At 35.2% G+C, this 110,854-nt stretch overlaps 11 protein-coding genes, 5 long non-coding RNA genes and 1 other non-coding gene across 21 annotated transcripts; 11 read left to right on the forward strand and 6 right to left on the reverse strand.

Annotated features, from left to right (window-relative positions):
• The first annotated feature begins 2,763 nt into the window (after nt 1-2,763).
• Nucleotides 2,764-6,376, forward strand: LOC110785322 (multiple C2 domain and transmembrane region protein 16). Its single transcript, XM_021989758.2, has one exon. It carries the CDS (start codon nt 3,206-3,208, stop codon nt 6,257-6,259), a length of 3,054 nt encoding a protein of 1,017 aa, XP_021845450.1. The 5' UTR covers nt 2,764-3,205; the 3' UTR covers nt 6,260-6,376.
• An 808-nt stretch (nt 6,377-7,184) lies between these two features.
• On the forward strand, nt 7,185-7,258 carry TRNAT-AGU (transfer RNA threonine (anticodon AGU)). The gene has a single exon. It is a non-coding gene; the product is annotated as a tRNA-Thr (tRNA).
• Nucleotides 7,259-8,929: 1,671 nt separating this feature from the next.
• LOC110785321 (uncharacterized) lies at nt 8,930-13,741 on the forward strand. The gene is made up of 10 exons (XM_021989757.2): nt 8,930-9,090; nt 9,692-9,951; nt 10,040-10,244; nt 10,334-10,424; nt 10,548-10,693; nt 11,570-11,813; nt 11,897-12,001; nt 12,136-12,318; nt 12,428-12,632; nt 13,117-13,741. Exons 2-10 carry the CDS (start codon nt 9,729-9,731, stop codon nt 13,602-13,604), a joined length of 1,890 nt encoding a protein of 629 aa, XP_021845449.2. The 5' UTR covers nt 8,930-9,090; nt 9,692-9,728; the 3' UTR covers nt 13,605-13,741.
• A 3,403-nt stretch (nt 13,742-17,144) lies between these two features.
• Nucleotides 17,145-20,876, reverse strand: LOC110785320 (uncharacterized). The gene is made up of 2 exons (XM_021989756.2): nt 20,719-20,876; nt 17,145-19,338 (listed from the first exon to the last, which is right to left on the reverse strand). Exons 1-2 carry the CDS (start codon nt 20,740-20,742, stop codon nt 17,326-17,328), a joined length of 2,037 nt encoding a protein of 678 aa, XP_021845448.2. The 5' UTR covers nt 20,743-20,876; the 3' UTR covers nt 17,145-17,325.
• A 4,015-nt stretch (nt 20,877-24,891) lies between these two features.
• On the forward strand, nt 24,892-27,369 carry LOC130463625 (uncharacterized). The gene is made up of 4 exons (XM_056832811.1): nt 24,892-25,951; nt 26,073-26,679; nt 26,732-27,032; nt 27,142-27,369. Exons 1-4 carry the CDS (start codon nt 24,892-24,894, stop codon nt 27,367-27,369), a joined length of 2,196 nt encoding a protein of 731 aa, XP_056688789.1.
• Nucleotides 27,370-33,376: 6,007 nt separating this feature from the next.
• LOC130464159 (uncharacterized) lies at nt 33,377-35,280 on the reverse strand. The gene is made up of 3 exons (XM_056833609.1): nt 35,012-35,280; nt 33,971-34,461; nt 33,377-33,842 (listed from the first exon to the last, which is right to left on the reverse strand). Exons 2-3 carry the CDS (start codon nt 34,430-34,432, stop codon nt 33,636-33,638), a joined length of 669 nt encoding a protein of 222 aa, XP_056689587.1. The 5' UTR covers nt 34,433-34,461; nt 35,012-35,280; the 3' UTR covers nt 33,377-33,635.
• Nucleotides 35,281-35,452: 172 nt separating this feature from the next.
• Nucleotides 35,453-36,473, forward strand: LOC130464383 (E3 ubiquitin ligase BIG BROTHER-related-like). Its single transcript, XM_056833915.1, has one exon. It carries the CDS (start codon nt 35,701-35,703, stop codon nt 36,229-36,231), a length of 531 nt encoding a protein of 176 aa, XP_056689893.1. The 5' UTR covers nt 35,453-35,700; the 3' UTR covers nt 36,232-36,473.
• Nucleotides 36,474-38,335: 1,862 nt separating this feature from the next.
• On the reverse strand, nt 38,336-39,899 carry LOC130463926 (uncharacterized). Its single transcript, XM_056833218.1, has one exon. It carries the CDS (start codon nt 39,470-39,472, stop codon nt 38,492-38,494), a length of 981 nt encoding a protein of 326 aa, XP_056689196.1. The 5' UTR covers nt 39,473-39,899; the 3' UTR covers nt 38,336-38,491.
• Nucleotides 39,900-41,493: 1,594 nt separating this feature from the next.
• On the forward strand, nt 41,494-42,334 carry LOC130463927 (uncharacterized). Its single transcript, XR_008924146.1, has 2 exons — nt 41,494-41,633; nt 41,849-42,334. It is a non-coding gene; the product is annotated as an uncharacterized lncRNA (long non-coding RNA).
• Nucleotides 41,509-43,170, reverse strand: LOC110776947 (solute carrier family 40 member 2, chloroplastic-like). Its single transcript, XM_021981517.2, has 5 exons — nt 43,036-43,170; nt 42,860-42,949; nt 42,593-42,769; nt 42,426-42,500; nt 41,509-41,679 (listed from the first exon to the last, which is right to left on the reverse strand). The coding sequence occupies exons 2-5, from the start codon at nt 42,908-42,910 to the stop codon at nt 41,509-41,511; spliced, it is 474 nt and encodes a 157-aa protein (XP_021837209.1). The 5' UTR covers nt 42,911-42,949; nt 43,036-43,170.
• An 843-nt stretch (nt 43,171-44,013) lies between these two features.
• LOC130463928 (uncharacterized) lies at nt 44,014-46,837 on the forward strand. The gene is made up of 2 exons (XR_008924147.1): nt 44,014-45,885; nt 46,455-46,837. It is a non-coding gene; the product is annotated as an uncharacterized lncRNA (long non-coding RNA).
• Nucleotides 46,838-55,068: 8,231 nt separating this feature from the next.
• LOC110785311 (uncharacterized) lies at nt 55,069-57,153 on the forward strand. The gene is made up of 2 exons (XM_021989747.2): nt 55,069-55,360; nt 55,483-57,153. Exon 2 carries the CDS (start codon nt 55,907-55,909, stop codon nt 56,849-56,851), a length of 945 nt encoding a protein of 314 aa, XP_021845439.2. The 5' UTR covers nt 55,069-55,360; nt 55,483-55,906; the 3' UTR covers nt 56,852-57,153.
• Nucleotides 57,154-80,806: 23,653 nt separating this feature from the next.
• Nucleotides 80,807-83,862, reverse strand: LOC110785319 (uncharacterized). Of its 4 annotated transcripts, none has more exons than XR_008923195.1 (8): nt 83,597-83,862; nt 82,951-83,046; nt 82,714-82,813; nt 82,380-82,600; nt 82,168-82,256; nt 81,953-82,037; nt 81,753-81,832; nt 80,807-81,028 (listed from the first exon to the last, which is right to left on the reverse strand). It is a non-coding gene; the product is annotated as an uncharacterized lncRNA (long non-coding RNA). The 4 variants fall into 4 exon arrangements; XR_002532583.2 differs by having other exon boundaries at nt 80,808-81,028; nt 82,974-83,046; XR_002532585.2 differs by lacking the exon at nt 82,951-83,046 and having other exon boundaries at nt 80,811-81,028; nt 83,597-83,860.
• Nucleotides 83,863-86,944: 3,082 nt separating this feature from the next.
• On the forward strand, nt 86,945-88,144 carry LOC130464173 (uncharacterized). The gene has a single exon (XM_056833622.1). It carries the CDS (start codon nt 86,992-86,994, stop codon nt 87,991-87,993), a length of 1,002 nt encoding a protein of 333 aa, XP_056689600.1. The 5' UTR covers nt 86,945-86,991; the 3' UTR covers nt 87,994-88,144.
• A 2,520-nt stretch (nt 88,145-90,664) lies between these two features.
• On the forward strand, nt 90,665-92,997 carry LOC130464209 (uncharacterized). The gene is made up of 3 exons (XM_056833674.1): nt 90,665-90,818; nt 91,617-92,131; nt 92,255-92,997. Exons 2-3 carry the CDS (start codon nt 91,646-91,648, stop codon nt 92,567-92,569), a joined length of 801 nt encoding a protein of 266 aa, XP_056689652.1. The 5' UTR covers nt 90,665-90,818; nt 91,617-91,645; the 3' UTR covers nt 92,570-92,997.
• Nucleotides 92,998-99,752: 6,755 nt separating this feature from the next.
• Nucleotides 99,753-100,576, forward strand: LOC130464392 (uncharacterized). Of its 2 annotated transcripts, XR_008924795.1 has the most exons (3): nt 99,753-99,816; nt 99,927-100,142; nt 100,242-100,576. It is a non-coding gene; the product is annotated as an uncharacterized lncRNA (long non-coding RNA). The 2 variants fall into 2 exon arrangements; XR_008924794.1 differs by lacking the exon at nt 99,753-99,816 and having other exon boundaries at nt 99,876-100,142.
• A 7,142-nt stretch (nt 100,577-107,718) lies between these two features.
• On the reverse strand, nt 107,719-108,364 carry LOC130462494 (uncharacterized). The gene is made up of 3 exons (XR_008922808.1): nt 108,295-108,364; nt 108,085-108,183; nt 107,719-107,983 (listed from the first exon to the last, which is right to left on the reverse strand). It is a non-coding gene; the product is annotated as an uncharacterized lncRNA (long non-coding RNA).
• Between the last annotated feature and the right edge of the window lie 2,490 nt (nt 108,365-110,854).

The following is a 110,854-nucleotide window of genomic DNA, read 5'->3' on the forward strand; positions in this document are numbered from 1 at the left end:
ATGTATTTCCCCTGTCCCGTTTTTATAGTCCTGTTTGACTAAAAACACTAATTTTAAGAAACATGGAATATAGTGTATGAGAAATTGAAAATTAATATATTGATGGTTGATTTCATGATTTGTATAAAAAAGTAGAATATAGTACATGTAAAAGGAAATATACAGTACATGAGGAAGTACAATATATTACATGGGGCATTTTTATTTAATATAAATATATGAGAAAGTAAAAAAATTAATGATGAAAAAAAAACTATAATTTTGACACGCCGGAAATAAAACAACACTATAAAATCGGGCTGGGGGAAACGGCGTTGTAATTAATCATTTGGTCATTCCAAAAAGCGCACCATCTTAATATAGCCTTTGCATAATTCAAGGGAAATGATGAAAATGTAGTCAGACAAATTTGCTCAACAAAACCCAATTTTATTTTCTTGGCCTCCCGTCCATTTAAAAGCCATAAACTTTGTAATAAAGGTTCATATTTGTCTCCTTTTGCCACTTTAGAATATGAATATTTTGTATTTGGGGTAGAAAATGTCACTCGTTATATTATCACGAAGGTTATATAAATTAATTAATTAATCAATTAATAATAACGTCACTATGTCTTATTTTTAAATCAAACTAATAATCAAAATAATACGTGATCTTTAAATTACAAGGTCATCATACAATTCTTCTGTCTTCTATAAATGAAATTAAAACAAGAAATAGCTAAAGCAAAGACCAAGCTAATAACTTGGACTTTATTTTTTGTAATCGAGTTATGCCTATTTTAAAAGCTAATATATTATACTACACTACTACCTATTTAAAGACAAAAAAAAAAAGAAAAATATATAACAAAGAGTTTTTTTTTCATTTTAAAATTTTCAAAATTGAAACCAATCATATGAGCACAATGAATAATGTATAAGATAGAGGTGCTCTGATTAAATTCACTTTCCTTTTTTTTTAATTGAATGTGTTTTTATTTTAAGAAATTGCACAGAGCTCTATAATCGTAACGTTATTGTAGTCCGACACTGAATAAAAGATAGAGATGAGAGATTAAATTATCACTAGAAATGTTTTATACGTCCAACCATAGAAGGCAAGTGTGAAAAAGGATGTTGAAGAATTGGATCCATTTTGAAAAAAATGATAATGTATACTACCAATGCAAGATGATTGAAAGAGATAGGAGGGGACACATGAACATTACATTAGTCGGTGACACAAAAGTTGGTCACATCTTTGTTAAAAGCTTTGGTATTTACCAATATTATACAAGGCATTTGTTTTTGCATCTTAAAGCTGCCTTAGCCAACCCATAAAGTTTTCAATGGAGAATCTTCATTTTCAACAAAGTAGTCTTCTATTTCCTACTGAAATGAGTATTTCTTAATTAGAATTTGGGCGATTTAAGTTTTGCATAAGACCGTTTTACTCACAAGACTATAATTGTTAACATAAAAATTATAATAGTTAACACGAAAACTATCATTATTAACACAAAATCATAACTATTTGACAATAATAATGTACATAACTTGTTAATTATCAAGTAAAAATATATAATAAACGTAAAATTATTTGATCATAAAGTTTAATTGCAGTCTTATTTTTTTATCGTAATGAACTACTCCGTATTACTGAACAAATTACATTTTCAATTTTGTGGCATATTTGGTTGTTAAGTAAGTAGAAGTTGTGCTTTGTAACCATAATCGATACTTATCGACGAACTTAACAGCCATTTCCTTAGTCCCTCCATTTTAGAAGAAATATCGTAATAATTTGTGTAAGAAAGGTAGAAACTGCAGTTATTAGAGCCTTTTTTGTTGCAAAGAAGACAGGGAATTCTACAAGCTAAGAAGGAAGGATACAAATGTGATCCATGTTTGACAAATTTGACACTCGTTTGGACATAAGCGGACTATAAGTAGCTATACAGATTAACGCAATTTGGATTATACACCCGGGTGCACAGTGCTCATTGTGCACCCTGTTGAACATTTATTGAAAATCTAAAGAACATTGAGAACGATTTCAATGTACATGAACTAGTGAAATATTTAAATTATATGTTCTATGAATTTGAACTATATGTTCATTGGCTATATGTTCTTTGGGTATGAACAATAGGTTCTTTGTATTTGAACTATATGTTCTTTGTAAAACAGGATGCACAGTGAGCATTGTGCACCCGGGTGTATAGACCATATTTGGAAATGTAGTTAGAATCGATTTTGCCAAATTCAAAACAATATACTCCCTTCGTCCCGGAATACTTGACATGTTTTCCTTATGGGTCCGTCCCTTAATACTTGACCTGTTTCTAAAAATGGAAATATTCTAACAATATTATATTATTTCCCACTCCACCCTTATTAACCCACCTACCCCCTACTTCATACAAAACATAATTAAAAATTCAACCCATACTCTCCCCCAACCCTACCCTTTACACATTTCCCACTAACTACATTAAAATAATACCTCACTATCAACTACTATCTATTAAATTAAATAAGTCAATTCAAGTCCCTTAAACTCTGTGCCGATCAAACCGGGTCGAGTATTCCGGAACAGAGGGAGTAAAAAGAGCAATTGATTAAAAGAAAAAACAACAAAGACACAAAGGTATATCCTTACCAAGCTAGCTAATTACTAAGAACAGTATATATATACTAAATGAATTTCTCTGAAGAAAGCAAAAGTAAAAAGAAGCTTTCTTTCTTACTCCGGTCTCATGCTTGCACATTAAGTTAATTAATCTCATCTTTTGCTTTATTACACACACCTCTCCTCCATCTATAAAACTCACTTCCTCCAACACCATCTTTCTTCTTCTTCTTCTTCTTCTTCTTCTTCTTCTTCTTCTCCTTCCCCCTCCTAATTAGCTTCTTAATCTCAGTCTTAACATCATAATATATTTCCTCTTAAATCTCACAATCACAAACGTAATTACCCATAATTATTACTTGCTTTATCATCATCTATCCCTTTCTCTTTTTTTTTTCCCTCTTCTTACTTTGTTCTCCCGTTTCTGTAAGATTCATATTACTTGCTTTTATTCCCCTACAAGTATATTATAAATTTGTTGTACATTTTTGTTCTATTATTTCATACACTATTGGTCCAATTTTATTATATTCTTCCTCTCTTAGTCTCTTACCATGCAATAAAATTATACCTCCACCCTACAAAAAAAATAATGGCGACAGTGAGGAAACTAATAGTAGAAGTTGTAGACGCAAGAAATCTCTTGCCTAAAGATGGTCATGGCACCTCTAGCCCTTACGTTGTCGTGGACTTTTACGGTCAGCGAAAACGGACTAAAACCATCGTCAAGGACCTCAACCCGACTTGGAATGAGGCCCTTGAGTTCAACATGGGTGGGCCGTCCACCGTGTTTGGCGACATCCTTGAGATTGATGTTTATCATGACAAGAATTATGGCCCTACCCGTAGGCATAACCATTTGGGTAGGGTTAGATTCAGCTCGAGCTCCACTCAGTTCGTTAGGAAAGGGGAGGAGGCATTGATGTATTTTCCACTTGAGAAGAAGTATCTTCTTAGTTGGATACAAGGGGAGATTGGTTTGAAGGTTTATTACTCCGATGAAGCACCTACACCACCACCACCTCCACCGGAGCCGGAGATTCCACCTCCAGAGGAATCTCCTCCTGTAGAGGAGCAGAAAGAAGAGCAGCCTCCTACGGATTCTCCTGTTGATACGTCAGCTACTCCTGCACCGCCGCCACCTGAGCAAGTAGATGAAGGACCACCGTTACCACCTGAACAGGAGGAGATAAAAGTTGATGATCATAATGAGCAGGAAGAATTGCCACCACCTCCACCGGAATTTCCACCACCGTCACCAATGAGGGACCCACCTCCAGAGATTGAAATGATGGCGTCGTCGGTTTCCGGTACTATACCAGAAGTAAGAATTGCTGATGACATTGGGATCAAACCTCCGCCGTCGATGCCACCAACGCCGTCAATATCAAGATCGGTATCTACGGCGTCATTTGAGAGCATTCCGATTGAACGGTCGACGTTCGATCTTGTTGAGAAGATGCATTACCTCTTTGTCCGTGTTGTAAAGGCAAGATCCCTTCCTACTAATGGTTGTCCAGTAGTGAAGATTGTGGTTTCAAACCACCGTGTGGTTTCAAAACCCGCCAGGAAAACCACCTTCTTTGAGTGGGATCAGACGTATGCCTTCAGCCGCGACTCGCCGGAATCCTCTGCTATTTTGGAGGTCTCGGTGTGGGATCCGCTAAACCCGGGAGCACTGGATCCCACCGAGGGGTTGTCAATGAGGGAGTTCTTAGGGGGAATATGTTTTGACACGACGGAGATACCTTTAAGGGATCCTCCAGATAGTCCCTTGGCCCCACAATGGTACCGGCTCGAAGGAGGCGGGGCCCACAACGGTGACTTGATGCTCGCCACTTGGGTCGGGACTCAAGCTGATGAATCATTTCCAGAAGCTTGGAAAACTGATACTGCTGGGAATGTAAACTCAAGAGCTAAAGTGTACTTATCTCCGAAGTTATGGTACTTGAGAGCAACTATAATGGAAGCACAAGACATTTTGTTTGCGTCAAAGGAGTCAATGCTTCAAGTCAAGGCCCAACTTGGATTTCAAGTCTTCAAAACAAAGCCGGCTGTAATTAGCCGAAACGGCTCACCGGCTTGGAATGAGGATTTGATGTTTGTGGCAGCCGAGCCATTTGGTGACCAATTGGTCTTTACATTAGAGCACCGCGGACCAAAGGGGTCAATCGTCGTAGGAGTCGCTAGGGTGGCTTTAACATCGATTGAGAGACGTGTGGATGATCGGAATGTGGTGGGTAAATGGTTCACCTTTGATGATCCTAGTAGCGGGTATAAAGCTAGAGTTCAATTGAGGTTGTGCTTTGATGGTGGATACCATGTAATGGAGGAGGCTGCTCATATGTGTAGCGATTACCGCCCCACGGCAAGGCAATTATGGAAGCCTGCTGTAGGAATGGTAGAGCTAGGGATCATTGGGTGTAGGGAGCTTCTCCCTGTGAAGGCAGTGAACGGGAAAGGATCAACTGATGCTTACGCTATAGCTAAGTACGGTCCTAAATGGGTTCGTACTCGTACCGTGTCCGATAATTTGGATCCAAAGTGGAATGAGCAGTACACATGGAAAGTGTATGACCCTTGTACGGTACTAACCATCGGAGTTTTCGACAGTTCGGGAGTGTACGAAAGCCAAGAGCCACTAGACGGTACACGTCCGGATTTAAGAATCGGAAAGGTACGTGTACGTATCTCCACCCTACACACCGGAAAAGTGTACAGAAATTCATACCCTTTACTTTCACTAACACCTAAGGGGTTAAAGAAGATGGGTGACATAGAATTAGCAGTAAGATTTGTAAGAAGCAGTCCTAGTCTAGATGTGTTACAAGTCTACTCACAACCTTTGTTACCACTAATGCACCATATCAAGCCACTTCCCCCGGGGCAACAAGAGATGTTAAGGATCGCGGCTGTTAAGATCTTAGCCGTTCATTTATCACGGTCCGAACCACCCCTCCGGCAAGAAGTTGTTCGGTATATGTTGGATGCAGATTCTCACACTTTTAGTATGAGAAAAGTTCGTGCAAATTGGTACAGAATTATAAACTTGGTTGCTGGGGTAATAGATGTTGTTAAATGGATTGAAGATACTAGAACGTGGAAAAACCCAACATCAACCATACTTGTACATGCGTTACTAGTAATGCTAGTTTGGTTTCCTGACCTCATAATCCCTACATTGGCATTCTATGTGTTTGTTATTGGTGCATGGAACTATAGGTTCCGGTCACGTGACCCACTCCCTCATTTTGATCCTAAGATTTCATTAGCTGAAAACATAGACCGTGACGAGCTTGATGAAGAATTTGACATAATGCCGAGCAATAGATCGTCGGAGGTTGTTCGTGCACGATACGATAAGCTTCGTACACTAGGCGCACGGGTTCAAACGGTGTTGGGTGATTTAGCTACACAAGGAGAACGGGTACAAGCATTGGTGACATGGCGTGACCCGAGAGCCACGGGTATATTTGTCGGGTTATGCTTTGTGGTGGCAATTATATTGTACTTGGTTCCATCAAAGATGGTGGCAATGGCTTCAGGATTTTATTATGTACGTCATCCGATGTTTAGAGATCGTGCTCCTTCGCCTGCCATCAATTTCATTAGGAGGTTGCCTTCAAAAACTGATCGAATATTGTAGATTTATTATTCAATACTTAGAACTAGTTATTTGTATCTACTTCCTTTAATTGTGTTCAATGAACTGTGTATTTTTCTTATAAAAAAAAAATGCAACATGCTTAATGCATAACAAAAAGCTCATCTATTACCTTCATGTATGCTTGCTTTATGCTCAATCAAGAGGGATATCAACTCGGGCAAATTCGGCTAACTAGAAAACTCTGAACGGATAGTGTCCATCAATGGATCTCGTTTATATTACGATTATTATTGTTAGCAAGTTTTTACACCACAAAAATAAAATATAAAATATATAAGGAGTAAAGTAGTACTACACATATTTCTCAACCAATAAAAAAATCAAACCCATTTACCCTTTTAATAAAGTATCAAAACTTTTCCTATTTTTCCTGATATGTTTTTTTTGTGTTACCACTAGGTTCACCTGTATGACTAATCCGGATTTGAGACGAATTCTGATTAGATAGGTTTCAGTCTCATCCCAATTGTTGTTGATTTTTCCTATTTTTCTGGTATGTGATTCATTTAGCGCAATGGTTGTACAAGCTATAAGAAAAGGAAAAAACAAAAACAATTTCTGGAGTAGCATGTCGATTTACGCAGGGCCTTCATCTCATAACAGAATATTGGGCCTCGGAAAAGAGATGACATGGGCCAAACCATGTGAACAAGAAGAGGAGGTTTGCAATGTGGGAACAAGAATAGTGCTGAACGAGAAGTGTAATTTTTTTTGACGGGTAATTGAAATTTAGCTTACAATATGATTTTTTAAAATGAAATCTGGACATCACCGCGTTTTTAATTTTTGTTTCATGATTATGAAAGTTAGTACTCCGTCTTAAAGTTGAATCATACCATTTAAACTTAAACTAATCAAAACAACACAAAATTTCAACATTGAAAACCAATCCAGTAACACACGTGCTCTCGTAGCTCAGTTGGTTAGAGCACCCGTTTAGTAAGCGGGAGGTCTTGAGTTCGACTCTCAACGAGAGCATTGTATTTGTTTGCATTAAATTTTTAATGTTATTATTAACATTCAAACAGAGCAAAAGGAATGTCGGGCCTGGGAAAAGAGATGACATGGGCCAAGCCATGTGAACAACCATAGGAGGTTTGCAATGTGGCAATCATAGTGCTGGACCAACATGTGGAGACGTGTAATTCAAATTTAGCTTACAATATGATTTTTTAAAAAGGAAATCTGGATATCATCGGGTTTTTAATTTTTGTTTCATGATTTTGAAAGTTAGTGAAGTATTAAAGTTGAATCATACGATTCATACCATTTAAACTTAAACTAAACATACTGCATACCTATTCCACATGACTCCATAATGGTAATTATTTTGCAAAATGCAAATGATGGTGTTAATAGTTTGTTCTACATTTTGGCTGTCATATTTTATATTATGCCTATCCAGAAGTTAAGGTCATGTTCGACAAAATTAGCAGTTAGCGATTGAGTAGCAGGTAACGGTTAACTGTCAAAATAGGTAACTAAATGAATATTTGGTAAAAATAGCGAAATATTGTAAAATAAAATAAAAGCTAGAATATTGTTTAAAACTTTACTATAAATTTGTCAAACGCTATCCGCCACTTTAAAAGCTACTAATTCTAACGTTTGATAAAAGTTACATAACCGCTACCTCTACCGCTAACCGAGTAACAGCTACCTAAGTCGCTACCTTGCCAAACACTCACACATTTTATAAGTAACGTCTTGAATATGTCAAAACGCTACCCACTACCTTAAAAAATGCCGCCAAACACGCCCTAAATTAACGTAGAATATGTTGCATCCACTGGCCAACTTATTCCAACCCATCATGGAATAAATTGTTCTACCGATTGTATATTTTCTTTTGTTGTCCTTAGATAATTAGGATAAGTTTTGAGAGATTGAGAGTAGATCATCCTATAATAATGTATATGTACTTCTCCTTTCTAATTTAATAAAAAAACAAAAGAGTCTTGTTTAAGCTTGGTTGGAAGATAGTGTTAAACTTACTCCACTAACTCTGCACACCGTTCCATTTCTTTGAATTACGTAGTGTATATGACATCATCTTCTATGATCGGAGCACCATTTTTCTCAGTTTATTCCTAAACTTCAAATGAAAACTTAAAAATTAAACAAAGTGAATACTCATTTAAATAATTGGACTACATTCGGATATGATTCAAAGGATAATAACCAAACAACTCATAAAATGAGGATTTTATATGACAAATTTGTCAAAAATGACATTTTACTTCGTATATAATTTTTTTTGTAAAATCATACCTTAATGTAATTTATTTATTTTTGCGAAAAACAACCTAAGGGAAATTTCCGGTGTTGACCGAGCTTTTCCGGCCATTGACTTGCACGTGAACAAAACGTATGACTTTTTATAAAAGGTCTTTTTATATAAGATTGTTCTTGTGTGGGGCTGATAATATGTTAAAGAGTAGTCTACTAAAGTTCCCTCTTAAACACAATTCTCCCGTTTAGATAATAAATAAAAGCGTAATAAATAATCAACAATATAAATCACATGTAGATTAATTGCAGCAATCCAATCCAAATCACTGAATCCATATTGGAATTGTCAACTTCTAAGAAAGATCAGATCAGAAGGGGCCATAAAAAAAACAAGACTTTTGTATAAATAAATACCCATCATGCTACTGCCGCTAATATATCCCATACCATTACCAATTTACCATCCCAACTAAATACGGAGTAGTCATACAGACTACTCATTCAATCTCCCCTTTCTCTCTCCTCTACTTCAATTCCTCTATATGCACTGAACCACAAAGTTCCCTCATTTGTACGAAGTAAGTTCTTACTCCATTTTTTTTTTGCTTAACCATTACTCGTTACTAGGCCTGGTTATTGGGCGGGTTTATTGAATTGCTTAACCCAATAGATTTTGGTTCTTTTGTTCCATGCTAATAACTGCTGCATTAAATGCAAATGATCTAGTCATGTCACTTAGAAGTTGTTGGGTTTATCATGTTCATTACCTTTGATCATTGTGCAGCGTAGATGTCAACTAACTTGATTAGTTAAAATTTTAAACATGATAATCAGCACTTCCAGTTAAATCCTGTTATAAATTTTCTCATATAGAACTTGATTTTGTTTACAAGTATTGTTTTGTTTTCTTATACGTGGGTATATTTATTAAACCAATTCTATTCGTTATGGAACTATGGTCCCATTTCTTTAATGTAGATATTTTTCTGGATTTGTTGTTTGGTTCCTGCATCCAACTTTACTTGACAATGTGGGGTGTGATCATTAAATCACCCAATGAGCTAATTAAGATCTTAAAAAGTATCATAAAGAAATCCAAGTTGAGATCATTAAATGTCTGAGCATCATTTTATATACTTGAGATCTTAGCTCAAATGTTTGTTACAATGTTCATTGAAGGGAACTAATTAAAGAAGGAAGCCTCCCTTGACAAAAAATGGTGAAGTATCCAATCTATTGGGTGGCAATATTATTGTCAATATGTTACTCCACATCAATAGCAAATGCAGAATACCTGAAGTACAAGGATCCTAAACAGCCAATTAATGCTCGAATTCGTGATCTTATGAGTCGTATGACACTCGAGGAAAAGATTGGCCAAATGACTCAAATTGAAAGGAGTGTTGCCTCCGGCGATGTCATGAACAAGTACTTCATTGGTAAACTTATTGCTAATCACTTTTGTGTTTTTAATTATTTGTTAATTTCTCAGTATCTGATTAAACTTGGTGTGTTGGAATACTGAAGGGAGTGTACTTAGTGGAGGAGGGAGTGTTCCTGCTGCAAAGGCCTCCCCTGAGGCTTGGATCAGCATGGTGAATGAGTTCCAACAAGGATCCCTCTCTACTCGCCTCGGCATTCCTATGATTTACGGGATTGATGCTGTTCATGGTCACAACAATGTCTACAAGGCTACTATTTTCCCTCACAATGTGGGCTTGGGAGCTACTAGGTAACTTTTACTAATTACTGCTACTTAATTACTAATACTTACTTCCTCCGTCCCATAATTAAGTTAACATCTAGTACTTTATAAACCAGAGACCCTGAGCTTGTGAAGAGAATTGGTGCTGCAACTGCTTTGGAAGTTAGAGCTACCGGCATTCCTTATGTTTTTGCACCTTGTATCGCGGTATGTATATTGATCAGTAAGATTCGGAAATGAAAAATGAAACAGAGATAATTTCAGTGATAGGTAGATTTGGATTAGCAATAATTTCAGACATTGAATTATAACAAATACTATATTAATCAGGTCTGCAGAGATCCAAGATGGGGCAGATGTTACGAGAGTTACAGTGAAGATCCAAAAATAGTGCAAGAAATGACTCAAATTATACCAGGTCTACAGGGTGATATCCCCCACAACTCAAGAAAGGGTGTACCCTTTGTTGGTGGACAGTAAGTCTTTCAATTGTTCATTTTGTTATTTTTTTTCATCTTCCTTATCTATTACCGAATACTATTCTGAACGGTTTAGAGATAATACTCTTCCTCGGTTGAATTGACTCGGAAAAACTGATTTCGGCACACCACTTAGGTAGAGAATAAAAAACCAATATACAACGGAGTCTACTTGTAGTCTCCTATGACGGCAGTTTCTTTTTGTTTTTTAATTGGGTAGAAAACAAGATTGGATCCGCTCCCTAGTCTGCTTTCTGATATTTTAAAAAACGTGAATTGAAAATTAGATGCAAGAAACATTAAAATATGGTTAAATGGTCAAAGTGAAAGCAACTTAAGGATCTTATTTTTCATATATTGACAGCCATGACAGGAGAGTGATATGGACCACCACTGACTTAATTGTAGATTGTAATATCTCCAGAACAGTCAATAGTACGTGGTCTTTAAATTGAGTTCAACTTGCAAATATTTTATTACATTACTGACAGATAGTTTAGTCAATGTGCACACACTAGTTATTATAATTATTTCATTTGTTGTTAGTGTCAACTAGCTTAGTTGGTAAAGTATTGAGGGTATGGTACCCAAAATCTGGGATCGAATCCCGTTTACACCATTTGTCATATTGAGGTAGGGATAATGAATGGGGCTAATTAAGTACCGATCAGGGTAGTTTTTGAACCATATGTCAGTAACACATATGTAATCCTTGGTTAAAACAAATAAGATAAATAAAAATTAATCACATGGAAAGAACTCAATAAACGATGACACAATTACTCGATATTAAAATAATACAGAGTAATTACTAAGAATATCCATGATGATTTTGGTCATGCTACTTTTTTTTGATGATATGTTTATATTCAGGAACAAGGTTGCTGCATGTGCTAAGCACTATGTTGGGGATGGTGGCACAACCACAGGGATAAACGAGAATAACACAGTTATTGACTTTCATGGGTTACTTACCACTCACATGCCTGGCTATTACAACGCCATTATCAATGGTGTATCTACAGTCATGGTTTCTTACTCCAGCTGGAATGGTGTTAAGATGCATGCTAACTATAATCTCATTACTGGTTTCCTTAAGAACACACTCAAATTCAGGGTAAGAACTTTCTCTAACTAATCAATGTAACAGAAATTTCTTCCATATTACTGCTGAAATGTTTACAAGTTTGTCAATGGCAGGGATTTGTTATCTCCGACTGGCAGGGACTCGACAGGATTACTTCACCACCTCACGCTAACTATTCAATGTCCGTACTAGAGGGAATTCATGCCGGGATTGATATGGTTATTAACTCCAGCTTTTCAACTCAACCCTGTTTTTTTCTCTACAAACTTAGGCACTATAGAGCTTAACTTCTGTTATCATCTTCGCTTACCATGCTCTAATTCAACCTTTGATATGTTAATTAACATTGCAGGTCATGGTTCCTTACAACTACACAGAGTTCATCAGTAATCTAACCTCACATGTAAAAGACAATCACATCCCAATGAGCAGAATTGATGATGCAGTTCAAAGAATTCTGAGAGTCAAGTTTCAGATGGGTCTGTTTGAGCACCCATTGGCCGATAATAGTCAAGTCCACCAGCTGGGAAGTCAGGTTTGTACTCCTAATAAGTTTTCAATTCATTTCTTATTGTCCTTTGAACAATATATGAAACATCAAAAGTTGTACAAAAGACACCATAGTCACTTACCGAATAAAACAGGAACACCGAGAAATAGCAAGGGAAGCAGTGCGGAAATCACTGGTGCTATTGAAGAACGGCAAAGCAGCTGAGAAGCCAATGCTACCACTTCCTAAGAAAGCACCGAAAATACTTGTTGCTGGAAGCCATGCTGACAATCTAGGTAACCAATGTGGTGGATGGACTATTGAGTGGCAAGGACTTGATGGCAACAACCTCACTCAAGGTATTATATTTTTAACTTCACTTCCTCTGTCTTTCCGCCTCGTGCCTGCAAAACTACAACCATGTGCTATAATTCAGAATTAGTTTAATAATAGCTAAACCATGTGACTGTATTAACTTTGAAACAAGTTTCTGAAACTTCGATTTATTATTACTACTTAATACTTATTCAGTGAGATTCAAGTACCCTGTTTTGCGGAGTAGATTGATGAAAGACTTTGACTTGACCTTACTAAAATAATCCCCTGCTATTTATTAGATTTTTTTTCTTCAAATCATTTATGGAAATCCTAATCCTAAACTGCTTAATAAACTACGCACGGTGTGTGCATTGATCATTGATCATAGATTGTAGTACGTACCTCAGAGCCTCAGACAGACACTTGTATGTTAACAGTGTGGTGATTCTTTTATGCTGTCACATTTTTGCTAGTAATTTGTTGTCCTGCATAGATGACTAATAACAAAATTAATGAAATAATCAGGGACAACGATCCTCAAAGCCATAAAGAAGACAGTTGATCCAAAGACGGAAGTAGTGTACCAAGAGAACCCTGACAGCAACTTTGTCAAGTCCAACAAATTCTCCTACGCCATCGTCGTGGTGGGGGAACGCCCCTACGCTGAGACATTCGGTGACAGCTTGAATTTAACGATAGCTGAGCCAGGTTACAGCACCATCAAGAATGTATGTGGGGCAGTGAAGTGCGTTGTTGTTGTCATCTCAGGCAGGCCTGTTGTAATCGAGCCATATGTTTCTAAGATGAATGCCCTCGTAGCTGCATGGTTACCAGGAAGTGAGGGTCAGGGTGTTGCTGATGTTCTATTTGGTGATTATGGTTTCACAGGGAAGAGTCCTAGAACTTGGTTCAAGACTGTTGATCAGCTACCTATGAATGTGGGTGATCCACATTATGACCCACTTTTCCCATTTGGGTTTGGACTTACCACTAAGCCTAGCAAGGATTACTAGAATTCAGCTCACTGTTACCTTTGGCCTTGATTTGTAGACTTAGTGATCCTTCTCATTGTTCCCGAGCTGTAACTGAATTTTCATGTTCCAAGTGGAGCACGGCATTTTCTTGAAATAATAGGTTGATCTATTTGAAATTTGTCATTCTAAATCATCTTCAACCCCCCCCCCTCCCCTGGCTGCTCCAGGATAAAAAAAATCCACACAAGCACGTAAAACAGCAATAACTCGACTGGTTGTATTTCAGAAAATACTTCAGAAGTAGCTTTTTGGCTTCAAACAAGAGTACTGCAACGCCTAGAACACGAAAACATATGCTTGAAACATATTAAGAGTTAAATGGAACATAAAAAAAAGTATTCCCAAGTCATAACATAGCATACCTACCTATGGATTCCGTGAGGCACATAATGACATAATATATAAAGTAGAAAAAGAGCAATAAATGGTTTGAACTGTACCAAGTGATTCATCAGGAAAAAATTAATAAGCATTTGAGATATGCATATAAGTTCTATATATTCATCTAGTTCAATTTCTACATTTCCATGGTCATAACTCCCGTGCTAAGTCATATATATGGCACACTCATTAGTACAAAAAATGGGCAAGGGTGGAAACCAATAGTATGATTAGAAGATGAAATACAGGATTGCTTACAGCCATTAGCAGCATCGATACAAAAGGCATGCAGATTCATGATTCTCTCCAGCTCAGAATCCAGGGAACTAATTAATGCTAACTTATTGAAGAAGACATGTAGGAGTGAACCATGAAACAGAATGTATGAATATATTCTGTCAACTGTCTGTACAAAGAAAAGACAAGCCATTAAGAATGACAGAAAAGCTTTGCAGTTGATTGCCTGATAGTACTGTCAATCAGTAAAATTCAGAAAATGAAGCTTTGACAAAAAAGAGAAGATTCTAAACGAAATGGAAGAGAGGGAGAAAAAAGCACAGAGCGGGAATTCAATATTAATAAAAAAAAACTTTAGACAGGACAGTCTAATGGACGGTCAGAAAAATAGAAAATAGTATGTAATCATCTTTGTGGAAAAATTCAGAAGGGAACATATTCATTCTCTGCCTTTACAGGATTCTGGTACAAGACCCTGTAAACTTAGGCTGGAGAGATGGTCTCACTTCTCTAAACTCCCATTTTAAAACAAATGCTGAAGATTTGAAAAAAGAAAACACAGGATCAATTTCCTTCATGACTCACCTGGTGAGTTTAATTACAAAACACTCTGCAATCTAATACTGAAAGCTCTTAGTCCTCGAACTTACCTCGTTTCTTATTTTGAAGCCAAGGTCCCCAAGGTAAATGCTTTTTGCTTGGACAGCCTCTTAGTACACTAAATACTAATGCAACAAAAGAATTTCAGAGACAAAAGCAAGTATTTTTTGCCTTGCATTTGTGTTAAATCTCACATCATATCAAGAGCTCCTATGTCACTAGTATACATTCCCTCTATCAGAATCATACAGTGCTCCAACTTAGTAACCACTAACGGGGCGTATTTGAGAACGCAACTTACTACCTTGGAAAATACAAATGCATTATCCTAACAATAGTGTGGAACTTTATTTGGGACACAAGAAGTATGTTTTGCCGGTGGAGATACATGAAGCCGTAATTCCAATCTGGCAAGTTACAAGATAGCTACACAGGCATCTGTATTACAGCACTCGCAGCTTTAATATTTGTTTTGTGGAGCTTGTTGCATACTTGCATATTGCAAAACTTTGCGCAATAAAAAATTTGTTCCTAGGGAAATTAACCAGTGAAATTTGTTCCTAGGGAAATTTGTTCTATTTTTTCTAGGGAAATTTGTAATATGCAAGTATGCAACAAGTGTAGGGGTTGTGCCCAATGGTCAAAAACAGTAATTGGAAAAACAATTACTGTTTTTGTGCCCAATGGTCAAAAACAGTAATATGCAAGTATAAAAAATTTGTTCCTAGGGAAATTTGTTCTATTTTTTCAAACCAAAAATACTTGCCCAATTAACAAAAAGTAGCATTATCCTGACGCAATAAAAATCCTAGCCCTTTCTCCATTTCCAGTGTAGGGGTTGTGCCCAATGGTCAAAAACAGTAATTGTGAATTTATAGGTTTGAAAGAATTGAATATGGCAGTATGGGAGTGTTAATATTTTCAGGCCTTGGATGCGAAACTGTGAAGTTATAATTACTAGCAAAAAGAATAATATTGAAAAATTGGATCAATCAATAAGTACTAAATCCATAGATTGAATGAAATATAACTAAAATATTAAAACTAGATCAATCTAGAAGAGAAGGGAGAATTGAGAAAGTACCTGTAATTTGGAAAACAAAGATGGCTGGAGAACCTTATCAGCTGGCCAAGAGAAATTTTTGAAAAAGAGTTTGTTGCGCACAAAAGAGTGGATCAGGCAGAGATTTTCTGGAAACGAAGGGAAATAGTTTCCATCAGATGGAAATTGTTTTCAATCAGAACTTTCTTATCTTGCCCAAACAAAATAAAGGAAATGAAGAAGCGCTCTTCAGGAATATAATTTCCGATTTTCCTCGTACAAACAGAGCCCAACTCTTTCTGAAGAAATGTAGGAGCTTTTCATGCTCCTGGTTTCCTATGACAGCAATGGGTTGTCAGATCCTAATACATGGGGTGTTAAAATAATAACATGCAGTTATTCAATGCTGCACTTGTGCCATCTTCCCTGATACTCAGCAAAAGATGTTTCAGCGAAAGATGGTCTTTATTTTGATATGAAGCAAAAGACACTAAAAGGGTGGGCACACAACTCTAGTGACGCTACTTCCAGCTCAAGAAATATTATGGCTGGACAAATTATACAGTTGCTGTTAAGAAAAATGCGCTTCATACAGACGCAGTCAGAAATAAGAGCTGTGACACGCAGTAAAATTGGAAAGAGTAAACAAACTTGTCCATGCAACACTATGTGCTCTGCTCTGGGATAAAAAGGAAAACATTCCAGAACAATTGACTTGCAATATCAAGGATAGATGCAACAAATAAGTTAGAAAAAATAATTTAGCAGCAACACATCTAAATTATCTAGTCATTGCTATCGAATGAACTCCTTGATACACATTACATTTGTCATACTAAGAAGCTCAAAGTTCAAGAATGTACATGGAAGAAGTTCAATAATTCATTTTAATTAGCATAGAGTTCAAAAGAATAGGTAATGGCCAATTATAAATATAACTCCACACTCTACAGGATTGGCAGAATACAGTTATCGAATGCTACATGATGCAGTCTATGGAAAATTCCATAATAATGATCAACAGACAAATCCTAAAACCAACTCAGGGTTATGATACAAAGGCTCCATCATGCAGAAACATAATAATAAAATATTGAAAGCACAGACGTCAAGGCATAGAACCAAAAAGAAAATAACCTCAGCAATGGGTGGCCTTTCCTTGTCTAAGAAAGCAAATAAAATATTCTATAAATCAAAGAAGTTTTAAACAACGACTAAAAACAACTCTGCGACACAAGGGAAGTATTAAGGAAATCGTCTCAACAAAATTTACCATATTTTATTTATTTATAAAACATTCATACACATTTTTTTCACACAAAGTTATCTCACAGTACACAAACAACAAAAAGTACATAAAATACAAGTGTCTCACCAACCATCTTCATCTCCTTCTAAAGCAGTCTGCAAAAAAATCCTACACTGCTTGAGACCTTGAGTTTAAACTTCAGTTATGGATACATCTTTACTTTTGTCAGGAAGGACAAAGTGCTCAAGCTCTGCCTTCTCGAGCTTTACATCCTCAGATACAAGTACGACTACATCTGCATGTTTTTCAGTGTGATCATTGCTTTTCGTCACCACCTCCTTCATCTTCCCTGTCTGAACTGTGGAAGAGGCACCCTGAACTTCTTTGACTGTGTCGACCAATGCACGGTTCTTATCCTCTGCCTCTTTGATCTGACTCAAGAGGTTGACCTTTTCAATAAGAAGGGCTTCTATCTTTCCCTCAACCTTTCCCAGCTTCTTCTTTAGCTTCTCAAGATCCTTGACATTGCCACCTTCCTCGTCCTTTTTACTCTTTTCCTTCTTCTTCTTTTTCTTCTCTTTCTTCTGCTCCTCCTCGTCAATATCCTCCAAATCTTTGTCACTAGTTATATCCCTAGATGCAATTTCATCCTTACACTTCTGATCATCCTTTGATTTTTTCTTATCTTTCTTTTTTTCCTTCTTGTCCTCAATGTCTTCTGCTGATTCATCTTCTACATGAGACTCGCCTTTCAGCTTCTTATCTTTCTTCAATTTCTTTTTTCCTTCTACTTCCTCCGTTTTCCTTTCTGCTTCAGATTCTCCCTCTGACTTATCCCCAACCTTATGCTTTTTCTTGTCTTTCTTTTTCTCTTTCTTTCCTTCCTTTTTGTCCTGCTGCTCTTCTGCTTCTTCTGCAAAATCTCTTGTTTTCTCATACTCGGATTTATTCTTCAGCTTATCTTTCTTATTTTCTTTCTCCCCATCCTCCTTTGACCCTGCCTCATCCTTAGTTTCCCTTTCTATGTCTTTACTTTTATGCTTCTTATCTTTCTTTTCGCTGTTCCCCTCTTCCTCTGCAGATTTTTCCTTAGAGCTTTCCTTAATTTCACAGTTTTCCATGTTCGTTTTCTTCTCTTTCTTCCCTTTATCATCATCCTTCTTTTCCTTTTTCTTATTTTTCTTGTCCTTTTCCTTCTCTTTTCCATGTTCTGACTGTACCTTAACCTCATCTTCAACCTCATGCTTCTTGTCTTCCTTCTCATTCTTCTTGTCTCCTTTCTTGTCTTTCTCCTTCGCTAGTTCTTCCTCTGATCCTTCTGCTTCCTCATGCTCGACTTCCTTATCTTTCTTAGATTCATGCTTCTCTGACCCCTCAACAACCTCATCCTTCTTCTCCTTTTTTTCATCTTCACCTTTCGGCTTCTTATCTTTCTGTTTCTTCTTCATTTCCTTCTCCTTTTTCTCCTCTGATTCTTCCTTTGTTTTTCCATCCTGCTTATTCTTATTCTTTTTCTTCTCCTTCTCCTTGTGTTTTTCTTCATCCTTCTCTTTTTTCTTCTGTTCCTTTTCATCTTTTGTATTCACATTTCCATCTTCAGACACCTGAACTTCATCCTCCAGCTTCTTGTCTTTCTTTTTCTTCTTCTTGTCTCCTTTCTTGTCTTTTTCCTTATCTAACTCTTCATCTGATTCTTCCGCTTTGTCATCTACATTCTCGGCTGCCTTTTGCTTCTTCTCAACTTTCTTTTCTGCTTTAATTTTCTTGCCATCCTCTTTTTCCTTCTGTTTTTCATCCACAGACCTATCCTTCAACTCATCTTCTTTCTCTTCTTTCTTTTTCCTTTTCTTGTCCTTATCATTTTCGATTACCTGCTGTTGCACTGATTCTTCTTTTAGATCTTCCGTCTTCAGTTGCTCAATTTTCTTTTCCTTATTATTCGTACTATCCATCTCATTACTCTCCACTTTCTTTACTCGTACAGAATCACCAATATTCTTCTCCTGTCCATTATCCATTATTTCTTCATTTTCTAGTTCACATTTATTACTCTTTTCCACTTTACCTGTTTCTTCTACTTCAACATGTATTGGAATATCATACTCTTTCAAATTTTCTTTCTCTACAACATTGGTTTCTTCTTTGCACCGCAGTTCTTCTTTTTCAACCATAACGAAATCAGAGGCATCTCCCATTTTGATTTCCTGCAGGACAAGTCCACCAAACATCAATCTCAAATAGGTCAGCAACTTGTGAAATACTGACAGTTTCAAGTCAAACTGACAGTTTCTTTCTTTTTTCCAAAGGAGGAAGAGGATGACATTTCAAACGTACAAGAATCAATTCATCAACTGAAGTTTAAACAAACTCTAAACAACTAACATTGAAATAGAAAACAACTAGACATCCACCAAAATTCAGTAAGATTAAACACATTGATGTTTATTTTTATAATTAACAAGAAGAGAGAAAATGCATATAAAGCAATAAAATTTTATCCGGTCTTGCCAAACCCACATAAACGTACACCATCAAATAGAGAGCCACACCATATCAACACGATAACACCACTGCAAGGGCTTCCCACATAAAAGGTGTACCAGTTCCTTATGATTGTAGAGGTTTTCTATTAGATTGACATTATTTCAAAAGACAGAAACATATACAATTCACTCAACAACGGACGCATCACGCATGTATACTTCAGGAAAAAATTGCTTCAAGAAGTCACTAAAAAACCATCTCTACTTCGAGAAATCTTCTCTGGATAGGGCACAGTTATAGATGACCAGAAAAGACAACCACATTTCCTCAAATTAGATATATGCAGGCTTGCCTAACAAAATTAATAAGGTTTTACATACTGCCCTGTCATAACCGCATCACATGTACCTCAAAGTTTCAATCCTAAACCTGACACTAATAAAAACATTCCAAGTTCAGGACAACCCTGAAATCATATCAGGATTCCTGGAAAAGCTGTCATATTTATAAGCAGTCGAGTAACGAGTAATTATCCAATAAGATGACATAATTTGGCCATCCAAGATGCAGCTGCTGCTTCAAAACTTGGGGGGATTTGTGTGTGTCTGTGCGTGTTGGGGGTTGGTGGGGGGAAGCAATTATACAACATCAGACCCACTTTCTAAGATCATTTCCACATTTTGCGATCAAACAACCCCAATCAATTTCAAAACTGTCCTCCTTGGAGGCTAGGAGCTATAATTTTGCTAACACGAAGTAAAAAGTTACCGCAAATTGTGCAATGATTCAAGAAATTCACTATAAAATCAGGAAAAAATACAGAAAAATCTACCACAGAATGTACCAACATGATCTAAATCCTGAATTTCAGACCGAAAAAAACCCAAATTGAAGAGCTAATCAACAGCATAAAACCTAATTGCAGAATTTCTATTAAAGATGAATACCCAAAATAAAAACTAGCAATTAAAATTAAATCAAATCAAAAACCATGTCACGAACAATTCATAATCAATCATATAAAAAGATCATCAAAATTAGAAGTAACAATTTAATTCATCGTTATGTAAAAAGTTGAGGAAAGAAATAAAAAATCAAACCTTTTGAGCTTCTTCTTTGGTCATGGCTTTGGCTTTTGAGTTCTGATCGAAGATGAGAAATTGAGAGAGGACAGAGAAATCTAGAGGCTTTCTAAAAATAGTAATGAGAAACTATGGTTTATTTATATATTTGGGTATGTAATAGTATGACTGGGGTTTGTACGTTTATAAGCTCACCGCTTTAAAGGATTGGATTTTAGAAAGGATAGACTGTTGCGTGGCACGTCAAGGACGATGCTGTCATCGAATTCGCGTACACAGTCGGTGACTGGAATAATACGGTTTCAATTCGGATTAATCATTAAAGTGACGCGGTAGAAAATTAGAATGTGGAATGCTCAACGTCGGCAGGGCTACATTAACACACGGTGTGCACGACATTTGTTAAATTCGGACAAAATATTATTATTGGTGATAGTGATATCACTCATTTATATGAACACTAGTTATTGATTTGCATCGATAAACAATAATCTATATCTAGTCTATTATTTAAAAAGGATAATCATAAATAATTAGATGATACGTGTCACTCTCATTTTTCACCCATAAATTTATTTTTTGTTTTTTAATTTTTCCATTTTACATTTTCAACACTACTTCATCTTCCTCATTCAATACCAATTTTAACACCATTTAATTCATATATTCATTCAACATCTTCTAGCTACTCCATCTCTCTCTTTAACGCTCAATTTTAATTCACCATCTAATTTATACATTTTCTTAACTTTCAAATTTCATCTATATATAAAACCATATATTCCCACTAAAATCACAAACCATCAATAAAATTAGCAGTTTAAAAGACAGCTTAACAACACTATATAATTAGCCCGTTCATTGAACGGGTTCAAAAGCTAGTTAGTGATTGGTTAAGATGGTAATGGGAGTTACTCTCCAAACATAAGGTCAAAGTTCGTGAATGGTGTGGCGTAAAGAGAAGAGTACTACGTGTCTACGTGGCACATATACATTTTTCATAACGTTTTTTTAATATATTAGTAATTTATTATAGATGTTAATTAGTTGTATTATTATATTATATTTATTATAAATTAACAATGAATTGAGACGTTGGCAACTTTGACATCCTTTGTTATGGGAAAGTGAAGGGAAAATAAATTTAGGGTGCGTTATATTCACCTGATTTCACTACAAGAATTTGTATCTTTAACGACAACCTAATTACGACGGGTCAAAAATTCCGTCGCAAAAGCCTTTTGCGACGGGGCTAACAACCAATGAATGACGGGAATAACCGTCGCAAATGTTTTTTACGACGGGACGTTTACGATGGATTTACGACGGGATTTCTATTAACGACGACCCCCTTTTATGACGGGTTCGCGACAGAAAATCCCGTCGTTAATCAACGATTATTGGCCTTTCGCGACGGGATTTTCCGTCGTTAATAGTACAATTTCTTGTAGTGTTTTCACTTATTATTTTATCTGAACTTATTTTATCTGAATTTAACTGAACTTAATTGAACTTATCAGAACTTGTTAAAACTTACCAAAACTTATTTTAGTTATAAGTTGTACTTAGTCAGCCCTTATTTTTCTTAATTTATCTTATTTGAACTTATTTTTTCTGAAATAAGTGGAAATAAGGTAAACAAAATAGGGTCTTACTTTTTTTTTTTAGGGGCACAGGGTCTTACTTTTGAGAGAGAGGTTGAGTGTTACATAACTTTTTTCAAGTCTACTTTGGAAAGTTTTCAAGCACATTTTGCTAATAAAACATGATAAATACTTGGTTAGGTATTGTTCAAACTCGACTATTTCCTTCTATCACTCTTTAAAACATAGAAGTAAATTTTAAAGGTTACTTGAAAAGTAATAGAATCGGATAAACTATTTCCAATAAATACCATGATACGAATACGAACCATTCCTATATTCTAATTTAGCATCGATCTTCCTTCGCAAATATTCTAATTCCCTGTATCAAATTATCTACATCTGACATTAATGCTAATAATCCAAAACAGAGAAATAACAAAGAAACTGGAACTTTCGTCACACAAATCTCCATTGCATAACAATTTCCTTTCATTAATCCACAAAATTGACAAAAGAGAGAAGGACTTAAATAAAATATCACATGGTGTACAAAATTGAATTACGGGGTCTCACACAACAGTTTTACCTATTTTTCCGTTTTCAGATGGTAAGAAACAAATTTTAATTATTAATTTTAAGTGGTAAAATACAAGTTTTAGTTTTTTAGGTGGTAAAAAATAATTTTCAATTTTTTTAGGTGGTAAAAAATAATTTATCCAGTAATTAATACATCGCATTTTTTGTATATGTAAGAAAGAAGAAACTACAATTATTTTCAAGCGTGAACCTGATGTAATAGAAACATGATCGAGAAGATCGTAATCGTGATCGATGTTGGCTTCGGGTGGACCGGCGTCGACTCAATGTCGGTAGCCGAGTCCGATTTCGGTGGTCTCGGACCCCATACCGGATCGAATTGGCGGTAGTTAGAGCTATCCTTAAACCGGATCCTGTGGGAAAATTTTGCAATAAATGCATTTGTGAATTGAAAATTTTACAAGAAACAATTACATAAAATTATTTACGGATTCCAAAAAATAGTCAATCATATTAATTCATTTTTGAAGAAACAATTTTACATAAAAATGTTTACGGTGTACAATAAAATGAATATTTTTAAAGGGGAATATATATATACTATTAAATTAGCTAACTTGTTTTGATATTAAAACTAGTTTTAGGCTCGGGCGATGCCCCGAATTATTATGTGAATAACAATTTTATTATATGTTTAAATAAATTATGTTTTAATATTATCACAAGATAATTTTTTGGTATTATATTAATATATTTTACAAAGATAACACGTAAAAGGTCATAGCTTAATTGGATAATGCTTTAGTGTTGAAACAGGAATTCGCATGTTCGAATCTTACGCAAAAAGATTCGATCTATTGAAAAGTTGGCATTATAATTTCTTTAAAGAAAAAAATATAATTATTTATTTGTAAGATCAATTAATATTTTAAAAGGGTGTACATTTTACATTTCGATTCGGGCCTCCTAAATTTCAAAATCAGACAATTGATTGACTCTTTTTTTTTTTTTTTTTTTTAATCATTTTATGTATATTCCGTAGAAAATGACTTAAACAATTCAAATGTATATTTATATTATCAAAAAAGTATAATATATGTATATATATTATATATATAAAGGAGGCATATTTTCTTAAATATTACAGCGCCGCCTAGGATTATTATTGGTTTCGGCCAATGAAAAATAAGATTTCTAATTTATTTTTGAATTAAAAAAATCAAGTGCCACGTAGATAATTAATTAGGTGCCACGTAGATATTTTAATTAATTAATTACTAATATATACAACTCTATCTAGAACTCTAACAATTAAACCTAAAATAAAATTCATCCAAAATCAAACACTGATCTAAAATAAAATTCATCCAAAATCAAACACTATTCTAAAATAAAATTCAATTTTTAAAATCAAACACTTATCCAATATTAGAGCGACACGTAGGAAATCTAATGCTTAATTTCGGCCAATGAAAAATAATATTTTGAAATTATTTTTGAATTTAAAATGTCGAGTGCCATCTAGATAAATAATTAGGCACCACGTAGATATTTTTATTAATTAATTATTAATATTACGCATATACAATTTCATCCAAAATCAAACACTCTAATAATTAAAAAATAAATCTAAAATGAAATTCAATCCAAAATAAAAAATAATCTAATCTAATATATAAATATAGCAGTTGTTATATAGAGGAGTTTTATTTTAATTTAACAATTTAATAGAATTCGTGCATCGCACGGGCTAAAATCTAGTAATAACCCCATTCTTCCGCCATCTTTTTTTATTAGTAATAATCTAGTAATTTTATTAGAATAACCCCATTCTTCCGCCATCTTTTTTTTTTGAGAATTCTTGGATTGCATACAACATGTTTGATAAAATGCCGAGCCAAGAATCATTGGGTTTTTGATATTTTTTCCAATCAGTTTTGAACTAAAATCTTGAAGAATCAGTCTGCCATTGTTGCAAGAAACAGAAGCTTGAAAATCACATTTGGGTATTCATTATAATAGAATACTGACACCTACTTCTAAAGCAATCACAAAGAAATTCTCAGACATGGAAGAACAAGTGAGGGCTTTGGAGGAAAAGTTGGAAGAACAAGCAAACAATATGCACTTGATAATGCAGATGATCAAGGAGATTAAGGATGGAAACGGGAACTTCGAATCTCCAAGAATATCTTCTAACGGGGGCAATCCCACAAGGCCTCAAGGTATGATCCCTAAACTGCAGTTTCCTACATTTGATGGGACAAATCCTAGAAATTGGGTGAAGAAGTGCAGTAGATACTTTGCTCTTTGTAACATTGCTAGTGAATGTAGAGTTAATTTGGCATCGTTGTATATGACCGAGAAGGCTGAAAACTGGGTTTCCAGTTATCTTGATGTAAGGAAAAATGTGGAGTGGGATGATTTCATTATTGATTTGTGTGCAAGATTTAAAGATGATAAAGGAATGCATGCTATAGAACACTTTAATAAGTTGGAACAGGGTGAAAGTTTGGAAGATTATATTGATGAATTTGAGAATCTGAGATCTGTTTTGTTACAAAATGGAAGAATGTTACCTGATGATTATGTGTTGGATAGTTTCATTGGTGGTTTGAAACCTGTAATTAAACCATTTGTCAGATCTTTTAATCCTACTACCATAGCTGAGGCTGTAAAGTTTGCTAGAATTCAAGAAGAGCAGATTGCAGCTTGTTCTTACAAATCCTTTGCTAAACCATCTTTGGTGCCACTAAACACAACCTATAAATCCTCAAATTCTGCCTCACTGCTTTCAAACTCAAATAAACCACCTCTTTTACCTACTCCCTTGATTAAGCCCACACAAATTACCAAAAACAAGCAGAACAGACCTTTTAAACACATTCCAGCTGATGTTAGAGCACAGAAAATTGCAAAAGGGCTGTGTTATTACTGTGATGAGAAATACGATAGGAATCATAAGTGTAGGTTCAGAGAACCACAACTTTTTACTGTGGAAATTCCTTGTTCTGAAGTGGTTGGCTGTGAAGAAGAGGAGGATGATCTGGGGAGTGAGACAGACTTGCTTCTTGCTGAATCTGAACCATGCATTTCAGGGCTTCCATACTATGAGAGTCATTGGAATGGTAGGCTACAAACCATTGCATATTCTGATCGATTCGGGAAGTACACATAACTTCTTGGATTTGTCAATTGCAAGGAAACTGAGATGTGAAATTGAGAGTATTAAATCTCAAGCTGTGACAGTTGCAGATGGGAACCACATAGCTTGTGAGCATAGATGCAAGAATTTTGCCTGGAAGATGCATAAAAAAGAGTTTAGTGCAGCTGTAATGATGATATCTTTGGGGGGATGTGACATGGTATTAGGTGTTCAGTGGTTGAGTACACTTGGGCAAATCAGTTGGGATTTCAAACAGTTAATCATGCAGTTTGAAGTGGACGGTGAATTGTTTGCTTTGAAGGGTGTATCACCTAAGAAACTGAAAGTAGTAGAAGGAGAGCCAAGTGAGAAGTTGTGGGATGGGGTTGCTCAATTATGTCTGTTACAAATGGTAGATATTGGTTGTCTGGGTATGGAAATGCAGGATGGAGAGTTGGATGAAGTTGATGAACCGAAACTAGTGAAGTTGAAAGAAGAATTCAGCATGGTCTTTGATGATCCAATTGATTTACCACCTCACAGGGGTGTGTTTGATCATAAAATTCCCTTGGAACCTAACACTATGCCTGTCAACATAAGACCGAACAGATATCCTCTTAAACAAAGGGATATCATTGAACAACTAGTCCAAGAAATGGTTGACAGGGGCATTGTGCAGAATAGTTCAAGTCCATTTTCTTCTCCAGTGGTGTTAGTGGGAAAGAAATTAAGACGGGACGTGGAGGTTGTGTGTTGACTATAGAGAGCTGAATAAGAGGACCGTGAAGGACAAATTCCCTATACCAGTTGTAGAGGAATTGATTGATGAATTAGCTAGTGCTGCTGTTTTCAGTAAGTTGGATCTTAGGGCTGGTTACCATCAACTTAGAATTCACCCTGATGATGTGTATAAGACGGCATTTAAAACACACACGGGACACTTTGAGTTCTTGGTGATGCCTTTTGGCCTCACAAATGCCCCGGCTAGTTTCCAGAATTGGATGAATAAGGTTTTTAAGCCACTGTTGAGGAGGTGTGTGTTTGTTTTCTTTGATGATATTCTGGTATACAACAAGAATAAAGAAGAACATTGGGTGCATTTAAGAGAAGTTTTTGAATTGATGAAAGAAAATCATGTTGGCTAAAGAAAGTAAGTGTTCCTTTGCTATAAAGAAAGTGGAGTATCTAGGACATTTTATCTCAGCAACTGGAGTTGAAACTGATCCAAGAAAGATTGAAGCAGTGTCCAAGTGGCCAATTCCTACTTCAGTTAAGGAATTGCGGAGCTTCCTAGGTCTTACTGGCTATTATAGGAAGTTTGTAAGGAACTATGCAGTGATCTGCAAACCATTAAATGAGCTTTTGAAGAAAGGAGCTTATGGTTGGAATGAAAATGCATAAAAGGCTTTTGATCAATTGAAGAATGCCTTGGTAACTTCTCCAGTTCTTGCTATCCTAGATTTTTCTAACCCATTTGTAATAGAAACAGATGCTTCAAACATGGGGATCAGAGCAGTTTTGATGCAAAATGGGCACCCTATAGCCTTTATAAGCAGAACATTGGGTCCTAAGTGGCAAAGGTTGTCAGTTTATGAGAAGGAGTTGCTAGCAATTGTTTTCGCAGTCCAAAAGTGGAAGCAATATCTAGCTGGGAGTCATTTTTTGATAAAGACTGATCAGAAGAGCCTTAAATGGTTGTTACAACAGAAGATTTCAACCCCCTTTCAACAGTTTTGGTTGTCCAAACTGATGGGATTTGACTACGACATTCAGTATAGAAGTGGGCAAGAGAATGTTGCAGCCGATGCCTTGTCAAGAGTTCAAGGATCAGAGATATTATGCATGGCAATTTCAATGGTCTCCTCTAATTTAGAACTGATGATAAAATCAAGTTATCATTTGGACCCAAGTTTGGTGGCCGTTATTGAAGATTTACAAGACCATCAAAGCTTCCATAGCTTTACACTGGAACATAGCTTGTTGAGGAAGAAGAATAAACTTGTTGTAGGGCCAGATGAAGAATTGAGAAGCAAATTGGTGCAATGGCACCATACCTCACCTGAAAGTGGCCACTCAGGTAGGGACTTGAATCTGAAGAGGATTAAGCAAGTCTTGTATTGGAAGGGTATGAAAAGGAGGGTGACTCAGTTCATCAGAAACTGCCAGGTTTGTCAGGCAGCCAAATATGACAATGCAACAAAACCGGGGCTGCTACAACCGCTACCAATTCCAGAAGAAGTGTGGTGTGATGTATCAATGAATTTCATCTCTGGTTTGCCAACATCAAATGGAAAAGATGTAATATTTGTTGTCGTTGATAGATTGAGTAAATATGCTCATTTTGTCCCTTTATTCCACCCTTATACTGCTATACAAGTGGCTCAAGCTTATTTGGATAACATTTTCAAGTTACATGGGTGGCCTAGGAGTATAGTGAGTGATAGGGATGCAGTGTTTTTGAGCACGTTTTGGAAGGGACTGTTCAGTTTACATGGTACTGAATTCTTAATGTCATCATCTTATCATCCGGAAACAGATGGTCAGACGGAAGTAGTAAATAGGTGTTTAGAAACCTATTTGAGGTGTATGTGTGGTGACAGTCCAAAAGATTGGTGTAACAGCCTAATAATTCCTTGCTTTTTATAAAACATTTTCCGACTTAAAACACAGGAATTACCAAGATATTACCGCCACCGTGATAACGGCTAAGGCTATTTACCAGAATTACGCAGCGGAATTAACTAACTTTCAAAACATATTAAATAAATAGTTAATGGTAATTAAAACAAGTTGGAACCGTTGAGGCCCAAACTAAACAAACCGTTTGAAAATCCATTAACTGAAAATAGCAGTAGTAGTCGAAACGATAGTCATGACTAAATAAAAATAAAGAGTAAATAGAGTTTATAAAATACGGAAGAATAAACTCTCAACTCGAATCCCATGATAACTTCCCCCGCAAGTTATCTCTACAAACCTGCTTATTTAAAAATCTACTCCCCAACAACGCAAATGCAATTGATGGATCATCATAGGGTCATTAAGGCAAAGGCCATGACCAGAAGACATGAAGCACGAAGTCAGCAAAAGCTGAGTACGAACAAGCTAGAATAACATTCTATCCTAACATGCTTCACTCGACAATTAAATAATCCATATGCAAAAGCCATATAATAAACAAGTAAACATGGAGACAAGACTCGACACGAGACACGACTCTTAACTCACAGTTTAATAAAAAGTAGCTTCGAACGGGTAAAGTAAAGTATCCTCAAAAGGAAAGAAAGGGTGATGGGAGCCAACCATACACCAAAATAAGTCGGGCTACCGACAGTCGGGCCATACCGACAGGAATTCCAATGCACAACGGCATAAAAGAGAATGAAACAACGTCTTGTATCATTCTAGGAGTACAAGTTTTCCGGCAAGACTCCCCCCATTGTTCATACTCAAGGTATATACGTTCCAAGAGTTTTGAAGCTCTTTGGGTTACACTTTACGTTAATTAATATGTTATGTTCAAGACGACTCAAGACACAACATACAAACAATTGAACAATTAAACAATTCAACAATTCAACAATGACTCTTTAATATTTTACTTCTTTAGGACTTGTGATCAAACAAGACTCAAGTGAAATTACTCCCATTGTTCCTTCTCAAAAACACAGTTTGAGATAACCCGACATTGCCTGTTAACAACCGGGGTGTGCCCTTAGCACGAATTGTCCTTAATTCAATTCACATAGACTCTCTAACATATTCTATCCCTTGGTAGAATATATATTGCTCACTGGCAATATTCGACTGGCTCAATAATTATGCTAGACATCCTGTACTATAGCATAATAATAATAATAACTTGCATGCGCACTACTCATACATGCAAACCAACTTGAACAACATGCTTGACATAATTCAACGATTATAAAAGTCCATAACATGATAGTTCAACAGAATCTATAAAGCATAATTCAATTCATAACATGCTCGTTCACATAGATTCAACAATAATAACAACATGCTCGTTCTCAACATTAAACATGAATTCATAATAACATATTCATTCCCAATCATCAAACATGAATTCATAGCATATAAGTTCACATGATTCGCATTCAATACACTTCACAAAGTCCTCAAGGGATGGGTGGTCACCCTAGTCTTGTACGTACCTGGAATACCTAAATACGGGGGCCACTGTGCGAATCACGACTCACTAGAAATCAACTCCTATAAAACAAATAAGAGAACTAAATTATTATCCATGTTTACTAAATTTTCAGCAACTATTTAAGAAACTAAAACCCTTAGTTTAATTAAAAATTCATTCATTAATTGGTAATTTGATAGTCTCAAATAGTCAACTCAAGTCCTAGTATAAAAACATTGACTTTTTCGTTTTAAAACTCTTAAAAACCAACTTTTTAAAGCTTATAACCAATCTGAAAATTTTGATTGATTCCCATAATTTAAATTGACATTAAATTATGTAAATCAATTGCTTAATCAATTTGAAACCAAAACCCTAGCAATAGTTTAATCTGAAAACATGTTTTGACTTCAAAAATCAACACTTTATAAACATATTAAATCTGAAAATCATAATTTAAATCATCAAAACCATTCTCTTTAATTAAAACACAATACTTACCCAATACGGTGTTCATAACCGTTTTAATTAGTCTAAACAATCCAATAATTAAATTTAATCACAATAATTAAAACAATTTAAAACTGAAAATTAATATTTTTGAAAACATATTTTTATTAAATCATTGATCGACACACACACACACAACGATTAATTAAATCGTGTGTGTGTGCCGATCAACACACACGATCGCAATCAACAACAACAACACAGCAGCGCACGCAACGCACCAGCAAGGTGCGCGCGCGCGCGAGGGACAGGGCAGGCGAGCAAGGCACAACGCACACACGAGCACGAGGCTCAGCGCACGACGGGACGCAGGGCTGCAGGCTGCGGGCTGCGGGACACGGCACACGCGCACAGCAGCAGCTATGGGGCTACGCTGTGGGGCGAGGCACGAGGAGAGGGGCAGCAAGGGCGCGAGCATGCAAGCACTTGGTGTGCTACGCTGCGGCTGCGAGGCTGGGCACGCACGGCACGACGCGAGGGCTGGGCACCACACACACGGCACACTCGTGCCTTGGGCTGCAAGAAAGCCGGATGAAAAAGAGAGAGAGGAGAGGTGTGGGGTGTGCCGCAAGAAAGAGGGAGAGGAGAGGGAGTGTGAAGTTTGTGAGGGTTTAATGAGAGGGTCTATTTATAGTTTTTCTCTCCCATGTGGGCTAGGCTATGGTAGTTTGAGTTGGGCTTATTACCGGGCTCAATTCATTAAATCCCTTGCAAGCTTTGTTGGGTTTAATTAAAACAAAACGACCAGGCTTTAAGTTTATTAAATTCGTTTTTGAAATACGACCCAACAATTCCCGACAAAATAAATTCCTTGAATTTATTTAATAAAATACGGTTTTCGAAATAATTAATATTTAAATTAATTAAAAATAAAAAGCATTTAATTCTCATTAAATGAAATTACTTTGTAAAAATACAACGAAATGCTTTATAAATATAATAAAATATATTTATAATAATAGAAAAATACGAGGTATTACAATTGGTGTTTGTGGCTTCCTTTAGCGGAGTGGTGGTATAACACTCACTTCCACACATCCATTAATATGACGCCATATGAAGTTGTCTATAATCAGCCACCGCCATTGCACTTGCCTTATCTTCCAAGAGAATCTGATGTTGAAGTGGTTGATAGAAGCATATAAAAAGGGAAGCAATGATTGCTGAATTGAAATTTCAGTTGGAAAAAGCTCAATCAAGGATGAAAGTTCAGGCTGATAAGAAACGATCTGAAAGATCTTTTGAAATTGGAGAATGGGTATGGTTGAAACTGCAACCTTATCGACAACAATCAGTTCAAAAGAGGGTGAATCAGAAGCTGGCATGGAAAAATTTTGGGCCATTTCAAGTACGTAGTTGATAAGATTGGAAAGGTGGCTTACAAACTGAAATTACCAGCAGATTCGTTAGTCCATGATGTTTTTCATGTGTCTCAACTCAAGAAGTTTTATGGCACATTACCCATGGCATCCCAGATTCCACCTTGGTTCTATGGGAAAGATGTCACTGAAGTTCTGCAACCTGCTTCTATTTTAGAGAGAAGAACAGTCAAACAGCAAAATAAGGCAGTAGTGCAATATTTGGTTCAGTGGGAAGGTTATGCTGAATTTGAGGCCACATGGGAGAATGCTGAAGTATTTGAAAAGAAGTACCCAAGTTTCCGGTTGAATTGAGACTTGTGGGCAAGTCTGTTGATGGGGGAATGTATGATATAGGAAGAATTGAGCTGTTAGCCTTTGGCAGGAAAAGTAGTCATAACTAACTACTTTCTGTTAGTTGTTATTCCTCTAGAAGTTTGTTAATCAGAGGCTATAAATAACAGATTGAGCATTGTAATCAATCATCACTTTTATGAATAAAATCCTTCCTTCCTCTCTTCTAGTTTCTTTCTCAATCTGATATCTCTCTCACTTCTCCTGTCTTTCACCATTTCTATTCTATCAGTCAGTATATACACTAACATATCTCTGCAGAGCTATCAGCCTGCATCATAAGAGACTAATGAATGTCGGAGACGATAACGAGGAGAGTAACGGTGACGGTGGGATGAGTGTGTTTGCTGATGAAATGCTTAGTGAAGTGCTTGCAATATGATATAACTAAGCCTGATTGTGCTTTCTATGGTGTTGGGTCTCAAGGTGGTTTTTTGACCGTGGTTTACCAGTTGTTCGTTCCTGGGTTGAGGCAGGCCGATAAGCTCTCAGCTTCCATTGTAGGATTCCAGTTCTTGATACTGGCGCTTGAGTTCTGGTTGTTATGTAAGTCTTCTTAATTTGACTCATTTACTTCAATTTACAGACTGTAGAGTGATGCAATTATGCTATTGGTAACAAAGTCAAGTAGCACTTTTGATTGTTAGTTTCTTCTCAAGTAGCAAACTACCATAGTGAGTAACAATGTGTTTTCTTTGTTATCCTGTCCTTCCATTGTGAGTCCTTGACGGATTTTGATTTTTGAGTAGTTCAACTGCAATGAATTGAGAGTATAGAGCTTAAAGGGAGAAACCTATAAACCACAAATCATTCTCTCTAAGCACCTTGGAGTTATCCTTCTACCATCCATCTGTATTTGCATGTTTGGGTTGACGTAGCCTTTCATGGTCTCATTCTGTTTTTCAACCCATGACATCTGAAATGATGTTTATGGTTGAAAAGGAATTAGCATTGGTCATTGAAGATTGAACTAATACAAAGTATTAAAGGAAATTGTAACCAATGTATACAAAATAATACTAATTCTCCGTATATTAATGATTAAGAGAAAAGGTACCATACTCATTAATTATAAACAGTAAAGTTTGACAACAAGTAAAACCCTAATGAGTAAACTAATTACATGCAGAACTTAAGGGATATATGTCGATAACTCTAATACACATTGCATATTTGCACTACTCTTGACTGTTAACATACTTATTCACATTCTTTCACAGGGAAATCTTTAACAACATTTTGGAAAGTAGAGATTATTAGAACTAATGGAAAATGAAGGAAATCTTTAATATTCATCGCCAAGATCGACTAGGCGCTCCAATTAGAGCTTCAAAATCTTTCATAACTTGAAAGTTGTCTTCAAAATTGACCGACTGTTCCACCTTTCTAATAGCCATCCTGGCTTCCTCCCTCGCTTCTTGTCTTTTCCTTTTAATTTCAGATTCTTCATTTAATATTGCAGCTGACTCTTTATCTTCTTGCCCAATTGTTTTATCACCCTGAACATATTCAGAAATTAAGTTATGTAAGTAAACTTGAATTAAAATTGAGACTAAAAGATCGAATACCTAAATAGATCGAAATTTGGAAGTGATTAGATCGAGATTAAGATTAGACAATTAATTACCTGTTGCAACGAAGTGTAACGTTGGGCTTTGAGTATGGTTTCTGCAAACCTACTCTTCAATTGTGCCACACGTAACATTTTTGATGGGGAGAGTTCAATTGCAATATCTTTGTGATGATCCCTTTCCAAATTCATTTCAACAGGCTTCCAATGTAGTATTGCACCACTGTCCATCTTCGACCTCTTCGGTTTAGGACCACCTTCTTCTTCTTCTTCTTCTAATACTTCCTCAGGTCTACGCTTCAATCCAGTAATAGAGACAGGCGTTTTTTGGTTTGATTTTTGGAAGCCATAATTTACTTTAGTTCCTACACGCTTATTGTAGCCATCAACTACTGATGGATCCTTCACTTGAGGTATTTGTGTGGATTTGATTGCAGGCTTCCTTATAACAAGTTTTAACGACCTCGATTTCTGTCTTGTCACATCACATTTAGCATAAGTTGTTGCTACTTCAGCCATCTTCGTCCTCCACTTGCAACACGTACAATCTGCAAGATCACCAGACATAAATATATATATTATTAGAAATCTATCCAAATACAAATTCAATTTCTAAACAAAATAACTGAACCAATTAGAGTTGCTACACTTAAAAACAGAGGTCTCAATTATTCAAATTAAAACAACCATGAAACCTAGAACATTCCCAAACTTTAAATCTTTGTATTATGATTTTCATGTAAAATTATGAAGTCATCAAATATACTACCGTACGACTAATTAGACCTAAAAACAACACCAAAACAAAACCAACAAAAAATTCAAACAGAATAATTTCTAAAATAATCCATACAAAACAGAAAAGTGAAGATATTGCATAAGGAACTAAAAGGAATATACGAACTTCAAGTAGAATTTCTCACAAAAAAAAACACCAAAACAAAATATATTTGACAATTTGAAACCAGAAAAATTGAAACACATCAAAAAAGTATAATGCACCAAAACAAACCTAAGAAAAAAGCGTTAAACAATTACATATTTGAATCAATAAAAACACAAATAAAATAAACAGAAAAATCGAGACAAAATACTTACCGATCGATGGAGAATTGAAGGAAAGGTGGTTGGTAGAGGCGGGCGCTGAGTATCTGGTTTTGTTGTAAGGGTTTTAAGGGTTTAGTATATGCGGGAGGAGGAGGAGGATCGAGGAAAAAGATGCAGAGATATGATGAAGGAGATGATTAATGTAGAGATGAATTGAAGGAGATGATGAAGGTAGAGATCAATTTAATGAAGTTGGTTAGGGCTGACTTATTTGTTGATTTCTCCTGAAAATTGTTGAATTATATATATTTCCGAAGAGAATTAAGTAGAATTTGTAAAACACTTCCACTAAGATTGTATCCAATCAATGAAGTTAATTTTATGTAAAGTTTCCTTAAATAAATCAAGTGAAGATATAATATAATTAGGGCTAGCTAGCTAGTTAGTTACCTTAACTAATGTAGTACAACTGTAATCCTTACACCTTTTTCCGCGTCTCAACTCCCAACGGCTACTAATTTCACTTGATTGGTCACCAAGTTTTCAATTTTATGTAAAGTTTCCTAAATCAAACTCAATTTGTAATTAGATCGAGTTTCCTAAATCTAACAACTCTATAAATATAAATATAATTCTAAAGAAGTCGAATTTTATTTCCAAACAAGCCGAAACCAGTTACAATCAAATTAGCATAAGAATCCCGTCAAAAATCAAAATTAGCATCAAAATAGTTAATAATAATGTCATCAGTAAGCCAAGATCTAAGTAATCTTAACCTCCGATCAGGTCCCAGTCTTTCAGGTGTTAGTCATCTGGGTCATGATTTCGCAGCATTCGCTATTGCATTCACGAGTGGTGTAGAATCTACAGTGATTTTCGATGATATACAAGTCGAATCAGAAGACTTCAGTCTCGTTGAACAATTTCAATCATTAGAAAGGATGACTCAAAACCTAGATCAATATATCAGCAGCAGCCATGAAGAGATCCAGATATCAGAGGGCATGATGGTACCAGCAGACAACACGGTTATGACAACTGATGTGAAGAGGGTTAGCGTTCAGGATTACTTGGCTGCTACTCGTACTAATAATGCAGAGGAACTTTGTTCTATTTGCCTTGATGATTTTAAGGAACAACAACAACAACAACAACAACAACAACTCATGTGCTTGTTGCCTTGTAACCATGGTTTTCACGAGAATTGTATTGGTAAATGGTTTAAGATCAACCACTTTTGCCCACTTTGCCGTTATGAGTTACGTAGCTGAATTCAGGAACTCATTCATTGAAGCGCGCTACCTATTTCAGTTACAATTTATTTGTTTTGGTTATTTTTATAGCTAATTAGGTTTACAAATTGTATTATTACGGATTTGCGCTTGAAGAGCCTAGGTAACTAGTCTCATATTAGTGATTGTATTATTCTCTCTCTTGGTTCATCTAAGAGTTATCAACAGTATAATTTTCCAATATTGAAATAATATGGTTTTAAATTTTGGATGTTATATAATATGGTATTAGTCTCTCTTGTACTTAGGGTAGCTCATATTCATGTCAAGAAGTAACATTATATATTTATATTAGAGACTTCTATGACAGACTTTTGTGAACTTCAGAGGTCAGAGGTACATACTCCACATCAGTAGGAGTGTCATTCAATCTTGAACAAATCGCCCCGGAAAAACAAGTATTACAACAGAACAACTCAACAATGACAATTTATCGACAAGACATGATCTCTCAGCAGGGACGAATATCAAACCTTAAATCCCTGGTTAAAGACAGAATTTCTATCACTAGATGCCTTTGCTCTCCATTTCACGATCTCTACTTCTCTCATCTTAACCCAAAATTAATTCAAAACCTCTTGGTGGGGAAGGTTCTGTTTTCTTCTTTCAGCTGCACATTTTATCAAACACCTGATGTGCATCCTTACAAATCATCAGGTAGGATACCTTATTCCCTGACTATCGAATTCCCAGCCAAAACGAGCTTCGTATTGCCTTCTCCCTGGATTTGTGTCTGTTCTTCCGTGCCCTCCGACCAGCAGCCGCCATTTTCTGGGTCGTCTCCAAATTAAGATTGTCTCTGACTTTTAAGATAAAAAGGTATGGTTCTGCTGATATTCAAGACCTACCTATCATGAAACCCCTTTCCAGGAATCAGGTTTTAGAGGTCCACACCGCACTAGACGATGCCCAAGACCTCCCTATAACCCTATATGTGGTGACTTAATTGGATAGGTTGCTGAATTTTGCAGAGAGGATGAAACAATTGGGTGATTTGATGTGTGTTGATATTGTCAAAAATGGGGAAGGTTTCCAGCAGTTTGGAAACTTTGGGTCTGTATTTAAGAGACCAATGAATGTAGGAGACGATAACGGGGAGAGTAATGGACTAATGGTAATGGTGATGGGTGGGATGAGCTAAGTGTGTTGGTGACTTGGCTAAGTCGGATAAAGCTCAGCTCTTAGCGTCCATCGTAGCATTCCAGTGCTTGATCTTGGCGCTTGAGTAAGTCTTTCAACCTTTTTGCAGCAGTTCTGGTTATTATGTAAGTCTTCTTAATTTGACTCATTGTGCATGCTTATGTCTAGTCCTTCAATCTACAGATTGTAGAATGATCCAATTATATATATGCTATTGAAAAATAGTGCACCAATTTTGATTGTTAATTTTTTCTCTAGTAGCAAACTACGATAGTGAGTCACAATGTGTTTTCATCATTATTCTGCCTCGAAACAAATTGACACTAATATTTATGAGCTTAATTCACTAATTTGACTTGCTGTGAATGCTTTTGCATTTGTTGATGATGTTGCTAATTCTGGTCTGACATATTGGTTTCTTTTTTTGGCAACATAAGTGTATGGGGGACCTTTTGACTTAGATATGTTACTGATGCATAAATAATAAACTGTTTTACGAAATATAAAACTAAATCATATAAATCTTTGAGTAACAGATATGATTGTTAATGCCATAACTCGATATACATATTTGCAGTACTCTTGACTATTAGTATAGGAGTTGAGTTGTTGATTGCCTTATTTATAATTAGAGTTCTTGTATATATGTCTGCAGACAGTTTCTGTTTTACCCCAAAATTTAAAAGAATACAAAGAAGCTAGCTAGCAGCAAATTTCAAACTTTTGATTCATGTTTAATTTACAGCCTTTCAATTGAAAGTAATTTAGGGACCTTGTTCTTAGTTTTTAATCTACTGATGCAGAACATAATCTACGCTATTACGAGATCCCAAACAGGGGAGTAATTCAATTACTAGTATACCTTCACAAGATAACAAAATCTAATACAAACTATTAAAGGAAATTCTAACCAATATATACAAAATAATACTAATACTCCGTATAGGATTAAGAAAAAGTGCCATACTCATTAATTTTAAACCGTAAAGTTTCACAACAAGCAAAACCCTAATGAGTAAACTAATTAATTACGAAATTTAATGGATGTGCATCAACAATCGACTAACTTAATTTGTAAGCTAGGGTAACAAACAATTAACTACCACCATGGGCTAGTCTCCATAATAGTCCCAAACAATTTAAAACAACTACCATCCTGCAACTTGATTGCACGTTTAGGACGTACTATTGCAAAATTCAGACGCTTTTCCGATCGAAAAGACACAATTCGAATGATATCCCCTGCCTTGAGATCCTTATCCATCTTCAGTTTCTTCCACTCATTCTTCAAAACATACTTCCAATTGGAATTGTTGTTACCGTAATTCCATCGACTCAGACACATGTTGTACACACTAGACTCCATGATTACCTTGACATCGATCTTGTTGTTTTTGTTGACATCAATTTTAGTCGCAAGTAAGGTTTCCTCATCAGGAGTTAGAAACTCTGTAGTCTGTAATTTAGGGATAGCCAATCGCCCTTGATCATCTTTAAGATCACTGTCTGTTAGATTCTTCTCCAAGATTAATTTGGCATCAGTTACATCTTTAAACTCCAAATTATTGGCGTCGATGTGTTGACGCAATAATTTCAACACTTGATTATCTGATGGGCGATTTTGTTGGTTAAGACAAGAGGCTGTTTTCTTGGGCCTGGAACGTCTGATGGGCTGATTCTGTGGGACTACGCGAACACCATGGTTGTTGATCATGGAGACCGGAACAGGATTGATGATCTTGTTTTGGTCATGATCATCATCAGAAGGCCGGTGTGGGTGTGGTTCGGAAAGTAATAATTTTAAGGTCAAATTAGGGCCTTTAACTCGGAAACAATGCTTCTTAGGGTTTGGTTTATCTTGAAGATCAATTAGATCAAAAGCCAAGGCATTAGAGCGTTTTTTAATCATAGAGACAGGAACAGGGTTCATGGTATTGTTTAAGGAATCAGTAGAAGGCTTGTTAGGGTTTTCGGGATGAAGATGAAGATGAGTAGTAGAAATAGAAAAAGGCACGGAATGAGTGGGATCGACATTGCTGTTCATCATCACAGCTTGATGGTATGCAGCGCGTATTTTCATTGGGGTTTCGGGATTCAATTCAAGCACAGAGACTTTGGTTGAGGAAAAGAATATGGAATGTAGAGATGAAATTGATGGTTAGGGTTAATTTGTTGATGTGAAGAATGGAATGTATGAATGAATATATATATAGGAGTGGAATGATCCTGAAAATTGTTGAATTTCCGAAGAGAAGCAGAGTTAGGAAATAATTAATTTCCGAAGAGAAGTAGAGTTAGGAAATAATTCAAGATTGTATCGAATGAAAAGAAGTTGATTGGTGGCCAAGTTTCCAATTTTATGTAAACTTTCCTAAATCAACTCAAGATGTAAGTAGAGTTTCCTAAACCAATTACGGAGTACAACTGAGGATGTTATTAGAGTTACAACTGTATCACTACACGATTTTCCGCGTCCTAACGGCTATTAGTTTGTTCTTTCTTGGAAATCATGGGAAATGATAAATCCAAGGAAGAATTTCACTTCTTCCAAGGAAATCACCTTTAAAAAAATGTGGATTTCCTTGGAAGAAGTAAAATTTTCCTTGGATTTATCACTTCCCGAAATCAAGCATTCACCGAACTCTTTTTTTTTTTAGGGAATTCACCGATTTTTTTTTGTAATAGCTCATCAAGAGTGAACAATGGTTAATTTTTGTGTGTTTTAATATTCTTACACTTTAGTGTCCGGGACGATGTCTCGGGTATAGTGGCGGTGTCAGGAAATTTGTACTACGGGTTCGAAATTCAAACTCAATTTTGTTTATATACAAAATATTAGACAGTATTTTTGATATCGTACATAAGATACATTGAAATTTCAGCAACGTAGTTCATAGTATAATACCCAATTAGAACGCAAAAAAATGAAAAGAAAAAGATACTATAGTAGCATTTAGTTAATTTTCATATTTTTAAAGTAATTTTATATAGGAATGAGTATAAAAAAATATACAAAGTATATAATAAACTAATGTTGCGGAGTACTTGATTTTTTTTCCTTTTAACGCAAAAAAATGGAAGGAGAAGATGATACAATAACATTTAGCAAATTTTTATATTTTAATAGACTTTATTGAGGAATGAGTATTAAAAAAATTATGATAAACTAATGTTAGAACAAAAATAAAAGGTGATGTTGGGTGATTTCCCCAACCAAAGAAAAAAAAGTAAAAGAAAGGATTTTTTTGGTATTTACTACCTTAAAAATACACCAATAATGTAATTTTTTTTTTGGGAGTAAATTAGAGACATTTATTACCACTTATGTAATTAGTAACTTATAATTTTTTTTATTTTAATTTACTACCTTAAAGTATGTTTTTGTTTGGAATCACTACTACAATACTACTTTATAGTTTTCTAATTGTAAAATTGAGATATCTCTCCACTACTACAAAAAAGGGCATAGAGTACTGTTGAAATACAGTTTATAGGACGCCTTAGAGGCGTTCTCCAACTCAGCGCGCTATAAAGCTTATAAAACGGGTAAAAGAAGCGTTTTATATACCTAGTCATAAAGTACAGTGATAAGAGATAAGCGTCCTCTATTCCCTTCCTAAAATCAGGAAATGAAGAAGGAATATAGAACGGTTAACGTACATAATCGTCTCCTATACTCTATAATAAAGCGCGTCTTCCGTACATAACCGTCCTCTATTCTTCCTGTTAAATATTGAGATACAGAACACCTTCTGTACATAGGCGTACTATATACTTCCTGTTTAATATTAAAATAGAAAGCAATTTCCTTACACAACCGTTCTATATTCTACCCCTTTTTAAAAAAATATTATTCAACAATAGCAGTTCACACATCCCTAAAATAGGATATTACGATCCTAGCTCCGTAAACCAAATCTAAATAGATAAAATAAAAATGATATCCACACAATCTTTCCAAAAATAATTTCCTTCAATAACAAAATACTATTGTTCATACAATAACAAAGTACTATCATTTATTGACAAAATGATCCATACAAGGTACAACAAAAAAAATAACATTTCGATGTCAATAATAAAAAATTAAAAAAAATAAAATAAAAATCAAAGAGCCTATGTAGCGGCAACAACAGGTGACTCTGCAGCAGCAGCAACCGGAGCTTCTGCAGCAACAAGGCAGTTCGTCTGCAGGAGTAAACTGAGGTAACAGGACAGTTCGTCTACAGGAGTGAACTGAGGTAACCGACCATCTCCTTGAGCTAGCTTAAGAGCTTTGTTAAAATACTACAAGACAAGTTAAAATGTAATTAAGAGTAATAAATTTAACACTAAATAATGGGTATATATACCAAATAAAAATTAGAGGAAGAATAACATAGATCCTAATGTCATAATTGTGCAGTGGGATTGTAATGGATCGTACTAATGGTCCACCTGTCCAAATGGTTTACAGGAGAAGGCACAAGTCCAGACAAAACAACAGCAACAGACTTGCAGGGAGGTGCGTGCAGACAGACAGGCTAGCCGTTTGGAATTCTGGTAAGTACCAATAAGGGAATAACTGAAAATGAAGGTGGTGAAGTACTCCGTAGTTGGATTCTCACGAGTCAAGAAGGCCTTTGTATGGGGAACCTTAAGTAATCTAGCTGACTATTTAGTTTCCACATTCATTGATTGTAGATATAATGTCACTTACTAGCAGTTTCTGCACACTAGAGTGGAAGCAGTTTCCTAGCCTTGGTCTTTAGCTTGAGATCGAGGAAATACTAGCACTCTGCTTTCCCCTGGGTGCTTATTGTAGATATAATGTCACTTACTAGCAGGGTTTTTTTTATAAGTATAGTGTAACTAAATGTTTTCGGGAATGTAAGAGACGGTGACAAACCTGTAAGAAATGACAGACAAGCTAATGTAGATGTGAAGTCATACAGTTATTCAATTCAGGCTGGCAACTCAGCTGCTTAAACAACATGGTTGGGTGAACACCACAAAAAAGCAAAGCTAAGTACACAAGAAGCACAATTTATTACCTCACACAGAAGATCAATTCGATTGATAGCAGCATTAGCCTGAGCAAGTGCAATAGGTCGATTGGTCCCAGCTAGCTGCGCATGACATGATGCCTACATTAGACACTAAATTCCTAGGGGGAAAATGAAAGCAAGAGAATCCAGGATGGAACATAAAACAACATTACCAGTACAAGCCAGTCACGCTCCATGGCTACGCCCAAAGCTAACCCACACAATCGCTCAATTGCACTCGCAAAAACAAGAATAATAAACCACGGACGAAGTAGAACAGATGACACAACAACATACCGAACTTGATGAGCATGAATAATCATTGCCACAGACATCAGCTGGGAAATTGCCTACCATATGAAGTGAATCTTAGAAATACGAGAAAGTGATACAAAATAGCATATTGATTATTGAATGAAATAAGATTATAAGAGGATTACCTGGATAAAGCTTAGAAAATTAAATGCATGTACTCTAGGGTAATGATCCATAAGTTTTCCAACTAATGGCCCTCCAAGAATAACTGCAAGCTGTCCAAAATTTTAATAAATTAGGAGTTAGAACTACATTTTATCACAACGTTGCATGCTCGACTAATTTTAGGGGACAAAGCCACCTTAGTAAAAACAGCTCATGACTGCAACAGGAAGAAGGCTTGGATGGATCATTGCAATAGCAGCTGGCCAAGCAAAATTCCATAGTTGTTCCACAAAGTTCCCCACTAAACAACTAGCATATAATGCTGAAATAGGCATATAACAAAAGTTAGAGACCACAAAAACAAGAACCAGGTTATGTTCATATTCAGTGACCATTCTGCAAAATTTAAGCCTATTTTAAGACAGCCACATACGAGTTTCTTTAACATCCATTCATTTTCTTACCCAAAACCCCATCTCATTTTCCTTGTCTCAGCCACGAGGGGAACATAACAACGTAGAAGTCCCAAGATTAAGGTGGCTCCATACAAGAGAACTACAGAGTATTTATCAAATCTACATTAAATAACTGGATTATATTCAGAGTATACAATCCAGGTTTCTTCAGGCAATGAAAATTGTTTTATGAAAGCACGTTAAAGGCCATATATGTTAATGATAACTTTCAACCTTAGCAGGTTGAGCAGAACTTATAGACTTACAAAAGGTCGAACATTTCAATCCATTAACACATTTACCAAAAGGTAGAAACAATCAAAAGTCAAACAAAGAAACAAGACAACAGGAAAGGGTGCACGGCCCGCACCCGAACAAACACAACAACACCCAAACTGCAGTAAGTGGCTCAACACGAACAAGCACCTGCATTAAGCAGATCTGCAGCTAGAAAGTACTCTCCACAACAGTTAAAACAACAGTACATCAGGACATAACAGAGCAGCAGAAACACTAGAACTGCCAGCCAACAAAGAAAAGAAGCTGCAACATACAGAAAGGAGTAGACCCCAACAGATAACACCTGTAAGAACAAAAGAAAACAGCCACTGCAAACACCAAAAACAGAACATAGCACCCTATCTAGATACAACCAGAATTGAACTCAGCCTGAAACCAGCAAACAAATGCAAAGCTACAACCTGCACTTAGCCCAGCAGAAGCAAGCCAAGCTCCCAACACACCCGATGCAATTCAGGTATTATAAAAACTTTGTTAAATGCTCAATGTAATTCAGTAATATAAATCAGAATTATATCGAAAATTTTCCAGAAACACTAATTAAAAGTTACTCCAACAAAGTAAATTAAAAATCTCACTACAAAATCACGAATTAAAATTGAGAGCAAAAAGTTGAATTTGAAACCTTATATGAAGCAAGGTGATTTTTTCGGCATTATTGAGACCTAAAAATAGGATCTTTCCCACAACCCAAGTGAAGAAAGAATACCCTAGGGCAATGGACACCAATTCAATTCAAACAAAAACTAAAGAAATCCCAGGCGCAAGAATCAAAAGCAAGAAACCCCCAAAGCATAAAAATACAATCAGATTTAGTTTGAGAAGAAGAAGTAAAAAAACTCACCAGGGTTTTCGATCTTGGGGGATCCTGGGATATTCCGCCTAATAAAATCTTGTTTTGGTAATGTTTTTCTATGAAAAATGATTGTTTGATTTTGTTAAGTGAGATATTGATTTTGGAAAAAAAATAAACGTCAGCTAATTTTTAAATTAAAGTTTTTTGTTTTTTTTTTTGTAAAATCAATTTGTAAAAGAATACTAAGCGGGTATCTAGAACACAGCTGTATATTTTAAATTTAATTTTTTTTTATTATGGTAAAGAATGTAGGACGGTTAGGTAAGGTAGCCGTCCTCTATTCTTTTTCTCATATAACAGTTATAAGAGAAATACGTTCTCTATATACCTAGACGACGCTTAACAAACTTAACCGTTCTTTATTCAGCGTTTTCTATTCCCTATTTTGTAGTAGTGCTCTTTCGTTTAATTCTTAATCATTTTAAGTGATTCAAAACCCACTCTTCTCATTTATGTGTAAGGATTCCATAGAGATCTTGCTTTTAAAATTTTGTAAAAGGTAAACGAATTAAATAGTATTTGTAAAATTTAAAATATATGTTAATTATCAAACGAATTGTTTTTAAATGTCGTTCTTAATCAAATCCCTATAGAAAAAGGAAAAATGATAAACTTTGAATCACTTTAAACGATTAAGAAACGAAACATATATCTTAATTTAAAAATGAGAAATTGTAAAGTGGTAGTGATTCCAAACAAAATTATACTTTAAGGTAGTAAATTAAAATAAAATTTTTACAAGGTATTAAACACAAAGTGGTATATTTTTAACGGTTTTTTCATGAAATGCCCCTGAGGTTTGCAATAATGCACCAAATACCCCTGCGCGTTTCAAAATTCATAGAATACCCCTATTTTTCCGTACTGTTCATTAAATGCACCTGTACTTAACGGACGTTAGCCTGCCGTTAGCTGTGTTTTACCATTCTACCCTTAATTCATATTTGGGGCTATTAAGGATGAAAAACCCTAAAGAAAATCAAAAAAAAAAAAAGAATCTCAATCTTCTTCGCTTTCTCTCTCATCTCCCCTGTTCTTCTTCCTTGAATTCTACTCAAACGCTACAAAATCTGGGTGTTCTTTGGGTGAATTCGGGACAAAAAGGGGATATTTGAAGCGATTTCGATCTCACCCCCAATTCATCAATGGCAGATTCACCTCAAATTACTCAGAAACACAAGGCTCCATGAGGGTTCGATCTCACCCCCAATTCATCAACAGCCATTGATCTTCTTCCAGTGATTTGGTGGTGCAAGTGGTGGGAAGTCCGACGAATCCACCATTGTCGGCGACGAAGGTTGAAGGCTGGCCAATTCCGCAAACTCCAAGAAGAGGAAGGAACCCGAGAAGTTGCAGAAGGTTGAAGAAGTGGGTCCTGTTTGGTGGGTTGAAACCTCCAAGAACATCTCCCTTCATTTTCAATTCGATCCAGATGGTCAATTCTCTGCTAATCTCTCTTTTTTCTCTTTCTCTTGGTTTCGCGTTTGTAATTGTGGTTGCAAATTTGCAGGGAATAAAAAATTTAGGGGTACTTGAGATGCAAATTGCTTTTATTATTTTGTATATTTATTGAGATTGGTGGGATTATTGGAAATTTGAAGTTTAGTTTTTGAGAATGAGATTTTTGGGTTGTGTTACTTTGAGATGAATTTTTGTGGAAATTTAATTCAATTTAACATGATAATTTGATTTTGTCTATTTTTCCTTCCTTTTAATGATAGATTCCAGAAATGAATTTGTTGTCTACAGATCCCTTAATATTGATATTGTGGATTGTGGATTAAGCCTAATTAGTAATTTACTTGTGAGTTATCAGGAGTTCGTATTAATGTTTGTTTATTCAGAGGTTTAATTGGTTATTTTGAGGCCTCTAAACATGGAGGATCTGAGGCAAGCAAAGAATCAAGTAATGAATTGTAAAATCCAAGAATATGAACTTGAAAATTTATTTCAAACACTATATAAAATGTTAAATCTTACAACTTTGCACTTCCTGTACTGCAGTTTCTGATAGTTTTGCTTATGAGGGTGCAGTACTGAACGAACTAAAGCAGTGGAAGGAGCTCTATGGAGAAGGAGGGTCAAGAAATGAGCAACTTACTTACTTCTTATAGGAAGGTGGTATGGAGAAGGCGGGTCAAGAAAGAAGGATCAGTTGTAAGAGAACTCTGAGTCCTCTTTGGCAATAGATACATATCATAAGGCACTGAAGGAAGCTTATGTAATTTGTATTTCTTGTTAAACACTTTTGGTGGGCGAGTGGGAAAAAGCGAGTTTTAGATATAGATGCAACGAGGGCTTACATATATCTACTTATACCGTATTCTGTATTAAGAGTTTGCTCATGTTGTATAAGAAAAATAAAGCCTAATTTAACTTACAATTAATTTATGTACTACCAGTTACTGCGGCAGTAGCCATTTGTATATTATGTCTTATTTAACTTACAATTAATACTTGTTCTATCTCTTCTAAGTACTTGAATTTGAAACTGAGTGTCTAATGGTTAATTAAAGTTGGTTTGCATTGCAAACTTCTTCTGTTTATTAATGGAAATTTGTTACAAACTGCTCTACTTCATTGTTACTTTGCTAGGAAAATTAGAAATGCAAAATAGCCGTTAGATTCAAATTCTGCAGTTTAAAAGCAGTTTGGGTATTTGGTGCAAACAACTTTATAAATAGGTGTATACTATGCAAAAACTTTATATGTAGGTGTATTTTATGAATTTTAAACATGACTTAACGGAGGACTAACGGAAAGTCATAATAGGGGTATTTGGTGAACAGTTTTGAAAAAATAGGGGTATTCTATAAATTTTGAAACGCGCAGGAGTATTTGGTGCATTATTGCAAACCTCAGGGGCATTTCATGAAAAAACCGTATTTTTAAAGTAGTAAATACCAAAATTTCCTAAAAGAAATAAAAACTCTAACAGAGAATGTCGAACCCACACTGCAAGTCAAAGTGGGTTTCAAGATCTCCTTGTACCATTGAGCCAACGACAACTACCTTTAACTTCTTTGAGCGAAAAAATATTTTGTATTATATTTAGCTGAACAAACAACAATTTTTTTTCACTATTTTGCAGTATGGGTTCAGTTGAATCCACTGAACCCATACTGGCACCGCCACTGCCCGGATAGTAGCTAGAAAAATGGATCAATTAGATTATTATATAACTCATTTTGAGTCTAATTTAATTTGTTACATTACAATATATCTTGCTTTGAGTATTTAATAAATTTAATCATATACGTAGTAAGGATTAGTAGCTCATAAAAGTTTGACTAATTAGTGATGTGAGACTATTAAGAAATATAATTCAGATCATTTGATTATATTGACTCAATATAATTTTGAACGTATGAGAAACAACAAAATGAGTTGTGTCATAGTGGTTAAATTATATATACATGACTAACAAATGAGAGGTCACGGGTTCTGCCTTGGAGTTATTAATAATAGTATAGTTTATTGCTACTTACATAGTTAATACAAATAAAAATCAAAATTAAACTCCAAACATCATTCATTTTTAACATAATTAAGAGAATGTTTAGGATCTTTTTTTTTTATCATTTGGGATCTAAGTTTTTTTTTCTTTAACCTTTTTGGAAATAACTTCAATTTTCAGGTAGTTAAACTCATGTTTAACTTACCCTTAACCATATTTCAAATAAAAAGGTTATTAAAATTATTTTAATTGCCAAAAAACTTTAAAATTAAATATGAAGTACTAAACATAATCCTTGGAACACATTTAACTACCTATTCTCCTCAAAAAAAAAAAAAAAATACAAAGAAAAGTACTTCTAACATAATTGGCTTTGCTCTTTGTGGCTTTGCATGTCCATTACTAACCTATTCCTTCCTTGGAAGGAGCCCATTGAAATTCAATGCTATGAAGTTTTTTCGGAAGCAGTCTTTCTTGGCGAATTTCCTTCTTTAAATGAGATTTTTTTTGCATAACTTCTATGGCATAAATGCATAATCCTCATTTATTCTCATATGGTTATTGTTAAAAATAAAAGATTTTTCAGAATATGTATTTATACATTGTTCATACAATTTAACGAAATTTTATTTAGTTTGGAGGTAAAGTACGTGTATAGCACCAACTGAAAAAAATCCAATAGGAAAGAGTGACAAATAGTTTTTAAAATAATTTTTTCAAATCATTTTACAATTTTATATGCAAATCAGTCAAACATATGAATGAACTAGATTGGTCTATAAAATAAAGAGCCAAGATTTAAGGATGTTAATTAACTTTTGTCACTTTCACGCATGCCAATGCCCAACTTTGATCACTAATATCTTTAATTTTCTTTAAGCAAAAATTATAAAAAGTTAATATTTTGAACATACATATTAAAACGGATCTAACAAGATCCCACATGACTATGTTTTAACTTACGTATAAATCATCAACAATAGTCAAAGTATAATTTGTAAATAGTGTAGAAATCACAAACGTTGCAAGTATTAAAAATCGAAGGAAGTACTTTTCTTAACTAAGGATCTAAATTTTTAACCAAGGGTCTGTGTTTTTTAAGTGTCCCTAAGTCCATTAGTTAAATTTGGCCAGAAGATACATCCTAGACCCCAAACGGTGTAAAAAAATGAGTTGGACCATAAACAGTGAAAAATATACTACATCTGTTCCGCAATACATGCACCGTTTCTCATTTGTGCACTATTCATCAACCAACTTTGACAATCATTCTTTCACTATTACGTAAGAATGTACATAGTCAAGTGAGACCTTGTTAAATTCGTATCAATGTGAGGATTCCAAATATCAAGTTTTTATAATTTTTACTTATATGCAATTAGAGATATTATTGTTCAAAGAACCATGTTGAAATACGTTAAAAAAAATTGATGCAAGTATTGTAAAACGGATGTTGTAGTAACTTGGCTCTCATTTGTTTCATTAACTCATTTATAACATCTTTTAACTATAAATTAATAAATACAAGTACATAGTAATAATTAATCACAGTGTTGTTTATGACAGTGAACATACAATACAACCAAACTTGAGTGGAAAAGTATATTAAACACATTAAACATTGATATTTTGCTTGCAGCAATAATTGCGAAATGATAATAGCAAATAAATGTGATGTTAAAGAAAGAAAACAAACCTAACACCAACTCCATGAATCATATGTAAACCACATCCAGCCTTAAACCTAAATTCCGAGCCAACAAGAAAAGGAACAGCAATTGTTCTATCACCAATAAGTTGACGGCGTCTCTTAACTTCATGATCATAGTAAATAATTCTCCTCAAATCAGTTTCCCAACCATTAATCTTCCTTGTTGCAACAGTCATCACCCACCACTTTTCCCTATCGAACTCTCCTTTGCTAACCTGAACAGGAATTACCGGAAGCGGTAAGGTATTTGGTTTGGTGTCCATAGGTGTGAGTATCTCATCAATTACCATCTTCTCACCACGTTTAACTCTAGCTCTGGTAAACTCAGTCTTGGCTTCAGCAGAACCAACAGCAAATTTGTCTGAGGGGAAGAGAACTCTACTACGACAAACGACATCGTAAAAGAAATCCTCACCGGACTGACCACTCTTCTCAAAAACACGTTCTTCCAGCTCTTTCTCTAGATCAGAAACTCTGTTTTCAAGAATTGATAACTCTTCTGTATTGTCATCCTTGTTGTCTACTGGTGAAGATTTGATCAGTTGAAAGCTACTCCAATCGAAGGAGCGTCTGATCATCTGATACTGCAGTTGGAACTCATCAGTATTATTATTATCAGTGGCTAAGCCTATAGTGTCTAAGAAGCAATAACCTTCAAGGTTTACTGCCAACCGTGAAAAGCATAGGAGTTTCATAAGTTTCTTGAGTTCACTCCCCTTGATTTCTTGGTCTCCGACTTTCAAACTGTTGTAATCATGGCCTGGCCCGATTGGACCTTCACAACGGGTCCAATCCTTCTCTTCGAATGCATCCATGTTTTCAAAACTAATTGATAATTCATACACCCAAATAGCTTCTGTATCCAAACAACGGATCAAGTATTTGTGTAGCTTCCCCAATTCGAAAGCCCCCATTTTTTTTGTTAGTTTTTGTTTAGGTGTAGAAATAAACAATTGCAAGGGAGAAGTAAATGAAGGGAAGATATGATATGGTAGACTTGAGATGTGAGAAACAAATATATAGTGGAAAAGTTGTCAACTACTCTGTTTCTTAATAACTACTGTAATACTCCGTATACACTTTGTCTAAAATCAATTAACAAAGACGCACCTTATTATATAAAGACCAATAAATATACTATTATAACTATGTCGAATCGAGGAAACTTCATTCTCATCTACTCTACGCGTATCTTTGGATTGTCTGTAACTACCCCATACTTATTTAATTATCCAAGTTCATTAAATATGTGCAAGTAGGTAATGAACCGTAATAGCAATAATAACAAAAACACTTAAATAAGGCTAAAATGTATGTGTAATTAACTTATGTGTTCGAATCCTCCTGAAACGGCATTAAATATGATTTTTTCCCCCTTCTTTTTGTCTATTAGGGTCTTTGTGTGTTATTTGTTCAATGATAATTATAACTCGTTTTTGCCATTTTATATTGAAATTTCGCCAAATTATTGTTGCAATTTGGATGAGTTTTATTGTTATGAAAACTCAAAATTAAAGTTCCTACAACGTTTTTATTATTTCGACTACTCTACTTTAACCCTATAAAAAGAGCAAATATGAGAAATTAGAAAGTAAATTATAATCTTTTTGGACTCCCATTTGCAATTTCATGGACTCGCCCCTGATGGTACAATAATTCTTTGGATTGTCGTAACCACTCCATATTTAAATATCCAAGTTTATTACAAGTTTACAACTACCACATACTTTACACCTTAATACCTTATAAATGAATGCATTCCGAAACATAGAGAGACCAATACCTTCGATCACTTTAATTTTCTCTTCATAAATATAAATATTTGTACAACAAGTTGTCTTTCTAATTTCCGGAGGGCATCTACCTCAAGGGCGTACGTTACTGGTAATTTAACAACTACTCCCCCCCAGTTCTTTTTGTTCGTTACGTATTCATTTTAGAGTGTTTCACAATGTTTGTTTGTTATGTGGGAGAATCTTTCCTTTTCTAAACTTATTATGTTATCATTTTTTGTGTCATCTTTTATGCTTTTCCATTATTGATTCATTTTGATAAATAAAACAATTTTATTGGTTGTTGTAATGATTAGTGGATTGAGGTTTTACTTGGGTTTATTTTTTAATGAAAAAGAAAAAGAATCTTTATTATATATTAATAAACATGCAAAGGTCCAAACGTAAGAAACAAAAAGAAACGGAGGGAGTATCTTTTCTTCGATTGGATTTCAATACGTCGTTTTGGTGTTTTATTTTTCCAATTTTATTACATTACAATGTTTTTTTGGCAAATAATTTTTAACAGAAGAAAGAAGTACGAAAATGACAGCTTACACAATCAAGTCCGACAAGACATTCCTTCGATGCTTAGACATGTCAGCAGTCGAAGTGTATGAGTTGGATAGCCTTTACATATTTCCAGTGAAAGGGAAGCACTGGAGTCAACTTGGAATCACTATAGGACATGGGAACAATTATGAAGCGTTGCAGATCGGGGATAAATATATAGGAGGTGATGATCTGCAGTTGCTGATCAAAGATCTTTTCAACTCGCGAGGGACTTGGTTTCCTAACGACTTCAGGGGTCACAACTGTGGTCTTGGAAGTGGAGTACTTCAGGCTGTTTGATCTCTTTGATTGGTCCAAGTATCATGTCGATACATTCCTCAACACTAAATGGGCTCGTTGTAACTTTATGGATGGTCGTCTCCTGGATATACTTGGGGGGAAAGGAAATCGTGATGACAACAAAAATAAGAAAAAAATGAGTGAGAAGGAGAAGGAATTAGAGGTCAGAAAAGAGAAGACAAACAAACAAACTGAAAGAGGAGTTGGTGACGGTGGAACGCAAAAAGTTGAAGGAATCGAAGGAGAAACAAAATAAAATAGACAAATTGAAAGAGGAGTTAGATGAGGCAGAGCGTAGAAAAAGGGAAGAGTTGAAAGATAAAGAAGATGAGATAGACAAACTAATAGAGGCATTGGAGGAGGTGAAACGTAAAAAAGAGGAAGAAAGCAAAGAATGGGATTTTTACCAAGCTACATACTTTTATAATTTTATTTACCGAAATGACTATTATTAAATTTTATTTTCCAAACTAGCTACTGTTTGACTTTGAAGTAAAAACCAATGAGCCGGTTTGAGTAGTTTTTTTTTTTTTTCAATTCTTTTATAGTGAACCAATTTGGGTTTCTAATAATGAACCAATTTGGTTTGACTTTAAAAGTGAACCGATTTGAGTTTTTTTGGGACTCCAATTTTTATGAATGAAATATTTTTTTTGGTTCTTTTTATTTTTCTAATACCTAAGTCGACATCATTGGAGTCTGGCGTTTTAAATATCTCTAATTGACTATCGACATTCCTAACCCAAATGTTTTCCGATTGACTTATGTAATTTTGTTTCTCTTTAAACGTTTAAAGCTTATTTTTCATGCATATTTGAGACTCTTTTATATTCAATGTTCTGGAATTTATTTTTCATGCTACTATGTGAGAATTTTATACTTTGATTGAAAATTAACACCTGCAATTTAAATGCGTATCAGTATCTTGTTTTCTATCTTTCTTTCGGTTCATTGCCTTGTTTATGTCATTCATTTTTCCTTGATTGAGTTCTACTATGAATACAAGTTGTTTGTGACAAATTTTCTGGGTCAGTGGTTAATTGTGGAGTTCTCAAATTTAAGTTTATGAAGTTATTAAATTTAAGTTTAAAGGTTTTAATGTTTCTCTTTAGCAAAACTTAATACTCTGCGGTCTTTCTTTTTCTTGTAACATTTACCTTATTAATTGTAGACACCTAGTTTGTGTCTCCCCTTAGGGCCGATGACGAAAACTATAGCCTAGGCCAAGATTGGTACAACACTGAATGGAAATCCCAATTTCTTGAATACAACGAAAATATTCCAAGTCCAAAAGTCCAAAATCCAATCGCCAAGTCCGTTCCCGTTCTGGAACTCGGTACAAAATTTTCTAAACACAAGTCCAAAATTCAAACACAAACTCTCGAAACGGACCTCTCCATTGGTCTCCGAGCCACATTTTCAGTCAAAATGACATTAAGAAATCCAAATTCGAGCGCCGACCCACTAAATCGAGCATCCCGGGCCCCGACCTGTAAAAACGAATTCAAACTGTACAAAATACGCAAAGCGTTGCGTCTAAAAACAAGAAAACCACCTCTCCAAGAAAAGCATCTTTCACTACCTGCCAAATAGTACAAGGGTACATCTATGATGCGCCTCAAAAGGGCGACGTCATCGCCCTTTTTCGGCAGCATCTGCTGGCGCCAAGCGCTGGCCTAGCGCTAGGCGCCAGCCTTTTATCGATTTTTCAGCCACATTTCTATATAAACCCCCATTTTCTGAGCATCAAGGAGACAAAAAAATTACACAACAAATACAAAGTCGTAATTAAATTCAATCTACTATTAATAAATCCCCTCAAATACAAAAAATCACTAAAAACACACACTTTTCTACTATCTATTCTTGCAATTGGGAAGTCACCTTGGATAAATCAATCTAACCTACTTATGTAATACGAGTCCCTACAAACTCATTATTTTGCTAATCCTATTTGCTAATTATCTTCAAGATCTAAATAATCCAATGATGTTCATGCGATGTTCATACTCACTTGAACTAGGAAATGATTTAAAGGAGTAATCTTTGAAGGGTTTTCATACTTGAAACTCCCCTTAAATAATCTTCCACACTCCTATTACAAGTCTAATATACACAGGCAAACAACCGGTCTTCTTACACGTACAGTGCTTTCACACAACTAACAACTCATACATATTCATCACCACAACTAACAACTCATACATAATCATCACTTGTCTTTTGATTTTTATTACACTTTGTCTAAAAATAATTAACAAAGACGCACCTTATAATATAAAGACCTGTGAATACACAAAATCTTATTTACAATGGGTGTACAATAAATATCGTACATCGAAGTAAAAGTTAACTCAAAATGCTTAAAAGTTAAGCTTATATATGTAAAAGTTACCTATTGTTAAATGATAAATTTTTTCATTTTAGTAAAACTTATTTCTTCAAAATCACTAATAATGTATAAAATTAATCATTTAACCCTTTAAAATATTTATCTATCAATTTTTTTTTTACTAATATAAAAGTTAAACAAAATTAGGTTAAAGTTACAAAAAAAAGGGGTTAAAGTTATCTTGGTGTACAATAAATTTATTGTACACCTTGTGCGCGCAAGACCTTTTGCTATAAATATAATATACTTTTATATTTAATAACTATGTAGAATCGAGGAAACTTCATTCTCATCTACTCTAGTCTGCGCTTACAAATAGTCTTTGGATTGTCGTAACTACCCCATATTTAAAATATCCAAGTTGATTAAATAAGTACGAGTAGGTAATGAACCGTAATAGCAATAATAACAAAAATACTTGAATAAGACTAAATGGTTGGGTCTTGCTTACTGCTCCCTCGTCCCTTTTTAATCTATGCGTACACATTGCACAGTTCTTTGGGTTATCGTAACTACCCGTACTTATTTAAATATCCAAGTTGATTACAAGTTTATAACAACCACATTACACCTTATAAATGAATGCATTCCGAATTTAAGCATAGAGAAACCAATCCCTCCCTTGAATTTTCTCTTCATATATAAAAGTAAGTTATTTGTACAACAAGTTGTGTACGTTGCTAATTTCTGGAGGGACGCATCGATTTGTCTCAAGTGGCATCACTGGTAACAACTATCTTTTGATCGATCAATTGGATTTTACTACGTCGTTTAGGTGTTTTAATTTATTTATTTTTGTTCATTTTTATTAGCTTAATATGCTTTTTTGGGTAAATCATTTTTAACAGAACAACCAAGAAATTAAAGAGGGTACAAAAATGGCAGCTTATACAATCAAGTCCGACAAGATATTCCTTCGATGCTTGGACACGTCAGCAATAGAAGTGTATGAGCTGGATAGTCCTTACATATTTCCGGTAAAAGGGAAGCAATGGAGTCAACTTGGAATGACGTACTATAGGTGTTGGGAACAATTATGAAGCGTTGAAGATCGGGGACAAAGATATAGGAGGTGATGATTTGCAGTCGCTGATCAAAGATCTTTTCAACTCACGACTGATAGTGAACGGCGAGGGACTTGGTTTCCTAGCAACCGCAGGGGTCACATCTGTGGTCTTGGAAGTGGAGTACTTCAGGTTGTTTGATCTCTTTGATTGGTCCAAGTATCATGTCAATACATCACTCAACACTAAATGGGCTCGTAGCAACTTCATGGATGGTCGCCCCTTGGATATACTTGGGCGTAATGGAAACCGTGATGACAACGAGTACAAGAAGGAATTGAGCGAAGAGGCGTTAGACGAAGCAGAGCGTAAAAGGCAGCAGGAATTGAAGAAGAAACAAGATGAGATAGAAGCATTGAAAGAGGCGTTAGACGAAGCAGAACGTAAAAGGCAGCAAGAATTGAAGAAGAAACAAGATGAGATACAAGTATTAAAACAAGCGTTAGACGAAGCAGAGCGTAAAAGGCAACAAGACTTAAAGAAGAAACAAGATGAGATAGCTGAACTGAAGAGTAAACACAAAGAGGAGTTGCGTATATTGGAGAATAGAATGCTTGAAGAATTGAAGAAAATACAGGCTGAGTTAGAGTCCAAAATTAAAGAAAATATGGGTTTGGAAAAGGAGCTCAAAATATGGGTGTTTGACAGGAGTAGCTTTAATGTTGGGCGTACCATGGATTTTTATTCAAGATTGGCGCAATATTTGAAAGCTGATTTACCTCCTTCAAAAATTACATTCAAACATGAATATTCAGCTTTGGGTACATGGCCCCCTTCCCACGATCCTGAGGCGAGAGTACCTTTGAGTCGAGTTGAGTCAGTTTCATCACTTCCAGAACTTTGGTTTAATTGTATACCATCACACAGTCCTAATGACTTTGATCGTAATAATTGGAGAGTGATCCGATGTGCAGTCCCTTTTCCGGCGGATAACCCGAATGTAACAAGGTGGATCCTAGCGTATTACGATGGCAATAATTATCAAACGGGGATCAAGGTAACAGGAATGACTGGTAATGTTGTCATTCCCATTCCATGTCCTCTTCAATCCCTTACCAACTACCGCCCCCTCGATGTATATAATATATTGGGTGTTGGTCATAGATTGTCAATGTATTGGGGTTATAGTCGCTTGCCGGGTGATAGCCAGTAAACTCAACTAATCATGGTGGATTCCCCGTAAACTCTTCAACGAAATATGTAACACGAAACTACTTACTGTGTATTTTTTTCTCAATTGACTTTGCCCCCCTTTCATGTGTACTACTAGACAAGTACTTAATTTAAACACGTAATGATATGTGATGCAATACACCAAAGACTGAATAAGATATTAATATAAGGTTGTGACGCTCTCTGCACTCGAATACACAACTTATATATGTGATTGTTGTTATCGAGCTCGAGTACCTTAAAGTGAATTTTAAGTTCTCCACTTATAATTTTATAGGGGAGGGATCCGGTAAGAACACTTCTTGCGTAAGAATACTTTTACACTCTTCATGTTCTAAATTTGTTCAACCATGTTCTAAATTTGTTCAACCATGTTCTAAATTTTTTCAACCATATTCTAAATTTATTCAACAATGTTCTAAATTTTCAAGCTCATGTTCTAAATTTATTCAACCATGTTCTAAATTTATTCAACGATGTCCTAAATTTGATCAACCATGTTCTAAATTTATTCAAGCATGTTTTAATTTTATTCAACCATGTTCTAAATTTTTAAGCTCGTGGTTCTAAATTAATTCAAACATGTTCTAAAATTATTCAACCATGTTCCAAAATTTTCAAGCTCATGCTCTAAATTTATTCAAGCATGTTCAAAATTTATTCAACGATGTTCTAAATTTGTTCAACCATGTTTTAAATTTATTCAAGCATGTTCTAAATTTATTCAACAATGTTCTAAATTTAGAACATGAGAACCTAGTCAACACATATACATGTTCTAAAATTTCAAACTCATGTTCTATATTAATTCAAGCATGTTCTAAAAATGTTCAGGCATGTTCTAAATTAATTCAAGAATGTTCTAAATTTATTAGCATGTTCTAAATCCATTCAAGCATGTTCTAAATTTATTCAATCTTTCTAAATTTATCCAAGCATGTTCTTACTTTATTCAACCTTGTTTCAAAAATTATTCAAGCATGTTCTAAATTAATTCAAGCATGTTCTAAAATTATTCAAGCATGTTCAAAATTTATCCAAGCATGTTCTAACTTTATTCAACTGTGTTTCAAAATTTATTCAAACATGTTCTAAATTTATTCAAGCATGTTCTAAATTTATTCAACCATGTTCTAAATGTAGGTTATGAATAATACAACAATATAATTCATGCGGAAAAACCATAAAGCCAGAATCCAAATAAATTGCCACATAGTCAATTAGCATAATTTAGGTGACATACAATGTGATGCGTGCCTTCCCTAGCTACTTCCGAACCGAACAAGAACAAGTCTTTAGATCCCCAAACGTTGCCCGTCCGTAGAAAGTCCACAGCACGTTCGGATCCGCCTTAGATTCAACTAACTAGAATATTCTCTAAGGTTTTATATGCACTCGGGATACTCACAATAATATTAGGCAAGTATTAAATTCTCTCTTGAATCTAATATGTTAGAATAGTATATTGAATTGCATTATAAATTGTGATCATAAACCACATATTTATAGGGTGGAAATAAAGGAGTTTGAATTAGGAATCGATTAACTAAATCCATTAGGATTCTAGTTAATTAATAACTTTAGAATTTTAGGTTTAATCAAATACTAAGTATTTCAGATTTAACTAAAACATCTAATTTTTGTAGAATTAGGAAAACACGATTACTTGACTCGCAAGCAATCCTAGCCGGCCAAGGCTTTGCACGTGTGGCCTTGAGCCCACGTTGCTTGGTCGTAAAACACGCAGCCCGCGGCCCACGAATGGGCGCTGCTGCTTCGCTCGGCCCAGGCGCGCTGGGTGTTGGCAGCAAGCAGCACGCGGCCCACTCGTTGGGCGCTGCTGCTTGGCCCCTTACCTCGCTGCTCTGTGCGTGGGCTTGCTTAGTGCTGGGCCTTGCGTCTCGCAAGCTCGTTCGTCGAGCGTTCACACGTCGCGCTTCCGATTCGTTTTTCGATTCCGAAATTCATTTCCGATTCGAACAAATATTTACGTTTCCGTTAATATTCCCGATTCCGGAATTTATTTCCGATTCCGGTAATAATTCCGTTTCCGGCAATATTTCCGATTTCGACAATATTTCTATATTCGATAATATTTTCCGATACGAGCCATGTTTCTGTTTCCGGCAACATCTATGACTTGGATAATATTTATATTTCCGTCATGATCCATATTTCCGTTTCCGGCAATATCATCATTTCTGGAGCATTCTATATTTTTCCTTTTGACGATTTCAGCTCCCACTGGAACCGAGATCCGCCGTTTCCGAATGTTCATAAATAGAGTATTTAATGAATAATATATTCACTTAAATACTTGATCCGTTCACGTACTATTTGTGTGACCCTACGGGTTGAGTCAAGAGTAAGTTGTGGATTAATATTATTAATTCCACCTGAACTGAAGCAGCCTCTAGCTGGGCTTTCAACTCACTTGATCTCACTGAATTATTAACTTGTTTAATTAATACTGAACCGCTTTTATTAGACATTATCATTGAATGCATACTTGGACCAAGGGCATTATTTCCTTCAGTCTCCCACTTGTCCTAATTCCTTTGTCGCTTGATGCCTTCTCATGAATGAAAACATGCTTGAATAAATTAAAAACATGGTTGAACAAATTCAAAACATCGTTTGATATATAAGTGATTACCTAAGCGTTGCCGTTATAGTCTCCTTTTACGGTGCGACGCTTGACAACGTCAAAGTAACCAGTTCTCAAACAAGTAATCTCAAATCACTCAAGTATTGAGGATTAGTGTCTAATAATGTAATGAAATTTACTTATGACAGATTTTCATCTCTTATAGTAAAGTTTCATAGGTCTGTCCGATACTAATCTTCTCAAGTAAGTATCTATGCAAATGATTGCGACATTGCCATGTCCACATAGTTCAAGAAACATAACTACTACTCATCTTGCATTCTAGCCGTCTAGCGTTTTCTATGCGTCCACCTTTATAGAAAACTTTCGACCAGGGACCATTTTTCAAAATTTGACATTCAAGTCCACTTGATAGACATTTCTTAGTCACATGACTGGTCCTAACAGTCTATCTTGAATATATCGTCAAATTGAAAGGACTCATCATTTAATACTAAACCAAGATTAAATGGAATATAAAAATACATTTTATATATGATAAGTGTTCAACCCCAATGTTTTACAACCATGGGCCTCTAACCCATCTTTAAACAATTATGGAATTCAAAGCTATGCTTGATTTCTAGTGCCACAATGTGAGTGTTGTTTCTCACTTGTTGCATAGGTTTAGTTATCATGCTTTGCCAATCTTAATATCTTTTTCATCGAATGTTCTTCGAGATAGATGATAAGATCTTTTGAGTATGTTTATTTTGTGATCTAGGCTTTCTTGCTACAATAGTGGTTCTACGCATTTTGCAATGAAGAACCATCAAGTCAGTAGGCATGTGACCCACCCATTCTACAACTCTGTTTTATTGCTTCTTAGGCAATAAGTACTTTTACTTCAACTATATAGGTTGCTAGTGATGCTTTTTTTGGATTTTACTTATCTTAGCAGTTCATAGATATGTGGATGACTTTCCATCTGTATCTTAGATCATAGAAATTAATATTTTAATTTCCCACGCAACAACGCATGGTCTCCAATCCATGTTGTCAATTCAAAACACGATGCTCTTTAGCTCGTCCTTGCCAATGGTTAACTCCAAAGGGATCTTGCTTGATCCTTTGCCAGTGTTTATGCGTGTAGCATCAATATTTAGCATATCTTTATTTCCTTGAATCAAGAACTGTTCCTATGTACCTTTTCAAGTACCATAAGTTTTTCTTGATCTTAATCTAGTTGATCCTTACTTAGATCAATAGAGATTGGTATATGTTCGTCATGTCTAAAGTCATACGATCCATTTTTGGCGAACCTCTTATTATCATACATGATAAATTCTTTTGCAGAATAATTCGCAATTGAATTATATTCATGTAACTTTAGCTCATCTAGTTTCAGTAGATACTAAATCCAGCTAAATTCTTTGACATATAATATAGGTTAAGAATCACATTTAGACTCTTTGATGTTTAACTTGTAAATGCTTTTACATAGTTCAAACATTCTTTAGATTTATTCATATGGGTCGAATATCTCCAATGGAGTATTTTCGTGTTTGATTTAGTAATTGCCATTACTTAATCCAAAACAATAATATAAGATCTTTGTAAATAGATCTTAGTACCCAGTATGCACTAAGTTTCGCCTTGGTCCATCATTGATAAATAATTTCAAATCTAAGTCATTAGCATTTGAATGTTATTTCAGAATAGAGAGATATGTGTGTGATACACATAGGACCAATTAATTTTTACGTACTCCCGCTAAACTTCTTATATATCTATAAGAATCATGTACATTTTATGAAACTAAAATACTTATTAATTAGCTTCACTAAAATATAGTTTCAATTCCCAATTGCTTGCTTCAATCTGTACTTAGATTTCATAAGCTAGCTTTCCTTTTCAAGTATTTATTTGTATCCACAAATCCTATGACATGCCATATACATAGTTTCTTCCAACATTTGATTGAGGAACATGTTTTGTCATCCAATTGCCATATGTACCAATATGCAATAATTGCTTGATTAATAGACTTGAGCATTACGATTATGCATGAGGTTTCAACACAATCCACACCATAAATTTTCTTGTAATCTTTAGCAACTAATCTAGGTTTGTGTGTGAACACAACTCCATGTTTGATGATTTTTATCCTTAAAACTAATTTTACAACCAATAGATGTAAACCATTCTTGCAAATCAACAAAATTTCAATTTTGTCATCAAAACATTGAGTACGTTTTATGGCCTCTAATCATTTAAAACATTTGAGTCTATATGTGACCTCTAACCATTTTAGGGAATCTGGGTTTCGTCGTAGATTTCTTACATGTCACAAACTCATTAATATTCATGATAATAGTTTGACTGCAAGTTGTAGGTTTATTCACTATCTAATAGAAGAATCTCATAGTTTCAGTGACCTGAACTCTATGCCTACTTGGGTATAGAACATCAAACAATAGAATATCAATATACACTTGAAAGTCCTTTGAACATTCTGTTCTCCTTGAAGCACTTGTAAATTCTTCTAAGAGATGTTCATTCTTTAAAGCCACTTCTAAAGTCCTTAAAGAATAAGTGTTTGGATTTTCTGAAGAACTTCGAAAAGCCTCTGGAATCTCCGTTTATGTTTGTTGTTCGCCTCGAATACTTTCGAGGTCTATTTTCTCCCACTTGTCATTTTGGAAACGAATCCCCAAAAGGACACTATTTCGAGCAAACAAACATTATGTTCTCAAAAATTCATGGTAGAAATAATACCCTTGTGTCTCATTTGAATAAATCACAATGAAACATATATCCATACTTGGGCCTTAGTTTGTTGAATAACAAACACTAAGCTCCCACTGATTTTAGCAACTCTTTAGCTTTGAGCTTGGATCTTGACCTATCTTCTCTTAATTGCTTATATGTTGTCGCTGGTCACTTGTCGCCTATGCTTTGTCGCTGGTCTTCCGTCGCCTATGCCTTGTCGCCTGATGTTGCGTCTGACCTTTTCATTCGACACGACATCACCTGAGACACGACAGTACCTGGTCGACACGACATGATCAAACATCAAAGTAGTTAAAACTAATTTTACAACCAATAGATGTAAACCATTCTTGCAAATCAACAAAATTTCAATTTTGTCATCAAAACATTGAGTATGTTTTATGGCCTCTAATAATTTAAAACATTTGAGTCTATATGTGACCTCTAACCATTTTAGGGAATCTGGGTTTCGTCGTAGATTTCTTACATGTCACAAACTCATTAATATTCATGATAATAGTTTGACTGCAAGTTGTAGGTTTATTCACTATCTAATAGAAGAATCTCATAGTTTCAGTGACCTGAACTCTATGCCTACTTGGGTATAGAACATCAAACAATAGAATATCAATATACACTTGAAAGTCCTTTGAACATTCTGTTCTCCTTGAAGCACTTGTAAATTCTTCTAAGAGATGTTCATTCTTTAAAGCCACTTCTAAAGTCCTTAAAGAATAAGTGTTTGGATTTTTTGAAGAACTTCGAAAAGCCTCTGGAATCTCCGTTTATGTTTGTTGTTCGCCTCGAATACTTTCGAGGTCTATTTTCTCCCACTTGTCATTTTGGAAACGAATCTCCAAAAGGACACTATTTCGAGCAAACAAACATTATGTTCTCAAAAATTCATGGTAGAAATAATACCCTTGTGTCTCATTTGAATAAATCACAATGAAACATATATCCATACTTGGGCCTTAGTTTGTTGAATAACAAACACTAAGCTCCCACTGATTTTTAGCAACTCTTTATCTTTCAGCTTGGATCTTGACCTATCTTCTCTTAATTGCTTATATGTTGTCGCTGGTCACTTGTCGCCTATGCTTTGTCGCTGGTCTTCCGTCGCCTATGCCTTGTCGCCTGATGTTGCGTCTGACCTTTTCATTCGACACGACATCACCTGAGACACGACAGTACCTGGTCGACACGACATGATCAAACATCAAAGCAGTTATGTGATCATTAGTCCAAAAAGTGGGATAACATTAATTATATTATGATTTCCTAAACATATTATAATTCTAAACATGTTATAACTCTTAAGTCACCAACAATTAACAAGCATGAAGCAACTGAAAAAACATAGGAGTTGAAGTATATATTTTCGATTTAATCATTAATTCTTAATCTAATTGTTAGCTACCCGTTGATCTAGATGCAGGGAAAAATTGGAAGTTCATAATTGATTTATTTTATTTTAGTTTGGTCTGGCCGTCTAGACAACCCCCCAGATTTTTGGCTGCATACCTATGCATGCAGAGCTGGGTGCATATGAGCTTTTATCGACATCGTGAAATAGTTAAAATTGAACATGATGAAAAAATAAATGAACATGAAAAAAATATCTTTCTTCATACTTCTCTTTAGAGAAATAATAATTTAGATTAATTTAGTAATATTAATTAATTATATCAGAAAATTTAGTACGTCCGCACAAGTTTAATCACTATACGGTACATTTCGATAGAAAATTATCATTCGAAAAATAAATAAAAAATATAAACATTGATGAATCTTTTTCTTCTTCTATGTTCCTCTTTCCTCTATGCTTCTTTATCTCTCCCCTGCAACTTTTTCTCCATCTTAATAGTTCTTATTTGTCCCTTCTCGTCGATAAATTTTCTACCACCAATTGCAAACGGATTGAGTTCACCAACTTCTCCTCCACTTCTTCTTCGACTCTGTCTTTTTTCCTCCTTGTTAAATTCTGAAAATTGAACAGTGAATCTTTTTTTAATTAAAAAAGAAATTGACATGTTATCAAACATAGTATGAACATTAAATTTCTAAAACTGAACATTGAGTTTTAAAAATTGAACATAACAAAGAATAATAGGTGAATTTTTTTAGAAACTAAAAAAAATCACCTATTATTGATTTAAACACATTTACTCCAATAATCGAGTATTAAATATTTTAACAGTAATTTAAATTTACAAACCCATAAATTGAACATATTATTTATGAACACGAGACATAAGAAACTGAACATCACACAAAATTATTGAACATATATTAGTTTTATAAGTTGAGTTTAGTTGAACATAATTTTATATAAGTTGAACATAAGACTTTAGAAACTGAACATCACACAAAAGTATTAAACATATATTAGTTTTATAAGTTAAATTTAGTTCAACATGATTTTGTTTAGTTGAACATGATTTTATATAAGTTGAACATAAGACTTTAGAAACTGAACATCACACAAAAGTATTAAACATATATTAGTTTTATAAGTTAAATTTAGTTGAACATGATTTTGTTTATTTGAACATGATTTTATATAAGTTGAACATAAGACTTTAGAAACTGAACACCACACAAAAGTATTAAACATATATTAGTTTTATAAGTTAAATTTAGTTGAACATGATTTTGTATAAGTTGAACATAAGACTTGAGAAACCGAACATCACAAAAAAGTCTTGAACATATATTAGTTTAATAAGTTGAACGTGATTCTTTATAGGTTGAACAAGAGAGTTGAAAAATTGAACATCACTCAAAATCAAGACGAACAAAGTAGAAAATTATCATTTTTAAGAGAAGAAAATATATGTTCAACAATATTATCAGTGTAAAATAGATGAAGCTAATACTAATTACTATGCTTAAAATTAATCCATATCACAGCCAAAAATTTAGCAATGCAACTTAAGTTAACATTTCACAATTACACAAATTATATAATTAGATAGATGTTTTTAGTGCAAAACATAATTGATAGATAATCACATCATATATTGTACTAGTAAACTGATTTCAATTAATAAAAACTACAACATAAGCAAATTTCTCTCAATCGCAAACAAATATCGTTCAAAAAATAAAACTAATTAACATCACACAAAAGTGTTAAATTTAGTTGAACATGATTTTGTGTAAATTGAACATGATTCTTTATAAGTTGAACACGAGAGTTGAGAAACTGAACACCACACAAAAGTATTGAACATATATTAGTTTTATAAGTTAAATTTAGTTGAATATGATTTTGTGTAAAGTTGAACATGATTCTTTATAAGTTGAACACGGGAGTTGAAAAACTGAACATCACATAAACATGTTATTATTTGAGAACATCACTTTTATAAGTTGAATGTGATAAATTATAAACTGTACATAACAAATTCAGAATTAATATTTAACAATAATTATCACAAGTATAACCACAAAAAATACAGAAATTAATCAATCAACAAAAATAAAAGGAAATGAAAGAGAACAATAGAAATTCCATACCACACCAATCAATAGCTTTCTTCAAAACATTATTGGCACCATGAGCACACTCACCTCGTTCAGAATCTAAAGTATTAGGGCCACCTCTCTTCGTCTTCGCGCAATACGTCCCTGCTTCATCCTCAACTCCTCTTATCTTTGTCTTGCTGAAGAAGCTTGATCAATCTCTAGTTGACCTAAATTCCGACTCACACTTCGAATATCAACAAGCCAATCCCCAAATTTCTTGTTCTCTTTCTTCTCAACGTAAACCCTAACTGCCGGAATATGCTATTCCAGCATTTGTTTCAAGTCGAAGACCGCGCAATCTTCATCAATCTCCGCTCGATTTGACGAAGAACAGTAATAGATCGGCGAAGAAAGACGTATATTATTTTCCGACGGCATATCAAGGCAGCGGTGGCAGAGAAATCGGAGGAGTTAGCGATGGAAGCAAAGAATGAGCGCAGCATATCGACGACGGCGAAAGGTGGAGGGGAGAGAGAAGGAGTGACATCAATGGAGGAAAGAGAGTGGGAGGTTTTGATGATAGAGAAAATGGTTAGAGAATATGGGCAGAGGTTAGAGGAGAGAGAAAATGGGTATGTGATATAAAATAGGGGCGTGGTTTCTTATTGTTGAAACACAGTCGTTTAATTGCATATGCATATATAGATAGGTGCATACCTATCTATATATTAATAATTATAGACAACCCATTGTATTTTAAATTACGGAGTAGTCTTTTGGGCTTAAACATATTACTATCTTCTCGTATGTCAAATAAAAAAAGGAAAAAAAAACAAGTAGCCGTCAGGAAATGTGAAAACCCGTAAAATGGTTCGTACAACTATCGAATATTCATCCATTCTTAAGTTGATAGGTTCCATGGGGTTTTGGATGTTATTGGTATGATAGCTATTCCTTAAACATTGTTCATTTATGATGATGACTATGATTCTATAGTGTTGTTCGCCGCTTCAATTCGTCCGATTGTTTCTGCTTTTTGATACTAGAGGTATGTATGACTTAAATTTCTTTTCGGTCGTTTTGTATTGGGCAATATTAGGATTTTGTATGGAAAAGGGTTGGCTGCTGGTTTGATGGGGTCGTTATTTTGGAAGTTGAGTTCTCAGTTTGATGGAGAAAAGGCTTTAATTAATAATGTTCCTGAAGTTCTAACTTTTGTATTATGTTCCACTGACAAGTTTGGTTCAATTTTAAAAAGAGATTCAAAAGAACTGAATTATAAGTAGTAAATTAGTGCAAAGGAAAAAAAAAAAGGGGGAGAGCATAGATATACGAAGAAGAGGGTTGAAGGAGGGTGAGATTGAGAGGGCAGAAATGTGCGTATCGCAAGAAAGCACGAGTCCTTTCCAGAACTTGGACTTGCGACAATTGATGTTGCTTTGTGGAAGCTAGGCTTAATTTGAAGGACTTTCTGATGTCACTACTCATTAGTCATTTGTATTAGGAGTTCCTTAGACTATATGCAAGAAGAAATAGATTGAGGATTAAGTAATGCGTTTGGCAAAATTAAACTAGAGTTTTATAGACAAAAAAACTTCGCAGAGTTTTATAGAGATTTATATATATTGTCATTTCTAATATTATACGAAGTACTTCGTATGGGATAAGATATTCTTGCTGTGAGATTATTGTATAATACGTGGTCTCTTTAATTCTTCTATTTGTCATGTAATGTACTGCTTATTTTTTTAATCAATCCTATATATACTTTGTATAAAGAGTTCCCTTATTGTCAGATTTGACGATCGTCAGTTGATGAGAGGTATTCGAACAATAGTCGGAGCAATTGACGAAGAAAGAATTGGGTTATTTGACGAGAGGTATTGTTCCTTAGTTTAAATATACGTTGTGATCATCATAGTTTTCCACTTCTTATTATCAATTAAAATCGTATAATTAACTCGAATTTTTTTTATACCCTCATAAAATACGATTAAGAATATTCCTTGGACATACTCAAATAATTCTACAATATGATACATTCAACAATCATATCCAGTACCTACGTTCATACCTCAGCTCAATCAAATTTTATAATGGAACAGTTGTAGATGAAAGGAAAAAGGAGAAAATTTCTAGAACATAAAATTAACAAGTGATGCACTCAAAGATTCATCACTTTTTTTATGCAAAAAATTCATCACTTTGTTTGTTGAATAACAAGTATTTATATGATATTATGTACACTTTTATTAAGTAATTCACATACGTAGAGAATCAATCTTTGATTAAACTGCCACATACTTAAAAGTTGGACCATAGAGAGTTTACTATAATTTTTGTAATCAAACTTTGTTCAATTCAAGACATTTCATTCACCTCATTTAATTTTTTAAGAAAATAACAAAAGCTATAAAATTCGTTTTACTGTAGCGTGCTGCATTTAAAATATTCGATTATATCGTACTGCCATTTATTTTGTTGGCTTTGCTTCCATAGGTTTAAATTATATGATGATCTTAGAAGCTGCTTTATTCTATCTTTATCATGATTTCCAATGGTATATTGTTATGTTAATTTACTATGGTATATTGTTTCCTAATTGTAGGCAAAAATGAAATACATGTAGTTTCTTTAGGTGTTCCATTTGTCACATGAGGTCTTTTTTTTAATCAATATGAATATATATTTTCAGATTTGACGATCGTCATTTGAGGAGAGGTATTTGAACAATAGGTCGAGTAATTGACAAAGAAGGAATTAGATTATTTGACGTGAGGTATTTTTCCTTATTTAAAAATATATATTTTGATAGTAGTTTTACACCCTTTATTATCTATTAAAATCGTATAAGTCCAACATTTTTTATAAACTCATAAGATACGATTGAGATATGAGACATCTAAGAAATAATTAAATAATTGATGCTTGAACATACCATATTGAAACATTAGAAAGAAATCGATACTTGATTCCATGTTCCGTTTATTTTTGGACTTTACTTCAAGTACAATGGTGTACTATTTTCTATTCCTAAGGTACTTATTTTCTTACATTTAAAACCATATAATATTTGTACAATGATCTATTAATAAGGATAATGATCTATTAATATGGTATTAGGCGGGTTTATTTGTAATTATTATCAATTTAAAATTGATTATATACCATTAATTTATATGCTACACTCTATATATCTCGTGCTTATGCACGGGCACATTCTAGTAGTGAGAAAACAATTAAGGGGTGAGCGCGAATTTGAATCTAATAAAAATTGAAGCTTTAAAACTAATAAAAATTGAAGCTTTAATATATAATTCAAATCTGAAAATTATAATATTTCAATTCAACACATTCTTCAATAATTCAAACATACAAATCATCAAAATTCGGTGTTCATAACCGATCCCAGCATTTTAATTAATCAAAACCAATAATAATAATATAATTTAAATACGGAATTGAAATAGAATAGGCAAGGAAGAAGAGAATTATACCAATCCGGCCTATAGCACGGTACAATCACGAATTGAATGTGATTGGGAGAAAAAAAGAATTAACGGAACACAAACAAACACACAACACACTCAGCGAACAAGCAAGCAACAGGGGCGGTGAGGGCTCGGCGCAGCAGACACGAGAGGAAGGAGAGAGGCGAGTGTGCGAGTGTGTGTGGGGGCGAGGGCACCAACAACACAAGAACAACACACGGCAACAACAGCAACCACAGCACGCAAGGTGTGGCTGTGCGGGTAGGTTGCAACGACGAGGGCGAGAGAGGAAGTGTGAGGGACAAGGCACGAAAAACACAGTAAGGGGGTGCTAGGGATAGTGCTCGAAGGCACGGGGTGCAGCAACGAACTGCAGCGCTCGTGCTGAGTGATCGGGTAAGGGGCGACGGGCAAGGAGAGAAAGAGAAAAGTGAAATACTGCAGCAGGAATTCAGAACGCTCATAACTTTTAATGTATAACTCAGAATCACTCGATAGAAAATGAGATTCTTACCCCCAAATCTGGGTTGCAGCATTTTTTTTTTTTGCTAGGCAAGCAAGATCGAATAATATTAAGTTCAAAACAGATTTACAACCTAAACTAACTCAAGGATGAAACAAACCAACTAGGTTGGACCATTCCATCAAAGAGCTAGAAACAGAAAGCTATCTTACAGAGTAGCAAACCACAAGCTTTCTCTCCTAGATACATGTTTAGGTAAAACAACCAAAATTCGATCTCTAACATTTTGCTTAACTCTAGCTACCATATTCTGAACAGTTGGAAAGGAAGCATTCCAAAAACAACCATTCCTACTTGACCAAACAGCATACACTGCAGCAGCTAGCATTGCAAAGCTAACCTGCCTTCTAAACTTTGACATTCTGCCATGAGCAATACACCTCATGAGCTGCTTCAGATTACCAGTGGAATAAGTAATCCCTAACCAAGCTTTGAGAGCACTAATGCATCTGCTGCTATAGGGACAAGCAAAGAACAGATGCTTATGATCTTCATCAGCTTGTCCACAAATCAGGCAACTTGCAGTATTACTAACACCAAATCTTGCCAATTTTGCAGTGGTTTGAAGCCTGTCCTGCACTGCCAACCAACATATGAATCTATGCTTAGGGATATTCAGCCTATTCCACACCATATTATCCCACTGAATCACAGGTTTTGGACCAATAATTTTCTCATAAACTGTTTTCACAGAATAATGAGGCATAGCAGCTAACTCAGTTTGAGTATAGACTAGTTTCAACCTCTCTTTTATGGCACAAATCTTCTTCCAATACCAGCTAGCAGAAGCTACAGGTTTATACTCCCACCAATCCCCATCCTTAATGTACACAGCATGGACCCATTTGATCCAAACATTATCCTGCTTGGAAGCAATGGCCCAAACATATTTTCCAATGCTTGCAATATTCCATCTGAGAACATCTCTAAATCCAAGTCCACCTTGCTTCTTATCACAACATGAACTTTCCCAAGAAATGTTACTGTTTTTCTGACTATAAGCTTGCCCACTCCAGAGAAATGCTCTACAAACTTTAGTAACTTCCTGCAGTACTTTCTTGGGTAAAATAAATACCTGAGCCCAGTACATATGAATACTCATCAACACAGAATTAATGAGCTGCATTCTTGCTGTGTAGGAAAGATTCCTTGAACTCCAGACTTTAATCCTAGCAACCATCTTATCTACTAAGACATCACATTGAGCAGCAGAAATTCTTTTAGCACAGATGGGAACACCTAAGTACTTAAAAGGAAGCTGACTCCTAGTAAAACCAGAAACATTGACAATTCTGTTGATTTCATTCTCAGCCATACCACAGCAGTAGATAGCTGACTTCTGCTTGTTGGCTAACAAACCAGAAGAGTTGGAGAACAGCTTAAAGGCTTGAAGCAGAAGATACACAGAGGGGAACTCACCTTTACTACACAGGATTAGATCATCAGCAAAACATAGATGAGTGAGCTTGAGTTCTTTGCATCTAGGATGAAACTGGAATTGAGACAACTCACTCATTTTGTAGAGAATTTTGGACAGGTACTCCATGCAGATCACAAACAGAAGGGGAGACATGGGATCACCTTGTCTTAAACCCCTTTTTGACTTGAAAAAGCCATGCATTGTGCCATTAAGCATTAGAGAGAACTTAGGGGTGGTCACACACTCCATTACAAGAGCCACAAAAGCTACAGGAAAACCCAGCTGTACCAACATTTCTTGCAGGAAATCCCAATCAACTGTGTCATATGCTTTTTGAAGATCAATCTTCATCATACAACTTGGTTTAGCACTCTTCCTACCATACTGTTTTACCAAATCCTGAACCACCATGATATTATGCACTATGTATCTGCCATGCACAAACCCCCCTTGATTCTCAATGATCAAATCTGGTAATACTTGCCTCAATCTGCTACAGATCACCTTAGTAATGCATTTATACAGAGTATTGCAACAGGATATAGGTCTGAATTCACTCACATTCTTTGGACATTTAGTCTTAGGAATGAGAGTAATGACTGTATGATTTAACTCCTTAAGCAACCTGCCTTGTTGGAGGACATCCAGCACAGCACTGACAACATCATCACCAACAATGCTCCAAGCATCTTTATAGAAGTAGGATCCATACCCATCAGGTCCTGGTGCTTTCCTACCAGGAATAGAGAACAAAGCTTTCTTCACCTCATCAGCTGTATAAGGAGCATTTAGAATATTTCTATGAGCATCTGTAATCAATGGACCAGCTTGGACAATATGACTAAGAACAGGTCTTCTATCAGTGTGAGTAGTACCCAACAAAGTTGTGTAATAATCCAAGAAAGCTTGAGAGATATCAGCAGGGTTATCTCTCCAAATCCCATCCATGCCATGAATGCTGTAAACTTGGTTATGATTATTCCTAGCTTTGATACTCTGATGGAAGAGGGAGGTATTTTCATCACCATCCCTAATCCATGAAACCTTTGCCTTCTGTTTCAAAAACTCTAAATAGGCTTGATGCTTATTTTTGTAATTCTGCACTGCATTGAGTTCTGCATCAGCAAGACTCTGATCAGCAGGATCAAGATGCATTGATGTCTGAGCTGCAATCATGTCATGGTATGCTTGAAGATCAGCAGCTTGAACATCAGAGAATCCCTTTCTATTCAACTCTTTGAGAACCAACTTCACTTTCTTCAGTTTGTGAACAACACCAAACATCTTGCTCCCTTGAACTGTACCACTCCATTGTGCTTGGATAAGAGTCAGAAAATGAGGAGCAGATTTCCACATTGTAAAATACTTAAAAGGCTTTTTCCCCCCTGTATCCCTAGGATAGACAGTCAACAATCCAGGGGAATGATCAAAACAACCCTCATTCATAAAACACACTTCAGCTGAGCTATAAACACCTAACCACTTAGGATTAGCCATTATTCTATCAATTTTAGAAAAAACTCTAGCTGCACCATGCTGCTTATTGTTCCAAGTGTAGAAATTACCCACACTCTTAATATCTTCCATACTACAGAAATGCATACAATCACACATATCCACTATTTCAGTATTCCTAACAGGGGAGCCAACTCTCTCATCAGTACTCATAACACAATTGAAATCTCCACACAAGATCCAGGCATCCTGTGTGTTTAAAGCTTTCAAATCTTTCCACAACACTTCTCTATTAGAGCTATCATTGAAAGCATAAATGAAAGTACAGAAAAAACTAGGCATACCACTCACTGGTTGAATGAAGCAATGCATAAACTGACTAGAAGCTGCTTGGATACTCACAGAAAAGCTTCCTGGATTCCAAGCCAAAATAATTCTGCCACCATTATGATAACTTGCATTACTAGAGAAACACCAATTTGGGAAAACTCTTTGGTAAAGCTTCCCTAAGTTAGGAAGCTTAACCTTATGCTCTAGGAGACCAACTAACCCCACATGATATTTATGAAGAAAATGCTTCACAGTATCCTGTTTCTGAGCTAGGTTGATACCCCTAACATTCCAAGATAATATCATATCCATAAGATTTGGAAGAGTTCCCTCTTCCTGTGCTACCCTCCTCAATGTCATCTTCCCTATCCAACTCAGCAGTACTGCAAGCACTGTGACCACCATCATCATTCAACATTTGGAAAGAATTAACAACTGGTGTTGGAACCAAATTGGTAGGTCTAACCCTGATTGGCCTGAGAGTTCTCTGAAACCCCTCCTGATCCACCTCTGGTACCACCACTTCGGTGTGATTCTGAACTTGTTGTTTTTTCTGCACCCATATTCTCTTAGTTTTCCCCTTCCTACACTCAATGGTTGAATGCCCAACTAGTTTGCAATTATCACAAACAGTTGGTCTCCACTCATAGGTGATAGGTACCTGAACCAGCTCACTATGCTCATTCATAAATGAAACTTGATCAGGAAGCTTTTGTGTGATTGGCATATCAACCAACACCCTAGCTTACTGAAGTTTATCCCTACTCACAGTGGCTGCATCCCTCTTAATTGGTTTGCCTAACTGACTCACAATCTTGAAAAGAGATTTTTCACCCCAATATTTAAAATTCAGAATCAACTGAATCCAGATGGGGACAGATTTGATCTCTTCCTTCTCCATATCCATATCAACACTCCAGGGTTTCACTATCATAGGTTTGCTGTCAAAGAAAAAATGGCCAGAAGTGACTTTGTCTCTCATGTCCATAGTCAGAAATCTCACTAAGTAGACCCCCTTTTTCACCAACACCACCTTATCAACATTAAAGTTCTTCCAGATTCTCCTAATAAACCCTTCCATAACATGTATTGGGGGATTAGCACCAATAATATAGCAGATTATGGAAGAATTCGAAAAATCCACCTCATCCTGTATATCATTAAAATCAATCTGTACAGGGCTAGAAACAGGATGCATTTCAATTGGATCAGGTGGCCTAAATTCATCATCAACACTATCAGCATGTTCAGTCATTACTTCATCAAATTGTTGCAATATTGGAATGGAAATCGTACCAATGTCAACATTAGATGGAGTATTATTCACCTTGTTAGCTGATCTGTGAACAGATTGCATCCACTCATTGAAGGAATGCCTGAGTTCAGAACGAGCTTGCAAGTGTTTCAATCCAGATTTGGGGGTGAGAATTTCATTTTCAATCGTCAAATCCAGTGCTTCGACTCCTAAAACCTCCTCAATCGATCGAGTCCTAAGAGCCTGAGAATCAGATGAAGGTCCTCTTGGTTTCTGCTTTGCATTGCCATGCTTACTACCTTGCATTTTGCCCCCAGACTTCCTTGCCATGGCAGCAGTGCACAATGGAGATCATGCACCGAAGGGAAACTTGGGGGAGAAGGCAAGGTTTTCTCTCGCTTCTCTCTAGAGTTTCTCTCTCTAATTAATTAGGAATTAAAACTTGGTTGCAGCATTTACAAGCTCGTTTTGAAATCAGGCATTCCTTCAATGAATGGATGCAATCCATTCATCGATCAGATAACAAGGTGAATAATACTCCATCTAATGTTGATATTGGTACGATTTCTATTCCAATATTGCAACAATTTGATGATGTTATGACTGAACATGCTGATAGTGATGATGATGAACTTAGATCACTTGATACAATCGAACCACACCCTGTTCTTAGCCCTGTGCAGATTGAACTTGATGACATACAGGATGAGGTGGATTTTTGGAACTCTTCCATTATCTTCTATATTGTTGGTGCTAATCCTCAAATACATGTCATGGAAGGGTTTATTAGGAGAATCTGGAAAAAAATTTAATGTTGATAAGGTGGTGTTGGTGAAAAAAGGGATCTACTTGGTGAGATTCCTGACCATGGATATGAGGGATAAGGTCACTTCTGGCCATTTTTTCTTTGACAGCAAACCAATGGTGGTGAAACCTTGGAGTGTTGACATGGATATGGAGAAGGAAGATATCAAATCTGTCCCTATTTGGATTCAGTTGAGTCTGAATTTCAAGTATTGGGGTGAAAAATCTCTTTTCAAAATAGTGAATCAACTAGGCAAACCAATTAAGAGGGATGCAGCCACTGTGAGTAGGGATAAGCTTCAATTTGCTAGGGTTTTGGTTGATATGCCAATCACATAAAAGCTTCCTGATCAAGTATCCTTTATGAATGAACATGGTGAGCTAACTCAGGTACCTATCACTTATGAGTGGAGGCCAACTATTTGTGATAATTGCAGGCTAGTTGGGCACTTGACTTCTGAGTGTAAGAAGGGAAAAACTAAGAGAATTTGGGTGCAGAAAAAACAACAGGCTCAAAGTCACACAGAGGTGGTGGAACCAGAGGTGGATCAAGAGGGGTTTCAAAGAAATCTCAGACCAATCAGGGTTAGACCTACCAGCTTGGTGCCAACACCAGTTGCTAATCCTTTCCAAATGCTGAATGATGATGGTGGTCACAGTGCTTGCAGTACTGCTGAGTTGGATAGGGGAGATGACATTGAGGAGGGTAGCACAGGAAGAGGGAACTCTTCCAAATCCTATGGATAGAATTTTATCATGGAATGTTAGGGGTATCAATCTGGCTCAGAAGCAGGATACTGTGAAACATTTTCTTCACAAATATCATGTGGGGCTGGTTGGTCTTCTAGAACATAAGGTTAAGCTTTCTAATTTAGGGAAGCTTTACCAAAGAGTTTTTCCAAAATGGTGTTTTTCTAGTAATGCAAGTTATCATAATGGTGGCAGAATAATCATTGCTTGGAATCCAGGAAGATTTTCTGTGAGTATCCAAGCAGCTTCTAGTCAGTTCATGCATTATTTCATTCAACCAGTGAGTGGTATGCCTAGTTTCTTCTGTACTTTCATATATGCCTTCAATGACAGCTTTAATAGAGAAGTGTTGTGGAAAGATTTGAAATCTTTAAACACACAGGATGCCTGGATCTTGTGTGGAGATTTCAACTGTGTTATGAATACTGATGAGAGAGTTGGTTCTCCTGTCAGGAATACTGAAATTGTGGATATATGTGAGTGTATGCACTTTTGTAGTATGGAGGATATTAAAAGTGTGGGTAACTTCTACACTTGGAATAACAAGCAGCAGGGTACAGCCAGGGTTTTCTCTAAAATAGATAGAATTATGGCTAATCCCAAATGGTTAGGTGCTTATAGTTTAGCTGAAGTGTGTTTTATGAATGAGGGATGTTTTGATCATTCTCCTGGCTTATTGACTGTTTATCCTAAGGATACAGGAGGGAAAAAACCTTTCAAGTATTTTACAATGTGGAAATCTTCCCCTCAATTCACGACTCTTATCCAAGAGCAATGGAGTGGTACAGTTCAAGGGAGCAAGATGTTTGGTGTAGTTCACAAGCTGAAGAAGGTGAAGTTGGTTCTTAAGGAGTTGAATAGGAGGGGTTTTTCTGATGTTCAAGCTTCTGATCTGCAAGCATACCATGACATGGTTGCAACTCAGACATCAATGCATCTTGATCCTGCTGACCAGACACTTGCTGATGCAGAGCTCACTGCAATTCAGAACTACAAAGTCAAACATCAAGCTTATCTGGAGTTTTTGAAACAGAAGGCAAAGGCAGCATGGCTTAAGGATGGTGATGAAAATACCTCCCTTTTCCAACAGAGTATCAAAGGTAGGAACACTCATAACCAGGTTTACAGTATCTATGGCATGGATGGGATTTGGAGAGATAACCCTGCAGATATCTCTCAAGCTTTCTTGGATTACTATACAACTTTGCTGGGTACTACCCACACTGATAGAAGATCTGTACTTAGTCACATTGTTCAAGCTGGCCCTCTGATTACAGATGCTCATAGAGATATTCTTAATGCTCCATATACAACTGCTGAGGTGAAGAAGGCATTATTTTCTATCCCTGGTAGGAAGGCACCAGGTCCTGATGGATATGGTTCTTATTTCTATAAAGATGCTTGGAACATTGTTGGTGATGATGTTATCAATGTTGTGTTAGATTTTCTGCAACAAGGCAAACTGCTAAAGGAGCTTAACCATACAGTCATCACTCTTATTCCTAAGACTAAGTGTCCAAAGAATGTGAGTGAATTTAGACCTATTTCCTGTTGCAATACTCTGTATAAGCGCATTACTAAGGTGATCTGTGGTAGATTGAGGCAAGTTCTACCAGATTTGATCATTGAGAATCAAGGGGGATTTGTCCATGGTAGGTACATAGTTCATAATATCATGGTGGTTCAGGATTTGGTGAAGCAGTATGGTAGGAAGAGTGCTAAACCAAGTTGTATGATGAAGATTGATCTTCAAAAAGCATATGACACAGTAGATTGGGATTTCCTACAAGAAATGCTGGTTCGGTTGGGATTCCCTGGAGCTTTTGTGTCTCTTGTTATGGAGTGTGTGACTACTCCTAAATTTTCTTTGATGCTCAATGGAACAATGCATGGTTTCTTCAAGTCAAAAAGGGGGTTAAGACAGGGTGATCCCATGTCTCCCCTCTTGTTTGTGATATGTATGGAGTATCTATCTAGGATCCTCCATAAAATGAATGACATAACTCAATTTTAGTTCCATCCTAGATGCAAAGAGCTTAAGCTTACTCATTATGCTTTCCTGATGATCTAATCTTGTGTAGTAAAGGTGAATTTCCTTCTGTGTATCTTTTGCTGCAAGCTTTTGAGCTGTTCTCAGTTTCCTCTTGTCTCTTAGCCAACAAACAGAAATCAGCTATCTACTGTTGTGGTATGGCTGAGAATAATATCACCAGAATTGTCAATGCCTCTGGTTTTACTAGGAGTCAGCTTCCTTTTAAATATCTAGGTGTTCCCATCTGTGCTAAAAGAATCTCTGCTGCTCAATGTGATGTTCTAGTGGATAAGATGATTGCTAGGATTAAAGTTTGGAGTTCAAGGAACCTATCCTATACAGCAAGAATGCAACTCATCAATTCTGTCTTAATGAGTGTTCTTATGTACTGGGCTCAGGTGTTTATTCTGCCTAAGAAAGTTTTGCATGAAGTCACTAAGATTTGTAGATCTTTCCTTTGGAGTGGACAAGCTTATAGTCAGAAAAACAGTAACATCTCTTGGGATAGTTCCTGTTGTGATAAAAAGCAAGGTGGTCTTGGCTTCAGAGATGTTATCAACTGGAATATTGCAAGCATTGGAAAGTATGTTTGGGCCATTGCATCTAAACAGGATAATGTTTGGATCAGATGGCTTCATGCTGTGTACATTAAAGATGGGGACTGGTGAGAATACATGCCTGCAGCCTCTGCTAGCTGGTATTGGAAGAAGATCTGTGCCATAAAAGATAGATTGAAGTTAGTGTATACTCAGGCTGAGTTAGCTGCTATGCCTCATTATTCTGTGAAGACAGTTTATGAGAAGATCATTGGACCTAAACATGTGATTCATTGGGACAACATGGTGTGGAATAGGCTGAATATCCCTAAGCATAGATTTATATGCTGGTTGGCAGTGCAGGGTAGACTTCAAACCACTGCAAAGTTGGCAAGATTTGGTGTAAGCAATACTGCAACTTGTTTGATTTGTGGACAAGCTGATGAAAATCATAATCATCTGTTCTTTGCTTGTCCATACAGCAGCAGGTGCATCAGTGCCCTCAAAGTTTGGTTGGGTATCTCTTACTCTACTGGTAATCTGAAACATCTTATGAGGTTCATTACTTAGGGTAGAATGTCTAAGTTCAGAAAGCAAGTTAGCTTTGCAATGCTAGCTGCTGCAGTCTATTATGTTTGGTCAAGCAGGAATAGTAGTTTTTGGAATTCTTCTTTCCCAACTGTGCAGGATATGGTAACTAGGATTAAAATGTTAGAGATCGAATCTTGTTTGTTATGCCTAAAAATGTAACTAGGAGAGATAGCTTGTGGTTTGCTACTCTGTAAGCTTGGTTAGTCTGTTTTCTAACTCTTTGGTGGAATGGTCCAACCTAGTTGGATTGTTTCACCTCTGAGTTAGCTTAGGTTGTAAATTTGTTTCGATCTTAATATTATTCGATCTTGCTTGCCTAGCAAAAAATAAAAAATATTCTAATTAAATAAAATACATTTAAATAACATTTAAAGGCGTTTTAAATTCTAAATATCATAAAAATACTTTATAAATACAATAAAATATATTTATAAAATACAGAAAAATACGAGGTATTACATCAGCCTCCGGCCATCATCATTGGCCGACCATCATAATCACCATCCGACCATCATCATCGGCCGACCATCATCATCATCATCACCCTACCATCATCATCATCATCATCATCAGACCATCATCATCCGACCATCATCATCATATTCGATCATCTTCCAACAAAAAACTGAATTAATTTTTTTAATTCATTGATTAATAATCTATATTATGTATGAACTCAACATTGTATTAGATAATTGATACATGTTAATGACTTTTCAGAAATTCATTTAATTAATAAATTTGATCTTTTATTTTCTGTGATTCAAATCCTCCATTAATGATGTTTAAAGGACGCAATCCTAAATTGATGATATTTGAAGAACTCAATCCCTCCATTGTGATTGAAGAACTCAATCGATTTAACAACGAAAAGACAAAAATAACCTTGTTAATTTATTTCATAATTTAATAAAAAATTCGCCAATAATTTTATCTTTATTCATTTTATAATTAATTACATAATAATCTTTTTTAATTTTAAGTAAATAAACGTTCAATTTTTTGAAATATTATTGTTATATATCCGATATTAACTAATTTTAGTGTATGTGGGCATCATATAGTTAGTTGTTTATGGTTTGTAATTCGTACAATACTTGGGACAACAGTTGAATACGATCAACACCATAACCTTCTCTGTCAAGTACTGTATGAACAACCTGATTCTATTACTTCAATCAGACACATAAATTCAATGTGAACTTTGCATGTTCGTATGCAAATGCAAATATTCGGTTCGTGTGAAGAATATTCTGCAGTTTTGTGTTATCTCTGTTGAACTCAGAATGATACAATCACCAAAGAATTGAGCAATTATGTTGAACAATCTGTTGTTGAATCTTTTCCCTGTTGCAAAGGGCATCACATCACTCAATAAACAGATCAATCAAACATGGCAAGTTATAAGGAGCTCATCGTTTCAAAAATTATAAGGATCCTCAATGGCGAGGGTAAAGTGTGATTGAAGCGAATCCTTGTATTCAAGCGTAAAGCTAAAATGTTGGATTTATAATAAACCTTTTTATACACTACAAAAAAAGGTTCTATTTATGACGGGAAATCCCGTCATTGACCCGTCATAAAAGACCAATTATGACGGAATTACCCGTCACAAGCCCGTCATGAAAGGGGGGCGTCGTAATTCACTACCCCGTCATGACCCCGTCGCAAAAGCTTATTGTGACAGGAAAAAATCCCGTCGCAAAAGCCTATTATGACATGGGAAAATCCCGTCACAAAAGGCCAAACATGACGGGCTAACCTCCCGTCGCAAAAAGCTAACTATGACAGGGTCACTCCCCGTCGCAAAAGGCCATGAGAATGATTCTTATAGCACCTTCTAGCTTATCATGCACCTGCTAGTTATGAATCAATATCAATGATTACTACATACATACTAATACCATCAACAGATTATAAAAGTACCATCAAGTTCATTTCACAAAATCCAAATCTACAACAATGGCCCATGATTAAAACTACCACAACAATTGTCTGATGCCCAAGAAATCAAAAATAAGACCACAATAACACTTGGTCTGATTACTGCAATTTAAATAAAATTCAAAGTTTACAGCAGATAGTAGAAGCAAGGCACATTAGCCCAGCAGGAAGCAAGGAAGCACATAGCAGCACCAACCTAAGAAGTAACAGCATGTCAGACACTGCATATTTTTGGCAAAAAAAATCACTCAGAACATGCATTTCTGTAAATTGTCAATGATCTGTAGATATACTTCAATGTTTTCTATAAACTATAAAGTCATAAAGACAAGACGAAGTCTTCTCATCGACACTGCATTTTACACAAGCACTCCAAAACCAATACAATCTCGCTATGTTAGTGTATCAGGAACAAAATATTTCAGACTTAGATTAATTAGCAATATTTTTTTTGATGGAATGACACTAATTTCATGTCAGATTGATGGAATGACACTAATTTCATGTCAGATGTTTAAGAGATTCAGAAACATTAGAGTCTAGTAAAGCCTTTTTCAAGTTTGGTTTTTTCAGCCTTATTAACTGATACATATATTGGTCATCAAATGTATCAGTTAAGAATGTGGTAAATAGTCCTGTTGCATAATCAAGTACATTTAGTAAAGTGAGATCGACATCTTAACAACTAAGATCCCATATACATTAATCTTTGGCCCAACTTCTAATAACACTATACTATAGCCCTTAATCTACTGGCCCAAACTATCAGATCGACAGGACAAATAAAGCAGAGAAAAGGAAAGGGCGATTAGAGTATTCTTAACTTAGGAGGAGGCCAGGAGTGCATATTCTTAACCAACGAATACTAAAGCAGATGTTTAGATGAAGAATTCAAGAAACAAACGTACTGGAATACCAACCTGAATTTACAGTTGCAGACAAAGGAATAGCAGAAAACAGGTACCACAACTCATATATAACATGTGACAGTTCTTTGTACCTTGAAAAAAGTAAAGCAAAGAAATTAAACTTCACAAGATTATGGAGAAAATGCATATCATCATCAAATTTAAAGAGGGATCAATCACTTGATTAAAAGAGGAAGATTTGTAGTATTTACCTTACTTATCTCTAAAAGCATCTAGAATGGCCTGAAGTTTTCCCTCCATCTCTGGATTTTCTTGAATTGTCTTCTTGATCATTTCCTTTAAGAATTAAAAATCAAGTTATTTGCAATATCCCATAGGGTTTCACAGTTTCAAAATCCACTTATGGAACTTAAGAAAACCCCACTTATGGAACTTAAGAAACAGAGAGGAAGGAAGATAAACTTACATGTCTTTCCACAGTTTCGGGCTTGTCTAAGATAATTCCTGTTTTGTGAATGTCGAACCAAAACTTGGAGGATTTCCAGAACTTCCACCCTACAAAAATTCAATAAAATATATCACACTTCTAGAAAACAAAGTAATTGATGTAAACATTATAACAACTAGTACAATTACTTGCTTATACCAACTAGTACAATTTTTTATAACTAACTCTACCTGCGGAGGAAATACCAGAATCTAGTTAGACCACACTGATCAACAGTTCAACGCCCAACTCCAAAGCAAACAATTAACTGTTTACCGTTGAGCATATGATTATCCAAACTTCCTTTGGGCATATATTCAGAGACTAAATAAAACTTCTCCTCAGTCCAGCAATATCCTAATGAATGAGCGAAGTTTGGATGTGACAATCTTCCCAACAAGTTCAGCTCATCCTACATTTCCAGAGACAAGAGTATGTGATAGATTAAATCTAACTCATTCCAAGTTATTCAAAATGTAGCAGCAATCTTTAAATCACAATCCAAACCATAATATATGTAATTACCTGAATTCTTTGTTGTTCTTCAGTCATTGTAAATTGGCGAACTTTGTATTTACACTGTTACACACCAATCTACCATATGCAAAGTACTCTTACCTAAGGCCTGAAATTCCAAATCAAATTTTAATTCACCTTTCCCCGAAAGTTTTAATCGATTTAACATGTTTAATTATGTAGTATGCCCTTCAAATTCAATTCTATTTCATCCTCATTTGCATTACCAAATCGTGGAAATCTTACTGTAGTAGTGTAGTTGTAATTACGTTTTAAACGACGTTTGGAGCATATTGATTGGGTCTTTTATAAAAATACCCCTTTGTGAGCAATGCAGATAACCTGTTTGATAAAATTCCGAAGTAAATTTGGGTCAGGAATTGGGAGCATATATTATTAAACATATTGGGTTAGGAATTGGGAGCATATATTATTAAACAAAAGGTTGAGGCCGAGAGCTCAATTAGTCAATTCCCACTTCTTCCAATAATATAACTATATATCAATGTTGATTAGTCAAAATTAGCCGTAATTTTGTACATATCCTAAATGTTCTGATTGAGTATTGAACTAATTTACAACCATAATTACCAAACAACTTGCTGCTTAATTTCAGATAAATCCAAAAAAACCTTCTAACAACTTTAATTGCAGATTATTAAAGCTAGAATTAACCAAACATCAAATTCCAGAGCAAAACAAACCACCAGATAACCAGGAGATACTAATTCGCCACTATAATGAGAAGCAATTTAGTAAAATTTGCCGATAAATCAGATTGAAGTTACAAATTCTCGGAAAAATCAAATAAACACAAATAAAATTGGAGTGACAGATTCTCAAACAAATTCAACTGGAGATCAAAAAAACGACCATAGGAGAGATTATATACCTGATAATACTTGAATCATCAATTTGGAGAAAACCTAATTAACTTGCATCCGGATTTAAACTTGATAAAGCTCGATTTTAATCAAATAATCACTGATTTGCAGCAGAATTGGACAAATAAAACTTGAATAAGCTCGATTTTATGGAGGAATTTCAAGAAATCCTGCGATTTTCATCGGTTTCTACGGAGGAGCTTCATCGCCTTCGTCGCCTTTGTTTGATGGAGCGAAAGGAACAAAATGAGGGAGGAGAGAACATATGACATTGCTGTAGGTTTTTAATTATCTGCGGGTAAAACTCTATCACAAAAACGACGGGATTTGGGCCTGTCGTAAAACCCACCACAAATAGCGACGGGATTTGGGCCCTGTCGTAGAACCTTCACAATAACGACGGGATTTAGGCCCTGTCATTAATGGGTTGTCGTTAATAAACTATTTTTTTGTAGTGTTAATTAATTAAGTTTTTTTTTGATGCAATTTAATTAATTAAGGGCGATGATAAAGGTCGCAAGTTGCGACAACATTTAGTTGTCGCAATCTTACTTGTCGGAGTTTAATTGGTACATATAGGCGCCACATATGCTATGCTTCATCATAATATTTTTACTATCGATTAATGTGATATTTTTACTATGAAAAAATGTAAATAAGGTAGTCGATGTAAACAGGCCCGGCCCTAGGGGGTAGGCGAGGGGTGCGACCGCCTAGGGCCCAAGACGGAAGGGGCCCAAAATAATTGTCTATCCAGTAATTTAGTACTAGTAATAAACAACGCATTAACTACACATGTTATTTCCTTGGCTCATTGGTAGAAAATAGGTTCTAAGGTTTTGATATCTACTAGAGGTCTAGGGTTCGACTCCTTAGTACTCAGTTCTAATTAATATATGTGAGAAAAAAATGCTTATTTGATGGACTATGGGTTTATAAGTTTTAAAATAGATAAGCATCTTAATGAAGACAAAATTAACTGACATTTTTATATGCTCAAAATGAACCTTTATTTTCAAAAAATATCTCTTTACGCATATTAATTATCTTGTAATTAAGTGAGTATTTATTTTATTGAAGTATTTCAAGAAATCGACTAGAGCCGGATTTTGAAATTCTAGGATCTTGCAAAGTAGATATAGTAAATTTTTATTGATTTGAATTCAACAATATAATGGATTTCACAAAAAAATAAAAAGATATTATTTCAGAAAGACGTATTATTTTGGAAGGGGCCCAAATCCCTTATTTCGCCCAGGGCCTTCAAAATGTCAGGACCGGGCCTGGATGTAAAAAAGTAACAAATTAGAATATTAAGATTTTCCTACCTTTTTTCCTAACATGTATAATAGATTATATAAGTTAAATATTTTAGTTTCCAATTTAATCATGACACATAAGCATGTCATGTCATCATTGTGACACGGCTTAAAGGTCGCATGTTGCGACCTTTATCATTTTCGATTAATTAATTTGTTGGCCTGGTTAGCATATTAAAACTTATGGACACTTGTATTATCTAACATGAATTTATCCACGGAAAAGTGCATTACATTACGTCAACGAAAGATCTTGCGTGTACAAGGTATACAATAAATTTATTGTACACCAAGATAACTTGTACCGTTTGTTTTAACTTTAACTTAGTTTTTTGTAATTTTAATCTAGTTTTAATTAACTTTAACATTATAAATAAAATATTAAAAATTGATAGATAAACATTTTAAAGGGTTAAATAATTAATTTTATACATTATTAGTGATTTCGAAAAAATATTTTTTATTAAAATGAAACTTTTATCACTAAATAATTTTTACGTATATAAGGGTAAATTTTAAGCATTTTGAGTTAACTTTTACTCTGGTGTATAATATTTATTGTACACCACTTGTAAGTAAGAATTTGTGTTACGTCAAGTCAATATTTGTATGCTGTTAGCCGAAATCTTATTAAAAATGGTAACATATGGCTTGGTCCAGAGTCCAGATCAACATATGGAATCATTCCTTCATGCTCATTCCACTCAACATGGCAACAATTCAAATGTAATTAGTCCATATATGGAATTAGGTAAGACGAAGGGAGGAGTTCAAAGAGTAAGCTAGTAGAAGATATGGTAGCCTTGAGTTCATGACCTTAACGTGCATCAACTATAAAACGATATCTGATAAATCTTATTGAATGGTTAATTGCCTACTACAAAATATAAATAATACCAATTACACATACGGATTACTAACTTTCACTATTTTGTTCATACAACAATCTGCATTATATGAGCACAAAAATAGTTAGCTTAACTTAAAGAAGAACCTATAGTTTTTTTTTTTCTCCAACGCCGATAAAATTAGTAGACCCCATAGTGTATTTTTAGTTTTGACAGCCCCTAACCTTTAAGTATAATTGTATATGGAGCATGGTTTATATTTTATTGCTTAATTATTCTACTAGCAATATATAGAATTTGAGTTTTATTTAACTACTACGAATTGTATTGCCCGGCCCGGCCTTGAATCAGCCCAAGATGGGACACGAAACGAGCCCCCCTGTGAAATGAGGCCCCAACATTTGATGAAATTGTTAACAATTGTAGAAGACAAAAAAACTAAACTACAGTAGCACCGCAACACGTGTAGAGTGTAGACTGGAAGGCTTTGTATTTGTATGGTTGTCTTTTCTCAATTTCAGTGGGCCCCGCAAAGAATAGGTTTTAGAGACTTAGTCCATACGTTAGTATCACTGTATCATTGAAGAATATGGTGATATTTTTCATTTATACTAAGCTACTACGGTCTACGGAGTGTATTGCTACTAGCATTTTATCGTAATTAAATTTTTTAAAAACTACTTGAGGTTAAGTTCGATCAGTTCACCTTAGCTTGACTAAAATCAAGTTACTCCGTATTTTTACAAAATTGATATTTACGCAGTACACTACGTACACTTAATAAAATTGATTATATTACTAATTTACGATTGGTTAGCTAACTGAAATAAGTAGCCGTTGGGAGTTGGGACGCGGAAAAACGTCTAAGCAATTTGCATTACAGTTGTAATTGGTTAAGGTAACTATAGCTAGCCCTAATTATATCTTGATACAGTTGTAAGTTTGTAACTCTAATAACATCTTCAATTGTAATATATTGGTTAACATTCTTTGAGTTGATTTAGGAAAGTTTACATAATTGAAAACTTGGCCACCAATCAACTTCTTTCATTCGATACAATTTTAGTTGAATTGGTTTCCTAAATCTACTTCACTTCGGAAATTCAACAATTTCCAGGCTCATGTCATTCCACTATATATACATATTCATTCTTTACAACCATCAATTAACCCTAATCATCAACTTCAACTCTACATTCATTCGATCATCTCCTTAATTTCCCTCAACCCAGCCTGATGAAAATACGCGCTGCATACCATCAAGCTATGATGATGACCGGCAATGTCGATCCCACTCATCCCTTGCCTTTTTCTACTTGTACTACTCATCTTCATCTTCATCCTGAAAACCCTAACAACCATTCTACTGATCATTCCTTAAACAATACCATCGATATCAACTCTGTTCCTGTCTCTATTATTAAAAAACGCTCTAATGCCTTGGCTTTTGATCTAATTGATCTTCAAGATAAACCAAACCCTAAGAAGCATTGTTTCCGAGTTAAAGGCCCTAATTTGACCTTAAAATTATTACTTTCCGAACCACACCCACACCCTTCTGATGATGATCATGACCAAAACAACATCATCAATCCTGTTCCGGTCTCGATGATCAACAACCATGGTGTTCGCGTAGTCCCACAGAATCCGCCCATCAGACGTTCCAGGCCCAAGAAATTAAAAACGGCCTCTTGTCTTAACCAACAAGATCGTTGTCATTCAGATGATCAAGTGTTGAAATTATTGCATCAACACATCGACGCCAATAATTTGGAATTTAAAGATGTGAGTGATGCCAAATTAATCTTGGAGAAGAAGCTTACAGACAGTGATCTTAAAGATGATCAAGCGCGATTGGCAATCCCTAAATTACAGACTACAGAGTTTCTAACTCCTGATGAGGAAACCTTTCTTGCGACTAAAATTGATGTCAACAAAAACAAGAACAACCACATCGATGTGAAGGTGATCATGGAATCTAGTGTGTACGACATGTGTCTGAGTCGATGGAATTACGGTAACAACAATTCCAATTGGAAGTATGTTTTGAAGAATGAGTGGAAGAAACTGAAGATGGATAAGGATCTCAATGCAGGGGATATCATTCGAATTGTGTCTTTTCGATCGGAAAAGTGTCTGAATTTTGCAATAATAGGTCCTAAACGTGCAATCAAGTTGCAGGATGGTAGTTGTTTTAAATTGTTTGGGACTATTATGGAGACTAGCCCATGGTGGTAGTTAATTGTTTCTTACCCTAGCTTACAAAGTAAGTTAGCATAAATCGATTGTTGATGCGTATCCTTAGGGTTCTGCTATTTGTCAACTTTACTGTTTAAAATATTAATGAGTATTATAATTTTGTTAATAATATCATATACTTGGTACTTGGTATTAATATAATTCTCTGCCTTACTAAAGGATTTTATCAGTATTTATTGTTATTCATAGTGGTATATTATAATATTAGTATTGTTCTGTGTCTTACAGTTTTGCTCAAGGATCATACAATCTATCTGTGATTTAAGGTCCTAAAACCAATATATGTATAATACATTGATTGAAATAACAATATCTAATTAATTTATTTTTTGACGGAAATAACAATGTTGATTATATTATGTTAAGATAAGTATTGACAGCATATTGAAATGGCTAAATAATTGTAGAAGCCAAGTTTCAGTGTGCAATATAAAAAGAGTAAAATTAGGAAGATGATTAATTAGAGAGTACGTGTTTGTAGTAGGATAAGAAAAAGAATGGAATTGTAAGTTGGGCTGCTAGTTTAGTGTGTTATGGTACGTAGTTGGGCGGGAAAGCAATGCTTGTTGGTGCTATTTATTCAACAGATTTATGCAAGGGTAGCAGTGTTGATCGATGTGATTCAGTCAGGTAGTGAAAAGACTGTCAGTTTCTGGTATTAGTAATAGTATCCTTAATTTAAATTTGCAGCAGCTGGATATATTATATATCATATATAAATTGTTGGAATGCCAAGCTCGATCAATTGTGCTAAGCTAGCTTGCTCCAACCAGAGAATTATATTGAGAAAGTTATGAGAGCCCTGATGATTATTTAATTTGGTTGATGCTTAATTGTGTGTGTTAGAGGAATTGAACAAGCTAAAGTGTGCGTGAGGATCAAAGAAACCTCAGCTCAATTACATCCTGGACGTGTCTTTGAAATGTCTCGCATACAATCCCTAATTACGGGATTTCTATTAACGACGGCCCCCTTTTATGACGGGTTCGCGACAGGAAATCCCGTCGTTAATCAATGATTATAGGCCTTTCGCGACGGGATTTCCCGTCGTTGATAATACAATTTCTTGTAGTGATCGCACCGCTTTTCTTTTCGGGTCGACCCTTAATATTTGCACCGCTTTTATAAATGAAATTTTTTACCAATATTATATTCTTTCTCACACTTATGTATTAACCCACCCACACCACAATTCTCTACCAAAAATCATTTAAAAATCCACACCCCTCACTCACCACTCCCCACACCTTACACATTTTCCACTAACTATATTAAAAAATACCCCACTGTCAACTAATTAACGCTCATTAAATTAATAAGTCAATTCAAGTGTCTTAAACTCCGCATCGGTCAAATCGGTGCGAGTATTAAGGGACGGAACGAGGGAGTATTATTATTGCGTGTACTAGACAAGTGTATCTCCATCTAGACAAGGATCCATTAATTAATCAAAGAAAAAGCATAAAGAATGACTGTAAGTAGAGTAATATAGTTGTAAGTAAGACCTCTCAAAAATTGACCTAGCCCGAAAATCAATTCGAACCCGACCCGAAAATGATGTGTCTTGAACAAGATTTTATGATATGTAACCCGATTTTATCCAAACCCGAGCAACCGAAAAAGTAATGGGTCAAAACCCGACCGAACCCGTTTTTTAACCCCGATCGATTGAGAATAATTGTATTTATAGCAATAAATGAGATTATGAGGAATTTAAACAAGGTAAACACGTTCTTGTTACAGTTGTTAGGTGTAATATGATTTTAATTTGAATTATACGTCATTTTATTTGTTGAACTTGACCAAAGCTCTGTTCTATTCGACTTATTTTGACTAAAGTTATATTATCTGAGCTTATTTGAACATAACTGAACTTATGTGAATTTATATGACCTTATTTTATCTGGAAAAAACACTTATTTTGTCTGAAAATAAACTTATTTGTGTGTGAAAATGTTGAAAAAAACTTATATTATTTGAACTTATTTGAATTTATATGAACTTATTTTGTCAGAAATAAGTCAAAATAAGTCGAACAACACATAACCTAAATATAAACGTGCATAGGAAAATTTGTTAATTAGTGCCTGTATTTTGTATATTTATTGCCTAAATTAATGAAAAATTAATACGCGTTTTAAAATCTTTCTACCTATTGGGTTGACCTGAACACGAAAGTTTTGCGTCTTGAACAAACATTTTTAAACCGGACCCGAAGTGGCCGACCCGAATTAACCCGAAACAGAAAATAATTTTTTTAGAAGCCAACCCGACCGACCCGTTTGTTAGGTCCTTACATGTTTAATTGTAATTGGTCCAAGTTAGGAACCGGATCTAATTACAAACGGAGTTGATTTAGAAAAATTTACATAAAATTGAAAACTTGGTTACCAATCAACTAAAATTGAGAGTTGAGACGCGGAAAAAGGTGTAAGAATTTCAGTTGTAATTGGTTAAGGTAACTAACTAGCTAGCTAGCCCTAATTATATCTTCACTTGATTTATTTAAGGAAACTTTACATAAAATAAACTTCACTCATTGGACACAATCCTAGTGGAAGTAAGTGTTTACAAATTCTACTTAATTCTCTTCGGAAATATATATAATTCAACAATTTTCAGGAGAAATCAACAAATAAGTCATCCCTAAACAACTTCATTAATCTCTACAATCATCATCTCCTTCATCTCTGCATCTTTTTCCTCGATCCTCCTCTTCCCGTATATACTAAACCCTTACAACAAAAGCAGATACTCGGCGCCCTCCTCTACCAACCAACTCTCCTTCAATTCTCGATCGATCGGTAAGTATTTTGTCTCGATTTTTTTGTTTATTTTTTTTGTGTTTTTATTTATTCAAAGATGTAATTGTTAAACACTTTTTTGTTATGTTTGTTCTGGTGCATTATGTTATTTTGATAAGTTTCAACTGTTCTGATTTCAAATTGTTAAATATATATTTTGTTTTGGTGTTTATCGCGAGAAATTCTACTTGAAGTTCGTATATTCCTTTCAGTTCGATCCTTATGCAATATCTTCACTTTTCTGTTTTGTATCGATTATTTTAGAAATTATTCTGTTTGAATTTTTTTTGTTGGTTTTGGTTTGGTTTTGTTTTTACACCACAATAATTTGTATATTTAATGATAACCTAATAACGACGGGTCAAAAATCCAAACAAAGACGGGAAAAACCGTCGCAAATGTTTTTTTATGACGGGTTAACTACGGATTAACGACGGGATTTTCCATTAATGACGCCCGACGAGTCCGCGACGGGATATCCCGTGGTTAATCAACGATTATTGACTTTTAGCAAGGGAATTATCCGTCGTTAATGGTACAATTTCTTGTAGTGTTAGGTCTAATTAGTCGTGCGGATGTATACTCGTTGACTTCATAGTTTTACATGAAAATCATGATACAAAGATTTAAAGTTGGGGAATCTTGTAGGTTTCATGGTTGTTTTAATTTGAATGATTGAGACCTCAGCTCTGTTTATAAATGTAGCAATTGTAATTGGTTCAGTGATTTTGTTTAGTAATTGAATTTGTATTTGGATAGATTTCTAATAATATATATTAATGTCTGGTGATCTTGCAGATTGTACGTGTTGCAAGTTGAAGACGAAGATGGCGGAAGTGGCAACACGTTTTGGTGAAAGTGATGCCACAAGACAAAAGTTGAGGTTGTTAAAGCTTGCTGCAAAGAAACCTGCTTTCAAATCCTCACAAATACCTCAATTTAAGAATCCATCAGCAGTTGATGCCTACAATAAGCGCATATGTCAATTCTCAAAACAAGTGCCTAAACTCAACTGTGGCTTCGAAAAATCAAACCAAAAAACGCCTGTCATTGGTCATAGGAAGCTTAACTCTATTACTGGATTGAAGCGTAGAGCTGAGGAAGTGTTAGAAGAAGAAAGAGGATCTAAACCAAAGAGGTCGAAGATGGACAGTGGTGCAATACTACATTGGAAGCCTGTTGAAATGAATTTCGAAAAGGAGCATCACAAAGACATTCAACTCTCCCCATCAAAGATGTTACGTGTGGCACAATTGAAGAGTAGGTATGCAGAAATCATACTCAAGGCCCAACGTTACACTTCGTTGCAACAGGTAATTGTCGTCTAATCTTAATCTCGATCTAATCACTTCCAAATTTCGATCTATTTAGGTATTCTTTTAGTCTCAATTTTAATTCAAGTTTACTTACATTACTTGATTTCTGAAAATGTTCAGGGTGATAAAACAATTGGGCAAGTAGAAAAGGAGTCGGCTGCAAGATTAAATGAAGAATCTAAAATGAAAAGGAAAAGACAAGAAGCGAGGGAGGAAGCCAGGATGGCAATTAGAAAGATGGAACGATCAGTGATAAATGTTGAAGACAACTATAAAGTTATGAAAGATCTTGAGGGTCTGATGGGAACCTCAAATTTAGTAGTAAAGTGCGATGATCGTAGGTCCCTTGCTACTATATGGAGTCATGTAGACCGTCGTATAATCAGGACACCATTGGAACGTCTGGGTTTATTCATCAAGGATGATTATAACTGAAGATGGATCGATCGATAAGGAGCTCAAGGCAATGTTGATAATCTGTAAGATAAGTTTTGACAGCATATCCAAATGGCTAAGTAATGTATAGAGACCAACTAGCTTTCAGTCTTTCAAACCTTGAAACAAGCACAATAAATAGAGCACAATTGGCAAGATCATTACAACGTGTCTTTAATTTGTAGTATGATACCAAAATGAATGGAATTGTAAGTGGGGCTACTACTTTACTGTGTTATCATATGTAGTTGGGAAAGCAATATGTTAGATAATGCCTTGAATCGGTCAAGCCCCTTACGACAACGCCCCCGAACTTTACGGTATCTGTTATTTTGGACATGGGTTATCTGTTTTGGGCCTATTTTCTGGGCTATTCCGCATCTGTCTAGAGAGTATTATATAAACTCTTTAGGTCATAACCTAGCAGTATTCTGTAATCTGTAATCCTCAAAGATCAATAAAACTTTCCTCCCCTCTGCCTGTGGACGTAGCTAACACATTGTTAGTGAACCACGTTAAATCTCTGCGTTCCTTAATTACGTTATTTAATCTTTCTTTGCATCCGTTATAACACAATATATGCTGGTTGTGCTATTCAACAGACCATGGGGAATTGTCCCTTTGTGCAAGGGTACTGGTCTTGATGTGGAAAGACTGCGACTTTCTGGTCTTGTGCTTGCTCCAACCAGAGGATTGAGAAAGTTATGAAGATTATTTGGGTGTCAAGCTAAGGTTCATGCTTGTGTTGGAGGCACAAGCTAAAGTGTGCGTGAGGATCAAAAAAGTCCTCAGCTCGCTGCATACAATCCCTTGGGGCTAATCAGATTAAAATGTTTTTTCTTAATGTGAAGCTGATATAACATTCTTCCTTTTTAGTGATATAATGCAGACATGTTGATTTCTCTTTCTGTTGAACATATATTTCAGTATAGAAATAGGTGTTTCCTTTCTTTCGAGAAATCGGTTGCTCTTCATAATTCAGTTTTTATGACTAAATCATCAACATCATCTTTGCTTTTACTAGCTCTGGTCCATGATTAAACAGTCAGTCAACCATTTAAGTGATCCAAATACTGCCTTGACTCTAACCAAAATAAATTGAAAATTTTCTGCAGCAAGGATTTTGAGAAGGCTACCAACTAGTCATATGGTTTCGAGAATTCAAGGGATATCCAAAAAAGATACTTAACTAGTCATTCCCCAAACAAAAAAGATACTTAACTAGTCATTCCCCAAACAAAAAAGATACTTAACTAGTCATTCCCCAAACAAAAAAGATACTTAACTAGTCAACAAGTAAATTAACAGTCAAGAGTAATGCAAAGACGCAATGTTATCGACATAGCAATCATATAAGTTGCATATATAATTCTACTGTATGTAAATTGAAGGACAAGAGCTAAGCCTAAATTCAGCAGACTTACAAAGCAACAAGAAATGTACGTGATTGAGGTACTCGATCAATAGCCAATATCAAGCTCTGAATTGCGAAGTTCTAATTGCAGGGTTTTAGGGAGGTCTTGATAAGGGTGTTCACAATTACCCTTATAGGAAGATCACACTGATCCTTGAATGAAGAATAAGAAGAAGAAGTGTAGAAGGAGAGAAGAATACAGAAGAAGAAGACGAGCAAGAGAGAGAGAAAGAGAGAGGAATTAGGAGTTGTAATATATTCATTGATTTGCCAAATACAATGTATGTTTGTTATATAAGCTGACAAAAGGAATCAGCTAACAAACTTCTAACAACTTCCTAAATTTAAGGGAATTTATTTAAAAAGCTAGCTAACTAAAATAACTAACTTTTGTAACTGATTTTCCCGCCAAAACTAAGGTGATCAATGATCATCCCATATCATAACACTCCCCCTAAAAAAAGACTTGTCCTCAAGTCGAGACAACAAAAGAAGGAAATTGAGCTCTAAAATCATCAGCCACCTCCCAAGTTGCTTCATGATCTTCAAAACCAACCCAAGTGACAAGATACTGCTCCTGTGGATGACCTTGAAACTGAACCATACGTTTCTGTAAGATAGCTGCAGGAGTGACAGACTGTTGAGCAGGATTAATCCCTTGAAACCAATCTGGAATATGGCTAGCAATAGGAAGAGTGCCCTTAAACCGTTTAAGTTGAGAGACATGGAACACATCATGTATTTTAGCATCAACTGGAAGTTTCAATTTGTAAGCAACCTTGCCAATGAGAGCTGCAATTTGAAATGGTCCATAATAATGATGAGCCAACTTCTGATTGGACCTTCTGTGTACAGTATGCTGCCTATAGGCCTGCTATTTCAACCATACCCAATCACCAACATTAAACACCCTTTCTGACCTCTTTTTGTCAGCTTGAACTTTCATTCTTTCCTGAGCTTTTGTCAAATGAAATTTCAAAGTGTCAATCATAGCCTCCCTCCTGAGTAAGCTTCTATCCACCTCTGCATTATTAGATTCTTGTGGTAAATAGGGCAAGTGAAGAGGGGGTGGTTGATTGTAGACCACCTCATATGGAGTGATCCTGCTGGCAGTATGAAAATGAGTGTTGTACCACCACTCAGCCAATGGCAACCACATGTGCCAATCCTTGGGATGTTCACCAGTCATGCACCTTAAGTAATTCTCCACACATCTATTAACAACCTCAGTTTGGCCATCAGTTTGAGGGTGATAAGCACTTGATAGCAAAAATGCAGTACCATGAAGAGAGAAAAGGCCTTTCCAAAAACTACTGAGAAAAACAGAATCCCTATCACTCACTATTGTTCTTGGCCACCCATGATGTTTGAAAACATTATCAAGGTAGCATTGAGCAACTGTAATGGCAGTGTATGGATGAGAAAGGGCCATGAAGTGAGCATATTTGCTGAGTCTATCAACCACTACTAAAATGACTTCTTTGCCACCAGATTTAGGAAGGCCAGAAATGAAGTCCATAGAAATATCTACCCACACTTGTTCTGGAATAGGAAGTGGTTGAAGAAGGCCTGGAGTAGCTGCAGTATCATATTTGGAAGATTGACAAGTGATACAATGTCTAACAAAGTGTCTGACATCCTTAGTGAGGCCCTTCCAAATGAAAATTGACTTAACTCTGGCAACAGTCAATTCTCTACCACCATGGCCACTCTCTGGAGCAGCATGTTGCCACTCAATGATCTTTTTTCTCAAATCTGAATCAGGTCCAACCACTATTCTGTTCTTCTGTTTAATGAGACCATTTTGGAACACAAACCCTTCCACCAGCTTGCCAGCAGATAGTGACAAGTAAACCTCATTCAAAACAGCATCCAGTTGATAACTGGCCACAATCAAGGTAGAGAGATTGGAATCCAGAACAGATATGGCCATTAACAAGATCTCATTGCCATTAACTCTAGACAAAGCATCAGCAGCTACATTTTCTTTGCCACTTTTGTATTGTATTTCATAGTCAAAGCCCATCAATTTAGAGAGCCAGAACTGTTCGAAAGGAGTGGAAATCTTTTGTTGTAGCAACCACTTCAAACTCTTTTGATCAGTTCTAATGAGAAAGTGACCTCCTAACAAGTATTGCTCCCATTTTTGCACTGCATACACAATGGCAAGCAATTCCTTTTCATATACAGATAGTTGTTGCCATTTTGGACCCAAAGATCTGCTTATGAAAGCCAAAGGGTGTCCTTCCTGCATCAACACAGCACCAATTCCCCTCTTAGATGCATCAGTTTCCACCACAAACTGTTTTTCAAAGTTTGGAACAGCCAAAACTGGAGCTGTCACCAGTGCAGATTTGAGGTTCTCAAATGCCACCTGAGCTTGATCACTCCAAGAGAAATTCCCTTTTTTGAGTAGATCAGTTAAGGGTTTGCTGATAGATGCATAACCTTTGACAAATTTTCTGTAATACCCTGCTAGGCCTAAGAAACCCCTTAAATCTTTGACTGTTGTGGGAACAGGCCAACTCTGAACTGCATTGATTTTATTTGGGTCAGTTTGAACTCCAGCAGCTGAAATATAATGCCCCAAATATTCTACTTTATCAGTTGCAAACACACACTTGCTCAGTTTAGCAAACATGTGGTTAGACTTCATTAATTCAAACACCAAAGCCAGGTGAGTCCAGTGTTCCTCAATATTTCTGCTATACACCAAAATGTCATCAAAGAAAACTAGAACACATTTCCTCAAGAGGGGTTTAAACACTTGGTTCATCCAATTCTGGAAACTAGCAGGAGCATTAGTTAAGCCAAAAGGCATAACCAAGAACTCATAGTGGCCAGTGTGTGTTTTAAAAGCTGTTTTGTACACATCAGGGGGGTTGACTCTCATCTGATGATAGCCGGACCTAAGATCCAATTTAGAAAACACAGCAGCACCAGCAAGCTCATCCAACAATTCATCAATGACTAGAATAGGGAACTTGTTTTTGACAGTTCTATTGTTCAATTCCCTGTAATCCACACATAATCTCCAAGTACCATCTTTCTTCCCCACCAACACCACTGGAGAAGCAAATGGAGAAGCACTGGTTTGAATAATACCTCTGTCCAGCATTTCTTGCACTAATTGTTCAATGATATCCCTTTGTTTCAAAGGATATCTATATGGTCTGATATTCACAGGGGTGGCATCTGGTAGTAAGGGAATTGGGTGATCAAACACTCCCCTTAAAGGAGGTAAGTCTACAGGATCCTCAAACACCATGTGATAAGTAACCTGCAATTCCTTCAGTTCATCAGCAATTAAAGAATGTGGATTGGGAGTGACTGAAACATTGTCAGATTGTTCCTGAACTTTGAATCAAACACAACTGTACAGCTGATGAAAACACCTTGGAAGATGGCTCTCCCTCAATTACCTTCAGTTTCTTACTTGGAATTCCTTTGAGAAGGATGTTCTTCCCATTAAAGCAGAATCCCATATGTAACTACATGAAATCCCAAGATATAGGGCCCAATAAGCTAAGCCACTACACCCCCAACACCATGTCACAACTACCCAAAGGGATCAACAATACATCTGCTTCAAAACTGATGCCCTGCATAGTCCATGTGAACCCTTTACAGATGTGTTGGCAAGCCAAATGGTTGCCATCAGCTACTGTTATGGCTTGAGGTGGGATTGTTTCCACCTTGCATCCTAATTTCTGGGCTATACTAAGATCCACAAAATTGTGTGTGCTACCAGAATCAATCAATATTTGTATTGCTTTGCCTTGCACCACTCCTCTCACTCTCATAGTGCTAAACCCTTGACTGCCAGACAATGCACTCATGGAAATTAATGGTTCAGTTATGTCTGTTTCCCCAACATCCACATCATCACCTTCACTGGATTCCTCAACCTCATCTCCCACAATCTCAACTGTAAATAGCTGAGGTTCTTTGAATTGGCATTTGTGATTCCTATCATAAGGAGCATCACAATAATAGCACAACCCCTTTGCAATCTTCTCCTGTCTCACATCAGCAGGGATGTATTTAAAATTTTTGGGCCTTTGATGGGGGTATTTGGTTAGAGATAGGGTTGTGTTTGGCTTATTTGGTGGTGTAGGTAATAGGGGTGGTTTGTTGTTGGATAAAAGAGGAATAGATTGTAGAGGTTTAGGCCTGTAATAAGGCTGTTTGTAGGTGGTTTTGTGTCCCATAGCTACCAAATTTTCTTCCTGTAATCTGGCTATATCTATGGCATCAGCAATAGAATCAGGTTTAAGGGCTTTAACAAAGGGTTTAACAGTTGGTTTGAGACCCCCAATAAAACTCTCAAGCATGTAAGCATCAGCCAAAATATGATTGTTCATCAACATAATGGATCTCAGATTTTCAAATTCATCAATATACTCTTCCAGTGGTCCATTCTGCTGCAGTTTATTAAAGTTTTCTACCACATTAAGTGCAGAATCATCTCTAAACCTAGCATACAGATCAGCTACAAAATCATTCCAGTCAACAATCATGCTTTTCCTAATAGATAGATAGTTCATCATCCATCCCTCAGCCTTCTCAATCACATTAAGAGAAGCCAAATCCACCTTCTGTTCATCAGGAATTTTACACAGAGAGAAATATTTGCAGCATTTTTTCACCCAAATTCTAGGATTGGTACCATCAAATTTAGGAAAATTTAGCTTTGGATTCATACCTAATGATCTGGTTGAATGGGATCTGTGGCTGTTGGCTGACGTATCCTCATTACTATTTCCAGAATCCTTAAAAGCTTGCATGAACTTCATCAGCTCATCAAATTTCTCATCCATTTTTTTGTTCTGATCTTAGAGCTTTGAGTTTTGTTCTTCCAATCTCTTTTCCAGATTCCTAAACTGTTCTTCCATGGCTGCTCGCTTCCTAGTAGCCAGGTCTGAGTGAGTTGCTTACAATTTTGATGGAGTGTGGCAGCGTTGGCTCTGATACCAATGATAAGGGTGTTCACAATTACCCTTATAGGAAGATCACACTGATCCTTGAATGAAGAATAAGAAGAAGAAGTGTAGAAGGAGAGAAGAATACAGAAGAAGAAGACGAGCAAGAGAGAGAGAAAGAGAGAGGAATTAGGAGTTGTAATATATTCATTGATTTGCCAAATACAATGTATGTTTGTTATATAAGCTGACAAAAGGAATCAGCTAACAAACTTCTAACAACTTCCTAAATTTAAGGGAATTTATTTAAAAAGCTAGCTAACTAAAATAACTAACTTTTGTAACTGATTTTCCCGCCAAAACTAAGGTGATCAATGATCATCCCATATCAGGTCTTGGGCATCATCGGGAGCAATTTGGAGCTCTAAAACCTGAGCCTTTGAAAGGTGTTTTGAGCTGTAAAACAAAACCCAAAGCACCCTTTTGTCTCAAACGGCCTAAGAAATGGAGGTCTCTGATCAGAGGGAGTAAAAAGAGGGAAGGAGACTAAGATGCGCACCATGTGTTTGTGAAAATGTGTAGCTGAAACTATCTATAACTATTACTAAAAGAAATACCGCTGACATCATCTTTTCCTCCAAACTATACACATGTCACTCTCTCCTCCAATATTTTCCCGCCCAAACTGCCTACATCCCTCACTTCTCTTTTGCGTCATTTTTATTCTTCGTTTACGCTTTCCAATATTTTTTTAAAATCACGCTGGCCAGTTACCAATTTATGGCTGTGACCATTGCTATTTCCTAGGATTTTTAGATCTACTGTTTCAACTTCCCTTGCTTTAAAAGTTTTTTATGGAAAAACCATGGAAGGAAACCGAGAAGTTACTGATTCAATTTACTCCAATACTTGTAATTTTTTTGCTCAAATTCTTATTAGTTTTTCCTGTTTCTAGAACAAATTGCTATGATTGATTATGTATTTTTGATTTTCGGGTAGCTTAAACTTCGGATTGTTGCAGCTCTTGAACAACTCCAATGGCAGCTTTGGGTAATTAGAACTCCAAGTTTATTTCTCGAATGTGGGTAATCACGTTCTACCACTATGGAAACTGTACTATTTTGAATCTATTTGAATTCTGATTTATGTTTTATCAACTTTTTTTTCATTTGAAATCTTTTTTGTTTTTGAGAGTGAATTGGAGGATGGGATAAAAGTTCTTTCTATTTTGACATGGGTAAGTTTTTTAATTGGTAATCTTAAATTATAAGCAATTTTAATTTTAATTTTTGTAATATTCCTTCGATCTGAATTTTTTTGATTGAAAACATTGTAGGTGAAGATGAATAGCAGAAGATTCTGGCAAAGATATGAGGACGACGTTCTGAATAGGAATAACGACGAGGGCGGCTAAGTCGGCGGTAGCAAGGTGTGTCCATGTCGTCTGTAACGGTGTTTCCGGAATAAATTTGAGTTTTGATTGGATTTATCAATATACTCAGTAGTTTGCAGTAATTGGAGGAATTTTGATTGGATTTATCAATATAGTTTGAAGTGGGTTTGGACGGAATACATATTTAATATTTTGTTTTGAAGATGTATGAAACTTGAGATTATTATACACTTATGTCGTTCCATTTAATTATTTAATACATCTATGCTTAATGAAGATAGGCTGGAGTATTTGTTTTCTATACTTCTCCAGATTTATGGTTGTCGTCTTCTGATGTATGGAGATTTTCGTGACTTCCTTCTCTTGGGTAATTCTTCTATGTCTCATTTGTCTCCCCACCATAATTTTAATTTGTTGGATTTCAGAGTCCTTTTATCTCCTTCAATGGTTTAAGTACCCCTTTTTGTTTGTAATTTTCCTATGGTAGTCAGATATTCTAGATTAGATCCTAACCACCATAAAATGCACTGGAGCTATATTCTACTCCCTTTGATATATTTGTTTACTCTTCTTTGGAGAATATTGGCCTATATGTATATCAAAATTTTGATCCCATTGTGTTTCCTATTTTTTCTAAGGTAAGCATTTGAAGAACATCATACTAATAGTCTGATGTCTACGGGTAAACAAGTTCTTGCTTAGTAATGAGAAGATTTTTGAGTACTCTACTATATTTATTGATACTTTGACGAATAACCTAACTTATTGTGTGGAGCAAAACTAGGGAAGGAATATGTTTTTATAGTGCTATTGGACTTTTGGACATATGCACGGGGTTGAGGTCCTTATTCAATTCAAGTCCATAATTGTGAGATTTTATCAAAGCTGGGTTGATGTTTTAACTGGTAGTAAGTTTGGCTTCAAGTTGTATAAAATAGCAAATCTAATGGGATTGCCCCACTTTTGTAAATAATTGTAAAGTGTATTATGCATTGTCAATTTGTTGCAATATAATTTTCTTCTTCATTTAAAGAATCGAATAGTTACGAATATCTTTAAAAACTTAAAAATCGTGCATTGCACGGGCACTAACCTAGTAATTATAACAAGTTCCTGGCATTTACCGCGCCAATATCTGGAGTATTTACTATTTACGCGGGAGGAGAACTTGTCACCTAATGTTATTTAAATCGAATTCATTTTGTGACCAAATTTGTTTCTTTTTGTATTAGATTATAGAATTAATTTTACAAATATCAATTTATTTTTTAAAAGTACACTTATTTTTATAGATGTTATGAAATTAGGGAGAAAGGGAGAGAGAAGAAGAGAGAAACAGGCGGTTATAATTTTATTCCCCATCTATATAATATGTACATATACATGTATTATATAGGATGGTGATGTCGAGGGTATAATGGGCATCCACAATACATTATATTTATAACACTCCCCCTTGGATGTCCATTATCTAAAACAATACAATGGAACTATAATGTACATGAGATGATGCCTCATTAAAAACCTTTCTAAGAAAACCCTGTGGGATAAAAACTTAGTGAAGGAAAAAAGAGTACATCACTCATCATAATACGCTTGGGATGTTGCCTCATTAAAAACCTTACCAGGAAAACCCAATGGGACAAAACCATGGTTAAGGGAAAAAGAGTGCAACGCATATTTTCTCCCCCTGATTAATACATCACTTGAGATCTCCAAGTTCAATGAATATAATATTGTTGATAACTTTTCAAATGTATCAACGTAGCTCCTTGAAATTTGATTCTCCAGCATTTGACTTGAATTTTCAAATCTTCACTTGTATGCACTAGGTGAGTATTTATATCACCAAACTTTTGAAAATAATACCTGAAATAAATATATATTCTTGCATATAATATTACAAAATGTATTCTTTCATATTGGACATATGTAAACCTTCTTCTGGAGGTCATAAGTATTAGCAATTAATAATCTTGATCAAAATTTCTCTAGTCATACTTTCATGACAATACATGATAAATAATAATATCACTGTCCAACTTAGGGTATAATGTGATTTATGGTTCTTCTGGACCATAAAATAAAACTCAATGTAAGGACATTACATACTCTTATCTTATAATTTTGAATCAACTCATATTGTACAAGAATTCTTCCGTGAATAAACTAATATGTATATTTCATAATTCTGAAGTACTCAAACTACTGGTTGAGACGACATTTCAAAAACACTCTTCAAGAGTTTAGATAATATTTGATCAATGTTATGACATTCATATGTAAAACTTAAAGGGCTAGATGTTTAAGAACATCATGTATAACATCATGTATAAGTTCTTCAGGAACTTTTCTTATTTGCATGATTCATAACATGCTATCAAATCTATATTACATGTATACTTCTTTCGCAACAATTAGCCCAACGGAGTAAGAATCTCCTCTTATAAATTTTCATAAAGTTGTAAATTCGTCTTACCATTCTTTGGATGCATATTCATATATGATATCATAATTGTTTTGAAACATATATATAACTGTATCAATGAAAATCATATCATGATAAACATAACACAAACTAAATGTATGATGAATGATGCATTTACATATTAACTACACATGTATATGAATGTAAGACTCAAAATGCAAAACATTGTACAATGATATCTTTTAGTAAAGAATAATGAACATTAGTTTTAAAGAATGCTTTTGGCTCGTTGTTTGAAGGTATACTGATTTTTTTATTTTTTATTTTATTAATGTCGATGCTTGCCTTTTAGTTGAACATGATTCTGTATAAGTTGAACCTAAGACTAGAGAAACTCGACATCACACAAAGTGTTGAAGATGTCATAGTTTTATAGGTTAAATTTAGTTGTACATAATTCTTAATAAGTTGAACATGAGATTTGAGAAAGTGAACATCACACAAAAGTATTGAACATATATTAGTTTTATAAGTTAAATTTCGTTGAACAACATCACACCAAAGTGTTGAACATATCAGTTTTATAAGTTGAATTTAGTTGAACATGATTCTTTATAAGTTTAACACGAGAGTTGAAAAACTGAACATCACACAAAAGTGTTATTATTTGTGAACATCATCTTTTATAAGTTGAACATGATAAATTATAAACTGAACATAACAAATTCAGAATTAATATTCAGCAATAACTACCACAAGCACCACGAACAACAATCCCAACAACAACAACAACAACAACACAATATGAAGTTACCAAATGTAGTTCATTCTACAATTCGGAACATCGAACTTTATAAATCAAACATGAACGGTGATAGATCTAAAATCGCAGCATAAAATTGTTGTTTAAAAAAAATGAACACCTACATATATTATTTTGAACATCTCCATATATTAATTTGAACATCTCCAACCACGAAATCAATTAACGACAATATGTAAATTAAAATCACAATCAAATTTGGTGGCGAAACTACCAAATTATTAAACACGAATTCGCAGCAAAAACCTTGAATAAATGCAAATTAAAGATCAATTTACAAAGAAAACTCATGAATTTCACACAAATATGGATTGGCGTAAAGAGAGGAGAGAGATATGCGACGGATCTGATCAAAAATTCGCCGAAATCGATCAGAAATTCGACATATTCGACCAGAAAATTGACAGATCTGACCAAAATTTGACATATCCGACCAAAAATTCGATAGATCTGACCATAGATTCGACGAATCCGACTAGAAATTCGCCGGAATCGCATGAGTAACCGTCACTGTGGAATCCATCGGAGTCAAATTGGAGGTGTAAAGAGAGATAAATATGTAGTTTGATGAGAGAGAATGTGGAGGTTTTGATGAAAGAGAAAATGGTGAGAGAAAAATAAAATGGGGTTTGATGAGAGAGAAAATGGGAAAAGGTTAGAGGAGAGAGAAAAATGGGTATGTATAATGTAGTGTGTCTTGGCTCATATGCATCTAGAGATAGATGCATAGCTATGCAGCCATTAATTATTACATATACATGTATTATATAGGATGATGATGTCGAGGGTATAATGGGCATCCACAATACATTATATTTATAACAATAGACATATTTTTGGCGAGTTAATGAGAATAAGGATTTACGGAGTATAAGATTACCTATGTTTAAAATTGTATTTTATATTTTTCGTTTTAGTCTGTTTCATAATATTGTTGAATTGTGTTTTATACTTTCTCCATTCGTTTTACTTATAATGTTGGTCACCTTTTACGCATGTCAATTCACAACTTTGATACTTATTATCTTTAATTCTATTTAAACAAAAATTATAAAAAAGTTGATATTTTGAAAATACACATTGAGACGAATTTAACAAGATCTCACGTGACAATATTTTATATAAATAACCAACAATAGTCAAAATAGAATATGTGAATAGTGTAAAAAGTCCAATATTGTGAGTACTAAAAAAACGAAGAAAGTACTATTTTTGGACATAAAAATTTATTATTTTATCCTTACAATTTTCCAATCAACTTCTCTTACTTTATTCTTTTTTTTTTACACCCACCAATTTTTTTACACATTTTTTAGTTTATCTATATTTTATTATATTTACCCACCTTTTTACACAATCTTCCTATTATGTCTTAGTATTTGTGCAAATAATAACCGGAAAGATTATTTTGAAAAGAAAGTATTACAATATAAGATTGAAAATGATATACTTCGTACTCCTCTGTTTCATAAAGATTTTTATGGTTACTATTTGCACAAATTAAATATTAAGACAAAAGTAGAGAAGTTTGTTGAATATAATAAAATATAGATAAACTAAGAAAAATGGGTAAAAATATTGATGGGTATAAGAAAAAAATGAATATAAGTAAGAGAAAGTGAGTGAAAAATTGTAGATATTGTAGGTTAAGAAGAGTAAGATAGTACATTTCCATGTACAAAATAGAATAAATCAAAGTGTAAATAACATTTTGAAACAAACTAAAACGTAAAATCATTTTGAAGTAGAGGTAGTACGTAAGTAATGGTTTTCAAGAGCTACCTTTATTGGCTAACAACTTATCGTGTATCCTTTATTGTTCATATAGTTACTATAATAAATTAAACACCAAATTTCTTTGATATAGTAACCTATGTTTGTAAAAGTTAATTGTGACTTAAAATAATCTTACTCCGATTTTTAATACTTGCAATGTTGGTCACTTTCACACATGCCTATACACAACTTTGATCATTAATATAGTTAATTCTCTTTAAGCAAAAATTATAAAAAGTTAATATTTTGAAATTATAAATTGAGATGAATCTAACAAAATTCTACATGATTATGTTTTATCTTACATATAAATCACCAATAATTGTCAAATTAGAATACTCCATCTGTTCTCGAATATTAGTCCCTTTTGGAATCTTGACACTGTACTATTCAAAATCGAAGAGAATCTTCTAAGTTCTTTCCAATACGTACTTCAAAACATATTCATGTGAAACCTTATTTTGTTCGTCTTATGTGTAGTTTAACAATATCAAGTTTTTACGGAGTATATTTTTCTAACATACGTATTTGGAGATATTTACGTTTAAATATTGAATTGAAACGAGTTGAAAAGTCAAAACATGACTAATATTTAAGAACGGGATGAGTATGTGAATAGCGTAAAATATATACACAAACGTTGCGAGTATTAAAATTGGAGGAAGTGTTATTCAAGCATAACATGTATCAAAGACAACAATTTGATATTTTTTTCCCCATAATAATCTTAATAAAAATGCCAAAATAAATTAAGAACAAGTTTTTGACCTTCATTTAGGCATGGTTCACAATAAATTTCAGTGTGGACCAAGTCCATTTAAGAATTGGTGGATTTTGTTTGATGAGAAGATAGATATAATTCTTGTTAATTTTGGATACACTAAAAATTCAAGTCTTCTTAACTAACCTGGGATTTTTCTGAGGTTGCCAAAACAATGTCATTAGGGCAAATGCAACGCCAAAATCTGTTGCAGTAGGAATTGAAACCGTCGCATTAGACCTAATGCAATGGTTTCAGACCGTTGCACCTGCTTTCGCTGCATTAGGATTTAGGCCTATGCAATGGTTGTCCTATCGTTGCAATAGGTTGCTGGCTAATGCAACGGTAAAGCTGTAACAATATGAAAGAGCTATTGGAACGCCTTGAATCTAATGGGACGGCCTTAATTGTCTAGGTAATTATCTAGTAAATATTTTTAGTTTTTTGAAATGCAAATTAAAAATAAAATAGCAAGTAAAAAACCATTTAAATCTCATTAGGACTATAGATTATTATGTCAATGGCAATATACTAGCTATTGATGTTATTACGGAAGTTGGCCTTTTAAATAGGGGCCAAACAGGTAGATTTTCCCATTGAGCAAAATCACATGTTGGCTAGATCATGCGCTACAGGTGCTAAGCTTGCTGATCAATTTGTGGTCATATCGGCAATTTGTTGGCCGCCTGAGTTTGTTGCATCAAAGAACCGATTGATATAACCCCCAAGAAATTTTAGCGACTGAAAGTATTTCTGCTTCAAATGACATTTCTTTTTTGGAACTAATTTCTTGAGCAGTAATTGTGCTATATCTGGCTGTATTTTTGTTTCACATGGAGTGAAAGCTGATGGTATCGGCACAAACTCAACTGCTGTAAATTGTGATGATCAACTAATATAATGCAATACTCATTTTTGACAAAAAAAAAAAAGGAGTTATATATTACTATATTAGGAGATATATTAGCATTTCAGAGTTATATTAGGAGTAAATTTAGGATTAATTTATTGCATACTACCCTCATTTCATTAAGTTCTTTACGCTTTGAAAAATGTGTTCAATAATCAAAACTTTGACCATACATTCTCACTATTATATCTATCAAAAAAATTCATGAGATATCTTCAAATTTTTATAATTTTTTTGTCGTGATATATTAACGGTCAAATATCACTAGTGGAAAAAGGGTCATTTGCATCGCACTTTTAAGCACATTTGCGTCGCACATCGTGCGTGGCAAAAGCTCTCGACGCAAATGACTAAAAGTCATTTGCGTCGCACATTTGTGCGACGCAAATGAACCTTATTTGCGTCGCACATTTAGCTAATGTGCGTTGCAAATGACTTTTCAGCATGCCTGAAAAGTTATTTGCGTCGCACATTAGCTAAATGTGCGACGCAAATGACTTTTAGGCGAAAAAAAAAAGTCATTTGCCACGCACAATAGCTTAATGTGCGACGCAAATGACAATTTTAGCGCCAAAAAATTAAGTCATTTGCCTCGCACATTGAGCTAACGTGCGTTGCAAATGACTTATTTTTTTAAAAAAAAATATTCGTTTTTTAATATTTTAGTTGGAAATTCCGACATGATCGTCTTTGAAATTAGACGCTTCATTCCCAATACCGGGAATACATTTATAATTAATACCTGTCACTAAAGTTTACAACGTAATTAACGTTCCCAATAAAAGGCAATTAAATTCGTCATAGATCGATCAACCAACATGTTACAACAAACATAAAATTATTACAACAAAGGTACGTAGCTAGCTAGAGATCAAGTTCATATTACAAATTAAGCTAAAAATTCGACATTGTTCATGAAGTAATCTGCCCAAAAATCTTTCACCTCATTAATCTCCTCCGGTGAATAAGGCAATGTTCTTGAAAAATCCTAAAAAAGTGTAAATAATTCAATTTATCAACGATTGATCAATATAATAGTTTTGTGTACTTCAATTTATTATATAAAGTACGTAGTTTATGAGAACATACCTTAGTAAGATCTTGACTATTACCATGATTCATTATTATGTCGTACATAAAACGCATGACGTAGTAGCCACAATCTAGTGATCCCGGTTGTTGAGCACACTAAATGCATTAAAATAAATAACACAAGTAAAATTTCTATCACATTGTATGTTATAATTTTGAAAAACTTATTTCTTAGGTAAATAATAAACTAATTATATATATATATACCTGTGCTGGAATCCATGTTAATTTAGTTCCCTTAGATTGTCCACCTAGTCTCTTGTAACTCCGAAAAGCACTACACATTCGATAAAATATGCAATTATATATACTTTGTTTACACATGTAAATGCAAAGAATATTTTACATGTAATGGCAATTATATACTTTGTTTACACATGTAAATGCAATTATATACGTAGTAGTCACATTTAAGGCTAATTGGGTCGTTCTAGGTCATTTTTAGGCAAAAATGATGTTTTCGAACCCAACTTTGAACCAAAGAACCTAAGGAATGTTTTCAAACTTATTACACGTCTCATATGCATAGTTATAACTTTCTAAGACCCTTTACAATCTATTATTTCACATTTAAGGCTATTTGGGTCGTCCTAGGTCATTTTTAGGCAAAAATGATGTTTTCGAACCCAACTTTGAACCAAAGAACCTAAGGAATGTTTTCAAACTTATTACACGTCAGACATGGACACATCAACACGTGACAATCATGAGATTTCATTCCAACTAATTTCAAGTCAGACATGGACACAAGTCTACGAAAATTTGAAGAGTAACCGGCAGGGACCTTTAAGCCATGCAAAGACTCACAAAAGCTAACTTTCTCCTTTTTAGACAAGGTGAAACAAGCTGGGGGAAGGTACCAGCGTTTTCCCCTTTCTTGAGGTGCCAACTCGGAGCGACCCATAGCAGCCATATCTTGTCTAACTTTAGGCCCATCCTTCGTTTTCCCTTGCATATTCAACAATGTCCCAACAATGGCATCACAAACATTTTTCTCAATATGCATTACATCCAAACAATGCCTAACTTCCAAATCTCTCCAATATGGGAGATCCCAAAAGATAGACCTCTTCTTGTAACCACCACTTGGCTGACCTTTATAAGGCTTACCAAACTCTGTCTCAATGTCTTTAACCCGTTCATAAACCTCACACGCACATAAGGGGGCAGGAGCTTCTCTCATCTCCAATTCTCCATTAAAAGCTTCCTTCTCTTTTCGAAATGGGTGATCTTCAGGAAGATACATCCGGTAATCCATGTACACATCTTTCCCACAAAATTTTAGGCGCCTCGAGACCAAATCATCATGACAAACTGGACATGCCTTCTTTCCCTTTACAGAATACCCTGACAAATTTCCATAAGCCGGGAAATCATTTATCGTACAAAAAATCATGGCACGTAAAGTGAAATTGATTTTGGTGTATGCATCAAACATCAACACCCCTTCATCCCACAACAATTTCAAATCTTCAATGAGTGGCTCTAGATACACATCTATGTCATTTCCGGGTTGTTTAGGCCCAGAGATTAAGAGCGACAACATGATGTATCTACGCTTCATGCATAACCAAGGAGGCAAATTGTATATGTTGAGAAGAACCGGCCAAGTGCTATATTGGGTACTAAGTGTCCCAAATGGGTTCATTCCATCCGTGCAAAGACCAAGCCTGAGATTCCGAACTTCTTCCCTAAAGACCTTGTACTTTCGATCAATGTTCCTCCATTGTGGAGAATCAGCAGGATGCCTCATTAACCCATATTTCTTCCTCCCTTCGGCATGCCACCTCAAGAGTTTTGCAGTTTTCTCTTCTGAGAAAAGGCGCTTAAATCTTGGTATAATTGGAAGATACCAAAGCACCTTAGCCGGAGAAGGTTTCTTCTTAGTTGATGTTGCATCATTCTCCACGATCTTGTAACGGGACAATCCGCATCTTGGACACTCATGCAGATTTGCATACTGCTTTCGATACAACACGCAATCATTTGGACACGCGTGTATCTTCTCATAATCCATACCCAAAGGACACATAAGCTTCTTGGCCTCATAGTTAGACCTTGGAAGTTTGTTTCCTTCAGGAAGATTACCAGACGTGGCCTCCAAAAACTGTGAAAAACTCTTGTTGGTCCAACCGTTTTCCACCTTTAAGTTGAAATATTCGATGACGGCACCAAGTACAGTTTGTGTAGAACCAGGATATAATGGTGTTGCGGAAGCTTTGATTATACTATCATACATATGGGGACGCTCAACGAAATGATGGTCTTCCACATCATGCATCATATCATCTATCCTATCTTTCTCCTCTTCTTCCTCACTTTCAACACCAATATCATCCTCAATTTCATTATCATCACCATTATCACAATGATTATGCTGACTCGAGCTCGGCATACTAGAACTTGCCCCATGATCTATGCTCTCACCATGCCATGTCCACGTCGTGTAGTTACCCTTAAAACCGCGACGAACTATGTGATCAACAATATCATCAATATCCCGATACCCCCTTGAATTATTGCAATCACAACAAGGACACAGAATTAAACTTGATTCATGTTCTGATTGATGTTTCAAGGCAACCTTAATGAACTCTTGAATCCCTTGTAAGAACCTTGTAGAAAATCGTTTACTACCATACATCCAACTCCGATCCATTTTCAACCACTAGACCAAATTTTGTCAAAGGTTAGAATATAAACTAGGCTATTCATATCATTATAAATCCAAAATTTTGTAGCAAACCCAAAACATGATTTCATATAT

The sequence above is a fragment of the Spinacia oleracea genome, chromosome 6 (genome assembly GCF_020520425.1).
Source record: "Spinacia oleracea cultivar Varoflay chromosome 6, BTI_SOV_V1, whole genome shotgun sequence".
NCBI classification, from domain to species: Eukaryota; Viridiplantae; Streptophyta; class Magnoliopsida; order Caryophyllales; family Amaranthaceae; genus Spinacia; species Spinacia oleracea.

Coding starts and splice junctions, on each gene's coding strand:
- LOC110785322 (XM_021989758.2), top strand. CDS start 3,206: ATGGCGACAGTGAGGAAACTAATAGTAGAAGTTGTAGACGCAAGAAAT.
- LOC110785321 (XM_021989757.2), top strand. CDS start 9,729: ATGGTGAAGTATCCAATCTATTGGGTGGCAATATTATTGTCAATATGT. Junction 9,952..10,039: donor CATGAACAAGTACTTCATTG/GTAAACTTATTG, acceptor GGAATACTGAAG/GGAGTGTACTTAGTGGAGGA. Junction 12,319..12,427: donor TCCACCAGCTGGGAAGTCAG/GTTTGTACTCCT, acceptor CGAATAAAACAG/GAACACCGAGAAATAGCAAG.
- LOC110785320 (XM_021989756.2), bottom strand. CDS start 20,742: ATGACCAAAGAAGAAGCTCAAAAG. Junction 19,339..20,718: donor CCAAAGAAGAAGCTCAAAAG/GTTTGATTTTTT, acceptor CTTGTCCTGCAG/GAAATCAAAATGGGAGATGC.
- LOC130463625 (XM_056832811.1), top strand. CDS start 24,892: ATGGAAGAACAAGTGAGGGCTTTGGAGGAAAAGTTGGAAGAACAAGCA. Junction 26,680..26,731: donor CCATTTTCTTCTCCAGTGGT/GTTAGTGGGAAA, acceptor TGTTGACTATAG/AGAGCTGAATAAGAGGACCG. Junction 27,033..27,141: donor TTTTCTTTGATGATATTCTG/GTATACAACAAG, acceptor TTTGCTATAAAG/AAAGTGGAGTATCTAGGACA.
- LOC130464159 (XM_056833609.1), bottom strand. CDS start 34,432: ATGGCTGAAGTAGCAACAACTTATGCTAAATGTGATGTGACAAGACAG. Junction 33,843..33,970: donor GTTACACTTCGTTGCAACAG/GTAATTAATTGT, acceptor GAATATGTTCAG/GGTGATAAAACAATTGGGCA.
- LOC130464383 (XM_056833915.1), top strand. CDS start 35,701: ATGTCATCAGTAAGCCAAGATCTAAGTAATCTTAACCTCCGATCAGGT.
- LOC130463926 (XM_056833218.1), bottom strand. CDS start 39,472: ATGAAAATACGCGCTGCATACCATCAAGCTGTGATGATGAACAGCAAT.
- LOC110776947 (XM_021981517.2), bottom strand. CDS start 42,910: ATGGATCATTACCCTAGAGTACATGCATTTAATTTTCTAAGCTTTATC. Junction 42,770..42,859: donor ATTTTCTAAGCTTTATCCAG/GTAATCCTCTTA, acceptor TTCATATGGTAG/GCAATTTCCCAGCTGATGTC. Junction 41,680..42,425: donor GAATTGATCTTCTGTGTGAG/GTAATAAATTGT, acceptor CTTGTCTTGTAG/TATTTTAACAAAGCTCTTAA.
- LOC110785311 (XM_021989747.2), top strand. CDS start 55,907: ATGGATGGTCGCCCCTTGGATATACTTGGGCGTAATGGAAACCGTGAT.
- LOC130464173 (XM_056833622.1), top strand. CDS start 86,992: ATGAAAATACGCGCTGCATACCATCAAGCTATGATGATGACCGGCAAT.
- LOC130464209 (XM_056833674.1), top strand. CDS start 91,646: ATGGCGGAAGTGGCAACACGTTTTGGTGAAAGTGATGCCACAAGACAA. Junction 92,132..92,254: donor GTTACACTTCGTTGCAACAG/GTAATTGTCGTC, acceptor GAAAATGTTCAG/GGTGATAAAACAATTGGGCA.